This window comes from Apteryx mantelli, chromosome 16, assembly GCF_036417845.1.
Source record: "Apteryx mantelli isolate bAptMan1 chromosome 16, bAptMan1.hap1, whole genome shotgun sequence".
NCBI classification, from domain to species: Eukaryota; Metazoa; Chordata; class Aves; order Apterygiformes; family Apterygidae; genus Apteryx; species Apteryx mantelli.
In genome coordinates, this window is record NC_089993.1 from 21,674,831 (window position 1) to 21,809,981 (window position 135,151).

General features: G+C 56.7%; 1 protein-coding gene across 1 annotated transcript; it reads left to right on the forward strand.

Moving 5' to 3' along the window:
- The first annotated feature begins 47,429 nt into the window (after positions 1-47,429).
- Positions 47,430-111,480, forward strand: HS3ST4 (heparan sulfate-glucosamine 3-sulfotransferase 4). The gene is made up of 3 exons (XM_067306440.1): positions 47,430-47,613; positions 47,710-48,193; positions 107,435-111,480. Exons 1-3 carry the CDS (start codon positions 47,430-47,432, stop codon positions 108,069-108,071), a joined length of 1,305 nt encoding a protein of 434 aa, XP_067162541.1. The 3' UTR covers positions 108,072-111,480.
- The last annotated feature ends 23,671 nt before the right edge of the window (positions 111,481-135,151 follow it).

The following is a 135,151-nucleotide window of genomic DNA, read 5'->3' on the forward strand; positions in this document are numbered from 1 at the left end:
ACGGCAGCCCGACGGGCAGCACAGGACTGCTCCCCTCACCCTCCCGCCCCGCTGCCCTGGCAGGTGCAGAGCCCTGCGCTGCCCGTGGATGCCCCTCGCCCTGCTCGGCACGGGCCCTTTCCAACCTTCTCCCCGTCCCCGCGGCAGGTAAACGGGCAGACACCCGGGCCCCTTGCAAGGCAGCGGTTCTCACTGCAAACCCCTCTGCCCCACCGACTGCTCAGCAAACACAGGTCCGGCCTGGCCTGCACCTGGGGGAGCCAGGTCTGCACCTGGGGGACCCCGGCTGGCACCCGGGGGGCTGCAGCCCGGGCCGCCCGCGCCCGGTCCCCCCAGCAGGGTCCTGCGAGGCCGCAGCGGCCCCGCCAGCGCTGCCCGGTCCCCCGGGGCTGCCCCGCTCCTGGGGGGCCGCGGGGCCGGACGGGGAGCGCCGGGGGCGGCTCCGGCTCCGGCCGCGGCCCGGGCTCGGCGCTGCAGGCCACCACCGCCGCCCCGCGGCGGCTCCGCGCAGGGCGGCGCGGCCAAGCGCGGCGGCCCCGGCCTGGCGCCCCGGTGAGGGGCTCGGGCGGGCGGCGAAGGGGCCGCGGCACAGCTTCTCGGGGAGCGCCCCGGGCCTCCCCCGCTGTGCCCGCCGCCGGTAACGGAGCGAGCCTGAGGCGCTGGCACCGCTTGCTGCAGGTGCCTGTACTATATATATATACATATATACACATATATTTACATAGGTGTGGGCATTTGCAGGGCTGGCACCCGGGCCCGCTTTAGCCGCGGGCTGCTCTGCGGGAGCAGGGCCAGGGCAGCCTCGTCTGGGGGGAGCCAGGACCCAGACCCGCACCCGGGCCGGGCCAGCGGCGCCGTCGGGTCTGCGGCGGCCGCGCTCCGCCCGTCACAGCCCGGCGCCGAGGAGGCCGGGGGGGGGGGGGGGGCTGCTCGAGGCTCTGGCCCCCGCCCCACAGACGGAGGCTTCCACTGCAGCCCGGCCTGCCTGCCCAGCCCCGGGCCGTCCCGCCGCCTCGGGGGGGGGGGGGGGCTTCCCCAGAGCCCCTTATCGGACAGCCCCGCGCTGCCCGGCGGCTTCGGGACCCGCGGGGACGCGCCCGGGCCCTGAGCCGGCTCCCCGGGGCCGGGCGTCCCTCGCGGCTCGGCCAGACCCGGCTCCGCTCCATGCCCGGCCCGGCGAGGCGGCTGCCGTGCGGCTCTCGCGCAGCAGAGTGTGCTCTCTGCTCGCACATCAGCTCTCTGCTCGCACATCAGCTCACCGCGAGGAAACCTGCTCCCTTTCCGCAGCCGAGCCGCCCCCCCCCCCCCCCCCCCGGCAGGCGGCCTCGGGCTGCCCCCCGACGGGCCCCGAGGGCTGCGCAGCGGCGGGAGCGCAGCCAAGGAGCGGGCTTAGCCGTGGGGAGAGGCGAGGGCGGGACACGGGCTCGTCGCTCCGCTGCCTCCCGGGCAGCCTGACAGCAGGTCACCTCACCTGTTGGTGGCTTGCATCAGAGTGCAGAAGCATCCAACCACTGTCTTCACAGATTAAAGAGTTCCCGAGCAAGCCTAACAGATTCCCTTGCTGCAACAGCTCAGCCACACTAAGATTGCCCCCCAGCCCTTGGTCTGCAGGGACCCTCTCCCTGTGCTCGGCTGCAGCACTCTCCAGACTTTTCTGCTGGCTCATCTCAGAGCCAAGTCATGCAGCCAAAGCACAGCCCCCCTGCAGGAGAGGCTGCAGCAGGTGGTGGCAGCCCCCAGATGAAGAGGAAAGAGAAGGAACAGGGACAGGCACTGTAGAGATAGCCCCAAAGTGCATCTGCAGCCTCACATAGGTCCCATTCTCAGGCTCCCTGCTGCTGACCCCTCAAAGGGGGCACACAGAGGGGAATACAGCAAAGCCCTAACATCAGCCTGGCTACAGAGAAGGCAGGAGGCCTAAATGTTCAGTCCCTTGCCCCAGCAGTGCAGCAAGTATAGACTGCAACAGCAACCCATCTCTCCACAGCTGGAAAAAAGCCTAAGGTAAAGACTCAGAGAAGAAAAGCTTGCATATTATCCTTTTTATAGGATGCTTTGAATCAAAGTCCTGCTGCTCTGGAGAAAGTCTGGCCAAAAGAAGACAGAGCCCTACCCCTCCCTTTCACAGATTCTTCCCCATCAAAACAAGAGCCTTTACTCTAGTTCCCTTTTATAGCCTCCTGCCCAAGCTCTTCATGTGGCTCACCTGGGAAAGTCCTGGTATGTGAGCTAATGTGGAGATAACAGCAGGTTTCACTAATCATCAGACCCTTTCTCCAAGCTAGTACTGTGCACCTTGTGCTTCTGCTCATCAGCCCCCCAGAGAGTCTCTGAAGAGGTTTCAAAGCATCAGACCTCTTCTTGCACCCTCTGCAGTAATGAGCGAAGCAGCATTAAGCTGGGCTTTAGCTGCGCTGCCATCCACTCCGGCTAGTGGTGTCTTTGAGAGAGGGAAAAGAAATACAGCCTTCTGTGGTATTGCAGAAATGAATGTAAAAGAGTGTAAAAGAAATGTCTTCTGCTAAACCCTAGGGCAATTGCAGGTTGCTCTGAAGCGCCAAGATCACTGGTTCTGTTAGTTTGATGGGTTTCTGTCTTATACAGAGAAACACATGGCTATTTTGTAGTAAGCAAGCTCACCTGTCTGGAAGATGCATGGGAATTAAAGATGCAGGTTGTAAGGGTCCCCAGAAAGCTGCCTGCAAGGAGCGGCGGAGGTGGTGCGTGAGCATGCACTGCCCAAGGCTGCAGCTCGTGCGCCCGCCTCGGCTCCAGCTCTAGAAACCTCGAGGCCGCCCTGGGCATTAGAGAGGCCCGTGTGTCCTGAGCGCTGCTGCCCGCTGGTGTGGGGCTGTGCCCGGCCAGCTCTGTGCAAACCCCTCCTTGCTGTGCCTGCGCGATGGCCCCCAGCACGGCAGGAGAGCAGCCTTGCTCCCGGCACAAAGCCGAGATCCCAGCTGGCACCACGGGAGGAGGCACAGCCCGGGGCCTGGCGCAGGCAGCACCCAGCTCAGTGCAGAAGCGCGCGAGGTGCAGGCTGGCAGTGTGCAGGATGCCAGCACAGGGCCGGGGCTGGCTGCAGGCTCGGGCTGCAGGGAGCTGCTGGGGCCTGCAGAGAGCGGGCTATAAGGGATGTGCTGAGCACACTGCATGTGGAAAGTGTCTGTACCCACGGCTCCCTCCGAATAAACCTTCCCGGCCAGTGGAAAGCTGCAAAGCCTGAAGGGTGAGTGGCAGCAGAGCACTGCGGTGCCGGGAGCAGCAGGAGGCGCTTGGTCCAGCCACGGCACCGGCACCGCACGGCCCTCTTCCCGGCACCCACGAACTGTTGGTGCCCCAGAGAAGAGCCGCGTGCTGCAGGTGGTCCTCCGTAGGCAGAAACGCCCCCGACGTGCTTCCCAGGTCTGGAGCTGGAACCGTTCCCTGCGTGGCTGCTGCCGGCACTGCGCTGAGTGATCGAGTGTGCTGGAGTCTAAGCTCCTGTCACACTGCCTGGGTATATGGGTGCAATATACTCACACGGAGCAGAGCTGGGTAGCAATTACATCTCCTTTTATCTCCTCTGCCTGAAGGAACAGAAAGAAAAGCAACTTTCTGTTCTGGGCTTTGGTGCTCTTTAATTTTGTGCGGCACTTTATTACCATGGTGAAAGATGCTCTTTAAAATCCCTTGAGAGATGGATGGAAGCTCTCAAACCCCAGTGATCAGGGTCAGTTCCCTCACCCGAGACGAAAGGGTGGCAGCACCTGCAGATGTGGGGAGGGAGCCCCTGCCCCTCTGCAAAGCACCGGTGCGGCCCTGTCACCCCCCTTCAGGGAGCCTGTTCCCCAGCCCCAGCGGGATGCCCCAGCCTCAGGGAGTGCCCTGTCCCCGCCATTCCCATTCCCGTGCCTGTTCCCGCCATTCCTATTCCCGTGCCTTGTCCCCACCATTCCCATTCCCATGCCCTGTCCCACCATTCCCGTTCCCGTGCCCTGTTCCTGCCATTCCTATTCCCGTGCCTTGTCCCCACCATTCCCATTCCCATGCCCTGTCCCCACCATTCCCATTCCCATGCCCTGTCCCACCATTCCCGTTCCCGTGCCCTGTTCCTGCCATTCCTATTCCCGTGCCTTGTCCCCACCATTCCCATTCCCATGCCCTGTCCCCACCATTCCCATTCCCATGCTCTGTCCCCACCATTCCCGTTCCTGTGCCCTGTCCCCACCACCACCGTTCCCGGGCGCTGGAAGGCAGCTGCAGCTGGATGGATGGCTGCACGCTCAGGAAGGGCTTTGCGGTGCCCGGGGCAGACGCTTCGGGTCTGCTCCGCGAGCACTGCTCCCGCGGGGGCCGGCCGAGCTCTCTGCCTGCGGGGCCGTGGGAGGCTCCCGCACCGCTTGGTGCCCCGGGTGGGAAACCAGCGGCTGCTCGTTGGCCGGGGCAGCGCTGCTCTCCCGGCGCTGCGGCTGGCTGCTGCGGGGGGCTGCCGGCGTTTCAGAGCAGCTGCTCGCCGCCTTGCCTGTTTGATTCCCGAGCTGCAGGCAGCGGCGCACCTGCTGCGATAGTTCAAGTTGTGTTTGTTTCTGCTGCTCTTCCAGCTGAGAAATTCACTCCATGAACTTTTCATCCTCTTCTCCTGGGGAAGAAAAGGCTGTGGCTGGTGAGGCAAATGGCAGTGAGCGGTGTGTTTACTTTCTGCTAGTAAAGAGGCTTTCTCAGCTGCATTAACCGTGCAGACTCAGGAGCCGCACGGCCGGGCCGTGTCCCGCCACTCGCAGCCCTGCAGAGCGGCGACTGCGGGCGTCCCCTCTGCTCCTCGCGGTGCTGGGGCCGCGAGCCTTTCCCAGGGGCCGGCCATGGTGGGCATCGGGGCTCAGAGGACAGGAGGGGTGGCCGCATCCCCTGTCGGAGCTGGCTGGGGTAGCTCCTGCGTGGAAAGGAAGACGAACGTGTGGGGAAGCCTGTGCAAGCGGGCAGGCCGTGCGCAGCACAAGGCTGTGAGGGCGTCTGCAGCAGCCTGCCCCATGTCGGAGCTTGCTGCCCCATGTCGGAGCGTGCCACCTTGCACTGGCACGTGCTGCCCTGTGTCAGAGCATGCCGCCTTGCATTGGAGCGCACCTGCCCCACGTTGGAGCGTGCTGCCCTGCACTGGAGTGTGCTGCCCTGGATCAGAGTGTGCTGCTTTGCATCAGAGCATACCGCCCCATGTTGGAGCGTGCCGCCATGCATTGGAGCGTGCCGCCTTGCATTGGAGCGTGCTGCCCCATGTTGGAGCACACCACCATGCATCCATGCATGCCGCCCCCATCTCAGCAGGTGCCAGGCCTGGTGTGCCAGCCCACCAAGCTGGGTAGCCAGGAAGCACCCGCAGCTCGGAGCACAGCTGGGTGGAGCGCGGCTGAAGGTGCAATGGATTAGCATTCATGTCCCATCCCCGCTAATAGATGGGAGCGCAGGAAGCACAGAGCCTGCTCCTGTCGTTTCATTACACTTTGTTAAGCACCCTGTAACTATGACCGATTGCACTTCCCTGGGCTGCTGCTTCTACGTGCGTTTCAGTCGTATTTTTGCTGGGCTGGCACCCCACAGAGCTGAGCAAAGGACAAGCGTAGTTGTGTAGAGACATTAACTCGGGCTCCTGGAGTAATGCTGAGGGAACTGCAGCAAGAATAGCAACAGCTTTGTAGGGAAACCCAGAGCAGGGGAACCTCTACCAGCAAAGCTGCCGTGGCCTGGCTTATGAGCGTCTGATGATCCGTGACGCCGTGCCTGGGCACCAGCCCTGCTGAGGCGCTCCTGCCTGCTCTGTGCCATCGCGGAGCCCGGCAGCCCGCCAGCGCGACCCGCCTAGCCGCCCCTTCCATGCACAAACCAGCAGCTGCTGAAATGCGACTTGGTCCCCTGTGCGCACGGACCTCGCTGCTCACAGCGGCCAGGACCGAGCCTTGCCCAGGGCACGCTGCGAGCCCGGCTCCGTGTGCCACGGCGCCTCCGCGCTGCGCAACTATCAAGAAACAGCAATCAGCTTCCCGGGGTAATTAAATACTTCGCAGCCCCCTCCCAACACCGCTGTGGCCTTTCCAAGGGCATCACAACTGTTGTAGAGCTCCCAGACCTAACACTGCCCTGACTAACAGCAGCACGTACTGACACAAGCCAGCGTTTACCCCCGAGTTGGGCAGAGCGGTGCGTGAAGATCCCAGCGGTCCAGCCTTCCCGGCAGGGCCGAGTACGGAGGGACCCGGGCTGGTGACTGCAGCTCCGGCTGCGGCCCCCCACGTGCCTGCAGCCGCAAAGGCAGAGATGGCTCCTCGGCCGTGTCGTGGCTCTGGCAGTTTCTGCAATGTCAAAGGAAACCTTAGAGCACGTTCTTGTTTTATTTGCTCGGCAGCATCCTGCAGGCCCCAGAGGATGAGGCTGCGAGCCCACCGTGGGAATTGTCAGGTTCTCTCTTTGCAATAAATCAGCATCTCATTGCATTTGTAACTTATCTTATCAGCTTAATACAATCCTTATCCAGAAAGCACAAATCCAATTCCTCTGGAGAGATGCGTCTGGTTAGATTAATTAATCTACTTGCACTGGAGATTTGAACTTCTTCAGGGCAAACTCCTCTCCAAACCCTGAGCTGGTCTCACTAAACTGGAAGCGAGGATGGAGAAGGAGCAAAGGTGTCACTGAGGCGGAAAAGCCCCGGCGCTGCCCCTCTGCCCGGTGCGGTCCTGGGGATCCCGCTTGGGTGCCGGGCCACGGCCAGCCGGGGAAGTCGGTGCCGCCGTCCGGACCCTGCCGCCCGCCCGGCATCGCCGAGGAGTCGAGTCTGGTATGCTCGAAGGGGGGGGCTTTGCAGGGGGCTTTTTTCCAGTGGTTTTCTGATTTGCCCCATTTATTGCACAGATTTTGATGAGTAAATTTGCCACATCAAGCTAATCTCACTCCCAGCAGAGCCCTCCGTGCGCTAAAACACAATGGAATCAAAACGATGATCTTCTAATTGCCGCTCGGTTCGGGCAAACCTGTTTTTAGCCATTACCTTTATAGCTGCCAAGCTGCAAGCGGCCGCGCTCTCGTGCAGGCCCCGGGCACGGGACGTCCACCGTGGCGGGCAGCTCGCAGAGGTGCGGCACTCACCGAGCGCCGTCGCCAGAGCTAATCCGACTTTCTGGCGAGGACTTCAAAATACCATTGAAGTTTGTATTCAGATGGGCTCTCCCTGCTCCTTCTCGCATACAGTTAAGGAGATGATTTACAATTTATCAGCAAGTGTCAAGATAACCTATACAATTCACAATCAAAGTGCAAAGATCAGCACAAAATGACAGCTGCAGCATCCGTGGAGTCACATGTTTTATACAAGTAAGTACATGAAAATTGCAATGTGCTTTTCTGCTATTCAGGCTGAAGGGCTCCTTTAACACAGACCATCTCCTGTATCAGAGTGAATGATTTCTTTCATTATTCCTGGTTATGAAGCCTATTTTCATGTTATTTGTCATTTGTAAAGCAATTTGGTTTAAAGATGGCTTGAAGCTTTTGTAGTGAGCAATCAGGGAGAAAGTAGGGAAAGAATAACTAAAGAGAATATTGGGATTCTTCGTCTGCTCTTACATAACCAAATGCAGCAGAGCTGCCCTGTTGCAGGGCAGGGATCCGTTCTCCAGCAATTGGATTACGTGAGCGCACGGAGGCTCAGACGATTTACAGGCATGTGGGTATGCAGGAGAGGGGGCTCGGGCTGTGTGGATTTTAATGTCCTGAGGACTAACAGCACCCCTGGGACATGCGGGGGAATTTAAGTGACTTTGGAGCCAGCAACTTTCTGCAACTCACAAATTTGGACTTAAGAGCCAATCAATTGCGCAGCTGTTTTCTCACCACGAGAAATGGAGTATGGATCTGCTGGAGGAATTTTAGTGGGACTTTTTATCCTCCCATCTGCAGCTGGGCTGCTATTCCTCACACTGAAAAGCCAGCCATAAGAGCGTCCTGAAAACCAAACCCTACACTGTTGCGGGGCTGATATATCGCTCGCTCAGGGGTAATGCCATGGCGCCTGCTAGCAGGGAAACAAGGGGCAGAATCAATTCTCCAGCAAGTGTTGTTTGATTTTGTCATAAACCCCCTAATATTCGATATTTAAAAGCGCAGCTGCTCAGCTTGGAGATGAAAGGCTGTAGCATTAAAACGCCGTGGAGGACACCTCCAGCCAGCGAACGCAAGTCGATGCAGGCGCCAGGAGACGGGCGCGCTGTGCCTCTGCGATGCCGTGCTCGAGCCAGCCCCGAGCGCTCCGCTCTGCCCCCGGGCCACTTCACGTCTCCGTCCCCCGGGCGCCCCTTTGCAGAGGTCCTTGCCCCCCGGCGCTCCCACAGCAGCGCCTGGGCCAGGACTGGCCTTCCCGCGGTGCACAGAGAGGCAGAGCAGCCCAGCTCACGCCTGCGGGCAGCGTGGGACAAGCCCAGTCCCCACGGTCCTTAGGGAGGCTTTGCCTCCTGCCCCGTTAGCGCGCAAAGCTGCGAGGAAGGCAGCTCCGCAGGTGCCGAGGGACCGGAGGGGCGGCCCACGGGGGGGCACTGCAAGCCGCCGGGCCCACGGGAGATGCAGAGGGGAACGGGCACCGCGTGCGGAGGAGGTGATGAGTGTGTGCTCTGCCGCCGTTTCTGCTCCGCTGGCGGAAACGCAGGCGTCCTCTCCCCATGCGCCAGCTTGCAGAGCATCACAGGGGGGCGCAGGCAGCCAAGGAACACCCCAACCCCGCACTGCGCACTGGGTCACCGGAGCAAAGTCCTCGCTCTGCCCATTAAGTTTTAGCACTTGTGGAAGCTGTTGACAGCTCCCACCTTTGCCAGCCTTTCTGGAGGTGCCCCAGACATCTCAAACACCGGGTGCTTGTCCTGCACGCCCAGCAAACGCTGCTCGCCCCCGGGGGCTGGAGGCACTTTACACTCAACGCAAGCGGCTTTGCTCTAAATACCAAGGTAAGGATCACATAGTTTCAGAAAGTTATTTTTATTGGCCCCTCACAGAGAAATGGCATTGCAAGTCGAAAATAGCTACTGATGTAAAAGCAAATAGAGGAGGAGAAGTGCCTGCAGAGGCACCCTCCCGATGGCAGCACAGATTGCATCTGCTGTGGCACCAGACACATTTCAACAGGTTCTTAGTCCAGTTTCAAGGATTTTATTCTGTCCCTTTGCAGTGTGTATTTTAAGAGTGAAGAAAGAGAGGGTGATGCAAACGGGGGCTTATGCCGGCCACGGCAAGCGTGCTCTTGCAAGCTGAGATCCACGCGGCTGGGCCGGTGCCGGAGAGCGTGGCAGGCTCAGCTGGGGCATCCACTGTCCCAGAGGTAAGCCGCACTTCCAAGGGGGCTTTCCACCCTCGGGTGGCTGTTAGCTGAAGAGGGAGATTGTCAGGGCTAGGATGGAGGAGAACGGGGGCGCACATGGGGAAATGCCATTTCCTCCTGCTGTTCCTCCTTCCCCGGGAAAGAAGCCTTGTCCGGCAGCGTCGCAGGGCATCGAGCTCTTCCGAGCTCCCTGCCGCCGCAGAGGAGCCACGGCAGGGCGAGGGCGCCAACGCAGGGCGGCAGCCTCCTCGCCAGCAGGACCCGTCTGCGCTGGCTGGAGCCGGCGCGCAGCGCACGGGGAGCGTGACCGTCCCGGCCGGCGCCGTGCAGCGGGGCGGCGTGGGGGCAGCCGAGCCCTGCGTCCCCTGGAGCCGGCAGGGCCCGTTCTCGGCACGGCTCCCGCTGCGCAGCGGGGAGCAGCGCCTTCCCGCCCGGCGCGGCGCATCCTTGCAGCTGAGCCGCTCAGTCCTCGCACCAGGAAGGGGCCGTTGCTATGGAGTTCGCATCAAAAGCGAAGGCTCGACGGGCGGAGGGCGGCTCCGACACGCCGAGGTCGCCGGTCCCTCTGCCGCAGCCGGCAGCCGGGTCCCTCCGTGGGCTCTGCCTTGCTGCGGCCGGGACAGCAGCGTGGGAGGCGCGAGCCGGGCGGGAACCGGGTCGTTCGTAAAACAAAAGGTTGCGAATTGTTGTTATCGTGCTGCTGCAGCTCCTGCGCTGCCCTGGCGCTGCACAGGGTGCGGACGCGCAGACGCCGCTGCCCGGGGAGGCCCGCAGGGACGGCAGCGCCGACGGCGGCAGCGCCGCGCCGGGGATCGGGCAGCACCGCGTGGCGGCTGGGAGCAGTTAGACGTTTTCCAGTGAAATGCTCATTTCATTGAAAATGGAGTTTCATAAAAATGTTTGTTTTTAGCAAAAAGAGTTAATTTGCTTTCAACAGAAGTTTCAGAGGTTGGTAACACTCCTTTTAAGTAAGACCTGCATGTTTGTAATTTATCTAAGATTTATGCTTTTCAAGGATTTTTTTTTTTGAGATAAAACTTCTTTTTCCCAGTGAGAACACAGAACTCCCCAGCGATGGAAAGCTATTCCCAGCCAGAGGAACGCCCTTGTTTCCCTTTCCAGGGCGTTGTGTTCCCAAGAACGAGTCCCAGCTACAGCATCTCTCCATGGGGGCCCCGCGGGAACCCGGGCGAGGAGGAGCCCGGGCGAGCACCGGGGAGGAAGAGCAGAGCGGCTGGCGGCCGGGCTGCTCCCTTCCCCGCCTGCACCGTGCACACAGAAGAGCTTTGAGAAATCCCTTCGCTCTGCCTTTCTCCCCCCTGTTCCTTGTCTCCCCACGTTGCCTTTGCACCTTCCCATCCCTTCGCTGTTTTTCCTGATCCCCGCATCAAACGTTGGCTGAGAGCAACGTAACCGGAATGGTCCCCTTAGACATGTGCTTTATCAAACTCACCTTTCTCCCAGCAAAGCTGCAATTAATTCTGCGCTGATTAGAAGTCACTGCTAATGAACAGAGCTGGTGGAGATGGGCTGGGGCTCAGCAGGTAATAACTGCGCTGGAGCATCTGAGAATTACCGGCACTGGCACCACCACGAACCAACAACCCCGCGCCGCAGCACGAAGGAGCGGAGAGGGCGTCGGTGTGTCCCAGCGTCTCTGCAGACAGCTCGGAAAAGGCAGGGAAGACCACAAAAGTCAGTACTTCCATCATTCCCTGCAGACCGCTTGCTGAAGTCTCATCGCTGGCCAGCAGCGAGGATAACTCGCCCCAGGAGCAGGCGGGTGGCTCTGGGCCCCCAGGCCGGGAAGCAGGAGGCGACTGCAGCGACGGGGACCCTGGGGGTTGCTCTTTCCGTCTGGGGCTGTGGAAGGACACTGAGACATTACAAATTCTACTGCAAAACATGTGTTTTGTGGCTCTGTTAAAGATCACATCCCCAAATTTACAATTTGTCCACAGACAAAAAAAAGGCCCTTCTGTGATTGAAAATTAAAGATACTGCTTCCCAATCATCATAAAATTGACTTCTAAAATAAGATACTTAATTAAATGTATCCATTCTTCTGATACTACTCAAAAGAGTTAAGTCCAGAAATGATACGGAGATACGGTGGGATAACGTATTCATGTGGAAGGCTATCTTCCTCATAAAGGCATTATGAAAGTAGCAAAAGTAATTGCATTATATTTATGTCAATTCTCTTATTTAACTCGGCTGCAAATGAAGTATTCTGTATTGAACTGCAACCCATTTTAATTTACAAAACCAGCTCTGCTTTGCTCAGTAGTATTGCAACTAATGAAAAATGACTCAGAGGAACAGATCTTTTCCATATGAATGCTCATATAGACCCCAAACAGACAGATACGACGCAACAGCTTCCCAGGGCTGAGGCGGTCCATGGGCTGAGGCAAAAATAAGCTGTGTTTTAGTTTGCTTTAGAAGCTGTAGAAAGCGAGGGCTCGCTCTTGGCACCGGGCCCCTTTCGCGGCGGAGCGGGTTGAGCAGCCCCTCGCTGCAGGCACCCGCCAGCGTCGCCACGATGCAGCCGGAGGGGAAGCAAAACGCACAGCGGTCTCGCGCGAAGCTGCCTCGGGCCGTGCACGACGCGGCCGGCACCATCTGCACGCAGACGCCGTGGCGCCAGGTCTGCACGGCCGCTGGGACGGGGCAGCGGCGCACAGCTCGGGGGCCGAACCAGCGCGGCGGGGGGATGCGGGGTTTGGCGCAGCCCTGCAGCCAGAGCTCGCCAGCAGCCGGCGCGGGGACACCAGCCCCAGTTTGCACCCGCGCGCTTTCGGGAGGAGCAGGACGCCAGCCGTCGCCGCGGCAGATCCGCTGCAGCCGCCAGGACGTGCCCTTCGCCTCGGCGAGGCGAAGGCAGGCAGCCGCGCTCCTTCCCGTCCCATCCCATTCCGCCTCGGTGCCGGGCGCTAATCGAGCCTGATGTTTCTGCACACGGAGGCATTCCCGAGCGTGCTCAAACATGGTAATTTATTATTATTTATTTACAAGAGACAGAATGTCTTCTGACCTTTCGGTCCCTGCTGGGCTTGCTCTGGAGCTGTTGTTCCAACAGCTCCTCGCACACCGGCAGAATGCAAAAGCGCGGCCTCATCCCGATGCAGCAAGGGGCTGGCGGGGGCTGCGGGAGGCTCCGTTCGCGCCAGCTGCGAGGAGCACTCGGAGCACGCCGCGCTGCCGGGGCGCTCCGGCGGGCAGGGCGCAGCCTCCGCCGCCCTCCCGGGTGCTCTGTCTCTCCGGAGACGTCCTGCCCCCGCGTCGCCCTCCCTCCCCGCCTCGGCACGCTCCTGCCGCGCTCAGGGCTCGGGAGCCGTTCGGTCAGGCCTTGTCGCCTCGCTGCTCTTCAGAATAACGGCAGGGAGCTCTCGCTTAGACAACCCCGGGGATTTGGGCTCGCGCGCCGCGCCGTGCCGCCCCGCGAAAGGCCCCCGCCTGCTCCATCTTTCTCGCCGGCTCTCCGCTGCACACACGGGGCTCGGGGCGCTTATTAAGCGCAGTCCGAAGGCCGCCGGGCAGGGCCGGGCGGGCGCAGAGGTGCCCCGGCTTTCGTTGTCAGCGACGGGATTGATGCTGCGAGATCTACGGTCTCCCGAGAGCCTTCCGCGCCGGCGGCGAGGCAGCCGCTGCAGACCCGCCGCGAGCCTGGGCGGCTCAGCTCTGTCCTTGAGGATGTAATAGAGTTATCGAGGGGGCACGAGCGCTGACTGATTCATATCGACTTGTCTGGCGCACCGCCTCGCATGATTATCCGCCGGGGGAAGGCGCGGGGCTGGCTCTCCGCTGCCTCCCCGCAGCCTCCCCACTGCCGGCAGGGAAGCCGGGCTGCTGAGGAGCACCTTGGTCGCCTCCTTCCTGCCCTTGCACCTCGTCCACGGAGCGTTTCCTGCGCTGGCTCTGATGCGTGATCCTGTTCCTTCCCAGAGACGCTATCGATCCTCGGGGACGACACGCCAAGCCCCGTTCCAGCGCTTCCCACCGAATGCGCTTGAGGTCCGATCGCCGGCGCTCTGCGCCGCGGCAGGGACTGGCTTCTGCCACCGCGCTGGGGGCCGCGGTTGCTCGCCCGCGTGCAGGGCGCCCCGGCGGCTGCGGTTGCTGCCAGCCCTGTCCCCATCCCGCAGCACCACAGCACTGGGGCCCGGGACCAGCTCGCTGGCTCCCGCAGTCTCCGTGCCCGGCACAGGAGCCGGGGAGAGCAGGCACGTGCCTGTTCCCACGTGCTCGCAGCCCTGCCCCGGGTGACAGCAATCAGCAGCGTCCTAGAGCAGCCCTTAACGACGTGACAAATCCTATTCACACTCTTCTCCGGTGTAAAATGCTCTTGGCTGAGGAGCTGCTGGAACAGGAGGTTCGGGAAAGGCCACATCATTAGGAGCTGCTTTCTCCGTCTGCGTGACTCAGACGGAGGCAGGGCCCTGCCCAGAGCTGCCGCTTCTCCCGCTGGCTCTCCCAGGCACCAGCAGACCGCAGCGATGCAGCGCCGGCAGCTGCGGGGGCACCGTGCACCGGGGGGCACGCTGTCCCCACGGATCGCAGCCTTTCCGCATGCTCTCACCTCGCAGCAAACGCAGCGCGGGCCGCGGGGCAGCTGGTCCAAGGCCAGGTCCGAGCAGCCTCGCTCACTGCTCCAGGTCTCGGGCGCGGGATCGGCCCCATCCGTCCCTGCCTGCACCGCGGCTCCGTGGGCATTTGTGCACATTGACCCTCCCGCGCTTCATCCCTTGGACCTGCCACGGTTTGACGTCCCGTTTCCCAGCTTCTCCAACTGCGTACGCTTTGGTGACAGTCAAATGAAGAGAGATGGGGAGAGGAAGAAGATGTCCATAAAAATTCACCCTCCTCAATAGGCTCAAGCAGACAGACACCGATATCCATCATCTTGGAAAGCCATCTCTCTTTAAAATAGCCATCTCTCTATTTTAAAACTTGCCGTTTCTTCAAGTATCCAGAGCCTGTTGGACCCTGCAGGCACTGGGAAGCAAGGGTGAAGGTTTTCGTCTGGAAAACTGATGCAAATCCAACCAGCTGGAAGGCAAGGGGCAGCAAGTCGCCTATTCAGACCAGTCCTGACCCCACTGGATGCGGTGCTGAGCGGTGCCGGAGCGAGGCAGGGATCCGGGGAGGGCCGGTGCGTGTGCCAGCTGCGGCCGGGGGGCTCGGGCACTGCACCTCTGCCCAGAGAGACCCCCCGGCGCCGGGCGGCTGCTGGGGAGCAGCGACAGCTCCACCACCCTGCGGCGCAACCGGCAAGAGGCCGCATCAGACTTCCTTAAAAATGCTCAGGGAATATTTGTGCGGAAAACACCACCAAAATGGGCCCTCCTGGCCCCTCCATGCCCCAGCGTCCGCGGCTCCATCCTCCCCTCTGCTCCCGCTCCACGGCGGCTGTCGCGCGAGCTGCTCCCCGAGGCCAGTGACGCTCGAGCCGCGGCTCGTGCCGTCCCCGCGGCTCTCTCCAGCCAAGGCTTCTGCGGAGATTAATGGCCGGGCTCGGCTCATTAGGCGTCCCTCCCGCGCACCCTGACAGACCATCCATCCCCGCTCGAATGGACGCGTGCCGTTGCTCCAGCCGGGCCATCACGGACCTGCCGCCGGCACGCGGGCCGGACGGCGCCGTGCCAGAAGAGAGGGAAAGTCGGGAACGTATCCTCTGCCGGCGAGGCTCACTGAACGGCTAACGCCCGGGGCGCTCGCTGCTGCCGAACAGCCCCCGTAACCCAGCCGGGTGCAAATCCCACCGCCGCTGCGGGTCCTGGAAGGGCAGCAGGAGGGACGGGCAGCAGGAGGGACACCCCTCCGCAGGGACATCCGCGTGCACACAAATTCATACGGCCCGGCGCTGGGGCAGCTGCCTGGTCCCATGCCACCAGCATGGACGTGCAGGACCCCGGCAAACCGCTTGCGAATGAAGCGGGGCTCAGAGCCGGCTGCGGGGCTCAGAGCCGGCTGCGTTCCTCCTCGTTACGCCGCTCTCCTCGGGACACTTCTCAGCCCCGTGCAGGACTGGCCCTTCCCGTCCGGCCAGGCTGGACTGCCAGCGACGCGCATGCTCATCCCATGTGTCCCCTTCCACCCCAGTCCTGCTGGCTCCGGGGCTCCGCCAGCTCCAGCACGGCCGGCAGCTGCGTGCTGTGCTTCACGCACCGCACCGTCTCCGAGCGACGCCCAGAAACATCCCTGAACGCACACACTTGGATTTAACTTGTTATCCTGTCAAGATCTTGGCATTTCAAACGATGCACAATTGCTTCAATTATTAGAATCGGGGTGTTTAGACAATTCCACCTCTCCTGCTTTCCACCCTTTCCCTACGTCTGGTTTTCAGGTTGTCAGACGAGCAATTCACGCACGCTTAGGCCCTGGGTTGAGAGGCAGATTTCCTCCAGGTGCCTGAGCTCACCCGGCTGCTGCTGTGACTTTCCCGGGATCGCTTTGCTTGGGCCCCGGCGAGGCTCCCTGGGAGGGCCGGCCGGCACCGGGAGGCTCCGGCCCGCGCCACGCATCCTGCCTTCTGCCCTGAAATGGGTAAACTCTACTTAAGGCAGCATCCATTCTGCAAGTGCCCTGCAGACCTGCAAGGAAATTAATAGCTCTGTTTCCTGCTTTTGTGGTGCAGAATTGTAATTCTTCACAGCGCTGTAAAGAGCTGCTTGGAGTGATGCAGGGAGGGATAAATAGGAGCAAACTCTGCAAAGGGAAATTTAGACCTCACCTCAGGAAAACATTTGTTTATCACAGCAGGACCAGCTAGAATAAAGAATAACTTTCTGAAGGCAGGTGCACAGGCTCTGTGCAGGAACAGGCATTAGATGAACCCACCCGGGCAATCCTGCGCGGTGCCGGGACGTGCTGCCAGACCCCCCACCGATCCCACCCCCAGCAGCTCCGACCCCCACTCTAGGGATGAACGGCAAAGCCGGGCTGCTGGGAGGGAGGCAGGCAGGGAGGGCAGGCGTCACCGCGCTATCTGTGGTTGTGCTGGATGCCTCACCTTGCCCCAGGACCGAGCTCGTGCTGTGCCAGGGGTTGGCAGGACGGCTCCTCGGCGGCCGCATTGCCCAGCCCCAGCTGCTGTGCAGCGCATCCACCTCCGCCGGCAGAGCGAGCACCAGGGTGCTCAGCGGCGCGCTCCGGCACTGCACGGGCTCCGGCGATGCCGCGGCCCCCCAGCTCCCCGGCACCGCTGCTCCTGGCCCATGCTGCTCTCAGGCCAGCGCCGCGTCCTGCCGGACCTCGCTCTCCGAGCGCAGAGGCGCCGCGGAGCCCCGGCACTGCTCCCGCGCGGAGCGGGGTCCAACATGAGCTGGCGGCACAGCAGCAGCTGCTGCCTCGCCGGGATGGCTGCGCCAGCCCCCGAACGGCCCCGCACCGTTGGGGAGCGGCAGGAGACGGGAGATGTCCGCACCAATGCAAGGCTGACTTGAGCCGGGCACCTGGCGAGTAGTATTTCTTCCTGAACGTGCTAGCCTTAAATATCATTGCATTACTGGTTCCCACAGCAGCGTCCCTCCTTTGGACACGTGTCCGTACCCTCTCTGCGGTCTCGGTCTCGAATCCCTCCCATGCCCGCTCTCTCTAGAGCTCAGTCACAGCTAGTACAGGGACTTATCTCCCATCAGGAGCTCGCACCTGGCCCGGCCCCTCTTGCCCACCGCCCTGCCGCTTTCCCGGGAGACCCTCCGCACCCCCAGCCCACCCTGCCCCTCACCAGCAGAGGTGCGGGGGCCGCCGACTGCACGAAGCCCCCGAGACATTCCTTGCCGCCCCGCGTCACCCCGGAGCAGCTCTCCCGTCGGAGAGGACCCGGCCACAGCACCGAGCCTCCTTGCTAACACTTTGCGTCTCTCTGCACCGAGCTGCTTTGGCACCAGCCATTCCCTGGCCTGAAGGGATGCTCCCTGTGGGTCTCCCTGCCCATCCCAACGCTGGTTCACGTTGCCCACAAACATCGCCAGCCCGGGGCTCCCCAGCCCAGACCCTGCCTGACGGACCCCAACCCCGACCCCCAACCCCGCCTGCTCCCAGCCCGGCAGCAACACCCCCTGTCCTGGCTGGGCATCCCCACCTCCCCGGCAGGGCAATCCAGCACCCGAGGGGCTTCGCCTGGTCCCCTCCCGCCGCCGCCTCCCTGGCCGCAAGGCAGGACCTCCCTGCACCTCCCTGCGCTCGCCAGGGCCTCGGCGAGAGCAAAACCTCCCAGTTCCACCTTGCTCCGTGACTGCTTTACCCAAACCACCAGGTACTGAGGTCTGATTGATCTGGAAGTTCCCAGAAGCAGCTTTAGAGCCTTTAAAAGCTGCCACTATGGCATTTGCTAACCTGAGTTCTTTGGGACAGTGGATATTTCAATGCAGATTGCTTGAGAAGAGCTTAGACTTTTCACACCTGAACAACACCCCGGGTCGAAGCCCGGACACCTGCTGCTCTCCAACACCCAGCCCTGCAACCTCGCACTTTCTGGAGACGCTCACCTGTGGGGTCAAGCTCGTCTGAAAAAGGAGCCTCCCTAAATCCCCCTGTGCAAAGCTCCCAGCTGTGTCCTATCAGCCTTGGCCAGCCCCGGACACTGCCGGCCCTCCCAGTTTGCAGCTGCTATTGCCACCTGGTTAACCCACGTCTGCAGAAAACCCTTGACCAAAAGGAATTGAAATATGAACTTTAAAGGCAGTTTTAATGCTAAGGTCATTTGTCTTTTTTCCCTTCTTTTCCATGTTACCACTCCCTTTTTGTGCTCCAAGAATATAGTGTTGCAACACCTAAACTATACTCTAAAAGTCAGTCAAAAATATGCAAAATATGTAACAGGAACACAAAATTCATCATATTGCATACATTAAATATTTCCTATTTTGAGTTTCATGACAAAGTGCATATCAAGATATATTATGTAAAACGGACAAGTTAAGTCCAACTGTGTCTGAGTTAATATCAGTATTAAAAACCTAGCTTTTGCATTTGCTAGCTTTTTAAGATTTTCAATGCATAATTCCACTGCTGAGCTAAGGTTGAAGAGATTGGGTTTGGTGCCTTTGGTCCCCCATGACTCATACAGATACTTTTGATATACTTCATAAGATGGATACCACATCAACACCCAGTGCTCCTAAACATCTTTTTAACAACACACACTGGTATTTTATATAGAATATATTTATTAAATATCCACAAAAGTTAACTGCAATTTCAAAAAAGCCCAAGTCCTTTCTAGGGAACAGAAAACAATTAATATAAATTACAGTATTTACTCACAGCAGAAATCTGATTAAATGCAAAAGGTTGCTCTTGGGTCTGCTTGGAGGTCTCAGTGCTGCTGTTTTGCTCACGGCAGCGGACGGGCAGGACAGAGAAGAGAAATCCTCCCCGGAGACCCTGGGGGGAGAACCTGGTCCCGAACGCTACCCGAGCACCGCTCATGAGAGGCATCGTTTCTGCACCTTCCTCCAACTTTATTCTTTCAGCAAATCAACTGCTCTGCCGCCGGGTGACCTGCCTCGGTGTGCCGTGCGCCCTCTCCATAGGCGCCTTTGTGCTGTTGGTGGTCACGGAGAGCCGGGCCCGGGCAGGGTTATCGCTCGAGCGCTTTGTAGGTCGCAGCCTTGGCTGCCGCCCGCGGGGCTGCGGCGCGTCGAGCCGGCGCCGGCGGAGGCACGGGACCTCCAACCGCCTCGGAAGAGATGTTTCTCTGGGAGCGGCGGAGAAAGCGCTCCGCTGCGAACACCACGGACAAGCAGGTACCTTGCAAAGGCAGCGCGGCGCTTCGCGTGCCGGGAGCTGTGTGTCGACTACCGGCCACACACACGCTCCCTCTCCAGCGCTCGCCTCGAGGAGGCACGCTCAGGGGACTCGCTCCGCAGCGGGGCCGCGAGCCCGGAGCCAGGATCCCGTGGGGATGCGCCACGGCGGCGTGATAAGGACCGAACCCGGACAGGGACCGCAGGGACCGCGACGCTCCGACAGGGGCTGCGGAAAGCACCGCCGGGACAGCGCCTGCCCGGCGGCAGAGCGCTCGGGCCCCGCGCGCCCCGTCCTGCCGTGCGGCGGGCGCTCTCCGTCCGCGCCCCTGCCAGCCGGAGCAAGAGGTCCTTCCCCAGCACCGGGCTGGTTATCAGATTGCATATGGCTAATTTGCTTGGAGACACCTGGGGCTGCGCAGCCCTGCCCGTAGCCAGCAGAAAGACATTGATCCCACGTCTCCTCCTCTCCGTTCCGGCAGCCAGGCTGCCGTCACCCCGCAGGGTTTCCGGACGCCGGGCCGGCGAGGACAGCGCGTACGCGCAGCTGCTCCCCCGGTCATTAATATTCTGCAGGTTTCTTAGGCCGTGACGAGGAACGTGCCACGGCATCGCTCCCCCCGTCCCGCTGGGGAACACGCTGCCTGCCATCCGCGCAGAGCAGCCGCCCATAATTCCCCGCCGGCTGCGCGCTCACGTGCACGGGGCTGCCGCCGGAGGAGGGAGAGCTGCTGCGCCAGCCTTCCTCCGGCACATCCTCCCACGCCGGGGCGGCCGGAGGCAACGCCGGCAGAGCGTCCCTGCGGCGAGCCGAACCCCAGCAGCTGCTTCCACCACGCGCCCTGCACCTCGCTTGGGGCTTTGGGCTTTGCTCTGCAGCTCTGTTAACCTGAAGCACTGGATGTACATATATATACAGTCTGTGGGATTTGTATCTAGGAGTTGCTTCGCTAATCAGAAGTCACTCCTGGAATATCTCCCCCGTAGAGCCGACCTTGCACGGGGAGGGTCGTCCCGACAGACCGGGGGTGGCCTGGGTGCCCTCCGTGCGCGCAGACGGTGCCCCGTCCCCGACCGGGTCCCGGGGCTGGATGGGTCCCGGGAGAGGATCTCCTGGGGGAGAGCAAGGGCGCCAGCGAGGGGGGATCCCAGAGGCTGCCATGCTCCCATCATCCCGCGACCTTCCCGAATATTCGCACCGCAGCTCACTGGGTGGAAGGAAGGGGACCCAGGGGGCAATAACTCGCAGTTGCTGTTTTGAGAGCAGCACCTGGAGTCTTTGACCATCAGCTTGCCCTGAAACCCCTGCAGCATCCCTGCGCCGGCCGGGGGGGCAGCGATGGCACGGGGACACCCAGCAAGGAGCCCTGCTGCTTCCTGGAAAACTCTTGTGCCGACAGGGCAACCAGGACAGAGCCTGGTACGAGGGGGGCAAGACACATAACGCTGCAACGAAGGGAAGATCAGGGATGCTTTTTACGGGTATTTCTGAGGTTGCATGGCCCCAGTAACACAAGTCCTCTTGCAGCTTTTACCTGCTTTCTTCTGCTTCTTCCAGATCTGTTTTCTTGAGGCTCTTTCCTCTGCCCTCCGAGCACTCCCCCACTTCGAGGCATTTTTAAGGTATCAACACTGCCTTTCAGAAAATGCATTTAGACACTCCCTTGTTTCCTGCTTCTCCACGGGAATGCCTGCAGGTTCGACCACCTCGGGCCATTTCGTTTCCATGGCAGGAAGCACATTTGGCTTTATTGTGCTAGACTGTGCCAGCGAGACGCTGTGGGGGCGGCGAGCTGGCCTGCTCCCTTTTGGCAGCACCCTGCACTTCCTTGCGGTCTGTTATCCAGAGGTTTATTCAGCCCAGTTTATTTCTCCTGCTAATGAGCCCAGAAATGTGTTCACCTGCAAAGAGCTTTCTCCGATGCCGCCAGGAAGGTCCCTGGGTCACTGGATGCTTTCCTCCGAAGGTCACGTTTTGATGGAGCCGTTTGCTTTCTCTCTGCAATCGCAGGTGCCCTCAGAGGGAGGGGAACCGGGAGCTGGCGGCAGAGGCTGCGAGCAGGGGGGGACCCGGGCACCTGGAATATCACACTGGAAATGCCGACCAGAGCCCAACGCCCTGGAAAAGCCTGAGGCTGGTGAAAGGAAGAGCCCCAGTCGCTCCCTTCCCTTCCTGGAGCGGGGCTGGGCAGGGGCTCCGGCCCCACATCGGGCAGGCCCCCGCGGACCGCAGCCGTCCTGGAGCGGCCATGCTCCGGAGCGTGGTGCAGGCAGGAGCTGAAGCCCGGCTCCCCTCGGAGGGCGAGCCCGGCCCTGCGAGGATCCCCGCGCCCGTGGGGCGCAGAGCCCTGGCGCCGTCGTGGCTCTGGCGGTTCTTCAGAGACGGCTGTACAACCCCTCCTGTGCATGCGAACAGTGCAGCAGGTGGGATGCATTCTAACCTTCCGCTAATAGCCGAGCCGAGCTTGGTGCAATACATCCTGCTTCACGAAGGAACAACAGCAGTTCAGAAGCTGATTTTTCCAATCACAAAGAAAAGCCTTCACCTGGAGAATATTAGCTCAGACCCCCTGATGTAAGTGTGGTCGTTGAAATCCATTTCAGCTCTTTAATAGAAAGGGTAGAAATTCCTCTGCTATTCATCTCTGACATTTATATAACTAACCGCAGTGCTAAGGCATACTCTGAGCACTGATCTCAAACAAATACTTATTCAAGACTAGAGATTTAATCATTACTTTTGAAAATATAGTTGTTATTTTTCTGATTATATTTTAGAGAGAGAGAGGGAGAAGCAGAGGCTTTAAAGCTGCCGTTTCTGAACGGAGGTGGCGTTGCTGCCGGTGCCCCACGACACGGGGAGCCCGGCGAGGCGGCGGGACGCGTCCGTGGTCCCTGACCGCCGCCTCCCCCTGCGTCGCTCCCCGACAGCCCCGAGCCAGAGGTGCGATTGCTGCTTGCAGGGGCAGCGCTGGCGTGAGGGGCTGCAGAGGCCCCAGCACCCCGGGCACCGAGCCGGGGACGTCGCGGAGCAGCCGCCGGCTGCAGGGCGCAGAGTCGGTGTGGCTGGGTGAAAGGAGGAGCGCCAAGCTGAGGCTGAATCTCTCGTGGTCCTTGCAGCATCTCGCTCAGGCCCCGGTGTGCAGACACCGCCACCGCTCAGCGCCTGGCTCGGTCCTTGCCAGCGCCTCGGGGATGCTCCAAGGGAGAACCTTCCCGATGAGAAGTTTTGCTCCTGCTGCTGATTTCAGAGCAGAGCTGGGGATGAGGCATGGACTGGGACTGGCTCTAAACTGGAGAGGCTTCAGTGTGAAGGACGCTCAGACACTCAAGAGGGAAAGGGGATTTTGGAAGAGATCTCTGAACCACGGTCGGACCTCAGATCTCAGAGCTGCTGGCAGACACGCAGTGGCAAATGAAGGTACTCCTGCAGATGTCCGGGGTTTGCAAGCTGGCTCCCGAGCAGTCTCCAGACTAGCTAAGTGAAGAGGTGTTTTCGGAGGTCGGTGTGGCTCATCGGGGGCACGTGCAGCATTGCCACTGCTGCTAATGGGGCAACGGCTGTTTGCTTGCACACAGCCCTGCACGTTCACCCTTGCGCGGCTGCAGTTGCCCACGTGCCACGCAGCTACGCTCCAGGCTCGGAGCGCCGTCGGCTGCGGGGGTCGGGGGTTGCCACTGCCACCAGCACACGCATGCTCCCAAAGCAATAGGGCAGCATAGCAGCTTATATTAATTAGGCCTTAAATTGTACCACGGTGCAGACAGGAGCTCAGTTTGTTTGTTTCTAAACAGGGCACATGTCACAGTAAATGCCAGCAGTCCCAGTGCTTGGAATAATAAATGTGCAAATAGCAATTAACTGTTGCGTCTTCTGCTCACATGCAAAGGACATAATTAGCTAGTTCCATCTGTTAATTATACCTGCCATGGTTCAGATATTCATATCACAGCCAGAACTCATAGGAGGAAGGTGAGCTTGTGCAAGCAAAGCTCTCATCATCTAAATATTTAGATCTAGGAAGCTTCTGTCTCTCCTCTCTCAGCCGCAGCTAAAAGGCATGCTGTGCTTGTGAAGTGCAAGAGAGCAGCAGCTCCCCGTCTCCCCGCTGCTCCCAAAGAGCAGCCGACGCATCCGCCTCACCCGCGCCTGCACCCGAGCACCAGCCGATGTAGCAGGTGCAAACGACGCAAGCACCAGGGTAAAGGGGCAGCGACACTCAGCACCATCCGGGATGCTGACTCCGTCCCCGGCTCTGCTGGCTCGGGAAATCTGCTGAGCTGGAGCACAACCGCCCATCCATCTCTGGGGGAATGAGAAAGCTCAATCTCAGCACCGCATTATTTTGCACATCCCGCATCGCAGAAAGCATGACTTGTACAACAGTCCTGCTGCGCTCACGGACCTGGCACGCCACAGCCTCCCCGGAGACGCGGCCCCGCGCCGATGGCACCGACGGCACACCGAGCAGCGCAGCCACTCTGCGGGCTGGGGAGCCGGGGGCAGCGGGGCCCGTGAGGGCGCTCGCTCCCCGTCCCCACTGCTCCGGAAAGCGCGAGGTGTCCCCGCTCCAAGCTCCTCCGGGAGGCCCCAGGAGGCCCCAAACTGCACGGCCGGAGGGGGAGCCTGTGCAGCGCTGCGGCCGGGACGGGCGAAGGGGGCAGCGGGCGGCCGGGTGCCCTGGGGGCACTTCACCGCTCTCCAGCGGTGCAGGAGCACCCAGCCTCCTCCCCTCCCACTCCTGCAATCAAACCCGCTCTAGAGCACGTTTAATGACCTCGGTGTTAACTTTATTCTGCTTCCTGAAGCTGGAGGGCTTTTGCGCTGCAGATTGCAGTGGTTTTTACATCCCGTCGGACTGGCCCCCACTTTGCACACGCGCTGCTAACAGCAGCCCGGGCAAAGGGCCGGCGCTGGCCCAGGAGGGCTGGACCGCGCGCAGCACCCACCCGCTTGTGCCCCGTGTCGGAGCTGTGTGCGCTGCTTTGCTGTTAAGAAATAGCTGGCAGCTCAGGTGCAGAGGCCGAGGGAGCGCGTCCTGGCTCGCCGGGCGGATTCCTGTACACTAATTTCAAACAGACTTTCGGGATGTGCTTTCCTGCATCTAGGCAAGCAACAGAATCTTAACTATCAGAGCTCCTCGCTGGCTGATAAAATATGGATAAAGGAGCCATCGCTTTATAACAGCAGGAAGAAAAATAATTGCCGAGGCTGGCTCTCATTTGAATACTGTTCTAGCTCCCTGTAGCATGGAGATGACAGCCGCGGTCTCGTTTGCCGGGCACGAGCAAGTTTGTTGCCCAGGATTCCCGCTCCACACAGCCGGACCAGCAGCAGTCGGGGCGCTGGCTGATCGCCCTCCTCGGACCGAACCGATTCCCCCTCGGGCCGGGTCCCGGCCGCCCCCAAGCAGGGTGGGAAGATCCCTGTGCCTGATTCCCGCGGGCGGGCGGCGGGGATGCGATCTCCCGCGCCGGGGGAAGGCGCCGAGCAGCCGTGCAGCGCCAGCGCTGGATGCGAGCCGCGGGAGAAATGAGGCAAAGCCCTGGCGCACTGCGATCGCAACGCGTGGGCCTGAATCCCCTGCAAGGTTTGAATACAGAGAGGAGCTGAATCTTGGCAGAATTTGTTTTGGTTTTAACACACCTTTTTTTTTTTAAACGAGCTGATGCAGAGGCTCGCAAGGACGGTAAAGTGACACTGACTAATTGAATTCTGAACTAGCAGGAGCAATGCAAATATCTGACAAATTGATTTAATTGCATTCACGTACAATAAAGCTGAGCTCTAAAAGGTCAGCTAGAAAATGGAAAGGGTCCCTGGAGTGCTAACAGGAAGAAGCTGAGTTTAATACACATTCATCACATTTTATCATCTAATTAGTTCACACAATGGCAGACTGATAGACAGAGGCCTAAACAAAAGTATTGATTGATTATTAGCCACATATCTATCATATTGCCTTCAGCCTGCTGTCGGACTGTGCTGGCGACTCCTGTTTAGCGTATCAGCAGAACGGGGAGGGGATGTTTTGATAAATAGTTTTTCTATAGCGGAATTTCAACTCTGGGAAGTGTTTTACACAGACACTGAATGATAAAGATCCTAGCCGGCTCTCCAGCAAAGCCACGATCAAAACCCAGCCAGCCTCGCCTTCTCCTCGTGTCTGCAAAGAGAATATTGATGAACACGCAGACTCGCAGCTCTGCTCCAGTGATCGGCGCCGCAGCCCTGGGCACCGCCAGGCACCCGGCTCCGCGGGAGCGTCCGCCGCGGCGCGGCCGGCCGGGTCCCAGGGGTTCCGGGGCTGCGCTCCCTTCCCCGTCGCGTGCGTCCTCCCGCTGCGCTGCTTCCCAGCCTCTCGTCCCTGGCGGTTTCCCTTCTTTCCTTTTGCAGAGCAAGACTATTTTAAACATGTAACCGGAGGCCTCCTTGCAAATCCACAGTATTTCCTATTTACTGCTGCGCACAGTGCGAAGGCTGGTGCTCCAGCAGCTGAGTCGTGAGCTTCTGGGAGAAATAAATCTCGGGGCCTCCTGCCTCAGGCGTGGAAAATCGCAACCCCGGCACAAGCAGCCATGCAAAACTCAGCCGAGCCCCCGCCAGCGCCTGCGGGCTCTGCAATGCCCACGACAGCCTGGGACCACAGTCCCAGCTGATTTGCCCTAAAACGCGTAGGTTTTCTGCTGAGTGCCGCCACAGCGCACAGTCTGCTCCTGACCGGGCGCCGGCACGGGGAGGGGGACAAGCGGACCCCGGCGCCAGGACACCGCGGCGCCCCTGCCGCTTTGGGGCTGGCAGGTGTTTATTTGAGGCCAGCACCCGCGCAGCCTCCCCGCTCACCTCGATACGTCGTTTATAACGTTTCTCTGTGCGTGGGCATGAAACGCTCTGCGAAGGGTAATTTTGGCCGCAGCAGCGTCCGGGCAGGCAGGGCTTTGCCGCGCCGCCGGCAGCGGGCACAGCTGGGAGCAAGGCGGGATTTTCCCTCTCGGATGCCGTGTGCCTCTGCCGAGGGTGCCCCGAAGCCCGTCCTCCCCAGCGCCGTCCCGGGCGCTCGCCGGTGCCGCTGCAGCACAGCTTATCCCCCCGGCGCCCGCATGGGCCAGGGCCGGCACGGGGAGACGGATCTGCTCCCACCCCCTCCGATTCCAAATGTGCCGATGAAGTCCTGGAGCCTCGGGCTCTCCGCTCACTGGCTCAGGCCGTGCTGGCAGGGAGCAACGGTGTCGCCATGCCCGGCCTGCCTCCTCCCGTCCCTTGCGGCAGGGAGCACATCCCCGGAGAGCATCCCCGTGCGAAGAGCGGCTGCGGGCACGCGGGGCAGCTGCGGGGTGGCTGAGGCTGAGCGCAACTCGTGTCGGCTCAGCGCAGCCCGGAGAGCCCACCGCGCTCCCGCGCCCCAGGCCCAGCTTGGTCCGTCCTCAGCAAACGCATCAGCCCTGCTCTTTGCAAAGGGCAACATGCATTTAGTATTGATTTGTAAGACAGCAAATTCCACGAACTGTAATTTCATTGAGCGCAAGGCCTTCACGGCTCCCCACGATCCGGCTGCAACACGCGGCGTGGAGCCGGGATTGATCTTCCATCGGCACGGCTGCGCCGGCGGAGAGCAGGGAGCACAGGAAAGGCCTGCAGCCACGGGTCGCGCTAATGACGGGCAGCGGGGGGCCCTAATGCAGAGGGGAGAGCTAATTAACGGCATCTGGCCTCATGCAATTGCACTGAATTTGCCACATTGCAGCTCGTGTTCTCGTCAGCCCCAGGTAGGCAGCGTCTGCACCGCTGAAAGGAATCGCTTTTAAAGGGGGCGAGCGGAGCGCTTTAAAACAGCAAAGTACCGAGCACAGGCAAAACAGCGTTTTGAAACAACTGCCATAAGGTTACGCACTAGGCTTTTGCCACACATCCACATCTGCATTTATTTGCATTATTTTTGTCAGAACATATGGGATGGGACTTCACTGAAGGGTCTTGTTTTTCCTTTTCCTCAGGCTTTATTCATTTGTATTCCAGATTATCTAATCATTTGGGCTTTAAATATCTAGAGTTAGAAAACAGATATTTGACTACGACCTAATTTAGAAGAATTAAACAGCTTCTAGTAAGACTGGCATGTTCAACAGCTGTTAAAATAACATCAGCCTTAAAAAGAAAACATCTTCACTATTTTGTTATTCTTAAAGAAAATGAGTAGAGTTAGTAACCGGAATGAAAGCATTTAACGGGTGCACAGAGTGTACCGAATCTATGTGTTAATTAGCCTGCTAATCAGGCCTTGGAAACAGTCCAGTTCTTAACCTACATACGCAGCCAGCATGGAGGCACCGGCTTGGGTATCTGCAAGAAGCCCTGGCTGGAGCTGGCTCGCTGGAAGCCGAGGCATGTTGGAGCTTTCTCCCAGCTAGTGCCAGTGCAGGGAAAATAACTCCCTCGAGGGACCTCCGCGACTCCGCAGAACTCGCCGCCGGCGCGATGCCCTCGGGGACTGGGGCCACCGCCGGGCTGCAAAACCGCCCTCGTCTCGTGCGCTGGAGCTGCGCGATGCAAACGAGCCCCGGCATGCGGACCCGGCCGGAGGACACAGTGATTGGCGCTTCTCCACGTAGGAGAGCTCAGGCGGGAGGCGAGGGAAGGGGAAAGGGAATGATCCTGAGCAGGATGCGCAGACTCGCACACAGGGCTGGATCTTCAGCTTGGTTTGACCTCGGCCCAGCCCGTGACCTCGCGAAGGTTTCTCATTCCAGTGCTTAGCCTGATTGCAATTATCTCTCTGAACAGACCACCACAGCTAATTTATTTTGAACAAAGCTAGAAATAAAAGGATAATCAGGTTATCCCCAATGACAGCAGCAACATCTGTATTTTCTGGTACACTGCGCACATTTGATGTACAGAATACTGTAATGAGGCTGAAAAACTTGTCAATGATATTTCTTTTGTCCCCTTCTCAAAGGAGCAATGGCTGGCTCTCCAAAAGAATATTAATCGCTGCAAGATGTGGGAAGCAGCACATTCCTGCAATGATACTTGTTCGCTTCTCACTTTCTGCAGGAAAGCCTCTCGCTGCAGCACCAAGCACGCGTGTCCCCTGTCTCTTCCTCGGCAGGTGTGAAACAGCTGGAGAAGCGCTTGGAAACCTTGGAACTCCCCACAACAAGTTGAGTTCCCAGCAAGAGGCCTCGGCCGAGCGCCCCAGAGGCAGGAGCTCCGTGCTCGCCCACCGCCCCGGAGGGTCCTCTGCACCCGGGCTCCCGGCGGAGCCACTGCTGCCGGGATGCCGCAGCCCCCGCGGCAGCCTGGCAGGGATCCGCCATCTCCAGCCGGGACGGACCACAGGCCTCTGAGAACGTGCACTTCACCGGGGGGACCAACGGGCCCGCGCGCTCCAGGGTGAGGGCAGACCGCTGGGACGTTCCAGTGCCCCATGCCGGCACGCTGCCCTGGGAGAGCCGGCGGCATGCAGCCCGCCAGGACGTTCCAGTGCCCCATGCCAGCACGCTGCCCTGGGAGAGCCGGCAGCATGCAGCCTGCCCACCTCTCGCTCCAGCCCTCCGGGGCCCCAGCGCAGCCAGACCCACTGCCCCCCGGCGCCTGCTTGTGCGTTGAGGCTGAAGCCGGGGCAGGTTCCCCTCCGCAGTGCACGTGGGGAAGTGCTGAGCACCCCAGAGCATGTGCCAGTGTGCCTTGCTAACGCTCTTCCTCGAGCCCTGCTAAAACAGCCACCCCCAGCCCACCCCACGTCCCCAGCACGCGCCCGCTATCCGGAGCGCAAGGCAGCAAAACCACCTCTCCAGACCACACCAGAGGCTCTATGGAGGATCCTGGCACGGCAAGACCCCTCTGCCTTCACCCTCCCCATCCCCAAAAGCAGGCAAACAAAGGAGAGCTGCAGAGCTCTCCTGCTTTTATACTAATTAATGGTCATTGTTTTCTCCTGTGTGCCCAGGTGCTAATGTTTGCCCTTAGTCTAAGCTAAATGCTATTACAGAGCATGATCTCTAGTCGCTCGTGCAGCGTGCACTGTTCTGACAACTGCTTTCCCTGGGAGAGACTGCTTCCTCCAAGTTTAATATTTTAATAGCTATTAAAAACACTTTGTCTTTCTCTTAGCTCTCTGCAGAACCGACAACCGGCAGCGTGCAGGCACCATCGCTAGGCAGCCAGGGAGTCGGGAAGGCTGTTATCCTCCTTGCCTTTGCCTGAATCTCCACTGTGCCCCGCGGCTCCGTTCCCATCCGTCATCCGTTATCCTGTACGTGTTGCAAAGATGCAGTGCTAGCTGCCAAGTAATCTGTGCTGTGCTGCAGTTTTATGTCCCCGGCTGGGAGCAGGGCGTCTCGTAGCTGGCCCAGCCGAGGCAGGGACGGTGTTGTCTTTGTCCCGGGCAGGGGTGAACAACGGCACGTGCAGTGTCTCCCTGCGGAAGACGGGTTTGGAGCCGTCGGGCTCCAGCAATACCTGGAGCAAAAGCACAGTCCTGCTCGGCGAGGGACATGCAAACAGGCCTCTCTTATGCATCGTCACCCTCTCTCCTCTGCAACCAGCAGAATTACATTTGGCTGCAAGCTTACAATTAATCTCCTTGTTCCTTTCACACGAATTCCCCAAAAATGCGACTGGGACCATCCTGGGACCCATCCACTGGTAAAGTGATGCTGATCTCCCTCTGTGCCAGCTTGTGAGATCTCTGGTTCGAAAGAACTGAACTGGGTGCCAGCTTAGATAACAGACTGTAATTTGCTAGTTTTCATTTAAATTGAGCTTTGTGCTGCTTTGATGAAGGAATGTATTAAAGCCAGCGTGGCTGACATTTTTTAAATAAATTCCAAGATGAATTCCAAGCATATACTGCATTAATGTGTAAGGTGGAGATAGAGGCCAGGGTGAGTTGAAGCAGAAAGTATACTGTAAATTGAAGCTTGGCATTGAATATAAATGGCAAAGGTTGCTGACTGCCAATAACAGTAAATCAGGTTCAAACAGCACAAGGCGATAAGGGTAAGAGATGAATTGCATTTCAGCTGGAGTTTGCCTGGTTTGGAGAATCACTCGGGGAGTGATTGGCTCAGGTGATGCTCGTTCATCTAAAATAACGGTTCCTCCCATTGCTAACAAGCCTCTGGTGCCCGTGGGGGCTGAGCCCCCTGGATGCTGAGCTGGCTTGTGCCCTGGCCGTGGGGACTGCCCGGCCTCCTCTCCTGGATAGTGTTGGTCCGGGGACGTTGCTGTGCCTGGAGCCGCCTGCCGCATCCCCTGGAGCACCCGGGCCGGCCAGCTCCCCTCTCCCACTGCAGAGCAAGCTGAACCCGCGCTGTGTTTGCACGGCTCTGCAGCCGCTGTCGGCAGCGGAGGGCTCGGAGCTGTTTGCATTAGCCACTGGCTAATGTGTGTGGGAGGTAACGATGATAAGGGATAATCAGTTTGTGCCTGAGATGTAGCTATTCTGTCATAACAATTCCTACAGAACTGAAGGGTAAAATCTGGAGCATTTTCTCCAAGGAATAGCAGCAGTCACCTGGAGAACATACGGAACTCCTGCAGAGCTCAGTCACCAGATATGGCTCATCCAGGTCCACCGGATTATCCAAAATTGCACACAAACTTTCCATCAGCTCAGCCATGCTGGCGCTCCCATGGTGAGTGAGCACACCTCTGGGATTGGACCTTTCTAGAGCAGAAACTTGGCATTACAAAATGACATTCCCAGCCCCGTTCACCAAAGAGGGATGTGCTAACCAGCGTTAAAACCATTGCATCCAGCAGACACGCAAACTCCGAGGCAGAGTCTGAGCTCTCCCCAGAGAAGATGCTGCATCCCGTCTCACTCGTGTCCCCAGCTTCCTTCTCCTGTCTCTGCTGGGGCAGCATAGAGGATAAAATGGGAAAGCTAGGAACTGGCGAAATGACACGCAGGTAACAAGCGGCACAGGGTGGGAGCAGAGCCCTGGGACACCGGGGTCCGCAGGGATCCAGAGCCCCCAGCGCGTGAATGAAGGTGGGTGCAACGACTGGCAGCGGTTTATCTGGATGTGCTAGTACAGAGGAGAGCTCGTCTGCTGTAGGGGAAAGGAAATCACTTTGGGCAAGCCCCTCCTAACTCTGCGGAGAGGAACTGATGGGCTTGGCTGAGGGATGGGAATTGCTTAGTGATAAAAGCTAATTGCAGTTCGTGCTGCGCAGCCTCTCTGGTACAGGCGCTGGAAAACCCTGGACTGTGGATTCGTAGCTTGGTGTGCGTTGCAGGGTCCTTGGGACAAGCAGTGCAGCTGACAGCAGAAAGCAACTTCAATTTGAGGACTTTTGATTAAAAAAAAACAAAAAAACCTGTGAGTGAGGGACCCTCAGCCTGGCCGGAGCTTTGAGGTAGGATTGTGTAGGTATTTTCCTTACAGAGAGCACATCAAAAGCACCAAGAGACTTCAAAGCTCTGCAGCTGGGCTTTATGAGAACAAAAACCAGCAGTGTGAACACTGCGAGAAAGATAAAGCTCAGAGCAGGCTGGATACAGGACACAGCAATGAAAGGGCTCGCGGGCGGCTCGCCCGCCCAGACGCCCAGGTGATGGGAAGCTCGTGCACAGCCACGGCGCCGAGAGGGCCTGGCAGCGGGTCGGGGAGCCGGCAGCTGCACTCACCGGCCTGCCCGCTCCAGCTGTGCCCCGTCAGCAGGCACTTTGGCACTCGGGGAGTTGCCATTTTCCAGCAAATGCTGCAGGAATTTCAAGTGTCTGTGCTGAGGCCAGGCCACGTGCGCAGGGAACAGCGCGGGGTGCATCTCCTCAAGGGGAAGAGGCAGGAGTTAAGGAGTTCCTGAGGTTGTTATTCTCCAGGCCAGCGCATGTAGGGAATGGGTAATTTGTGTAAGCAGCATGATGGGAGAAGGGAGGGAGGAGGACGACCACGGAGATACAGCTTGAGAAATGAGAAGACAGACCAGGATGTTTTTACAGTGAAGAAGGAACCTGTGCTAAATTGTTTTCGATTAATCTGCAACTAACTGAGCTCATTAAATTGAAATTATTTCATGCAGAGCCACAAGAGAGCGCTTGAGAAAAGCTCTTTTAGATGGAGATATTGAAACCCTGCGTTGCTGGCAAAGTTTGACCTCAAATCCACCCAGGGAAGAGACATGGGTTTGAGATCGGGTCTTGTGCCCTTGCTCAGCCCTCTGTCCGGAGGTAGCCTGGAGGGGAGAAACGGCAGCGCGTGGAGCAGGGAGCTCCCTGCAGTCTTGCAGCAATTCGTGCACACACGTTACCAGCTCTCCGTGCATGCATGCACGCCCAGTGTTCAATAAAACCATTGGGGCTTGCTGGGCGGACCGGTGCACTTGGGAAAGAAGCTAATAGATTTAACTAGATGACCGAAAGATGTAGGGAACAAATGGACCCTATATGGGCCTTAATATACACCCTATTCTTGCTCCTTGTTTAAATCCCAACCCCAAGGGCTCATTGGATTTAGCATTTTTTGTAGGTTTTTTCCCAAAGCAGCTAAATAAAAGGAGCAACAGCCAAATGCTGGAGCTTCCCGGGCACGTGGGAGAGTGGTCAGGAGACCTGCCGGGCTGGGGGTCCGGTGACCGCGGTGCATGGTGGCTGCTGCTGGCCCAGCCCTGCTGCAGCGCCCGCCCGCCCCACAGCTGAACCCCCGTGCTGAGCTGTGGATGGAGCTGGGCTCGCTCTCCGTGCAGGAGTTGTGCAGAGCGGCTCCGAGAAGACCGTGGCCGACGCTCGCCGAAGCCAGGTAGCCTGCACCACGACTGCGCTTGCTAGCCAGACCTCGGGGTCTGAACCGGCTCCAAGCTCTTCATGGAAAACCAGCCAGCGTGGGGTGTTGCATGCAGCACTGCTACAGCGCTCTGTCCTTGCAGGCAAACCAGCTGCAAGGTTACACCTACAGAAATCTGTATGGTTTAGCCTCAGGACTAATCATGCATCTTAGGAACATGCCCTGGTTTTGCATAAGTATTCCCCAAATTATCATTGTCTGCATTCTCCTCCCAGATCAGGTTTTGCCTTGACAACAGCCTGATTCCTCTGACCTGGTAACGTTATTCCATATTTATGCTGGTATGTGAGAAAAACCAGGGCCAAACAGGCCTAGTGGGAACCACAGAAGGCGAATCCCAGCTGTCTTCCCAACATGTCCCTCATAATTAGAACCTTTCAACATGATAATTTTGCAAATGGATTTATCTCAAATGGATCTGACAATCAGAGTCTGCAAGCAGAAATTCATCCTCCCAACCTATAATTCTCAGGTCCAAAGTAAGGGGTTTTCGCCATAGAAATGATGAGTCCCGGCCCCCTCGGCTTGTTAGTGCAGCTCACAGGCAGGGAGCAGAGACCAGCTACCTCCCGCGCTCCAGTTTCGTGGGACAGGAATGGGTCCAAGCCTGGAAAAAACAAAACACCAATTCTGGGAGGGCAGCTCTCAGCCCACACAAGTCCAGGGTATTTTTCTCTGCTGGAAATGACGAGCGTTCACTGAAACCCTTGGAAGCGCCACCACCTCTGCTCCTGAGGATCAGTTTCCACTCTTATCACCACAGTAATGCTCTCTGAAAGGCAATATGATTTTCTTCTATGTAAACAGCAATAACTTCAGAATTACTCAGGAAAGACAGAGACCTCAAGAGATGTTTAAATTACTGGCTATCTCATTAATCAAACACAAATGCAAGACTAGCAAAGGCTCTAGTTGCTGAGCTGGAAAATGCTTAAATTCATTTATTGAGACAGCAGGGAAAAGCGGATCCCTGCCAAAGCCTGGGAGGTCCGAGAGTGGGGAGGCGACTGCTGATGCGCAGCGTTTGCTGTGGCTGTTCTCGGAGGCTCGGGGCCTCTGCCGGCCCAGGTGCGAGCTCTCCGCGTGATGGTTTGCACCTGCCTCAGCCCGGGCTGAGCTTGGCCCTTTAACCAGGCTGAACATGAGCCTGGATGCTGGGCGGCTGTGCCAGGAGCGGGGCCCAGGGAGCCGCACCGTCCTGGATTTCTGCACCATCTGCCTGGGTCAGCAGGAGCACCTGCATGCAGGAGCTGGGATGAGCCTCCTCCCAGGCTACGCTGCATGCAGATGGGACAAGAGCCGTGAGGGAGGTAACGAGGCTGTGTCGTCTATCCTTCTGGGTTGCCATGCCGACAAGGAGGAGACAGGAACTGATTTAATTTGCAGAATCACCCTCCTGACACAAAATCCAAGCAGCTCGTGAGGAGCAGGGTGAAAGAGGTCAAGGGAGCAGGGAGATAATCTCCATGCCTCTCTGCACCCAGTTTCGTTTATGCTGTTTCCTTTCTCAGAAAGGTCTCAGACACGTCTGTTGCAGACCTGGAAATACAACAGCCAGACACAAGTCCAAGAGAAGGTCGTCCTCTTCTTTCCATGCTCAAAACCGGTGAGGACTGTGGCTGATGGAGACTTAGGATGAGAGAAAGCACCATTCTTCCCTAACCAGCTTTTACCTGCGCTTGCAACCCAAGGAGGCTCTTTCTCTGGAGAGATGTCCAAGGATAATGTCCAGAAATGACAGCTTCTGCTGTGCACCTTGCTCAGTGGTGCTCCGGAGGGAAGCCTGCGTGTAGCACCTTACGTCATGTCTGGCCACCTTCAGAGCCCTCCCAGGTGCGTCCTCCTGACCGCTGATCGTATTCGCATCATAAAAACTGTCACTGGAGACACAGGGAGCTCCGTGCCCTGCTGCCGAGAGCAGGGCATGCCCCGATGGCGCCTCACATAGAGGAAGACCTGCGTAACGGGGAGCAGGGCGCGGGGCTTGCCCGTGCAGCTCCGCTCTGCCCAGCTGCAGATGCTCGCACCCTTCTTGTTCCAGCTTTCCCTGCCCTCTGCGGATAGACCTTTTCTCCATAAGATTTCTACTGTGTCAGTCACTGCAAAATCCAGGGGCTTTGTTCTGAAGCATCAGTGAGGTCACAGATGTAAAAAAGAAAAATTATTATTTCCTCAAACATCCTGTGGGTGATGCTCAAGCAGTCTTTCTCTGCAGCAGCCTCCGCTCCACCCTTCCTCCCTACCCTTTTTGTGTATTCTGCCAACCTGTGCATCTCGTTCTAACCTAAATTATAAACTCATTAAAAAGACCCTGTCACCAAAGTGTTTTCAGCGTGCCCGGCAAGGGACCCAGCTCCTGGCCGTGGTTCTTCCTTGTCAGTATGATGGATGCGATAAACAAGAGTAACGGTGGACACAGTGTTCTTAACAACAACACAACATTTAATTCTCTGTTCCTGCTTCAGCCTCTAATGTGAAATCAGAAGAAATACAGATTGTTCCTGGAAATGGTTTTGGAGTTTTCACAGCTGCCTGGAGCACCGAGGATCACAGGATCTGGGCAGTTATCTCAGCATTGCACTACGATCATCACAAATCAATATCCCAAATTACCTCTTCATAGGGAAGGTGCTTTGCTAATTTTCACGGATCCCCTGTGTTTCATGCCCTTGGTGTCCTGTCATGCACTGATAGTTTTAGTCCACAAGCTACAATGCAATATACTTATGAGTAATAGCATCTTATTGGAGTGTAAAGATCTTCCTATTTCACTGATTTATCCTGCATTTAAACTAATTCAAAATTCACTTACTTCAAAAGTACTGGAAGCAAAATGCTCTCTGTAAATAGCCTAGCTTTTTCTAAACTGATATCTCTGAAAGGGAAGATGGAATAACTTGCACTATCTATTTTTTCTTGGAGGTAGCATCACTGCATTATTTTGACTGTTTTCTGTAACGAGGGCTATAGTTGATTCTTCTTTGTAGAAGAGGCTTATGGGCTGACAAGGACTATTTGACCTTTTTATCTGAGTCTTTAGAAACTCTGCTCAGATTAATCTGAAGTTTGCTTAAGTAGCTAGTTAGGCGGTCACTTTGCTTTCAGTTTGCGGCATGGTGGATTTCTGCATCACAAAATGCCAGATATTCCAATCCCCTTTCATTTGCATTGTGAGTGGGTTTTTTTGCTTTTTATTTCCCCAAATATTTTAGATACTCTTTCAAGTTTATGAGCTGTCACTTATCACATCATGGAAGAAAAACAGCACCCGGCGAGGACTGGTTATATTGCTCAGCTGTGACAGAAAGCTGAAGAGCTAGAAATGCGAAAATGGAGAATGAAGCGAGTCATGTGAAAGCAAGCGCCAGAGCCTGGTTCCCAGCACATTTGCTGCAATCAGTGTGATGGGGATGAGGAGAGCTGGGAAACTTCACTGCAGACGAGTTTTGATTAACGCCGCGTGAAAACTTTCTGCTCATCCCTTGGCCGTTCCCCACCCCGCTCCGAGCCGCTCTCCGCAGCAGGGAAGCCGCCTTTCCTCCCGGACCGCTGGTTCCAGCCTGGAGCGCCCCGAAATGAAGTGTGCAGGTGCGAGAGGAGCCGGGAGCTGAGCCGGCACCAGTGGCAGCAGCAGCAGGACTGGACCGTGTCGGCAATCTCGTTAGCGCTTGTCCGAGGGAGAGGCCGAAAGCACGGAGAGATGCCGAAGGCCGCCGGAGGCAGGCGCAGCATCAGCACCGGCTGCGTGTGCTCCCAGCCGGTGCCTCCTGCTTCTGCCCGGAGCAGACGGCTCCGCCGAGGCCGAGCCCCAGGTTCCTACCGGAGCCCGGGAAAGCCACGGGGAGGAGGGACAGGAAAGAGCGCGGTCCAAGTGCAGCGAGCCGGAGGGAGGGCTGCCGCCCCGCTGTGGTTCCTGCCAGCCTCGAGGGAGGCGATTTGGGGACGCACGGGCTATTTTCGCTCTCCGGCACTGCTCGAGGAGGGAAGGTGGATCGCGTGCTTTCGCTGCAGAGAACGCCCTGTCCTGATGCTCGGAGTCACAGGCTCACAGACGTCTGCCAGTTGCACGCCAGCAGCCTTCGCTGCTCCCGGATAAAGCCAGGTGTCTGACACGAGCCCGCTGTGCCTGGAAATCGCACCTGCAGCCGGACTACCTCGCACGCCGAGTCCCTCTGCTCTAACCTGGCGCAGCGGAGACAAGCTCAGACTGCAGAGTCCGTCATACGCCGGCGGGTGAGCGGGAGACGACCCCCGTCTTGTGCAGCCTGCTGGGGACTTGAGCTCCGTCTCACCGCTCCTATATCCTCTTTCCAAGACGTCGCCCTGCAGCACTGAGCTGCTTCCTGGCCCTTTCCTAAATCCCCGCTATTCTGGCGCTCAGAGCAGGACGGCTCCACGTTTGCAGTGACGGGATGTCAGTCCCGGACGGCCCTGCCATGCCTGGGAAGGCTTCCGGAGACAGGAGCCCTGAGCACCTGTGGGCTCAGAGAGGCTCCTCTGGACTAAACTGCCTGCAGAGCCTTTCTTCCCTTCCTGCTTTCTCCCTTATTTCTTGCCTTAACCAAGGCTTAAATGTTCTCAGAGACACCCGCTGGGAAGTTTAGCAATTGCTCCTCCTTCCTGTCCCTGTGGGGTGTCCGTCAGGGGAGAAGGGGCTTGGGATCGCATCCCGCTGCCTGCCGTCGGCAAGCGCGGCAGTGTTGGATGGCCATCCGTGAAGCCCTGGGCAGGACACGGTCCTCGCTGGGTCCCCGGGAAGGAGGCGGTAGCAACTGCCTCTCTCTATCGGCAGCTCTCCGGGGTGTCTCCGACTGTGCCTGCAGTGTTGCTGGCCAGAGGAGGCTCTGATCCCATGGCAGCAGCCAGCTGGTAGCCAGGTAATGGTAAAACAGCAGCCAGGTTTGTAAAATTTAATATCTCAACAGTATTTCTAATGTAGGAGAACAAGAACGTCTCGTTTCCGATAGAGAAGAAATTACTTCAGACTTCACTAAATGTCATCCCAGGCTACATTAACTGCTGTCTTGTTCAGAGCCCTGTGTCTAGCTGGTCCTATAAGGCTTGGAACATCGTTCATTTTCCCTCTTCAAATTCAGGTATTATTTGCATTACAGTGGGTAAGGGATACACCAGCAGAGGTTTCTTTTTCTAGACTACAGAAGATAGAAGAACCAAGAAAGGCAAAGGTGGTATCAAAATCCAGTAAATGAATAGTCATAATCACTTATTAAACCCATTTCAATTCCAAGATCATACAAAATCCCACAAGAAAAGAGTCCCTAAGCAGTCAAGAGAGCAGAGAGGCCTGCGCAGTAGGTGGCATGGGTGTTTCTAAAGAATAAATCTTAGCGGGAGCACGCTGGGTGCCTCGTTACCAGGCAGAGAGTGATAAATTAGACAGCTCAGGGAAGAGCTACAGAAATGATGAGGGAGGTGGAGGATCCATGTAATGAGCAGAGACTAAATTACTGACATTATCAGACCTTTGCTGAGTGGCAAGTAAGGAAAGGAGGAGGAATGGTGCAGGGGAAAGGGAAGTTTGAGTGGGAACAGGGACGATTACAAAGATTCCCCCCCGAGCGTTACCGCCGCCAGCGAAGCGCGGTAGATCGTGGGCAGGTCGCGGGGAGCCTCGCTGCTGGGTGTTGCAGACCCCGATTCCCATTCAGCGGGGACAGCCCCGTGCCGTCGCAGTGGCGTGAGAGCCCCGCTGGCGCGAGCGCCCGGCAGCCGCCAGGGCTGCGGCACGCAGCGCGAGCAGAGCCCGAGCAGCGGGTGCCGCCAGGAGGTCTCCATCCCGCCGTACGAGGCCAGAGGCATCTCCTGCTGAGCCTTGTCCAGGGCAGCGCCGGGGCCGGGAAGGCTGCAGAAGGGCAGGCTCACGCGCTCTGGCAGGAGGCAGACCGGCTTTTAAGGAGATGTCTTTCAAACAGCCTGGGCAGGAGCAGGGCGGCTGACCCGGCGCAGCAGCTGTGACCGCGTTCAAGGTATTCAAGGGCTCTGCAGGGTGCACTGAGCAGGCACACGCTTGCACCCCCGCGGTACTCCAGCCCGCCCGCCCCACCGCCTCTCCCTTCCCACCCACTCTCCAGCCACGGGCAGACCGAGCCCAGCTGCGAACGTGGGCAGGGTCTGCGCCGTTCCCCGCTGCCTGTGCAACCCCGAGCGAGTGCCGAGGATGCCCGGCTTTGACTGGGGGTGCCACGTGCTGGTGTCCTGTAAAGAAGGTCTGCTCACGGTGTAGGGAAAAGCGAACCTACAAACAGGCTCCTGCTCTGGCACTGAATGCCCTCTGCTGTTCTGTGCTGGTCTGCAGCTAATTAGAGATGAATAAATCATAATTTTTAAAGAACTGGATGCAAGGTAGAGCTCCTTGGCTCGCAGTTGAGACCTCCATCTGAGCAGCTAGGAATCTGTCTTCTTCCCAGTTGCCGGTGGACAAACAAGGCAAATCCCTCTGCAATGCCCCATTCCCATGTCGGCAACCTGCAGCCTGCCCAGCTGCTCCTATTTCTCCTTGCCTCTTGGCCAGGCAGCCCAGAGTGGCTAAGCAAAGGTCTCTGAGACTGTTGCTTGTTGCCTGAAAGCCCACCGCCTTTGTGTCCATCCCTCCTGTTCCCTCTGTTACGAACGCGGAGGTGGGCTCTGCCAGGCAAAGTCAAGCCCACTGGGGTGAGCTCCTGCCAAACCTGCCATGGAGCAGGGGGAGAACTGCAAGTTCTGATGCAGAACCAGATTCTGATACTAGTACAGGTTTGTCAGCTCAAATTGAACAGCTTAAATGTTGGCGATGTTGCTGGCCTCCAGAAGGTCTTCTGCAAAGAAGGGACAAAGTGAATGAGGAGGCAGTGTCTTTTCTCCATGGCCCAAGCATCAGTATGCAATGGAGAGGGAGAGCGTCTCGGCTGGCAAAGCTCCCGGGGCTGGGACTATGGGAGAGCTGCATCCCCTTGGACACGCGCCCGCAGAGGCTAGGCTGGCCACTGCCTCTGCAGGCAGCATATCCGATTGCTATGGTAACATGGTCCCAAGCACCTCGGAGCGGCGCGTGCCAAGCTACCTGAGGCAGATTTGGGAAGCTGGTATGATTGTGCTGATTCAATGGCATCCTGCCATAAGCAACCATCCCTGGCCTATGCGCAAGTACAAGCAGCACCCTGGATCCAAGGGATCCCATGTTATGGGAAGCTGCAGCCCAGCAGCCCAGCACGCACCTTGGGTGACCAAACCCCCTCGCCAGTGTATTTTTCTCCTGGAGCAGGCCATACATCTGGTGATTTTAAAAATCACAGTGTGTGTTGGCAAAGCACTTCCAGTCCAGCCTTCTGATGCAAATCTGGCAGCAGGCAGCATTGCAGAGGAGCTGTATCCAAGGCCCTGGGCTCTGCACTCCTTGGCAGGTACCTCCTGCTCCCTCCCCGCTCAGGGTTTGCCCCAGTGATGTGGTGGCCAGGGACCTCTTCAAGCATTGAGTGACCAGGCACCAGCAGTCACTCGAGGTGGAGAGGCCGGGTGGTCTGGCTGCGCCGGTAACCTCTCGTCCTTGGCCAGCTGGCTGCACGACGTCATGACGGCTCGGAGTGAGGTCACCGCGACCAGCAGTGCTGCAGCCCCCATGGGTCCCCGGACATGCCTGCCTTCTGCATGCTGCGCAGCACAGCTACCCTGGAGGAGACCCTGTCCTCACAGCGGAGGGTCTGGCAGTCAGGGCCAGAGCTGTGTGGCTTGCATGAGCCGCCCAGGGAGCCTCCGAGACGGGAGCACACTGTCCTGCACCGCACCGACAGGCCGAGGACTTGGATGCGCATGGATGTTCCTTCCAGGATTGGGACCAAAGCCCCCAATACCCTTCCTAAAGAGCCTGCTCCCATGCTTGCCAGCGAGACCAGTGGCAGATGTGAGGTGGAACCGGTGGGTTCGGTAATCCTGAGCAATAACTGGGACATGCAGAATGGGAGCAGGATGCTCAGGAGCAGCGGGAGGTCTGAGTCTCTGGCCACAGCAGAGCACGGCCTAGGTGCGTGGCCCCCGCAGAGGGACGTTCGAGAGGCTGAGCCCCTTGTAGCCTCGTTGCATGGAGTTGCCTCTCCAGGAGGGCTCTGCCGGCCCCGGCACGCACTGCTCCTCCATCAGGAACCGCGGCAGTGGTGATGCCGTGCCAGCAGCCGCGGGGCTGGGCTCGCTGTGAGCGTGGCGGCTGCATCTTTTGCGTTTCTCCATCCCTATCTCCTGCTCCCACTCCCGAGAAGGGAGGCCGGCTCTCCCCATGCCGCTGCGCAGACCCAGGTAGAAAGCTGGCAGCTCGGGCAAGGACAGACTTGTAGGAAGAGCGAGGGAGAGGAGGGGAGAGCCCCACCGCCGCATGCACAGGGAGGGTTGGAAGGAGCTGATAAGTAGTTGAAGTATTTAGCACTGGAAAGAAAACTCCCGGCTTCAGTCTCCTCGCAGCTCTTTCCTAAGGGCTGGCTTATCAAAACGGTCACAGGAGGAACTAAGACAGCCCAGGAGCCCCTGTTTTCTCTAGCATTTGCCACCATCTGTGGCACATGCAGGTGGAGCTGGAGCCTTTACAGTCCTTGGCCACGCGGCATGTATGGAAATGCAGACTTGGAGGGCTGGTGGGACCTGGGGAGGACATCTAACGCCTCCCCATGCCTGTGTCACCTGGGACTGCGCCTTGTCTAACCTCTTCTATTGCACTCTGCCAGCATATGGCTCTCAGTTTGAATAGCTTTACCTCTGACTACGATGTTTCCAGGACTATTTGCTGTATAAATCATATATCACAACATACTCATTACACATACACTCTTCCAAGTGTAAGAGCCCTAGCATGTTCCCATTTTTTTGCAGAAAGTGTGAATGATGCACTGATAAAACAGGGGATTTGCTTTCTGAGCACCTTGCCCAGAGATGTTCTTTCTCCACCTTTATTAATTTTAGGCAACAAAGACGGATGTAGTTTCCTAAGATCTGCAGTTTAGATCACAGAAGTCACTGCTAAAAGCCGTCAGAACAACACTTATTCTAAAGCTGAAGCTGTTTCCATGAACAGGAAAATGCTTTGACATTGTGGAACGCCACTGCAAAATAACTTGAGTGCAGAGCCTTGGATTAGTTTAAATGACATTGCATTTTTACTGTTTACTTTCTATCAGTATACATTTACAATCTCCATTCACTCCTTGAAGGAGGTAGGGCACAATGTGAATTAATCTACCTCTCTTCAAGGTGTTTCACTGCTTCTTATGACAAGTAGATAATGAAGAAGAATTATAAGAGGTTAACCTACAAAGCCTTCTGAAAAATATTTTTCTAGGAATGATTATATTAAAAAATGGTTTGTAAAAGTCAGGAAATAAAGATGATAATACCTGGAAGCTTACTTATCAGCAGAAGAAATAATTGGGAAAGTGGCATGTAGCAATTCACAGGCCAAAACCACAAGGCTCCGTCGTGACCATCCAGTTGGAGCAGCCCCAGCACGCAGGCCAGAGATGCTCCTCCAGGGACCGCGTCCCCGGCTTACTGCTCACTCCAGTAAGATCATTTCTTTCAAAATGCTTCCAGTTTCAGTGTACAGCCTTGCAAGACAGGCAATCTGCCATATCCCTTCACAAATTATTACAAAAATAAATTACTGTCCCTCTCAAAAATATACACTTTCGATTTCACCCAAATGTGTCTAATTCTGTCTTCCCATGAGTGGGCCTGGTTAAGCCTTGGTCTGCTAGATTAAAGAGCCCTTTCCTGTCAGAGGTCTTCTTCTCAAATCGGTGCTTGTGAGTCACCACAGGAGCACAGAACTGGAAGGCACAGCTTGGGCCATCAAATCCTATTTCCTTGCAATTGCTGGCAACCATGTTATGAAGTCCATTTCAAACTCAATCTTAAAACTAATTGCATGCCTTGCCCCCAATAGTCCTCTCAGGAAGCTGTTCCAGAACAGCATTTCTCCCATGGTTAGAAACCATCTAATTTCCAGCCTAAACATATTCGTGCCAATTTATACCCATTTGTTTTTGTGCCAGCACCGTCTGTTATCTCAGGCCATTTTCCTCCTTCCTTGGTGCTCATCTGCTGATGTATTTTGAGAGCGGCCATATGCTCCCCAGCCTTCTTCCGACTTGGCTAAATATGCTCCGGTGTCCTCAGATGGGCTCTTCAGTCCAGAGGTCATCCCTGGAGCCCTGCTCTGCCCCTGCTCCACTCCAAATTTACCTTCCTGGAGCAGGGTGATGAGAAAGGTGCCTGCATTCCCGTGCCTGAACAGCGAACGAGCCAGCTCTGACCCTTCTCCACCTGGAGCAGAGCTCTGCTTCCCTTCCTGAGCCAGGCTGCCAGCCTTGCATGGGACTAGCAAGGGGGGCAACACCCTTGTGCTGCTTGGAGGGTGCACCAACATCTCAAAAAGGGTTTTCTAGTCTAGTATGGGGGAAAAAATGCTCTAATTAGAGTCTTGCCTTTAGTGCATGCTGAGTCAGGCCCTGCTGGCTAGTGCAGGTAAGGGTTCCCAGCTGCCTGCCGTGACTTACTGTCACACGCCGCCTCAGCCAAGAGCTTAGCACGGATCTCAGTGCTGCTGTCCCTTTGGAGATGAGAGCCTCACAGGCACATCCCCCAGGCTGGGACAGGCACTGGTCTCACTGAATGACGGGGGCTAAGAAGAAACTGCATTTGAGGGGAGGCTGCTCCATGGCTGCTCACTACAGAGTTCCTCCACTGTCCTCCAAAGCAGCTGGTCTTGATACCTGCCAAAATTTGGAGAGTGAACTAGATGGACCACTGGTCTAATCCATCCTGGCAATTCCCAGGTTGGGCTGACAGCACCAGCTGGCCTCTCTGGACTGGACACTCACTGAATGTTTGGGAAACACTCGTATTGCTAATTAATATGGATAGAAAGGTGCAGGTATGCAGTGTAAATACCTAAGCCCTTAAAAGCAGAACTGTCAAATAAAGTGTTACACTCCATCAACTCCTATTCCATCTAGTCACTGAACACCACCAGACGCTTGGATAACACTCATATCTGCTCATGGATGCATTTGACATCCATACAGGAAAAACACACAGTCTAGGATGAATAAAAAGAGTCAGAGCTCAGGCAGCAGTCATTTAAGGCTAAACCGCTTGTTTTAAAAGCTTTACAATCTAGCTGTAAAATTTCCTCTGGGCTGGAAGCTGGTGCCCAGGAAGAAATGTTCTCTCTGTTACGTATGGTTTGCCTGCAAATCCTATTAGTCTTCTACGCAGCACATCACAGGAGAAGAGACACTAGAATGTCATATTAGGGCATTTTGGTAAGCACTGTGGCTTAGATGTGTGCTCAATTTAAAAAAAGCCAAAGCATTGTGACTCTTCATTAAATGGTGTCTTTTCTGAGGCTTCTCTCACATTTTTGGAACTTCAAAACAATTTTTGGGGGGGGGGGGTTTGGGGGGGGGAGAGGGTCACTATATCACATATGAAAATGGCTCATCCACTGATGACTGATGACTACTTCTAGCCAACATTGCCTTGGGAGCTTTCACACAAACCTGGCACAAGAAAATGGTCCTGAGTCTGCAGGGCTAATGACATTGGTGTGGTATTGGCAAACTCAGCAGACAGCAGTCTTACTGACTCCAGCAGATGCTCATTGGGTTCTCCAAGTTGAAATAAATGTATTTCCATATAAGAGGTTCATCTCTGTAATTATGCACTCAAGATACATCTATACATATTATAACAGTTTTGTGAAATATGGGCTAAGGACATGTATGCAAGCTAAACAGAGCAGTAGAGGGAACCCACACTGGCCAAGGCTTCTGGAGAGCATGAATCTCCCCCCAGTGCTGTAGCATATGCTCCTCTCCACAATGACCCAAACTGCACCTACTCTGGATTTTCATTTCGGGTCCCAATCTGATTGCTAAATTTGCTGGTCATCCCGCCTACAACCTTTCTCTGGGGCTGCCAGGCAGGGGCAGAGTGTTCCTCCCACATTGGCCCCCCGGAGCTCGGGGTGACACCCCCACACCGGCACGGCCACCTGGACACTGCTGTAGCGAGCACAGCCTCCTTTCAGCACCGAGGCATGAGACTGCGAGTGAAGGATGCAAGACTTTTCCTCTGTCAGTTCAAGTTAGCCCCTTAACATTCCCATTACTGTAATGCAGTTGAAAAGGAATCCACTAGTTACAGGAAATGATTTACAGGACACAAGACGCTGCATTTCAGAGGTCTCATGTGTATCATAAAAAATATATTATAACGGAATAATCTCTGTCAGAACTGGAGCTGCACAGAGAGAACACATGCCCAGCTGAGAGCAGCATTGAGCTTTTGTTCATTATGGGAAAAGTCTGTGCTCTTCATCTTATTTGATGAATTTTTTTTTTTCTCAGCACTGGGTATCTAGTTAATATTTGTACTCAATATTTTTTTAAATGTTGCTTTTGCCATGAGATCAAGCACAGCTGGGACTCCAATGGCATGTTCTTCTGAGGTGTTCCCTGCTGAGCTTCACACATTAACAGCAAGGTTTGGAGCAATCCCTGGACTTTCCCTGTAAAATCTAGGCCACAGCTTGTCAGCTGGGGAAGCATGAGGGAGCTCAGCCAGCTCTCTCCCAGCCAGCCCAAGCCCAGGGCACCTCTGCGTGGTGGGACGTACAGCTCCACAGCTTCCCAAAGTGGAGACTAGAGGAGGAATGGATGCTCCCTTCAAAGGCACCATCTCCTGCTCTCTGGCGGGATGAGGTACCTGGCATTCACAGCCACATAGCTCCGAGAAGGCACTCCGCTGGAGCTGCACTTCTCCAATGCTCACTCAGATGCCCGGCTGCAGCTCTTGTGTATGTGTTAACATGCAGCTTCTCTGAAGTTTTGCCAGGTGTCGGCATGAGGGGACACCTTTGACACTGGAGCTTTCCAAGTAATCTGCAGGATTCAGAGGGTGCTGGTGGTTTTGGGGTAGCAGTTCAGATGCTAAAGGTCAGATTCCTGCTCATTCACCTGTGAGGGCTTTAGCAAATGACCATGTTGCTCAGTTCCCCACTGTACCAAGGTGATCCCAGCACTTCCCCACCAAAGGGGACCACAGCAGTAAGCACACCAAGAGCTGGGAGGTGCCCCATTGCCACAGTGCAGTACTCATGGGGAGAGACTCCCGGGAAACCACAGGATGAAGGGTGGGAGGAGGCTGAGAAAGACACAAAAGCCGTTTCATCCCCTCACAAAACCCTTGCTAAAACCAAAGCTGAGAACTAGAGGTGGGAAGTGCCAAAATGTGGAGCTGGGAAGCGGTGGCGACTGCTCCGGGAAAGAGTGGTGGCTGCTCCAGAAAGGCTGTGAGGAGGGAGGATCTCAGCCCCAGCCTGCTCCACCAAGGCTGGGGACATCGATCCTGGGAGAGCAGTGCATGAGGGTGTCTGTGCAATGCACATGTCCCCCCTGCTGGTGAACCTGTGCCCCTGGCCTTGGGCCTCACCTGCTAGCGCAGCTCCTGGCACCCGAACTATGAGCCCTCCCTTCTCCAAATGCCCATCAGCTCCTCTGCACCAGCAGAGAAGCTGCTGCCTGCCCCTGCCCGCTGGCTGCCATCTCTCCTCAAGCTCGGAGGAGAAAGCAGGCTGTCCTAGGAAACCTCGCTGCATGCCCCCACTCTTCAGAGCACCAGAGCCAGGGGATCCCCAGCTCTCCTGCAGCCTGACACTGCTGGTCTGGAGCAGGAGAGGCCCTTCCACAGAGGACGTGTTTGGGAGCAGCCTTAGGGAGCTGGAGGATGTGGGCAGGAGCCTTGGGCTGGAGGAAAGGGGAGCAAGATAGAAAGCACTTTGGGGGGCTGGAGGGGAGTAGCCTGGGGCAAGGGGTCAGGGAGCCCTGGCACCCTGATTTCTGCGGGGAAAAGGCATGTGGAGAAGCAGGCTGCACCTCCGGCTAGCCCTGCCTCCTGCCCCCGAGGGGCCCGCGCCGGGGAGCGCCGGCACGGGGTGGGTGCAGCGCTGGGGAGCCGGGGAGCAGACGGGGGGCCGCGGGAGGGGGGGCCGCTGGGTGCCGTCCCCAGCCCGCCCCAGAGCCAGCAGCGCTGCAGCCAGCCCGGTCCGCGCCCCGGCGAGCGGGGCCCGGCAACCGCCCCGGCAATGTCCCCGGCGCCGCGCCCGGCGCTGTCCCCGCGGCGCCCCCGCGCTGCCCCGCGGCGCTGCGCTGCTCTGCTCGGCGCTCCGCGGCCCCGGCGCGCTCCCCGCGGCGGAGCGGGAGCGGGGGCGGGCCCTCTCCGCGCCGGGAGCGCGCTCTCCGCCTCCCACCCGGCACAAAGTTTAGCAGCAGGAACTCGGGCGGCAACAGTGCGGCGCGGAGCGGAGCGGCGCCGGGGCGGCAGCGGAGCCCAGCCCAGCCCCCGCGCCCCGGTGCCCGGCGGCGGGGCCCGTGCCATGCGGGGCGCCCCCGCACCGGCGGCGGCGGCGGGGCGGGCGGGCAGCGGCGCCCCATGCCGCTGGGGCGGCCGGGCGGCGGCTGACACCATGTGCGCCCGGTGCCCGGGGCGAGGAGCGGGGAGCAGCCATGTCCCCCCCCGCCCCGCCGGGGGTGCCGGGCGGGCGCGGCTCTAAGGGGCCGCCGGCTCGGAAGCTCCTCTGCATGTGCAGCCTCTCCCTCTGCCTCACCTACCTGTGCTACAGCCTCATGGGGGGCACCGGCCCGGGCGCCCTGCGCTCCCCGGCGGCGCTCCCGGGCACGGCGGCCCCCGGCGCGCCGCGCTCGCCGCCCCCCGGAGCCCCGGGCACGGCGGCCCCCGGCGCGCCGCGCTCGCCGCCCCCCGGAGCCCCGGGCACGGCGGCCCCAGGCGCGCCGCGCTCCCCGGCGGCGCCCCCGGGCTCGGCGGCCCCCGGCGCCCCGGGCACCGCGGCCCCCGGCGCGCCGCGCTCCGCGCCCAGCCCGCCGAGCGGCCCGGCGGCCGCGGCTCCGGCCCCGTCGCGGGCCTCCAACAGCAGCCGGGAGGAGGCGGCGGGCGCCTGGCTGCGGACGCCGCTGGCCCCCGGCGAGGTGATCACGGCGCAGAGCGGAGCCTTCGAGCGGGACCCGCAGGAGTCGAGCACCACGGACGAGGAGCTGAGCCGCGCCGGCAGCCCGGGCGGCCGCGGCGGCGGCGGCAGCACCACGCCGGACTACGGGGAGAAGCGGCTGCCGCAAGCCCTCATCATCGGGGTAAAGAAGGGGGGGACGCGGGCGCTGCTGGAGGCCATCCGGGCGCACCCCGACGTGCGCGCCGTGGGCACCGAGCCCCACTTCTTCGACAGGAACTACGAGAAGGGGCTGGAGTGGTACAGGTGAGGGCGCGGAGGGGACGGGGAGGGGACGGGACGGGAGGGCAGGGCGGCGGCGCCGGGGGTCCGGGGGCCCCCGGAGGGCGGCGGCGTCGGGGTCCCCGGGGACCGCGGGCTGCGGGCGCTGCGCGGGGCCGCGGCGGGCGCGGAGCCCCGGCGACGGACCGCGCTGCCCGGACAGGCGGGGTGAGCATGTGGGTGACTCGCCTGGCAGCTGTAGCGATTTAAACTGCAGTGTTCTGATGGGGAGCAGGGAATGTGTAAAAACATCTCTTTTTTACAACTCCCGTGCGCAGAGTGCTTGAGCAGACCATAGCAGTTCGGTTGCACTTGGCGTGACACACATGTAAATAGGTCAGTAATTAATAATTACTGAAGTAAACAAGCTTGCAAGTTCCAGGTGGTGCTGCAGGTTTTGAAGTGAAAAAGGATTCCTTATTTCATACAAGCTGCAGAGTTCATATCACAAATAAGATTTACACTTTTTTCAACAAGTTCCATCCTTGGAAAGTTTTTGCATTGACTAGATGTAATTCTATTTATGAAGCAGTCTCTGCATCTTGTTGCATGGCATAGCATAACATTTTAAGACAATCTTATGCTAAAAGTTCTATTTCTTGAAGAAATACTGAACTACAGCAATTAATTAAGTGCCTTGGCAGTTTAGTAAATCAATGAATTGTGATGGCTCAGGGTTTCAATTTTTTTGTCTTGGGACTAAAAAGAATGCAGTGCATTAGTGTAACTTGCAAATTCTGTAGTTCTTCAGTTTATGGTTAAAACAAACCAATGCTAGTTGCTTTCCAAAAAGAAAATAATTTGTGGTTAAGCCCATAAATTTCTGGCTTTTTGTTTTGCTTCATACAGTAGTTGCTTAGCCATTCTGAAAAATAGGGAAAATATTTATGTCAGGTGCAGCAAGTTAGTTACTGCCTGGATTGTCTGCTCAGTTTTGTAAAAACAGTATGCACTTTCTGTAACGATATTTAAATATGAGCAACACTCACTCTAGGCAGTGTTCAGTAGAAATTGTGGAAGCAAAATCGTCTTAACATTTATTTGGTGTAGCATCTGCTTGGCTTTGTTAAAATGATGAGGGATTTTCTGAGGGACTTGAATAAAGTGGAGATCAGCACCGTGAAAGTACATTTGTCTCTGAGAGTGTTTTGAGTGTGTTGTACCAACCTGCAGAAGGAATGAAGGATTGACTGTGGTTATTTTACTTTATTTATTTATTTATAATATATAATTTCAGACCCAGTAGCTTATTTTACTGAATTTTCCTGCAGGAAAGCTTGCCTTGAAAAATAAGTTTAGAAATTTGTTGGAAGAGGCTAGAGAGTGGCATATGAAAGGTTTGGTTTTATTCAACATAGGCAGAAGATCAAGCACTGAATATGGCAAGCAGCTGCCTTTTCATCTTTAAAGTCAGGCTACAAGGAAAGGGCTAGCGAGAGGAGTTACACCCACTCCTGGAGTAAAAGGCGTGCATAGGGTTTTTATTTGCAGAATGCATTTTGAATCTTTTCATCCTTGCAGTAGCTCTGTGATTTGTTTAGCAGATTTCTAGCATATGCTGCACTGCTAGAGAGGTAGGAACTGAGAAGATCAGATAAAAGCTGATTTGTGAAGTCCCTGAGCAGAGAGAGGGATGCATTCTCCAGTCATGAGGTGAATAAACTACATCGCTGACTAATTGTTGCTGTGGCCCGATGCATTTGCCCTGGTTGTTTAACCTACAACCGTCTTTGCAGCTGCCTGACCCAAACAGCATTCTTCCCCTTCCTCCTTGCAGAAGTTTTTCGGCCTTGCTGGAGCAGAATAACAGGTCACGCAGCAGTAACTGTCCGGTGCCTCAGCAGGAGCCACAAGTTTCTGCTTGTGCTGTACTGGTACTACGCTGTTGTCGTGGACTAGGAGGCTGGTGTGCTTTGTGCTGTACAAATGCAAAGCAAGAAAAGGGCTTAAAAAAAAAATAAATAAAAGGATTGCCATCCGCATTAGCAGGAATTTCCTCCTGACCCTATCTGAGATTAACTGGCGCAGTGCACTAAGAAGGTTGACTGCTCGCAGCTGTGTCCCGGGCAGAGTGACTGGAGATTTTTCCTAGCCACAGAAATGTCTATCTCTTCTTAACAAAGAAGCAGCTACTGAAGTGTTTGTATCAGCATCTCCTTACAGTGACTTCTCTCACTTGTTTGTATTTTGCATACAATATGCTTCCTTTTAGTACGGCCAAGTTAATTTTTTCTTACGTAGTGGAACGAGGAAACAGCATAGCCTGAGTGTCCCTCGCTTTGTCATTCGTTACTGAGGATACCTTCTCGCAGAGCTGCAGGAAGGGGAGCCTGTGTTCGACTCCAAACTCCGTTAACGCAGCTGAGAGCTGGTCTCAGAGCAGTTTTCCCCATCTGTAAAACAGAGACAACACCTAAGTGCTACCATTTCTTTTGTGTGTGTACCATGCTGCATTATTCATGTCTTTGCTGCCTTGAGGTTAGTCAGCTATAAACACAGTGTCCGGGATCTATATCAGGATAGTATTCAGAAGCTGAAGTTAGTGCAAAATATAGCTTTCTGCATATTGGATGATGCTGTATGTGGAAAGCCTGTTACACCAATTTTCTGCAGTCTGTTCTGTTTTCTTGGTAACCTTTAGGAAAAGCTGTGCTGTTTGTGATTGCTTTAACTCTGCAGTCAAAGTTTGTGTGGAAATTACAGAACTGAAGTCTTCCTACACACATACTGATGCGAACTGGGTTTAAGGCTTGTTTTAGTTGTTTAATGTTATGCTGCCAGAATTGTTTGTGCAATTGTAATTTGTAATTCCATACATTTTAATGTTGGGTTGTCTGAAGGACAAGTTCAATGACGCAGCTTTCCTTGAATTGCACTTAATACCCCAATGTATATTAACTTTTGATACATTCCCTAGGTTTCTTTTTGTCTTAATGCAGAATGTAGTGTTAAAGGGTAAGCAGGAAGTGATTTGTAACCTTTTTTTTTATTAGGAGTTTGGCAGGCGGACGTATTACTTGCATATCTTCAGTTCTCTCCCTTTCTTAAATCAGGGACACTGATACCTGGCAGTAAATATTATCTTCCATGATGAACTTTGCTGACTCCATCCCTTATAATATGCCATAATACGTTGTCCCGCTGCGGGAGCGTCGGGTTCTGGCAGGAGCAGGTGCCTGCGTCTCCTTTGCGAGTTACTGGTGACTCCTCATTGCCCGCTCGCTCCTTCTAAATCACAGCGCTTCCCCTCGCCCCGTGGGAATCACCGCCGACTTCCCAGCAGCGGTGCGCGATGGGCACGTCCCGCGCTGTGAGCCGGGCCCTGGGCAGCGGGAGCCGGCGGCTGGACGTGCAGTGCGCGAGCCTTCCTGAGCACGCAACGGGGACGGAGGAATCGCGGGAAGACTTCGGAGGTCGCCGTGCACTGAAGCAGTTTAGCTTACGTCTGCAAACGCTCGTTAGCAGCGTGGACGGAAGCGGCACCCAGGATACGCCCCAGGTCTTTGCGTGGGCGTGAGACAACTTTGCGCAAGCATGAGCGGGTTTGGTGGACAGAGGGGTCTGCAGAGCGCCGGCACCGTCTGACCCTCAGCACGTCTGTCCCCTCGCAGGGCCGGGGCCGGGGGCTTGGTGTCCGCCGGCACAGCCGGGAGCGAGGACGGGGAGCAGAGGGACCCGGAGGCTGCAGCAGAGCCGGGGCGCTGCGGTGCTCCCAGCAGCTCGGGGCGACCGCGGCCGTGCCAAAGGAGAAGCGCTTTGGGGCGGTTGTGTGCGGAGAGCGGAGGCTCTCGGCACCTGGGCGGGGAGGGGAAACCTGAACGGATGGTGCTTTAATTGGGTCGTTCTGCTTGCGTGAACGACCGAAATAGTAAACCCTGGCGCTCCAGGTGTCTCCGCAGCTCATGGAGATGAGCGGAGCAGTCGCTGCTCCGAGGCCGTGTGCCAGGCTGCCTGCGGGCTCAGGGAGAGGGGAGAGACGGTTCGGTTTTGACCATTCGCGTTGCCTGGGCTATCCTGACGTCCCATATGTAGCAGAAAACTGAGGATTCACAGCATTATTTTGAAAACAAATGTGTAGTTTTAATGAGAATCACATGATATCCATAATGCAAAGAGAGTATCTGATAGTGGTGAACCTAAATTTAAGGGTTTAAAATTCACTGATTTGAAGATTATTCCAAAACCTCACTTTGGGAGTTAAGGTATATGCGTATATTCACATTGTTTTCTAGCAAAGACAAAGAGCTTTGCTCCCGTCTCAGTGCAGCCTTCGCCAAGAAGCCGTTGCAATGCCTCTGCAGTTAGACCCCGTCCCAGGCCTCCACGCGTTACTCCCTATTCCAGGGCTCGGCGTCCCGCGTGGAGCAGCCCCGCTGAAGGAGCAGTCGCCACGGCACGCGCTGGGAAGGTTTGCACGTCCGATGCTGTTCTCACCGCCTGTCTGGTTTTTTGGAGCGTGCTCCATAGCCGTCAGGCCTGCACGTTACCCTGTGAGCTGCTGCCATCGCACAGACGATGGCTGGTACCGCGGCAGGGAGCCCTTCTCCGGCCGTGCACGTGCGCTCGGGACGGTGCTTCCCGGCAGCGGTGGCCGCGGCGGAGGAGCCAGAGCGCTCGGCCCCATCCCGGCGGACGCCGAAGCCGCCCGTGATTGGCAGCGGCGGTTGTCGCCGGAGCAGACGCCGCTCCTGCAGGATGCGGCGGTGCTGCCCGGAGCGGGAGGGCAGAGGGGGCCGCGCGGGCGCGAGGCGACCGCGGTGCTGCTCTGCAGAAAGCCTTCCCGGCACGCCGCGTCCTCCGCGCTTCCGGTGGGTTGGGAAGGTGTATTGATTTTTCTGGGACCTGCTGTGAGTCGGCTTTTGCTGGAAGGCAGTGACTCAGCTGCCCTCCCGCTTCTGTGGATCCGATATATTGGGATTAATCTGGGCTGCGGGTTGTGCAAGTATTTCCTTGCAACAATAGCTCTGTCAGTACTGCGTCCCCTTCCCCAAACCCGGAGGTCTGGGTTGGGTCTTACGCTGGCGCTGTTTTCTAGCCCAAATATTCAGCGCATCCATGCAAAGCAAAGACGCGTGTGCAGCACAGACCGTCTGCTAATGCCAGGTGCAGCTCAATAAAATCGCCGCGAGGTCCGTCGTGGGCCTGGGCTGCGGGCTCTGAGCAGGGACCGGGCTCCGTTGGTCGCTCCCTGTGTTTCGCTCCTCCGGGGGCTGCAGAGATGAAGCCTCCTGCAGACGGCTCCGGCATCGGGGCCGGATGCTCTCCCGGACCCAGAGCCGCCAGCACAAATCCAGCACGTGTCCGGGCTCGGGGGCCTCCCTGCTCTCCCCTGCTCGCTGCCTGCGAGGCCAGGGATGTCCCCCCCCTCCCCGCCCTTGTCCGCCGGCCTGTTTGCTCCATTTCAGACGAAGGGATGGGATGCAGGAGTGAATCAGGCCTCTCTGCGGTGTTTTATCGCTGGGTGATGGCCAACCACAGGCTGTGCAATGGCAGTGATGAGAGATGCAGCGCGTTGGGCACCCGGAGCCTCTCCGCGCCGGGCTCGTCCTCCCTCGCAAGGGGAGTGAAGCAGTGCAGTGCCGGGGCTGCATCCTGGCGGTGCTGCCAGGGCCGCGTCCCGGCATCGTGGCTCGCTCCGCTCCCCATGCGGCGCGCGCTGGCCTCGGCACCCGCGAGCAGGAGCAGCCCGGCAGTTCCTAGCAAAGTCGCCTATGAGAATTACGACCCCGCGGCTGGGAGAAACGGCTAAGCGAGGCGGATGCGCTTCCTCTAATGCCCTCTGAGCATCCCTCGGAGCGCTCAGGGAGCAGTAATACATTGCCAGGCCTGAAGCCATCTAACTATCGCACTGTATTTTCGAGAACACGCTTTCTCTTGGATTTTGCTCAATAATCCATTTAAGTAAATGCTAGAGTGCTTTGCTTCTAATGGTTTAAGTGTTATTTGTAGTGTCAAAGTTTGTGAGCTTAGCTTTTTGTGTGAACGCGGTGTCACGTCAAGCATGCAGACACCATAGAGAATCCAAACATAGGCCTGGGGAAAAGCAGCCCCCTTGGAGAAGGGGAAGGCAGGGAGTCAGCTGGTTGCGTTCATGGTTTAAATGATGCCTCTGACCTCTGTTCGCTTTTTGGTTTAGTGAGGCTTGTTCCACTTTGTTAGGAGCACAGACCAGCTCAGAAGCAACAACAGGTTTTCAAAGAAAGTTATGGACAAAAGCCTTTGATTTTCAAAGTGAAAATTCCAGTACAAATTGGTGGCACCTTGTATTGAGAGAGGTTTGAATCTTTTGCTTTTCATGGGTTTCTTCTACCTCTAGTTGTCATGGGGACTTCTTTTCCCTGAGTTATTATATCATGCACTTCAGCAGAAATTTTATTGCTTTGGGGGCTGGAGAGGCTCACGTGGGACATTTCTCACTGCTCGTGATGTAATACACAGAGGTAATTTCTTTCAAATGATTTTTGCTTGAAGTGGTTTCAATGAATTGAGAAGGATAAGAGTATGAATGAATGGCTGAAATTTTAGTACGGAGTTCAGGTAAGGAACATACACTATCAAACTTTCCAGAGCATTAAGTGTGGATATTATAATTTCACCATGGTATGTAAATAGGCAGCAGTCCATTTTATCCTTTTATTCACTTTTTTGAAAGTATTATTTAGGATCTGAAGTGGTTCAAATTGGTTTCCAGTCCTTCTAAAAAGTTTAACATAAAACCCTAAATTATAAGAGCGTTTTCAACCACAGTGAGAAATCACCGTTTGGGCCAAAGTGGCGGGGTGGGCCACGGGAGGCGGGAGCTGCGGCAGGACCGGAGCCGCGGCTGCGGGGGGTGGCCAAGGCCGGTTTCCCACACGTGCCGCGCTCCCGCTGAACTCGGGGGCTGCTTGCGTGCAGAAAACGCAGCGCCAGTCTGTGCAGATTTGGCGCCTTAGTCTGCAGGACCCTCGCGGTGCGGGTTTCCTCTGTGTGTTTCTGAAAATTCGGCACCTCCAGCAATAAATTGCGATATTTGAGTGGCGTCTCCAAGCCGGCCTGGCGGCTCTCCGGAGCGATTCCGTGGGGAACGCTGGGCGCGATGGGAGAGCGTGGCCGGGGCCGCCCGCCCGGCTCCTCCTGGTGCCGCGGTCTCGCTCCTGAGCCGGGCCGCTCGCCCCGTATTTTATTCCCGTGCAGGTCTGTGTTCTGAGACTCGTTTATTTATTTAGGTAGCTGCTGTTTCTGAGCTGAAGGAGAATATTTAAAAAGCAAACCATTTGAAGGCTGTGGAAGGGACTCATATTCATGAAAAAAAAATACCTGTTCTTTCAAATCTCCCATTTTCATCCCCAGAGTCAACACACCAATTTAGTAAATGTTGCAAGGCACACTATTTTCCCCCTTGTCATATTATACATCCAAGCATCAAGGATGGATCATAAACTTGCTCTTTATGGCTTTAACATTTCAATTGCTAGTCACATTTTATGTAAATGAAGGTATTTACCTTGACAAGCTCTCCTGTGAAGTACAGTACTTCTTTAAAGAATTTATTTGGCAATATAAACAGGCCAAACGCTGAGGGTGGATGAAAAATTCACAATTGATTTTACAGCTAAGTGATGTAGAATCCTCCCAAAATATGCTGGCGGTTGTCTGGTCCGATCTCATCAGCACCATGGAGAAACTGAGGAAGGGAGACTCGGAGGGAAGCAGAAATAGTAAAGGGACATCAGTGAAAGCCATGAACCTACTAAACAGGACTTGACTTTGGATAAAAATAACTCCAGCTGACAGACTTTATTTTGTGTTACAGAGATTGCTGTAACACATTTCAAGCTAAAATCTGATTTCCGCTCCCACCGGAGCCGGTCTGGAGTGGCCTTGGCCCCTTCCTTTATTAGCGGATAATGGTTTTGGGTCTGAGTAGGGGCAACGTTGCTCTGGTTCCTGAATTCATAGCTCTGCTTTGTTTTAGACCGTGTGTCCTTTCATTTTGCACTGAGATGGGTACCGTAATATGATGCGCTTTCTATTAGTGTTCGTCCACATCTGCAAATAACTTTATTTCATCCTCAGCGCTGCCCTTTCTGTATTTGTTCTTGATGGACATTCATATAATTAAGGTGAGCCGGTGAGGATGCTCGTGGGAAGCCGATGTCAGAGGCAGAAGCGGCTGTTGCGCTTGGACACGGTAGCTGGCGGCGCAAGCGGCGGTCGCCCAGTCTAGGAAAAGACAAAACTATACGATTTGTGCAACGCCAGCGTGGGGCAGCAGCAGCTCCAGAGCGACCCAGGCGCCTTCGGCACCACTGGAGCGCTCCACGCTTGGGACCTGCTGCCGAGCAAGTGGACGCGCCAGGAGGAGTCATCACCTGGATGGCATGTGGGTAACAGGGACTTCATTATTTGGCCAAGTTATTAATTATGAATTTCCCAGCTCCAGTCCCGCTCGTTTGAAAACAAACCAGCCCTTTTGCATCCGAAGTGCTGGCTGACGAAAGCCCTTTGCAGACCGTGGATCCGAAGCGGTTGCTCTTGGAGGTTTTCCGTTGGCTGCTGCTTCATCCCCCTCAGTCCTGCCCCGTGCACGTGGGCATCGGTTGCGCTGCCGCTCGGCGGCGCCGTCGACGCTCTGCCCTCGGGCTCGTTTCTCGGCCGTGCGCGCGAGCTCAGTTCACGCCGTCCGTCAGCCGGCACCACAGCTCTCCGCAGCCGGGACGCGGGGCCCTGCGGAGCCGTGGGCTGTGCCGTGGGGACGGGGCACCCTGGGGAAGGACGCTGCCTCTCTTAGCTGAGCCATTAGAAACACGCAAAGGAAGGAAAACTGCTGAAGTTCCCGGCAGGCGCGAGTCTGAGCGTTTCCGGGGCAGCGTGCTGGGGACGGTCCGTCGGGGCGAGCCGGCTGCTGGCGGAAGCTGAGGCGAGGAGGAGAAGGGACCGTGGTGCCGGCGCTGGGGACCGGCCCGGGCCAGCGACGGAGAGGAGGTGCTTGGCAGCGCTCCTGCTTGCCGGGCTCTGCTAACGGGTACCAAAGCAAACCCAGAGCAGCCCAAGGTGCCTGGGCTCCGCTGCGGCTGCACTGGGCCACGTATTCCCGCCCCGCCGGAGGTGGGAGCCGGGGGACGCAGGCTCCAGCCGTGCCGTTAGCGACGGTCGTTTCCTGCTGCATCCCGGCTCCGGGATGCGCCGCTTGCAGTGCTGCGGAGCGCCTTTCCCGAGCTCTGCTCCTCGCCCGCTCCGTCACAGCCCTGAACCCGACCTTGCTCCCAGAGCCTTTCAAGGGCGCGGGGAGGAGGAGGGATGCGGGCACCCTTGGGGACGTGGCGTTTTCGGGTGCAAACTCTGCCGTGTGTGCCGTCCTGACTGCATGGGGACTTGCACGTCCCTGTTCTTGCCGGAGCCCCACGGACCTCCCTGCCACGGGGGCAGGTTGTGCCCAGTGCGGCAAGTGCCGGCGCTGGGCGGCACAGACCTGCCACTCCTTAGCCGGGGCAGAGCGCCCGGCGTTGCCCCTTCCCGAAGGAAGATCTGGGACTTGCTCCTTCCCGCAGCTGCTGTTGGGGCTGCTTTTCCCAGCTGCCGGCTTCGTGTCTGTGCTGCTGGGTGTGCTGCACATGCCTAGATCAAGAACGATAAAGGTTCCTTACTCGGCTCAAAATCCTCTAGAAACCTGGAAGAAATCAAAGCACTGTGGAAAAATGCCTGAGGCAATAACTTCATTGGTAAACTAACGTGTCAAGCTGAGAATTTCTAAGACCCAGCAAATCATAATGCAATTTCCTATGCAAAAAGGGTTTATCTCTATCTAAATATTATTCTGCATCGTTACTCATTGTGGGGAAGCTATTGCTCTCCTAGGTTAACTGATTGAACTTGGGAACTCAAGCTGCAAGCTTATCGCATTGACGGTAGCTTGACTTTTATTGCTCCTAAATTGTAGTGATATTGTTAGATACGGGTAAATTAGAAAATATTAAAGTTTTATACTACTATAGAATTAAAAAGATTAGAAGAGGCATTTCTGCGATCTAGTCCACCATGAAATTGGAATCTGTTTGGTATGTAAAATGTGTATTACAAATAGCCTAATAATTAATGACAAAAGAAGGGCTGGGACGGATTGAAGGCTCAGACTACTCTGGATTTCTTGAGGCTGGAATGGCAGCAGGGGAAATGCGTTATTAGATCATTACATCTTTTCTGCTAGAGCCACTGCTGGTAAAGCTACTCAAGGTGTTTTATAATTACCCTGTTCCCGCGTAATATTCTGAAACGCTCTCATCTTGGGATGTGGTTGTCTCTATGGGAGACCATCCATGTCCGTGCCAAAGACTGGTTAATTTGGAGAATCTGAAAAGAAATTCTTCAGCCGTTTTTTCAAGGTAGGCAATGGTGAAAAGATTGCTTTCCCCTGGCGAGAGTGTTTAAGGATCTCGCTGACGAATGACAAATGGTGGCGGATGTCTGCCGGGGCCGGGTCCTCGTCCTCATCCTCGTCCTCCCGGGCAGCCGGCGTGGTGCTTCCCGACGTGGCTCTGCAAGACCCCTGCGAGGGCAGAGTGCGTCGCAGCCTGGTGGGAGCACGAAATCCCTTGCTGTGCCCAGAGGCCGAGGATTTGGCATGCTCAAGCCGTAAACAGATTGGCGGGGGAGAGTGGGGTTTGGGTTTTTTTTTGTTTGTTTGTTTTTAAAGTAAATCGAAGTACAAAAGCCTGTTGGCTGTGCGCTTGGGATGCAGACCCGGTGCCTGCGGTGCAGTGGTGCCAGGGGAGTGCTGCCCGGCCCTCCGCAATATATGTTGCATTTCCGATGCAGTTGTTCTGCAACGCCCACTCGCGCTTTGGTACCCGTCGTTTTATACGTCCGTGCCTCTGTGCTTAAACGTACAGTGCAGGATATGTAGTTCCTTCTTCATTAACAGGATTTATATCCCTGGTGTTTCTTGCTGAATGACTTAGTGTTATAATAAAGAGCACGCATGCCGCCTTAATTAAAATGCAAAACCCCTGCATTAATGTATACGTCGCCACTGAAAATGAAGGGTCAGTGATGGCAGCAAGTGTAAAAGCTTGTGGCAGGTTTAACTGGCTGTGCCTGGAACGGAAGGTGATTTGGGATTAACTGCCCCTTGCTCGGCAGCCCCGGCAGCCGGGTCGCGGCACCGCAGCCCCTGGGGCACCTGCAGCCGAGCGTGCGGCGCTTCCCGGCGCTCATCCAGGCACCGACTTGACCGCGGGGCGGATGCAGCCCGTGCCGGAGTCCGACCCTGGCCCGGCCTCACTGCGCGCTCGGCTGCAGGTAAAACCGGCCCCCAGCCTGCAGCGCTGGCTCTTGAGCTGAGCCGCCTTACTGGGGCAGTGCAAAGCAGAGAATTTGTTCCATAATATTACTTAAAAATATATATTGTAAATGCAAGTGTTCCACACTTTCTGTCTTGGAGCGCTGTGGATGCATCTTGGCCTGTGGCAGCGCTATCAGTTATGAAGATATTTTGCATTCAAGGATTTGCAGTTTGCAGGCCCATGAATATTCAGGTTCCCACTCGCCCTTTCTGTCTGCACTCCACCTATCCTTTCCTTCTCCCCCTTTTTTTCCCACCAGATTCAATTAGTTCTATTTGCTGCTTTAGCAATAAAACAATTCCCTGTGTGGCATTAAAATGAGTTTCTTTCATTTGGCTTCTTGTTATACTTTAAAAACTCCAGAGGGGGGGTTGCTTGCTGTCTGCCCCACCTTGCCGGGCGAGGGCTGCCGGGCAGGAGAGGACACTGCATGTACTTGGGGCAGCATTAAGAATTAATGAAGGGCGTCTGCTCGCGCGGAGGCGCAGGATCCCCGTTTAGAAGCTACGGGTAAAATCAGCCCAATCCTGGAGACTTTCAATGTGACTTTGGTGCAAAGGTCGCTTAAAGAGGCTCGGAAACACTGGTCTTTCCGAAACGTTGGAGGAGCCGATCCTGCTCGGTTCCTGAGCCCGCGGACCCTTTGCATCCCCCGCCGGTAGCGCAGCGCGGAGCCTGAGCCCGGACCAGCGCCAGCCAAGGCACAGCTCCCTCTGGGCCGGAGCACCGGTTTGAGTGCAACCCGTAGCCCACCGAAACGGCGTTGGGCAGCGGGCGGGCGCTGGGGCCGTCGAGGGTCCCGATCGTCCTTGCTCCCGCGCGCGGCGCGCACGCGGCTGGGGGGGCGAGCCAGACGCTGCGGTGTGGGCAGTGATTTTGCCGGCTGCCGGGGCTCTCGGAGCGGTCTGCGCCCGGAGCGCCCGTCCAGGGGCCGAGCTGCCTCGGGCAGCTGCGTAGCGCTAACAGACCCATAAATCATTCCTGTTTCGCACTGTTCTAAACACAAATCGTGTTAGTTACCACCCTGAAGAGTGTCTAAGTAGAGAAAGGAGAAAGGCGAGGTAGAAAGAGGAAACTAGATTTAAATCTAATTGCTTTTTCGTGTGCGTTTCACTGCCGTTTGGCTGGGACACAACGGCATTCAGCAGAGACGGAGATTAGACCCTGCGCCGGGGGAGCCGCGCGGCTCCGAACCTCCCTCGCCTGCTCCGTCCCGACCGCGAGCGGCGCGCGCCGGCATTAAGGATGGATGAAAGGAGACGTGGCTTTGTGTATTCAATTTTTTTTAAAAATGACTTTTCTTCTGCTTTCTGCAACGAGGGTAGTTTAAAACAGAGGCACTGGCTCCAATTCCTTTTTCATTACGAGATTAAATCTAGAACCAAATGAGAATTTCCAGGCCCGCCGGAGTGCTGGGAATAGCTGCTGCGACCTAAGTGAATGTAACTAGTGCTGAAATTTTCAGAGAAAGAGGTTTGCGCTTTCCCTCTCCCCAAGACTTATGCCTCACCACGGAAAACGTCTGAGCTGTTCTGTAATGGAAAGCAGAGTGACTAATTATGCCCGCTCTCTTCAGAGGTAACGATGAAATCGGAGGCCGGGGCTGGCGGTGCTTCGGCAGGTCGCGGTGAAACCTCTGCTGCGGGTTTCAGCTGATACGATGGGTTTTTAACAGCAAGTTCTGACTAACAAAGTAAAGAAGCTTAAAAAGAAAATATGGCTATTCGGGATGGAAAACCATTTTAAAAGGAAGAAAAATTGGAGTGTACAGCAGGATAAGCAGGGCTGCAAAGTTAAGTAATTAATCACACTGGCTGTAACTTGGAAAGGAAATAAACGTGATAAAAGGATTTGTCTGAGTAGATTACAGACAAATTAGAAAAAAAGAAGGAAGGGTCATCACTGACTTGGGAATTGTGCTCTTTAGAAATCTTCAATCATTCTCACAATCAATTCTGCATTTCCTTAATAGCAGTGTGAAACATGGCTCCCTCCGCATCGTCTTAGATTAACCGCTAACTGCAAACCATACATTAAATGAAGTATTGAATATTTGTCTCTCAACAATACACTTGGAAGTTGTTTATTTCCCTACTAGGTCTTCTGCGATGCGTTTTGGTACTGTACCTAAATTGTAAAATACATACTTGCAATATCCGCACTCGATATCCTCCCGAAGCCTTGCTCCGAAAGCAGCCGCGCGGAGGACCCACAATTACAGGGAGGTTTTTCTCGCGAACTGGTTGTTTGTTTCTGGAGACAATTACACTGGCTTTATTATACAATGTATGTTTCTCTGCAACAAACAGTCTGCTTTATGGGTTTTCTTAGTAAAATACCAAGTCACTATTCTCACTAATATGATTCAATTGTATTGTGTTATCTGACCTTTAAGGAACTTGCAATCTATAATAACATGGCTCTACAGCATATCCGCTAGTAAAAAGCCTTGGCTTCTGGGAAATTCGGTCTACAAATAAATGGAGCCGGGTGCAAAAGGAACATTAAGGCCTTTTAACCCCTCTGCTCCGGACCTTGCGCGTGGGGTGGTTTGGGCGCTGCCGTGCCGAGGGTGCCGCAGGGGTTCGTGTGCGCGGTGGACGTGGCCCCGGGAGCGCGGCACGGGAACGTCCTGAGGGCGGCGGGGTCTGCGCTCAGCCGCCTCCGGGCAGGATACTCCGGTGCCGGGATGCTCCGGTATCCCTGCCCGCCGCGAAGCCTGTGCAAAACACTTGGCAGCGGAGCAGAGCAGGCTGCGCGCTGCTGCGTTCACATGCGGCGGCACAGAAATGATTAACACCGGTAGTCATCCCCGTCCGCCTGCCCACGCGTGTCTGCTCGCAGCCGCGGGAGCCCGCGCGGCACCGGCGCGGACGGAGGAGTGCGCAGGGATCCCGGCACGCCGGCGCCCCGGGGCCCGACGCCGCCTGGCAGCAGGCGACGGGCAGAGCCGGGCGGCTCGCCGGGGCCGTGACAGCGCGGCACCAGTCCCGCTCCGGAGCAGGGTCACTGGTGTCCGGCTGGGGCTGGTCCCGCAGCCCGGGCAGCTGTGCGGTGCCGCATCGGGAGGTTTCCTCTGGCGCCCGGGCGCTCGCGAAGCAGCCGCCGTCCCTCGCTGCACCCGCGGCGCAGGTGCTTTTCAGTCAGCTCAGCACCTGCGAGGAGCAGCCACGGCCACGGCGCAGGCAGGTCTAGGAGCAGCGCAGACGGGGCAATCCCTGCTTCTGGGTAAAACAGCCCGGTCTCGTCGGAAGATGGGCGCACCGCCCATCAACTCGTGCCGCCAGTCCTCTGTGCCTCTCCCAGTGCAGCCAAGGGGCCCTAGACACCGTGGTCTGCGTGGGATGTGACGCTCTAGGGGAGGCCAGCTGTGCAATTCCTGGGGCGACGCCACGGAGATGCGATTCCCAGCGTGATGCCAGAGCAGTGCAATTCCCAGCATGACACTATGGAGGTGCAATTCCTGGTGTGACACCGGAGCGGTGCAATTCCCGGGGTGATGCTACGCTCCCAGGCGCGGCTCTGCCTCGGCATCTCTCCATCCCATCTCCTCTCTCGGGGGAGCAACGGCGGCAGCGTTGTCCGTGGCGCTGTCTCTGTGGATGTGCTTCCAGACCACAAATCGGTCTCTAATCGCTTTGATTGCCTCTGTCCTCTCTCCACGGCAGTAATGCTTCTCCTAAGATGTATTTGAGTGATTTTATTTAGATAAGTGAAAGATGGGGGATATTCAGGGATCTTTTAGTCCCAGGAAATTGGCAAGAAACTGGGAACTGTTAACAGAGAAAGAAATACCTCCAAAGTTTTAATGATTATTTTCTTAGAAGCTAGAGGACAGCCTGTGCCTAGCTCTAGTTTCTTTTTTTTAAAGAAAGTTTTCTCAGCCCACTGCATGGACTTTCGGTACAGATCTTTGTGAAACAACTTTTCCACTGAGGGGCAAGAGATCAGAGAATCGCTCCGTTTAATGCTCGAGTGTGCGTGAACTTTCAGGGGTGTTATTTGAGGCTCTACTAACCTTGCTAAAGGTCACCTTTTGATCCCAGCAAATACCCTCTTTACCTGGAGATAAGATTTAAAAATGAAAGAGGAAAAAAAAAAAGAGCTTAAGAAAGAAGGAGAACCTGGCAGCTCACTGGCTGGCACAGTGTAGCCGCTCCTGGCTTAACGCGGAGGGGATCAAAGCAAGCTCGAACAACGGGGAATCGCGCTGTGGAGTGGGGGAGCCCGAGCGGCGCGGGAACAGGGCAACGGGGCATCCCGCGGGACTGAGGGCCATGGGGTGAACGGCGCAGCCCCACTGCTGCAGGAACGCGGTGACAGGCGTCCCACAGGACCAAGGATGACTGGGTGCACGGCGCAGCCCCAGCAGCGCGGGAATGGGGTGACAGGGCATCCCACAGGACCAAGGATGACTGGGTGCACGGCACAGCCCCAGCAGCGTGGGAACAGAGCAATGAGGCATCCTGCAGGACCAAGCATGGCAGGGTGCACGGCACAGCCCAAGCAGCACGGGAACAGGGCGACAGGGCATCCTGCAGGACCAAGGATGATGGGGTGCACGGCGCAGCCCCAGCAGCATGGGAACAGAGCAATGAGGCATCCTGCAGGACCAAGCATGGCAGGGTGCATGGTGCAGCCCCAGCAGCACGGGAACAGGGCGACAGGGCATCCTGCAGGACCAAGCATGGCGGGGTGCATGGCACAGCCCCAGCAGCGTGGGAACAGGGCGACAGGGCATCCTGCAGGACCAAGGATGATGGGGTGCACGGCACAGCCCCAGCAGCACAGGAACGGGGTGATGGGGTGTCCTGCAGCCCCAGGACTGACGGGGTGCACGGCACAGCCCGAGCGGCACGGGAATGGGGCAACAGGGCACGCGGCGGCAGCGCGGTCCCCGCACGGCCGGTGCCCGGCCCTGCCCAGGCCAGCTGCATTTCAGCATTGCTTAGGTGTGGAGACGCTGTCTAGCAAAGCGGCAGAGGAGCAAGGTCACCCCTGGGGTCAATAAATAATACATGACAATTAATCTTGGAAACCTGCTGCTTGGGGAGCGAGAAGAGGACACTGCGGAGCTCCTGGGCCCAGATCTCCAGGGCTGGCGCTTTGGCGCTCGGCCAGCCCGGGCAGGTCGCTGCGAAAGGAGCCGTGCTGGGATCCCGCCTCGGAGGAGAGGCGCGGAGCGAGCCCGGTGCACTGCCAGCGCCCTCGCCCACCCCTCCGGCGAGCCTGACCGCGGGAGCCGCGCGGCCGTCGCAGCAGCGGAGCCCTTCCACGACAGTATTTTTCAGCAATTGTGTGCCTTTCACAATCAATTCCCATTTGAGATGTTTTAAAATGTATAACTGTCTCCTTGAGACTATGGTGTTCAGCAGGTGGTAACACTCAAAGCTTTTTTTTTTAATCTGTAGTAAGGATTTACAAAGGAAACCTTAACTTTTAGATTGATTTTTAAATAAGCATATATTTAGTTGTTAGTGCTTGAAGTACATATTGGATTATATTCTTCTGCAAACAGAATATTCTAATTGATCTGCTAATAAATAATGAAAGCCAACCCTGCTACGTATAATTCAAGGTTACTCTGCATTTGTGCCAGCAGCACTGGGGAGTTTTTTAAAAGGAAAAAAACCCCAGTGCTGATGTGAGGAGGAGGCTCAATGCTGAGCTTTTCCTACAATTTCTTTTTGCTATTTTCTGAAATGCAATTAGCAAGTGTCAGCGTTTGCGACCCTCGTGTACACGTAAAGCTCAGCTGAAAGCCATTCCGCCGTTGGGCGGATCCGGCGAGGGAAGAAGGGAGGGAGGTCGAGCCGGCGGCTCCGCGCGGCTGCGGCCCCGGGAGGCAGTTCGGACACTCCGTGGCCGGACCCGCCGTGTCCGGAGCGCAGCTTCAGCATTTGCCAATAACCGTGGACAGTCTGCCGAAGTGGCCTGCACTGTGCCCGCTCTGCCGTGCCTTGCTGAGCGCTGTGGCACCGGCGGCTGCAGGCAGCGTCCGCCAGGGACGGGTCTGGGTCCAGGTCCAGGTTTGAGCGGATAAGTCCAGGGCTGGGACTGCGGGGTTCCCCCTGTCCGCGGCGGCGCATGGCACACCGCACGTGCTGCACCGCCAGAGCCCGGTGCCCCGGCATGGAGCAGACGTCCTCCGTCATCCCGTGCATCCCGCCCCCAGCGTTTTGCTGGCAAACCCACCGAGCGCCCTGCACGTTGGCTCAGCGGAGCCCGCGGCCGGCCGGCACCAAAAGGCTGCGCGGAGCGTCATGGCTTGGGAGCCGGGTTATTGCCGCTTGCAGATGTTGTGCACGTTCTCAGCGCGCAGAGCGGGCATTAATCACTCACTGACACTGCAATTACCATACAGGATAGGGCATTTATTTGTCATTTAACATGTAATTAGAGGAAATGACAATTTCTCCCCCCCCGCCCACACAAGGAAGTGCAAATTGCAAATGGCTGAATTTGGACCCGGTGAGCGTATGCAACCTGGCTGCGGCGGCTTTGCCCCAGGACACAGGACTTTTCCCAGCTGAGGGGAAGCCTGTTGTTGGAGCCGACGTTCGCGGTCATCCCGGGTCTGCGCAAACTCCTCCCGCCCGCTGGAGCGGCGCAGCAAGCGGAGCCGGGCGCGGAGCATCGCGTCTCGCGAGCGGTCCTTGCGGGGCTGGGTCTCGGGGCAGGCGTCCTGCTCTCTGACGGCGACCGTGGGTGGGGGCCTGCGGCAGAGCAGGACGGGGCAGGGCAAGCACGCGCGGCGTTTCTCCTAACGATCTCCAAACATCCCCAGCTCCAGGACGAGGATGGGCCGGCTGGGGACGTTGTGCCAGCTCTGTGCTGCTGCTCTCCTCCGCTTCCCTGCTGGAGGCAGGACAGATCCCGAGGGATGGGCGGCCATCCCAGCCTGCCGGCTGGGCAGCGCTGGGGGCATCAGCGATGCAGTCGGCTGCATCCGCTTCCACCCCTTTGCAGCCAACAAAACTCTCCATTTTTGAGCAAAATCCTTTCCGCCGTGTGGCTCTGTTCCCCGCTGGCGGGAGGCAGCGAGCTGGGGCTGGGCACGGTGGCTGTGACCCTCTTGCTGCTGCGCTGCTGCCCCTTGCAAGACGCCGGTCTGCAGAGCCGAGCGGGCCGAGGCCCGACCAGCACAGCAACTCGGGAGAGAGGAGCGGGTTGGTGGCATCCCTTTTCCTGGGGCAGCTGGCAGCCGCTCTCCCCACCAGCCGCAGTGGTGACACGATCAGCCAGCAAAGGCAGCAGGGTATCGGAGAGCTGCTGACACCTCATGGGAAACTCGCTTGAAAAACGTTTTATTTAGGTGCATGTCTGAATTTTTCTGTTTATCTCCACCGTGCTCCACACTGCAGAAAACACTGCCTGGAAAACAGGCTCCCTGTTGGGTGGAGATCCACGACTCCTAGCGCGGAGCGCACGGGGGCTCAGAGCCAAGCGGGTTGGGGCGCCCGGCACCCAAACGCCGTCTCCCGCCTCGGCAAGGGTGCCGCCTGCGGTGAGCGCAGTGCAACGGCCGCGCGTGGCCCCGCCGGCTGCTCGGGACGGGCACAACGCGCGGGGGCGAGCAGGCGCCGGGGGCACGGTGCCGAGGCGCTGCCCTGCCCTGGGCACGACACGGGGCTGCAGCTGGCGCCTATCGGTTAGCAAAACTATCCCTGACGGTTTTGCCTTAATGTTTGTTCCAGAAAGCCGTGATGGATATGGATGCGAATGTGCAGGGAGCTGGGACGGGTAATTAGCGGAGCCTGGGGATGGCAGTAATCGCCCCCGGGGAGGCAGCGGGCTCGTGGGCGCCGCGAAATGCTGCAGGTTTGGTGTGCTGCTGCGCTGGTGCGTCCCGGAGCCACGGCTACCGGCTTCCCCGCTCCATGGACCTGATGGTAGCTGCCGCACAGGCGTGTCGTGCGAGTCTGAGTTAATTAGGGCTCGTAAAGCCCTCTGCATCCTCGGAGGAGAGCAAAGGATCGTAGCTGCTGGTATGATTTGCGAGGCAATGCAATTAGTTTAATTTCGGGAAGTTCCCAGCTCCCGCGCCGTTCCCATCCGCGTGCCGCTCTGTGCACGCTCCTTCGCGGGAGACAACTCGCACCGTCTGCCAGAAAGGAGCCGGCATCGGTCTGCCTCTGCTTCTCGTGACCGTCTCCCCTCCCTGCCTGTCCCCCGGGTCCTGAATCATCCCCAGCGGTCGCCCTTTCGCCCCGCTAACGGCCTGACGTCATCGTGCCCTGTGGCTCCGGTCGCAGCCGCCGCCAGTGACATCATGGGCAGATGCAGAGTAAAAGTCATCCCGTTTGCGCGAGCGCCAGCTCTGGGGACACCAGTCCCTCCTCCGAGTGCAGCGGGGTCTTGCTGGCGCCCTGTGCTAGAGCCGGAGCTCCCGGGAGCGCGGCCGAAGCGTGCGGGACCGATCTAGCCTCTGGCCGGGGCATGGTCTCCGTTTTGCCGCCCTGCCGCTGGCCGGCCCGTGCAGGCTGTTCCTCGGGTGGCTCCGAGCCCTTTGCAGGGCTGAAGTGCTCCTGCGTCCCGAAGACGGGGGAAACCGGAGCGCCCTGTGCCAGCAAGCGGAGACGTGTCTGCTTGGCGCACCGTCACCTTGACACAGTCCGGTGGAAGCTGCAGGACGTGTCACACGCGGGTCTTGGCTGCCGCTGGACAGCCTGAGCCGGGCGCAAGGCTGCCACCGGTGGGTCGCGAGAGCTGCTGCGCGCCCGCCTTGGCAGAAGTGCCGTTGGGCTTAAGGAACACGTGAAACAGCGTCGCGGGGACGGAGCAGCGGGCAGGCCTTGCTGGAGAAGGAGGACGGCAGCCTGGGGCGCCACCGGCTGCAGCCTGGCCCCGCCGCACGCATCTGCAGCGCGAGGTCGGCGGGGCTCCCGTCGGCGTGTGCGCATATATACATGCATGCGCATATGTGTGTGTGTGCACGTGCCTGCTGGCGCCGAGCCGCCGCGCGCCCTGTCCCAGCCGAGCGGGTGCAGGGGCGTCCGGAGGCGGCTGCTGAGCCCGGAATAGTTGCATCGCTTGCTTCTTCCCGGCCTGCTCGGGAAGAGCACCGGGCTTCCCTTCGTGCCTGTCTCTTTGCAGACTGGCCCTTCCTCCCTCGCAAGGCACGAGCACCGCGTCCCGGCCTCTTTCCCTCTCCCTTTGCAGCAGATGAAGATGTCAGGGAGTTTGACTAGCTGTTTAAGGGATCTGCCATTACCTTTTTCCTCCTCCTCCTTGCAGTCATTTCATAGGGATCCAATTTTCTCTTTCATATTCGCTCTTGCAAACAGATTTGAAAAACTCTTTGTTAGTTGAAATAGTCTCTGAAATGTGTTGCTGTATTTCTTTTTGCTATTCTAATTAGCCTTTTAACTCAGTGCTGCTTGTATTTATAGATGGCTAATCCTCCCTCTTCAGTCCTCCTCCTCCTCCATAGCAGAACATTTTCACTGTTTAAAAGCCTTTTGCTCTTTCCTGTTTTCTGTTTCCCAGTTCTTTTGCTATTGCTGTTTAAACACTCCAGCTCTTGACTGAGCTCCCTGATCAGACACGGGGTCTCCTTTGCTACGGCACCTTTCCCTGAGCGAGGCTCAGCTCCAGGCTGGCACAAGCCTTTGAGCAGCTGCCTCGCTTCTCTCTTGGAGATTATTTCAAGCCCGTCTGCTTTAGCTGTTCAGCTCCTACCAGCCCTCGGCTCTTCACCGTCTCCTGCAAAAGGGGCAGCCCAGGGGCACCGACACAGAACTGACTTACTGGCCACCTTCCTACCTGTGTTCCAGGGACATGGGTCCACCTAAACCATCCTCTGTCGTGTTTTGGGTAACACCAGCCTCGCATGCAGCAGTTGGCGTTTGCTGCACGAGCCGTGAACACCCCGAGCAACCGTTAGTGCTGAATGTCTCAGATTCTGTCCAGCTTTTGCATTTGTGCAAAGGAAGCAGTATAAATAGATTTTTGTCCCTATCCATCATCCTAATTAATAACCGTAGTTTAGAATACATTTTTACCTTTTGATGCTTTTATGTACTTAGGAGCTTGGATGAATTGGTTTGCTGTGGTTTTTCAGTAAGCCCTTCAGCTTAATACCAGTGTGTTCCAGTTTCCCAAGGGTGGGGTGCATAAGCATGCACTTATCCCACCAAGGTTAATGGGAGAGCACCCCGTAAGAACCTTCTTTTTCCCATGTGCCTCTAACCCTTGACTTAAGAACAATTCCCCTGCTAATGCTTTATCTCTGCATTTATGAAGCTTAAGATAACTCAGCGCTCTTCTGGTTCGATGCCAAATTCCAGAATCAAATACTGAAATGTCTTATATGGTGCAAAGCTTTATCTGTAGGCTGGAGATGCAGGGCTTTCCCTGTATGTGGCCCTGCTGCCAGAGCTTTTCAGAGTGTGGTTTCAAGCAGGGAATATGCAGGGGATCTGCTGGCTTAGCACAATTCCTAAATGCAGATAAGGCTTACAACTGTCATTCCAGGTAGGAAGATTTCAGTGACAGTTAAATGTGTTCGGCTGTGCAAATCTCCGGCTGCGGCAAGGAGAGACGGGGAGCGCAGACAGATGGCCTGGCACAGAAAGTGCGCTGGGAGCCTGCTGAAGCACGCTCTCTAAAAGGCATCCTGATTGCCCTGTGGCAAAGTCCTTTAAAAACATGAAGATGAGCATAACAGGAGTCCAGGCTCCCAGTCGTACTGCAGGTTGGGTCCTGCAATAATAGTTCAGACAGTTTTCAGCAGTCCTTCAGCGTGCTGTGTTCCTCTGGGATGGACTCAGATAGTCTCAAATGCATGGTAACCTCACAAGCATAAATAATTAAAAGTGCTGAACTGAAGAGCATCTCCTAACAGAGGGAAGTTCCCTCTGTGGCAGGGATCAGCAGGCACATCCAGCGGCGCGTGTGATGGGGAGATGAGTGCATGATGCTCATCACTTTGCACTCACAGTCTAGGCACTGGGCTGTCTGTGTCATTTATGCAGATAAGAGTTTCTCTGTGTTTTAGGAGCTGGAGCAATGATCCAGCCCCAAAACTCCAGGCTTCAGCAGGAAGGAGGAAGGAGAAGGGCAAGAAACAGGAGTATGTTTAAATATAATGCAATGCTGAGTGCATGGTGCGAATGTTGTGCTTGTCAGGGGCTCTAACAAGAAATAGGAAAAACAATGTTTTCTTCCTAATACCACATTTTAAATGTGCATATCTGTTAGTAGTGAGTTATTTGTTCCACATAAAATATTAGCCCTTGTCAAAATGTATCTTTCCTGTGCATAGATTGCTTATTTTGGCATCTCATTTCTTTATCCAATCTCTCTGGTCCCTGAAATTCATCTCCATTTTATCATTTGCTGAATCCTTTTTGTGCTTACGTTGGGTTTTTGTGCGATAGCCAGAACATTAATCCTCGAGGAGCCGTGGCTGAGGAGCGGGTGGCAGCGTGGCGGTCGGGGGCCTCGCGGGTGGCACCGCGGCTCTGGCACCGGCGGATGCTCACAAGGAAGCAGATGTAGGTGGGTGGCAGCTTCCCGGGAGCCTCAGGTTTGTTCCCGGCGCAGCACCGCAGGCTTGAGCCTGGGCTCCGGAGGGATGCACGCGCCCGTCCGCACCGGCCCGCCAGCACCGCCGCGCACCCAGGCACGCTGCCTGCTCTCGTTGCCTCCCGTTTGCTTCTCGGCAGCCACGGGCGAAGGACAAAGCACTAAAAGATTTAGGCTGAACGAGCGCCGAAAATGTAGACTGTGTCAGCATCTCTTTTACTGCCGCTGCATAGCTGCTGCTTCAGGGAAGCATTCACAGGCACCAGGAATGGCCTTGAGTTTCACCGATGTTTGTTAAAGAGAAATGCAGTGGATTTTGAGGAACAGTGCTCTGCAAGTCACAGCACAGCAGGGCCAAGAGCCCGGCTCTGCCCGAGCCTGTCCCTTGCGCCAAGGGTTGTGCAGCCTGTTTGCGAGGCTGCACCTCCCAGAGTAGCCGGCGCTGTGCGATTGCATCTCTGGCAGTGCCACCTCCCCAGCTCCAGTGCAGCACGGGCCTCGCAATTGCACCCCTGGCAGTGCCACCTCCCTGCGCCGGTGCAGCACGGGCCTCGCGATTGCACCCCTGGCAGTGCCACCTCCCTGCGCTGGTGCAGCACAAGCCTGGTGATTGCACCCCCAGCAGTGCCACCTCCCCAACTCCAGTGCAGCACGAGCCTCGTGATTGCACCCCCAGCAGTGCCACCTCCCTGTGCTGATGCAGCACGGGCCTCGCGATTGCACCCCCGGCAGTGCCACCTCCCTGTGCTGATGCAGCACGGGCCTCGCGATTGCACCCCCAGCAGTGCCACCTCCCTGTGCTGGTGCAGCACGGGCCTTGCGATTGCACCCCCGGCAGTGCCACCTCCCCAGCTCCAGTGCAGCACGAGCCTGGTGATTGCACCCCCAGCAGTGCCACCTCCCTGCGCCAGTGCAGCACGAGCCTTGCGATTGCACCCCCGGCAGTGCCACCTCCCCAGTTCCAGTGCAGCATGAGCCTGGCGATTGCCCCCCCGGCAGTGCCGCCTCCCTGTGCCGGTGCAGCACGAGCCTCGCGATTGCACCCCTGGCAGTGCCGCCTCCCTGCGCCGGTGCAGCACGAGCCTCGCGATTGCACCCCTGGCAGTGCCACCTTTGCTCTGCACGGTGCACCGTGCCTTAGTCTAGTCAGCATGCAGTGCCGGCGCCCTGCTTCGATGGGCAGATGTGCTTCTGCGTATCGTGTGGCTTTGCTCCCTGCTGCTGCAGGATCCTGGGCGCTGGAACAGGAGTTACCAGCCGGGGCTGTCGCCTGTCCCCTGCGCACTCCCTCGCTGGGGCTGTGAGGACGAACCCCACGGTAGGGGACCCCGCGGCTGATGCTGCGAAAGGCCCTCCAAGGGTCTGCTGGTGAGAGCCACTTTAGTAATTCTCCACTCCCGAGGAAAAGAGGGTCCGTGCTCATCGGCTCACTGAGAGGTAGCTTGCGTGCCAGAGGAGGTTTCAGGATGAAGAATAATGTTTATTCCATGTAACACTGGGTTGTGGCATAGGAAAATGCCTAAAAAGGTGAAGCGAGAAAGCACACGAAGGTCCTCCTTAGCTCTCAGGATTAGCCCTGGCCGCCTCAGCCTCCCCTCCCAGGGCTGGCGTAACCCACCGCCCCGACCTCCCTCGCCTGGCGCCCGCCAGGTCCGGCGTCTCGGCGCCTCGCGCCTGCCCTTGGGCCACCACCGGGACCTGCAGGAAGTGGGATATAGCTGCCGTGCCGTGTCTCTCCGCGCTCGGGCTGCTCCCAGCCCTGCCCTGCCTCTGGATCTGTGCTTCCACCATTTCCCTGGTGTTTCCTGTTCACCTCCCTGAGACCTGGCGGTAAAACTTTACATATCATTTATCATTAGATGTGCTATGGTACAAGCAAGCTTCCCTGCATCTCCGCACGCCCACCATGTGGTCTGCTCATGACAGTTAACAGCACAGACGACAGACTAGGCAGTGAGACGATGTTTTCTAATTTAATTTCCTCAGCCCGTTGTTTTAGGGGAGTTTACCGTCAGTCTGAGTGCAGACTAGAAAGAAGGTTACAGTACTCAAGGGGTTAAAGTTGTGTGTGTCATTACACACAGACCAAGAAGATTTCTGTCCATTTCCCAGTCCAGTCTGTATCTTTCTAAGCATCATAAATCTGCCTCCTTGCTGCTAAAGCCAGCAAGAAATCATGCCTCACTCTGTCAGTCTCCAGTCAGTCTCTGGTCCTGATTTAAGCAAAACCATGCAACTGGTTGTTACTGTACGCGAATGCAAAAATAAATGCCTCATCTGCTATGCTGTTAGTGGTTCTGCAATCATTAATCTAATGAAACTGATAATAACTCATGGGGATGTGGTTCTGGGTGAAGTCTCAGCTCAACCAGAGACATGCTGTGCAGCCCGTACGCTCAGGCAGTGATTTGTCATCTGCAGGATGGAGGCACCTGTAATGAGCAAGAAGACTCCTGGAAAAACTGGAAGCTGCTGCTTTGTTAGAGCAATCCAGGAAATATTTGCTGCAGGAGCTGTGGATGCAGCGCTGAAACCAGAGATCCTATGCAATCCTGGGACAGGGGAGGTTAAGCATGACATTTTCAAGAGAATCTGAAGAACCTGAAGTCCCACTGTCCAAACTGACTCGGGCATCGTGGAGCCCAGACCTGCAGCGAGCCCTACGCTCCCAGGGATCTCTGCCCTTTCCCAGCAGTGTGTGATGTCAGGATTCCTGGCCAAGGGAAAAGGCAAAGTGGTGATTTTCATTCTCACTCACAAACTGAGAAAACAGCAGAAAGACGGGAGATTTCTGCTGTTAAGGAAGAGGCTTTTGGTACGTTGCTCCCGTGGAAAGACCTGCTCGGTGTCTGAGGACGAGGCGCCCCGATTCCCGCGGCGGCATCTCCCTGCTGCTCCGCTGGAGAGGTCCTTCCTTCCACGCCAGCCATGTCCGAGGGCAGCGGGACGCTAGCATGGCTCAAGCTGCCGAGGTGCAACCCCAAGGACAGGGAACCACCGGCAGGGACCTTGTGCTGTTACACGCTGCACCATTTTGTCTTCTTAATGGCTGGAGGCTTTTACAAGATCATGCTGTTTTTGTCTGCACTCCAGCAAGAGGAAGAAGGATGCTTATAACCTGGTGCTTGAGAGATTGGCTCAGGATCAGTGATCTGTGCCAGTCCCCTTTGCTCTCCCAAAATCGTCAGCAGAGATGGCTGGGAATGTTTTTTTAACCATTCTTTTTGCCACAGAAGAGCTGCTAAGTCAAAACCTAAACAGTCTGCAAACTAAAGTTGATTCTGATGAGCCTGGGGAAAAAGTTTCATAGTTGGCAGAACACTTACTTTCAGCTGCTCTAGTGAAGAGGTTTGAAAATGACAGTCAACAGTTGAAGGCTTAATTAATTTAGACCTGGAATGTGAAAAAAGACAAAACCAACAGGGCTGAAATGAGCTTTTCTGAAATAGCTGGGTTTCTGTAGACTCCAAGGAACTCTTTGCAAGTTCATAACGTTTCCAAGATTTTGATCTTTCATCAGTATGGGAGGAGTTTTTGATATTTTCAAAATCTCTTTGGGGGAAGAAAACCATTCCTTGTCAGTCTTTCAGCAGAACTTCCTTCCAGAGAGCGTCTGAGAAGCATCAGTGCAGACTGGGCAGGCTCTGAAATAGAAGGAGCAGGAACTGACTTCAAGCCAGATAGTCCCACGTATCAGGAGGCCACATGCTCCCCGGCACATTCCCAGCCAGGAACGGCGCCCGTGGAGACCTCCCAGATGGCAGGCGCAGTTGCAGCCAGCCAGGCTGGAGCTGCACCTAGCATCCGAAGAGCATGAACGTTCAGACCGAGGGCTCTCCGCGACGAGCGCGACGGCTGAGGAAAGAACCCCACGTCTCTGCCCGGGGGATTTACAGCCGTTCAGAGCAGCATGGGCAGAGCCACCACCTGCTCCGCTCCCCGTGACCGCTCCAAAGACCGAGGGGGCCAAGACACCGAAAGCCTGGCGCTGCTGGTTGCCCCGGTTTAGTTGCTGCCTCCTCGGACCCTTGCTGATTATCCTGCGGGTTTTATGCACTCCCGAGGGGGCAGAGGGAGGAAAGTTTACGGCTGCATTTGTGAGGAGCATGAGATTATCTGCATATGCTGAAAAAAATCACAGAAGCTGTGTAAAGAGGGGAAAGTACCATCCTTTGGCAGAGTGAATTGGTATTAGCCTGCAGTCAAAGAGGATCTGGAATTATTGTTGTCTTTTTGTGTAGCTGTACAGTAGTTTAAAGATAAAAGCCATCTGGGAAGGGTTCAGATAAGTTGGGGGAGCCAGACAAGCTCAGATAAACTGGCTGCAGTGTGCTGAAATGAGCCTGGTGGCTGCAAACGCTTCTGAGCTTCCCTGGGAAGGGGCCAGTAAAGCCGTGATACCCCTGGGTGATCCTTCCCCATGTGCCGCCTCCTCCTCCTCCTCCTCCTCCTCCGGCTCCGCGGTGCGCCCCGTGCCCTGGCCCTGGCCCATCCCGACACCCGCTCCTTAAGCAGTGCCGGCGGTAAATCCACTTCGTTTTTTTGGTGCCTGGCGTGGTTGCATTTCCCTGAAAACAGGAGCCGCCGGCACTGGTCGGGGGCGACGGCTTGTCCCCGTCTCACCGCTGCGGGGCCGTCGTCTCCGCCACCCCCCGGGCGGCTCCCGGTGTCCCGGACCAGAGGGGTGATCCAGGCGGCGGAGCACCGCTGTGGTCCTCCCTGTGCTTGGAGAAAGGGGCCGCGGGACCGGCGTGTCCGGGCCATGGCTGGCCGCGGTGAGGCTGGCGGAGAGCAGAGCTGCCGGAGCGCTGACCCCCGCGTGGTTTGTAGTTTAAACGTGGGTTTATTAGGCGGAATTAATTCAGCACCTAACAGAACGGCTCAGCGAGAGCTGTGCCAGCCGCAAGCCCTGGACACACCGGGAACGGGAACACGCCGTTTGGGAGCAGGGGAATGGGAATGTGCCATTGGGGAGCATGGGAATGGGAACGTGCCATTTGGGAGCAGGGGAATGGGAACGTGCTGTTCAGGAGCATGGGAATGGGAATGTGCCTTTTGGGAGCATGGGAACGAGAACATGCCGTTGGGGAGCAGAGACGAGATGCAACGGGGCTGCACGGTGCCCAGCGCATTTCCCTCTCCTCTGGGGACGCGGGAGGGAAGGGGCCAAGCAGCCGGCCCAGCTGCGACAGTTACGGGAGGAGTAAGTGCCGTGCCGTGCCATGCCGTGCTGTGCCGTGCCGGACCTTCCCTGGGAGGAGGAGGTTTACGGAGCCGCGTCCCTCGCAGCTCCGTGCCAGGCCACGCAGAACGGGAGCAGGCGTTTCTTCCCACGTGCTGGAAGAGCTGTGCTCCGGAGCGCAGGGGCGGAGGATCACCTGCGGCAAGGGCTGAGCACGGTGAGAAAGCCGGGGAGCCGTTGGGAGCAGCTGTCCTCGGCGCGGCGGGGAGGCAGCCGATGAGGAACCCGGGGTCACCGCGGGCGGGTGAAACCCGCGTGAGGGCAGAGCCCTGGTGACGCTCAGCCGCGGGGCAGGAGCAGCACTAACCGTGCGCTGCGCTCGTCGGAGCCGGCAAGCCGGAGCCCTCTTCCTTCGAGAAGTTTCTGGGATCAAGCGTGACCTTGGAAACAAGCCAGCAGGCAAAGGTGCGCGTGGTCAACGTGGTCGTGCTCGGGTGGGTGCCACACCGCCGCCGCGCAGCCTTGCAAAGGCGAGGGCCAGTGATCGGTCCTTCTGGCAAGCGGCAAGGCATTACTGTAATCTAGTCTGCAGGAGATAAAAGCATGAACAAGCTTTGTGGAGTCAGACAAGGATAAGCACTGACAAAGTCTGGAATGTTTTTCAAATGATAATGGGTCTGCTTAATAAAATGCTAAATGCAGCGCTCCGACACGGCTGAAAGTCGCAAGCAGCCAAGGTTGCCTGGGTCATCCCAGCCGGAGCACGCGGCCCAGGCAGATCCATCACGGGCCCCACTGCTGGCAGCGGCTTCTGGCCGATCACAGCGTTTAGATAAATGCTGCGATAAATGCAGACTTTGGAGGTTTGCCCCAGCGCAGGCTCGCCCGGCGTGCGCCCGGGCACCCGCCGCCTCCACCGTTGCTCACTGGGAACCGCTCTTCTCCCAGCCTCCTTTAGCAGGGAGCCGGCCCTCCTGGTTGCTTTGCACATGGGAAGTCCAAGTGCCACATTGGCAGACGCTGCAGGGATTTATCCCGGTCCCAGCCACTACGCCGGAGCTGCTGTTAGGGACATTAGGCTGCACCAGCCTTGCTGGGACTAAGTCATCGCCCTGGGACTTGCGGTGCTGGGACACAGGCTTGAATAAGCAGGGCAGGCACAGGGCAAGTGAGTCTTTGAGAAGCTATATTGCTGATTCCCTGATGGCTTCCGGATCTGTCTTTGGTTCTGCTTTTGAATTGCTTGCATTCACGCAGCAGTTTGTGAGGGGAATGATAAGGCTCGTGAATATGGAAACGCTGCTCGGAGGGTTGGAGGGGGGTTGCTGTGGCCTGGGGTGTTTTCCAGAAGCGTTGGTGTCCTGGCACCCCTCGAGGGACACGCACAGAACCGATGGGCGGCTCGTGTCTGAAACAGCCCTGGGGCGCCCGCGGCACGCAGCCCCCAGCCCTCGCCGGCTCCGGGGACCGGCACCCGGACGGGGAGCAGGGGACGGCCAGAGCCGTTCCCCGCCGGGAGGAGGTGAGCAGGGCTCTGGGGAGATGCCCGGAGGAGCTCTGCGAGTGCGGAGTGAGTCACGATCGGTGTCTGTGGAAAGGCAGCTGGTTTTCCAGTAGTCATCGTGGGACCATACTGCGCCATACGGTCCACGGGAAGAGACACGTTTCCTCCAGCACACGCTGTCCCCACCGGCAGCACATCCCAGCACCACGCTGTTTACCGAATGCAAATGAAGCGGTTTTCCAATTCCTTGGCACCGAGCACCCTCCTCTCCGCACTAATCTCTGCTAGATTGAAGCTAAACATCCCCTCGGTTCCTGGTGCGTCTGCGCTGCCGCCAGGCGCTGGATGCGCCAAGCCTGGGCTCCCCGCCGGGGCACTCGGGGCACCCTGGGCACCCGCCTCGGTGCCACCCCGCGGGACCGGGCGCCCCAGGCATGCCCGGGGGCCGGGGCACCGAGCCCCGCCGGCATCGGGGGCCGGACGCAGCTCCAGTCTGCTCTGCGTGCATCCACCGGTTATTGATTGCCCTAAAAATCTTTAAAGATTAACTTCTGGGAGCAAATATACGATCTCTCTGGAGCGCCGGGAGCGCACTGCTTTAGCATTCGGGTGGCTGCTCTGCTGCACAGAGACATCTGTTTGCAAGAGGACGCGCAGAGCAAATGATCTGTCAGCGTTTGAGGGGACGCGTCCTACAAGTGCAGCCTCCCCCGCAACGGCAGGTAAAGGTAACCTTGCCGTGTATTGCAGCTGCACACGGTGCACTCCGAGGCTGTGTTGGTGGCACTCGTTGCTGCACTGAGTTCCCGGCATTTGCTGTAAAATCAGATGGTTTCCTCTCTGCTTTCGCCCTGCAGCATCCAGACAGGCAGCGCACAGCCCGCCGAGCGCACGCAGGGAGCAGCAGGCAGCAGCGGAGTGAGTCCCACCCTTTGGACGGATTTCCTTGCGTGGCTCTGCAGAGCTGTGCTGGTTTCCATGATTGCAGAGCGCACCTGGAAGCAGGGAGCGCTGGCACCACAGCGCAGGGCAGCTGAACTTCCGTGACTGAAGGAGGGCTGGCAGTAACGGTGGACATATTTTGTCACCTTGAGAAATGCACGAGTTAGGTGGTGGTGGTGGTGTAGCAGGCTTTGCACAGCACAGTCAGAGCTGCTGGGGTGACACAACCAGGGAAACGGTGGGGTCACCGTCACCAGGGAATTTCAGCCTCAGCCAAGAACTGCGAGATCCGTAATGAGGGTTCACTGTGTCTGCAGGTGTCTCCTAAGAGGAGGTCAGCGAAGGTCTGGTAATGCTATTGCGCTCAGTACCATGTGTCCAATTTTCTGACAAAGCTGCTGGAAAAAAACAGAATTTATGACTTGGGGTAATTTTATTCCTGCACCTCGTGGTTTTTGCTCTTTCAAAGGCTGGCTGGAGCCCAGCGCTGCTGCTGGCAGCTATGTGCAGGAGCGGTCTCCGGTGCGGAGCGGCAGGGCGCTCTCGGGAGCTGTCAGGCAGACTGATGCTCGCCTGGAGCCGGTCCTTCCCGCGGGCGCTTGCTGTGAGCTGCTATTAGCAGTTAGCTGCTATTAGCAGTTAATCCGCTGTAGGGTTGCGGTTACCCCTGTTCTGCCCCCAAGTATTACTGTATGTGCAAAGAGTAATCAAAACTATTGAACTGTTTTTATTCCCGGGGGACGGGCAGTTCCCAGGACCCGCTGCAGCCACCTCCGTTGCCGTCGCGGGCAGCTCCCTGCGCTCCTCTCACGTCCAGGGTCTCGCCGGCCCAGCACACGCCGTCGGCAGAGACGGACCCACCGCGGGGGCTCCCGCGCTCGGCCACGGGCACAGCCACAGGCACAGCCAGGGGTACGAGGATTCACGCGCGGCACAACACGTCCCGGGGCAGGTGGGCAGCGGGGGCCGGGGTGGGAAATGCCCTGGCAGGGGCAGGACCCCAGAGCGCAATGCTGCCTTGTGCAAACTGCCCCGAGCGCGCCTGCACCTGCGCCTGTGCCGCATAGCAAGCCGTCACTAGAAATCGCTCGGTGGCTGATGTTAGGAAGAGCAAGTCTGCGTTGGGTCGTTTGGTCCCTCTCTTGGAAGCCAGCAGTTGCGCGTTCCTGCGGGATGTTTGCCGGGGTCTGTGAGCTGCGGTGTGCCACAGAGCTTCCCCCGTCCCGGGGCGGCAGTTCTCCGATTAACACGTTTTGCTCCTGGGAAACTTTCTCCGATACTCGGTCTGTGTTTTCCTTATGTTAATTTCTTCCCGTAACAGCCTTGTGTCCCGCCCTGATTAATTACTCTATTTATGCCTCTAGAATATTCGCAGGCTGTTACCAATGATGCAGGAGTGCTTTATATAAGGGAAAGGTCTGTATGTCTGTAATTGCTTAATAAAGTGCTAATAGGTAGAAGCCAGGAATATTCATTATTCTTGTGGCTTTTGTAGGACCAATAAATCTCTCTGTGGTCTGCAAAACATTCAGGTATGCCTCGCTTTATGACTAGCTCGTAGCTTTTGCTGCACTTGGTCAACTTTGCTGCCATTTCTTAGGCAAGGTGGTGCCCAGGAATGACTCATACCTCAAAGTCCTTTTCCCAGGGAGCGCTGTTTCAAAAATGCAATCCAAAAATAGCACAGGGCTTCTGTGTGGCTTTACTGACTTGCAAATTAACACACTGAGAAAATGCCTAGGGAGGAGGGCATAGGAATCCCGGCTCCTTGGTCCCTCCTTCCCAAGCGTGCATGCGTTTTGCACTTCTTACCTGTCAAATCTATCAGTTACGTCGCTGTTTCCGCATTCTGATCTCTTGGTTGCGGCTGTTGTTTTCGGCTCCCTGGCACGTGGCGGTGCCTCCTCCGTGGATGCGTGAAGTTGCGCGTCACCACGCCGACGTCCAGCCCTTCGTGCACTTCCCCGAGCGTCCCGTCCCTCGCGGCCCGGCAGCGATCAGCCCCGGCACGTCCTGACCCACGGCGCCGGCACCTGGCAGCTGCGGGATCTGGGCTGTTCAGTGCCTCTGCCTGGGCGTTTCCGTGACAGAGCGAGTCGCAGCGGCAGATGCCAGCTCAGCCGATGCTTTAGTAGCCTCAAAATAAAAAGATGCTCGGAAAGGTCTTCCGACTCCCCTACAATGCTGCTTTCTTAAGCAGGCATGAAAAGGCTCCATTAATGTTTAGTTTCATTTCTGTTTATCAAAGAAAAGAAAGCTTTTGTCAGACATCAAAGATGGGATTTAGGACACAAAGCAAACTGCTTTGCTGTGGACTTCTGAGAAACTGGAGAAAGAAAAACAATTGTTTGAAATTCCCGACTGAACTGGTGAATCCAAAACCTGCAGTTTGTGCTTAGCCGAACAGAAGAGGCTGAATAAGTTACCTGCCTGCTCTAAGTCTCTCCAAAGCCCGGAGCTCGGTTCGGACCTGGAGCGCGTGGGCACGGAGCAGGAGGACGCTGCCAGCGAGCGCTGCACTGCACCGCACTGCGCCGCCCGGGAGCTGGTTTCCGAAGCCATGGGCGTCTTCGGCCGGAGAGGGCCCAGGCGTGCTGCAGAGCGGTCCTGCACTTCGCCAGGGCTTGTGAAGCCACCTCAGAAACCCGGGACGGAGCAAAGCAACAGCAGGGAAAAAGTAAAATAAACGTGTGGCCTGAAGTCTGGATGTGCAGTTTATTTTAAAACCTAATAACTCCAGATAATTGATAGTGGAGTGCAGTATTTTCAAAGCATTGGATTACGAGCAGCTGTCGCTCACAAGGAGCTGTAACCTTGAGCTACGAGACATTATTGGCAGTATTTAACACAAATCTGTTTTCCATCATTGTCAAATCCCGCTTCAATATGCACCACAGGAAGAAAGTCGAATGCTAAATTGATTTCTTTAATGGGAAGTGTTCTTCAGGAGATACCGACTTGTGTGGAGATGCATTAATAGGATTACAGTGGAACTTTTTTATTTTATTTTTTATGGGGATTTTTAATGGAGATTTTCTGTCCCGGCACGGCTGTGGTACTCTGCTTCGCCACGTACGCTGCAGTGCAAGCCCGCCTTCGGGAAACGTGCTGCTCTGAAGATGGAGCTGGTGCGCGTGGGGCTGTGTGCGCAGCAGAGGAGGGACGAGGCCGCTGAGCCGTCGGCCCGGGGAGCACCAGCGTTTCCAAAAGCCGCGGAGGAGCTCGTCGGGCACCGCCGGCCGGCTGGGGTGACGCGTCCTACCCGCCGGTGACCGGCAGCACCCGCGCATTTCCGCCCCTCGCCGAGACCCACGTTTAATCCGTACGGTGCAACGCGGCCCTGGCCGCGGGGTCTGCAGGAGCAAGGTCTGCGGGAAAGCAGGAGAGGAGCGCGAACGGCCAAACAGCAAACCCGGCGCGGACGGAAGGGGCTCGGGGCAGTCTGAGCCCAGGTCTCTCCCAGTCCTGCCTCAACCTTCCCCTCGCCCAGACCCTCCCCTCGGAGCAGCCAGACACATGTTTGTGCTGTTGCCATGGAGAAGAGCCGGGAGTGAGTGAGGAGTTCTGATTTCCACTCTTTCCTGTTATAAGTTAGTTATGAAAAATCTAAGCTGACGGGAAATAGTGCAGGTTTTGGATGTGTTCACGCTGCGCTCAGTCTGGGGCAGCCTGCTGTTCCGGGGTACTGGAATAAATAATATTGGCCGCTGCATTGAACTGAGTGTAATGCTGGGCTGGATGTTAAGTGCGGGGGAATAATTTGTGACATGCCAGCAAGGAGGAATGTTTGCCTGCTCCAGGAGTACTATAAGTGATAAGGTAATTACCTTCTTCAGTGAAGTTAATTGAGAGAGAGCTAATTGACTTTTTAGAAGTTGCTACTTCCCCTCCCTTTGCGGGGTGGAAGCGCCTCGAGGTTCTCCCTGCAACACTTGGCGAAATGGCCCCTGCTCTCCCGGGAGCACGCAGCGATGCCGAGAACCGGCACAGCTTGGGAGCTGGAGCGGGGACGGGTTTGGGAGCAGGCTGCAGAGCTGTGCAGGGCTCGGGGGCTCAGGCTGCGGAGGTCTGCCTGAGGGTGTAGGTAAGCGGCCAAGACGCAGAGGGTTCTCTGGGGAACGGGTCTTCTCTGGTCATTTACTGCGTGCCCTGACATGACTCTCATCGTTCCTAAAACACGTGCTGAAGGCTTTATATTTGTGCAGTAAGCCCTGAAATGGGGGTTCATGTGGGAACTGCTGACTCAGGCTTAACTTCAGAAGCACAAATGGTGCCACATAAAAAAATGCCCGTACCAAAGCTGTGGGCTCCTGTAAAGTGGTTTACAAATCAGGCTGGCAAAGCGGAACATTTTCTTGCGATATGCTGAGGATTTGTGTCTGTAAATAGACTAGAGATGTGTAGGAGGCATAGCCGATAACTGGCTGCAAAGGTTTGGATCCTTTGCAAACAAAGGGCAGGCAGAGGCTTTTCGCAGCCTCTGCGCGTCCGCCACAGGTTGTTGCTTCTCAGCGCAGGACCGCTGTGCGAAGTCGTGGTTACGAAGCTCCTCGGATGAGGCTGCGCTGAAGAACCGAGCGCCGAGGCACCGGCCCTGCGGCTTGGGGAGCCTCAGCTCAAGCGCCGACACGGGCCCGTCAGGTCAGCCGTGGTCCAGACATCCGCTGGAGCCCGCGGGATTAACGGGGACTCGGAGCAAAGCGGTGCGCGAGAGGTCCTGCTGCCCGGGCTCTGCAGGGCTCCCTCTTGGCTGCCGATGGCTGAAGCAGGGTGCAGCAGCGGAGCTGCCGGGGTGCGGAGGGAAGAGGGAGCAGGAGGAGGCTCTGTCTGGACCTGAACGTGCTCCTTCCCGGACCTTCTCACCACGTGCATCTTCTAGCGGCTGCAGGCTGCCGGGCTGCGCTCCCTCGCCAGAGACAGGGATGTACAGAGATACGTAAACAAATGCAGGAACGTTTTTCCTCCACTGTAAAATGAGGATTTTAAAATTTGTCCCCTATATCAAAACGGTTGTTTACTGCTGTTTTGCGGTGGCATGTTCCTACGTGTATGTCCTGAAGTCTGGCAGTCAGCATGACCCGGTTCGGCCCCCCGGGCCGTGACTGTGCCGGAACCTGGGCTCCCAGACCTCCGCTTCGCCTTGCACGCACCGTGTACCCGGCCCCTCTGCACCTCGGAGCCACGAGGCTGCGGTTTAGCTGCTCAGGAGGTGCGATGGACACGGCAAGCAGACACACGGAGATTCGGAAAGGCTGAGCGCGGCATTTCTGAGCGCGGCACTCGTTGATGCACAGGCGCGTGTGGATTTGCAGGGAAACGTTCCACCCTCCCAGCGGCACTGCGCTCCACGGAGCTCCTCCGGAGGAAGGCATTGCGTTCGGACAAGCATCTTGTCCCGGGGGTCCGCTGCAAGGAAGGGAGGAGCATCCACGCAGTCCGGTGCACGTGCCCAGCTCCGCAGCAGCAACCGCAGCCCCTCGGATGGGGGCCCCGGTGCCTCCGTGGGGTCTCTGGGGCCTGGCTTGCCGATGCCGTGCTCGGATCGGCCGCAGTACACCACACGGGTGCCTGCCAGCTGCCGGGGCTGCTCGGTGCCTCTGTCCCTGCGGCTATTTGGAGGCGGTGAGCCGCACCGTGCATGGCGTGCGCCTGCAGACCGCGGCTGCGCCCACCCGAACGCAGCATCCCCCCCGGAGCTGGGAAAGCGGCCCCCTGCCTTAGCTGTAATTTCTTACAGGAAGGCATTTGCCACCCATCAGCTAACCCAGAAGCGTCTAAGGGGGTAACCTGCGGTGCCCGGAGCGCTGACCGGGCAGCACGCTTTGTCCCGTGCTGCGCGCAGCAGCCGGAGGGCACCGCTGCCGAGCGCTCCCCACGCAACGCCCTCGGAGGGCAGGGACCAAACGGCAGTAACGGCCCCACCGGAGGGGCTGGACCGGTGTCGAGGTTTATCTTTCCCGCGAGGCTGGCAGGTCCGGCAGGGGCCACGTGGGACAGCGGGCAGATAAGCAGTGTCAGCGGGGCGCGCGGAGCCGCGCCGCAGAGCCGGGGAGGTGCCGTTTCCCCCGAGCGCCGGTGACATCTGGTAGCACCGCGGCAAAGCCCTCTCGGAGGGTCCAAGATGCACTTGCTCTTGGTGCCGAGCCCTCCTTCACTTGGCAAATTCAGGAGATTTTGTTGGCTATTTGCTAACGGAGTTGGGAATTAACATGAGTATTTTGCATAGCAATTGGCAACAGTGAAGAGATCAAAATACAGAGAAACTGAAAGTGAGGAGGTTTAGCAAAGTGGAGCGTTTGCAGAAGCCAAGTGGTGTCTTTAAACACCCGGTCGTCACTCGGCCCCGGTGACCCGGGTGAAGGTGGCTCCGTTCGCTGCGCAGCGGCGGAGGGGCCGGGTGTTTCCGGGCGGCCGCCAGGCAGGGTGCCGCATGCCGGGTGCCGCCGGCGCGCTCGCCCCACTCCGCTGGCGCTCGCTCAGCGCGCCATGTGCTGCCGTCTCGGGCTGCACCGCGGAAGCGCGCACTCCCACGGCACAGGCGGGCAGCATCCTGTCGTCGTGCCGCGCGCGGTGGGGAGAGGAACTGAAACGCTGAAAGGCAGGTTCAGCTGGACCGCATCCAAAATACCCACCTAAGAATAGTCTCCCTCTCCTCAGAAGGGCGACTAGTTCTCAGCCTCTCCATTGCATACGTTTATAGCATCCTTATTTCTCCTCTGACTCTTGCAAGCCTGCAGCTCTTTACCAGCTGCTGTGATGGGCCAGTGATCAATGTATGCAGTGATGCGGGGTAATTTACACCCAGGCGTCGCACAGAGAACACCGTTTGTATGCTCCAGCCTAAATCTGCAGCCCACTTGCATGAAAGCAGAAGTCCTAGATTTATTCACCTGCTCCTTCCCTTGTTTATAGCAGTCTTCTGCTCTGCCTATGGCACCTAGGTGTATTAGCTTTTCTCAGATAATAAACCCGGCTCAGTGAAGCTAGACTTTGTGTCAAACACACTGTACTGTTCTCAAAACAGCCCTAGCAGCGTGCATCCCAATGCCAAATGAGCAGATCCAGGGATTACACGCAGAGCCCTCATGTTCTGTCAGTCCGGATACAGCAAATCCCGCGAGCGGCGGCACCGGCAAGCTCTCCTCTGGGGCATCATGGAGGCGGGATGCTTCCTCCTGCGTTTACTTTTCATTGCAGATGTTTACGTTGGGACCAATGGGCTGGGAATGTTTTCTTGCTGATTATAAGCCTAGCATTAGTATGCAGATAAAAATGCAAATGAGCCCAGCTGAGACTTCCTCAGTGGCAGTGGGAGTCAAGGATTTAGTCTAGCGTGATCTTGGACATCGTTTAAGCTCCTCAAAACAAGAGCACACAACTGATGCAAGATTTCCTCTCCATAAACCTCCCTGTCAACGATTTCCAGGAGATCTTATTTGCCTCAGCAATTACCTTCATTCAGATATGAAGTAGATGGAGTTTTTAATGCCTGTGGCAAAACCCTGCTAAGTTCCCCTGCTGGAAAAGCTCAGCCGGGCATCCTGTTCGGGTCCTGCATTCCTGGATCCAGGGACGTTCCCATTTCATAGCTCCAGCAGCATCCCAGTACTGCCTCCAGCCTCGTGTCCTGGCACGCTCCCGGCATGCACCTCCCGTTCCCTGGGATAGAAAGAGACCCCAGGCAGCATTTTCCTCCCTGCCACGTCTGTCCATCTCGTGGCTTGTGGAAACCCCCCTTTTTATGCTCTCCAGGTCCCTTTCCAGGGACGAGATCGGCTGCATACTGTGGACAATGACATTTATTTTTGCTACTCTGGCTCTGACTTCGGGGAATGAATTGCTTGGCCATCTCCCTCTGAATTTTAATATTTCATCATAAGAAACTAATTGTCATCTCTGTGCCAGGTTCTGGCATTTCTTCTGCCAACTCTTACTAGCTTCACTTCAGTATAAAGGCCAAAGCAGCAGAAGAGGCAACCAAGCCCCAGATTTCACTCAGAGCTTGCAGTGTCTCACATTGCCAGGAATGAGTCTCCAAGACAGAACAAAACTCCTGAGCTGCAAAGTCCGTGGGCTCCCAGCCTGAAGGCCCCTGAGCCACGTCCGTCAGTGGTGCAGATTCTGGTGGCTGCAGGTGTCGGAGCGTTTGCACTTCGTGGGCAAGAGCTTGCACCCTGCGGCGCTGGGAAGCAGCCGCCCGGAGGGGGCAGAAGAGGATGGATCTCCTCGTTTTGCCATGACTTAAACCGCTTTCCCTGTCAGGCTCCGACCCCTTTTCCAAGGGAGGCCGGATAATGGAGCAAAGGGATGCCATGCATCAGCATTCGGAGATGGCGTCTCCCGTGGAGCGGCGTCAAGGTCCTGCGTGCGATCGGGGTGCTGCTCTCCGGGCAGCAGGAGGAAGGGCAGACTGCGAGGGAAAGGCACAGCGGAGCGGCAGAACCAGCCTGCTTGACAAGTGAGCACTTAATTAGCCTCTACGTTAAAGGCCCAGACCCCAGGAGCTGTAGAGAGGGGCTGGGGAGATGGGAAAACTTCTTTAGCAAGAGCAGGCAGGGGAGAGTGTGGGCTTCCCAGAGCCCTTCCTGCTGGAGCTGGAAAGCCTTCTCGCCAAGAACGCAAGCCAAGAAATGCTGGCACCAGGCAGCTCGGCACAGCCCTCACTGCTCCATCCTTGTGCATAAATTACCTCCAGGCTCTGAGCTAAACAAAGGGACCTGAAATAATTCTGCATTTTAATAAAGTCAGCGTTCATACCACTGTTGTCCTTATAGAAAGGGAATTTGCATTTCTTTCTGCCAGCTCATCTGCACGGGCTGCTCGCCCTGGGGGTCAGCTGCACTCTGCTGCACTCGCCACCCCAGAGCCGGGTGCATTTTGTTGCTGAATCACCGCAACAACAGAAATGCAGGGCAGAGCTGCCTTCACCCCCCAGAACAGGGTGCACGTGTGGATATCTCAAAGTCCTGTGATGAGCAAGTCGGTCTAAAAAGCAGCACTTTTGCCGGTGAGCATGCACCCCACCCTCGCCTCTCCCAGGCTGTGCTCCTGCGCTGCCCCGAGCTTGCAGACAGGCTCACAGCTGATTTACCTAGGAGCCAGGGGAGGAGGAACTGGCATTTGTTCTTGTTTTGTGTTTCTGTAACAAGTGAAAGGAAACAAACAGCAGCTTCTCGCTCCCAAGGGAAAAGCAGCCCTCTGGGCTTAGTGCCTGTTTCCAGCTCTGCCTCCTGCAAGCAGCGTGCGGTGCACCCGTGCGCTGCGCGGGGGCTGCTCCCCGGCCGGGGCTGCCCTCGCTCCAGGCAGGCAGGAGCAGGACCCATGCACCCTGCCTCCTGGGCTACCCCCTTCGCTTCTCATGTCCCTCTTCTCACACCTCTGCAATTTTGGTCCAGATTCCACCCCGTGGAGGTTTCACAGGCTGATACCACTGTTGCAAAAGCCAGGGCAAAAACCCTGGGTGCAGAGATCTTGCCATCGGCAACAACTCCCAGAGCGTGTGGACCCTTCATAAGCAGCAGATCTGGGTCTTACTGACCCGCTGCTGCTTCTACTCCCCTTCTCACAAAGCAGTCCCAAAGGGAAGCTGGGGGAAACACGCATCTTTTTAGGGAGAATAAGGCAAAGATAGATATTGGCTGCGTCCCCCTTGCCTGACCCCGGGAATTGGCCAGCTCTAGACCAGTTGCTCAGTGAAGGCTTTGGCTGGAAACATCACCTTTTCCTGGAAAACTGCATGGCAGATCCCTGCACAGAAACGCACTTTACAAGCGCCCCTACCGTTCGGGCACCCCACCGTGGTTTGCCGTGCGGCAAGACGTCGATGTCCTTGCTGAAGCCGTGCGAGGGAGCCGGGCATCGCCCGTGCCGTGCTCGGGCCACCCGCTGTGGCCGAGGGCGTCCCTGCGGAGAGGAGGAGGGCTGGCTGCCTTCTGCCCGCTTTCTGCCGTCGGTAAGCGAGTGAGACGTCACCTTTGTCTCTGTTGTGGCACTTCTGGGAACTGCCGTTAGTGCGGCGCTTGGCAGAACCTGTTCCCACCGCAGATCCTCCCCCAGCCCCGGAAAGCAGGTATTCCCCCCCGAGCAGCGTGTGGAAGGGCCTCGTCTGTAAACGGTGCGTTTTTCCCCAGGAATGACAGTGTAAGGCCCCGCGGGAATCGCAGGAGCGGGAATCCTGCGCTGCTGCGGAGCGCTGAGCTCCCGCAGCATACGGCAGTGAGGCCCCAGCGAGCGCCGTGCCCAGCCCTCGGCGCGCGTTCCCGGAGGTGTTCAGGTTGCTCCGCGGTGCACCGACGGCTCAATTTCTTAACTCAGTCATAAATCACTTTGTGTCCCAGCTTATCTCCTGGGCTCTAGGATTTGGCAGGAGCCTAGTGTGGACTAAACTGCTAATATTCTTCAGAAAAAGCTAAACAGAGACATCTAACCACAGGGACTGTTGCTCCTGGGACCGTGCGTGCGATCCAGAGGGGTCCACGGTAGCAAAAGCCACCCGTGGAGCCCTCCCGCCCCTGCCGTGCTGGGGCAGCGTGGCCTGTGGACCCGTGGGGCTCTGTCTGCTTTGGAGGACACAGCTTTTCCTAATGGGACTTCTGCAGCCTGGCGTTCGCTGATCCTGACGTTTCTGTGCCATTTATTTATATCGCTGCTATTTCCATGAAGAGTCAAAACTCCAGGGACGTGACCCAGCTCTTCCCTGTCCCTGGACCCGTGCTCAGGATGGGTTGGGTTGGCCTGAGGACCCGGTGCCAGCTGCCATGCAGGAGCATGTGGCAGGAGTGTCTCCAGGGACACCACAATGAGGGTCTCCATGTCCCCAGGGACACCACGATGAGGGTCTCCATGTCCCTGGGACACCACGATGAGGGTCTCCATATCCCCAGGGACACCGCGATGAGGGTCTCTGTGTCCCCAGGGACACCATGATGAGGGTCTCCATGTCCCTGGGACACCACGATGAGGGTCTCCATATCCCCAGGGACACCGCGATGAGGGTCTCCATGTCCCCAGGGACACCATGATGAGGGTCTCCATGTCCCTGGTGACACTGCGATGGGGGTCTCCATGTCCTCAGGGACACCACAATGAGGGTCTCCATGTCCCCAGGACACCACAGTGAGGATCCCCATGTCCCCAGGGACACCGCAATGAGGGTCTCCATGTCCCCAGGGACACCATGACAAGGGTCTCCATGCTCCCACGGCTGTGCAGCGGTGTCCTCAGGGATACCCATGACAAGGGTCTCCATGTCTCCGGGGACATCGTGGTGAGGGTCTCCGTGTCCCCGGGGACACCATGACCAGGGTCTCCAAGGGACGGCCACCCCGCACGGGAGAGTGGGTTAAAGCACAGATGTGCCCTGCCAAAGCCTCTGGGGCTGCTTTTATCCCGGGAGAAGTTCTCCAGCCCGCAGCGGGCGATGGCGCAGGGGTTATTTCACTGCTTCGACTGTGGAGCGGCAGCAGCCGCCGCCGGAGCATCCCTGCTCCCCGCAGCCGCGACAGCTCGGGAAGCCGCGGCGCCTCCTGCCACCCGTCCCCGTCCCCGCTTCCCTCCACAGCTGCGGCCGCTCCGGGTCCCCACTGCCGGGGAAAGCCGTGACTGGAGCCTTCAGCCTGTTCAATTACTGTCAGTTAATGATGATTAATTTACAATTAAGGGCCTCTAAAGGGTAGTGTGTGTGTTAAATAAATATTGATATTTCATTTGTGGCCGCAGATATATTACCCCCGTTGCAGGTGGTAGCGGCGCAGCCCAGCCCTCCGCACGAGGGGAGAACCGGCCCCGCACGCCTCCGAGCTGACCGCGTTTGCCAGGAAATTCGGGGATTGCCCGGTGCACGCGGAGTTCGCCCCTCCGGATCCATCTCAGTCGGGTGCTCTAGCTGTCTGGAGCCAGATGGGAATCGCTTTGTCTATGATACTTAAATATTAAGTCTAACTGCTTGGTCCCCTTTCCAGGAGGGGGGTGCTGGGAGCCGGTGATTTTCCTCTTGCATAGTCCCTAATTGGCCTTGTAAAATAAGAAAACTGTCCAGCGCCTGTTAAAGTTTTATTAGCAGCCGGGCTACTTAACAAATTAGTCATAGGGCGACGCACGGCTGAGTCTGGCAGGTCCGTGAAACCGACTTCTGCAGTGCAAACGTGGTGGTTGGGGCTGGCCAGCTCTGCTGGGAGGCGCTGGGAGCTGCTGGGAGACACTGGGAGGCACTGGGAGCTACTGGGAGGCACCGGGAACTGCTGGGAGGTGCTGGGAGACACTGGGAGGCGCTGGGAGCTACTAGGAGGCACTAGGAGCTACTGGGAGGCACTGGGAACTGCTGGGAGGCCCTGGGAGCTGCTGGGAGGCACTGGGAGGCCCTGGGAGGCACTGGGAGCTGCTGGGAGGTGCTGAAAGGCACTGGGAGCTGCTGGGATGTGCTGAGAGGCACTGGGAGCTACTGGGAGGCACTGGGAGCTGCTGGGAGCTGCTGGGAGCTGCTGGGAGGTGCTGAAAGGCACTGGGAGCTGCTGGGACGCGCTGAGAGGCTCTGGGAGCTACTGGGAGGCGCTGGGAGCTGCTGGGAGGCACTGGGAGCTGCTGGGATGTGCTGAAAGGCACTGGGAGCTGCTGGGACATGCTGAGAGGCGCTGGGAGCTACTGGGAGGCACTGGGAGCTGCTGGGAGCTGCTGGGATGTGCTGAAAGGCACTGGGAGCTGCTGGGAGGCGCGCATGGAGCATGGTCCCCTTCCGGAGACCTCTCGACCGTCCTGCCTCGACGGGAGCAGGACACTCGGCTTGCTCCGAAGCGCCTGCCTGCTCGGCACAGCACCCGGAGGCCTTGTTAGGAGCGGGCTCCCTGCCTCCGGTTGTTAGGAGAACATCAATTACTGCCTAACTTGCTCTCCCAGAGCAGGAGCAAAGAATTTAACCTGCCTTGAAAGCCCCAGAACATCATTAAATGACCCAGAGCGCAGATCGTGCAGTACCCTGAGCCGCACGTCTGACATCGTCTTGCTGCAAGAACTGGCTGTGTCGAAAACATTTTCCCAGCAAAAGGCAATGCCCGGCTGAGCCATGTCCTCTCCTGTTTTGCCCCTCTTTTGCTCGTCTCCCTGCAGGCTGTTCTGGATGCGGCTCAGGAAATCTCACATCAGGACTTCTAATTTCCCTGGATATGCCCTGTGTTTGTCAGCACAGTTTTGGCCGTGCCCTGGGGTCTTTCCAGATGCCGCGCCGTGCAGGGCCGGGAGGGCAGAAGCTCCCGGTGCCCTCCGTGAGGGCAGCGCTGCAGCGGCGAGGGGACGAGACCTCGCTCTGGTTAGAGGCTTTGGTGCGGTTGGAGGCTTTGGCCCGGGCTTCTCCAATGAGCCCATGGTTTCCTGTCGCCGGCGTCGCTGTCCCCGTCCCGTCTCGTTACACAGCCGAAGCGCTCCTGCTGTCGTGGCTGCATCAGCCGTGTCCTGTGGGCGCTCGCCGCATCGTTCAGCGTAGCTGGTTGCGTTCTGCAGCTCGTTGTTTCAGGACTTGAAGCACAACGTTTCCGTTGGTCCAGAATTTTGTCATTTTCCTGCCCTGTCGTACGTGTCTAAGTTTTTCCTTGTGCCGGAGTGTTCTCTGACATCTGTCTGACTTTTCTGTCTATAATGAGCGTGCTCTCCAAGATGTATTTTTCTGCAAATCTTTTATCAGTTAGTTGTTAGCTATAAGGGCCTCCACATTTTCCAATTTTATGACTATTTTTAACTTGCGCCTTTGAAGCATTTGTAACTGCTTTTGTTGGTATAGAGATGGCTATCTGTATGTTCTCAATATCCACGTCAAAATCCAAACGAAGCTTCTAGAAAGTCCTTCATGCAATGTGTCACAGACCAACCAGTTAGAGCACATCCAGGAGCTGGGGATCCCCGAGCTGAGAACCCGCCTCAGCCGAGACCTCGCGGGCAGACGTCTCCGCCACCCAGGTGCACCCACAGCGGCAGCTGGTGCCCAGGACCCGGCGCTCTCGGGGCCCGGATGGGCTGGGCAGTGGAGAGGTGCCATCCCCACGGCCGTCCGCGGCGTCTGCGGGGGCTTCAGCGCCGCCGGGCAGGTGGGAGCCGGCACAGCAGCGTTGGACCGAGGGAGGGTACGGGAACCGGCACGGGCAGAGGAGGAGCAGGAGGAGCAGGGGCCGGCAATGATTAGAAGCACTGGCAAGAAGTGGAGTCATCTCTTCTGTATTATTTTTCTCCAGACACACATCTAATGTAGCTGCTGCCGTCCCATAGAGTCGGCTGCTCAGGTTTGCCGTCCATGCTGGGCAAACCCGCACGGAAGGACACACTCGGAGGCTCTGTGCATCTTCCCACACAGCATGGAGTGACGTCCACAGCCCTGAGATGATCTTCTTTTAGTTCCTTCAGGTTTCTCAACGCCTGGTACTCAGGAGTCCAGAAAAACCTCTGAAGGTGGTGCAATCCACCACGAAATGACTGAAGGCCACTTCACCGTGCACCAGAGCCAGCAAGTCCCAAATGCTGGAGCTCAACAGGGATTTCCATTGCAATGTGGTGCCCCTCTGTCCCATCTGTGGTTCCTTTCCACATGTAGGTGGTTCAGGAGGCAGGACGATGGTCCTGCCCCAGTCGAGCCAGGTCCCAGACAGCATCTGGGTGATCCCCTCTCTGCCAGCACATTCCCTGGGACTCCCCACCGCCACCCTCTTGCCAGGAACTCCTCTCCCTTCTCCTCTGCAGTGCGTTTCTTGGAGGCAGGCTCACAAAAAGAATATTGTCTCTGGCTTTCTCTTTTATTTGAGGCATGTATTTAAAATGATGCTTTTGTTCCAAATGAATGAGTTGATTCATTCAGAAGTGCAGTTTCTGTTTTTGAATCAGCAGAGCTGTTTATGCTCATAGTGTCCATAAAAATGTTATTTTAGTCCTGACACTGATGCTTATGAATAAAATTTAGATCTCATTCAGGAGTACATTAGCTGTAGCTATTTGGCTTCTTGTTAAAGCATTAATTTTTATTGAGAAGAATACATTGCCAAGCAGTTCCTTCTCCATCTTGCAGCAAACTAAGTATCTCCAAGTGCAGACTTCAGTAAGATGAAATTACAGCACGTGCCCCTCCTGCTCTGGTACTCACTGGTCTAAAGATTCAATTTGCGGCTGGTTTTGTTCTTCAGCTGGGTGGCGATGGGAACTTCCCAGTTACGTTGTACTAACACGAGAGGTTGGAGCAGATGCATCATTGATCAGGAAGAGGCTTTCGTGGGTCTGCTCCAGCCATCAGTGCGCTGGCACTGCATTACTTATTCATGAAGGGCTGGATGTTGGGGGTACTGGAGCCAATTAGCTCTCTCGTGTATTTATTGCACTTTTTTGCTTGAAGCAAGCTGTTAAATGTCAAAAATACTTTAGCATTTTAGCAGAAAGTTAATTTTTTAATAGATTCCACCTACAAAAAAGAGCTGACTGGCAGAATATTAAACTTGGGGAGATTTATTTTTAATCCTTGCCTCCAAACAGCTTGAGATAACCATTTCTGCATTGCTACTGGCTGATGAGTGCTGCTGTCCCTTGCCCGTGCTCCTCCCTTGGTGCCGTGGCAGCTGCGGCCTCTCACATCCTATTAACCTCGCCTGCAGAAGGGACGCCTGGCCCAGCCAAAGCATTAGTCCTCGTAATTAGCAGCGCTGCCGCTCGCAGCCCCGCATCCTGTCCTGCTCCTGTGCTGGCCCTGGCGGGGCGGGATGCTGCTGCCGGGTCTCCCCACGTTGCTGGGCTGGCGGTGCCACGCTGCCGCCTGCTCCCGCGGCCCCGGAGCATCCTTAGAGCTGCGGCACGCTCACCTCCTGCAATATTGCCGGCCCCACCAGCCGAACCCAGTGAGCCCGTGGACCTGCTCTGCAGGCGTGTTGAAGCGAGGGTATTGCACACATCTTAACCGAGTGGAATGGTTTTGGCCTCAATTACTGCAAAAGGTAGCAACTCGGAAGGAGGTATTAGGGGCATTAACCTTTGTGGCGGTCCCACTGATTGCCCTTGCGGGTAACGCTCCTGATCGGCTCGCTCCTGCGCTGCCTGCAGCTGCGCAAGGGTCTCCCGCAGCCGGTCGTGCGTGCGGAGCAGGCGGCGGGCGCCCGTCCGGGGGAGCAGCGGCGGCACGGCTGCGCACCGCCGCTCGCACCGCCGCTCCTTTCAGGTCCAATTTCCAGGCCAGGTAGTGTCAGTCCGCTCTGCAGGTCAGTAGTAACTTTCCGCTGCCAGATGAAGCAATTAAATCACTGCTCAAGTACACTTGCTTCTGAAAACTAAGGTGACTCTATTTTTTCTCAATAATATAATGAGTTATTTTGAGTGATGCTAGATTTAATGGGTAAATCAATATGTGTATTTAGTGTTAGGCTTTATTTTAGCACTAAGTGACACGAGATAAGCAGTCTTAGAGAGCGTTAATTGGTTTGTGTTTAGCATTTACACTAATCAGAGTGTGCGGCGCTGCCCAGGGCTCTTCAGCACTAGTAATTCTGTTTATCCAAACCAGGAATTGTTTGCTCTATTGACTGGAGTGGAATCACTCTGTTTTTCCACCTCCCTGAATGCTGTACCACCTGTGTGAACCCGGCACCGAACCTGGCTGGAGCAAGACGGCGCAGCGGAGCCGCATGCGCAGGGCCGGGGGCTGGTGGCGCGCTGGCCAAGGGAGCACGAGCAGGCGCCCGCGGGGATGATGTCACCGCACCGGGACTTCGGCATTGCAAGGAAACAGCATTTATTTCCCCTCGTGGCTGGCAGGCTCCTCTGCCCGTGTCTCGGTGGTGTGCACGAGCTGAGATGAGCCCCCGTTCCCTCTCTAATTTGCTGCCTGCTGCTGCCCAGGCGGAGCTGCCGCTGGGCCGTTCATCCAGCGAGCCCGCGGGTCCGCCTGGCTTCCCGCGCCAGGTCGCAGCACTCTGTCGCCAGGAGCCGAAAGCAGCAGGTGGGGTTTGTCGGATGAAGATGGAGGCACGGGCTCCGCCGTGCCGCCGGGGGGATCCTGCGCGGCTCGGCTGGGCTCCACCGCGCTGGGTGTGTGGGCACAGTCAGGGCAGAGGCTGCAGGCTGGGGGGTGCAAACCTCCCGCCGTGCCGTGCCGCGTGGTGACCTCACTCTGCCACTGCCCCATCTTGCGAGCACATGTCTGGGGAAGAGCTGGCAGTGCCCGCCGGTGCAGGAGAACATCCCGAGAGCCAGCGCGCTTGTGCCCTGCTGGTGCGGGAGAGCATCCCGAGAGCCGCCGTGTTCGCACCCCACCGGTGCAGGAGAGCATCCCAAGAGCCGATGTGCTTGCGCCCCGCCGGCGCGGGAGAACATCCCGAGAGCCGCCGTGCTCACACCCCACCGGTGCAGGAGAGCATCCCAAGAGTCGATGTGCTCGTGCCCCGCCAGCACGGGAGAGCATCCTGAGAGCTGCCGCGCTCACGCCCTGCCGGCGCGGGAGAGCATCGGAAGAGCTGCTGCGCTCATGCTCGCTCCCAGCCCTGCCGCCACGGCTGGCCCCCACGACCCTGCCACCACCACACTGCTGCTTCCTTCCCAGCACCTGGCGCTGTTTTTTCAACAGAGTTGGTTTTGGATCATTTAATTTTTATCTAAACATTTGCTTCCCAGCTGTGTTGGACAGCATGGCTCTGGCTTTCAGGGCCGGCTCCGAGCCCCTGGAAATAGAGTTATCGCTCAGAGATGCTGGCAGCCCGTCTGCCGCTGGAAACGGCCTCCTGCGCCACTTGCGGGGTCCTTGCAAGCTGCAGACCCAATTTGCTCTCTGTTCCCAAATACCTTCTCCCTCCTGGCAGAGGAGGTGTGTTTGCAGACGCCGGCGGCACACACAGAACTGCTGTGCCGTTCCCCCGGCAAAGACAGGTTTTCATGGGGAGGTCGGGTGCACCGCAGACCGATTCATCCTCTTGGCTGCTCTGAGCCACACTGAGCGGCAGAACAAGATGAAATCACTTTTATTTTACAAAGCGGTATCTTTTTGATTTCTGCCAAACAGACTCTCACAGCGTGGCTGTGCCCCTCAGGCGCCGGCAGCCAGGAGGGCTGGTGCATGCCCGCAGCCAGCGCAGCCCATCTTGCCCGTGCCGGGGGCTGCGGCAGCGCAGTGACACTCCGCGGGATGGACATTAAATCACTCCTGCGAGGGAACGTGAAGGGATGTCGCTCAGCTCTGCTGCTCCAATTGCACTGACTGTGTGATCCGAGTCAGAATGAGAATCATAAATCTTGATTATTCTCTGTCTCAGCTGATTTGAACCAAATGCCTTGGACAGGGATATAGTTCACATCCCGCTGAAAACTGCAAAAAAACTGATTAAATGTACAAACTGATATAAATAGCACTCTATCTGTGTTAATGCCCAAACTGTCACTGCTCAGGGAGAGCGGATGCTGCATGGAGGTGCTTTCGTCCCAGACCAGAACAGCTCCCCGGATATTTTTGGAGGCTGCTTTCTCCCTGGTTCCATTTATTTCGGTACTTTGTTCCTGCAGTGCTGGCTGTTATTATGATGCCATCAATTACAGATGGCATCGCTGATTCTGATTGCACTTCGCTTACAATTAAGCATCCTATAGAAAAATGGAAATGCTGGGTCATTAACATAAAGTAATAATAAGGTAAACCATTCAATTATGGAGGAAAAAACATTTTGAATAATAAGGATATTGTATGCCTAGAAGACATTCAGATGCCAGTGTATTACCATTTTTGCATACATAATAAATGAACTTAAACCCCAAAATAATCAGCACGCGCATGTAATAAATAACTGTGCCCTCAGTGGCAGCCTGGCTGGCATCACTCGCTCCTGGGTGGGAAGAGCCGCTCCTGCCGGACAGAGCGGGCTGCGGGCCGGGAGCGGCGATGCCCTGTCCCCTGCAGCGCCTGGCACGCGTTTCGTGGGGGCGTCAGCAGCCAGACGGGACGAGCGTTTGCATGTGTCTCGTTGGGCTAAGTGAAAAGCGGGATGTTTTGTGCTGGAACAGCGGAGGGATTCCTGCAAATGGAAAGGTCTGGCCGGCTAAAGCTATTGGGAAGGATGCGGGGTTGGCACCGCTTCCCTGCACCCCCTGTCCCCAAGGACACGTCTCCGGGGCGTCCGGCTGCGGGAGCCCCCTCGCCCCCGTCCTGCTCCCTGCCGGCGCCCAGTGCAGCCGCTGCGGTGGTGGCACCAGGGTCCGCGCTGCCCCGTCTCCTCTGCAGCCGGACCCGGGTACGTAACTGCAGAGACCTCGAGACGCGGGAGGGCTACGCCTGTGTGTGGAGCCGGAGCTCCTCCGGCAGCACTTCCCGCTGTTCCCATGGAGGGGCGGGAGCCTCCTCCCCAGCGCCCGGCCCCTGCTCCGGCCAGTCGACCTCTTGGGCAGCTTTGCTCCTCCGTTGTCCTTCGTAACTGCGCCTGTCCTAGCTGGCGATGGCTCTGCTATTGCACGGCTTTAGGATAACATCCAGAAACAGCTGAAGAGTGGGGTTTATCTACTGTTTTTCCCTGAAAAGCTTTTAGCATGATATAGCAGCAGTGCTTTCACTTAGGCAGCCATTATTTCCAGGGGTTTTTTTTCTGGTAGAAGTAAATTTTCCAGAAGATGAATCCGAATTCCTCATGATGTAGATCCATATTATTCCTTCTCTGGAAAGGCCCATCCCTGGGGAAACAGGAATGGTCCAAATTGCCCAACTGAGTCAAATCAATATTGAGAGTGGTTTGGACAGTGCATCTTGTTCTCACGTCCTCAGCTGTGTTGTTTCCATATTAAACGGCCCTTCCAGGCGCTAAAGCCTGCAACAGCAGTGGCAAATGGTGAGGGTTATTGCAGCTACGGCTCAGCAGTCAGGCGGGCAGAGCCGTGCAGCCGCGTTGCTGCCTGCCCGGCCGTGCGCAGCCCGCATGGCCGCCCGGGATCCAGGCGGGAGGCTGGCGAGGCTGCGGGCGCCCGGCGCCCTCCCGCTCCCCCTCCTGTCCCGTTCCCGCTGGGACCGACCCTCCCTGGGAATCGCGCCAGTGCCAGCACGGGGAGCGCAAGCGGGGCCCGGTGCTCCGGGCCGGTCCAGTCCGGCCGGCAATGGTGGTGCGGTGCACGCTGGATTTGGCTTTCCTCAAAGACTCACAGTGCGGTTTGATCGTTGTATTGTGGATTTTTTCCGCTGACAGGTTTTCATCCCGCTGTAGCTGTACTTGTCCTTTCCAAGCAGATGTGTAGAAGGCACTCCACCCTGCTCCTGTTCCCGGTCTGTTGTTATCCGGAGTCATTTCCATACGGAGTGGCAGCACGAGCATCCATGGAGAGGGCTGATGCCAAGTGGACAGGCTGAGCTGGAGCATGACTCCCAAGGATGCGTGGGAACAGCTGCCCCGGGCTCCGGACGACCGGCGCCTCGCGGGGCCCACGGGGACCCGCTATGGGGACACCCAAACGCTTTTCATAGCTGGTTTATATCTGTCTGCTCATTAGCTTTAAAAGCTGTTCTTTCCCCGCGGGTCTGCCTGAGAGCCAGGCTCAGAGAAGAGCAGGTGCCTCGACTCGAAAGCCCGCGGGCAGCAGGGCAGGACCTGCCAGGGCTCCGTCAACGAGACCCTCTGCCTAGGCACACGCGAGAGACCGGGCGTTCGGGCGAGTGCTACCTGTGACTGTGATTGATTAATACATTAATTAAATCTGCTCGACAACTCCGAGCTATGCCCAATGAACGACGTCGCACCACTTCGGTAGAGTACAGTAGTGAGAATTAGTCAAAATTATTTTGACTGCAGTGAGGTTAGAAATACACATTTCCAGCCTTTTGCACTACCTCTTTCATGGCTGCGTGCTGAACCATAATAAATTAAATGTTAAAATTGGACAGATCAGGCCAAATTTATCCCTGGTAAAACAATGTCACGCCGAGCACGTATCCCCATCCGGCAGAGCTGGGATTGCTTTGCCCAAAGCTCGGCGATCTGCTGAGGGCTGCGTCTCTGCAAGTCACCTGAGGCGCTGTGTGCGCTCGGGGAGATGCCAAGCACTTGCAGCCACACTAGGAGCCTGCCGAGCTTTTGTGGTTGTTTGTGGTTGATTTTTAGCTGCTGGCACCAGCCAGGCCACTCACAAATCAGGTCGCTTCTGGCTGTTGTGGCTGCTGGCGCAGAAGCCAGTGGTGGAGGCTCTCCGGCAGGACGACGCTTCCCAGGTGCTGTGCGCGGTGCAGTCAGATGGGCAGGGGAGTTCAGCACGAGGCAACAGCCGTATCCTGGAGGAGATCCACTCGAGGAAAGAACAGCAGAAAGCAAGATTTAGCATTAAGATCATAATTTCAGATTGCATTGTGCTAGCATCAACAATCTATATCCGTGAAAGTCTTTGGGGAACACAACAATGTAATAGCTACCCAAGCCAGCCTGAATAGCGAGGGTTATTTTTAATTGCAGCTGAATGGGTCTCACCTTGTGATGTCTGTTCACAACGCGTTGCTGGATTAACGTGGGTTCCATAGTTGCTTCTGCTAAAAGACTTTAATGGATCAGCTTAGTTCTCTGCCCATGATTATAGCGTTCTTACCCGCCTATCATGCCGGAGCCAGATGGTCCCAGTGAAATCAGAGTGTATTTATATTTCCGTCTGCTACTCAGCCAGCTGCCCACTGATTTTGTTGCATACTGGTAGGAGGAGAGGAGCCTTCCCGGGTGAAGTTCACCCACCTTTTCCCCTAGCTGGTTTCTCCCCCCAAACTGCGCGCGAGGAAGCACAGCCGCTCTCCCAGGCGGGGCTGTCGGGAAGGCTTGCCCGGCTGCGCGGGGGGACGGCCGCGCTCCTGCCGCGGGGCAGTGCCAGGCTGTCTCCTGGCCGGGGCTCAGCCTCTTCCCAGGGCGCGGGGATATTCTCAGTCCTGTCGGCGATGAGAGCCATTAGGAAGGTACAAGTACTAAAGAGATCCTGAGCGATGCCTATAAAACCTCTGAATCCCTGACAGAATCGATAGCAGACTCTCAGGAGTAACTTCTTATCCAGGCCAGCTTATGCACATGCCAATGAGCCGTTAAAGATTTTACATTTGGTGGAGACACAGAATCCCTTTCTTTGCAGTCGCTGGGCCCTGGACGGGGCGTGATGGTGAAAAATCGCTTTGGGAAGAGGCTGTGCTCCAAAGGCTTCGTGCCCTGCTTCCAGGAAGGGCTCGAATGCCGCTGGCAGCATCCTGCCCCAGCCGTGAGCCCTCTGGCGCGAGCCCCACGGCATGGGCAGAGCCCCACGGCGCAGGCAGAGCCCCACGGTGCAGGCAGAGCCCCACGGCGCAGGCAGAGCCCCATGGCGCAGGCAGAGCCCCACGGCACAGGCAGAGCCCCACGGCATGGGCAGAGCCCCACGGCACGGGCAGAGCCTCCCTCCGGCTGCGGGAGCACTGCGGTGGTCCTTGGTACCTCGCGGCAGCGCAAGCACAGACCCCATCCGCATGCGTGCGGGAAGCGGAGGTGGAGGAGCGCGGTCGGCAGCCCGGGGCTCAGCCCCACGCGGGGAGCCATGCCCCACATTCCCGCAGTCCCCGTCCCTTGCGAGCGGAGGGTCCCCGGGCGGGCGCCGTGCTGCAGCCAGGCCTCGGCGGGCTCCTCAGCTGCTCCCGCAGCCCCGAAGCGGGATGGTGCCTCGCACGGGCGAAGCGCCTGTTGCAGTGGCGCGGCCGTCTCGGGCCAGCATCAGAGCTGCGTACCCCAAACTGCCGTTTATGTTTGCTTCCTCTTTGGGACCTTTGCTATTGACACGATTTCAAATTCGTCATTCCGGTTACCATAGCAACTCAATACTTCCATTCTCTGATCATATCAGCTTGCAGTTAGTCAACACGATGTTAGCACCTTCGTTGTTATGGCAACAAAAGACCATTCTCCATCGCTTTGCTGACATTGTTGAGGGAAGGAAGGGCTCCAGACCGGAGGAGAGGGGAGCGTGCAGGGGAGCACACAGCAGGAGAGGGGAGCGCGCAGGGGAGCATGCAGGAGAGTGGAGCATGCAACAGGAGAGGGGAGCACGCAGAGAAGCACAGAGCAAGAGAGGGGAGCATGCAGGGAAGCACACAGCAGGAGAGGGGAGCATGCGGGGGAGCACGCAGCAGGAGAGGGAAACACACAGCAGGAGAGGGAAGCACACAGCAGGAGAGGGCAGCACTCAGGGGAGCACGCAGCAGGAGAGGGGAGCATGCAGGGAAGCATGCAGCAGGAGAGGGAAGCGCACAGCAGGAGAGGGAAGCACAGAGCAGGAGAGGGGAGCATGCGGGGGAGCACACAGCAGGAGAGGGCAGCACGCAGGGGAACGCACAGCAGGAGAGGGGAGCGTGCAGCAAGAGTGCGTGGCAGGAGAGGCGAGCGTGTGGCAGCCCTGCTGTGAGGCTGCCGGGCACTCGTGGGCCCCAGCTGCTCCTTCCTCTTCTGACTGCAGCAGGAGCCAGGGTGGCCCCTGCTCCGGCTGCACACCCTGGTCCTTGGCTCCCAGAGTCCTGCAGAGCCCGGGGAAGCTCGGCAGGGACGTGGCAGGAGAGGGGGCCCGCACAGAGCTGATGGCTTGACAAACTTTTGGAGAAAGGAAAGCTGCTTTTCCTGCAGAGGTAAAACAGTGGTCCTGGGTAGCCCTTAGTTTCTGGACAGTAAATTGGACAGTGCAGGAGCAGAGCTGTGGTCGCAGGGTGGATGAGCCTGTCCGGTCTCTGCGGCAGGATGGGGACTGACGCCATCCTGCGCAGCGTGACACGTTTCCGTGGGGCTCCCAGGGGGATGTTTGTTCTCTTCCAGCCCCCTCTGAACTGGCACCACTTCTTTCAAATGGAAACATATGAGTAACCAAAAGCTTTTTCTAAAGTTCTTTACAATTTGTTTAATGTTTTTTAAAACATATGTGCAAGCCATTTGAATGAGAGCAGTGTGAATCTATTAGGCAGCGGCAGATGCAAGTTTTGTATCCCTTATTAGAAGGGATTGGATTCTGAGGTTTAGTGATGTGCAAAGGATTGGACTTTAGAGAGATTAAAATTATTTTCAGCGTTAAGCACAATATTTCTAAGCTAATGCACTCAGTCTTGAATATAGATTCACAGACCAAAAAGATTATAAAACATTAAACCTATGTAAATTTATGTTTGAACAAATTCAACAAGAGATTTGACTTGGGGGCTTACAGCAAATAGGTTCTGTTTTTAATGCATATTGCAGCCTTCAGCTGCAATGCTGTTCTCCCCTTGAAAGTCCCACGCCTGCTGAATTACTGGCAGGTCACAGTTGACAGCTCAAGCAATTATATGAGAATGTGTTAATAATGAAATGGAAAATGACTGCATGTTTGTCTTTTCTGAAGACAAAAGCAGATGTTTTCTGCACACTGAAGAGCAGCAGAGATGGTGATGCTGCCACAGCACCCGGCCATTGCCTCTCTGGACCGCAGTCATGGGCACGTCAACGTCCTTCTCTGCAGTTCTCCGAGCTCTGGGAGCTGCAGTGAACTTTTTCTCTTGGTGGGAACATGAAAATGCAGTTAACAAAGACTCCTTTTGAGTGGGATTGCAGGAAACCTGCAACATAGTGAGCAAGCTGCCTACACAGAGATAAATGGCAGCTGTGACTGAAGGAATAAACAAGATAATCTGGATTTAAATAAACCGCAAGGGGCTTTTGGCAAATTCGCAAATTTATAAAATGTATCCTTTGAAAATAAAGAGCTTGTCTGAAGCCAGCAGTTAAGAGCAATTACTGCAGCACGTTTTTCCAGTGAGGGCTTAGAGCTGGCCTTTGCCCCGATGGAGGAGACGGACAGACGGGCTGCCCTGCAGAGCGGGAGACCTGGCCTGTGGGGGCAGCCAGCCGCTGCCACCGCGGGCTGCCAGAGGTCGGGACGGGCCTGGGAGGGACGTGGAGCAGCCCAGGCTCCTCGGCCGCCGTGCCACGGCCCTGGGAGGGGAGACGTGCCAACCGCCCCACCGCGCACCCACATAATATTTATTTGATCACCTGCTGGGGGTAGCAGGTAGTTGCTGGACCCAAGCCTGGGAAAGGCAATAAAAGTTTCATTTTGACATTGCACAACATGGAGATGCTGCTACCAGCGGTGCATGGCGTCCCCCGAGCAAAGGCTTCCTGCCGGCTGCGTCGTGCGCCTTCCCGCGGGAACTGGCGCGTGGACATTACCCGTTATGTCCATTACCCCATCGCGGGTGTCGGTGGAGGCAGACAAGGGGCAGGAGGGTGAGCAGAGACCAGTGGCAGAGCCGCGAGGAGACGTGTGCCCGTCCAGTGCTCCGCTGCTGAGGCTGCTCTGCCCATGTATCTCGGGCAGGTCAGCAACGCGCAGTGCCTGGGATGGAAATCAGGACAAACGGTGCAGGAAAAGCCGGAGCGGGTCCCGGAGGCTGCGCTGTGCTCTCCAGGAGCGTTACGCGGAGCTCCGCAGCGGCTGCCAGAGGCGGTGATCCCGCATGCCACGTCCCACACGCTGCATCCCGCATGAGAGACAGCGAGCACCCGCGGCCGGCAGCGCCGGGCAGTTCCCGGCCAAGGAGCGTCCCCCGCACCGGGGTCCGGCTGCTCCACGCTCCTGCACCCGCCTGGTCCCACAGAGCCCCGGTGCTCTGCAGGGCCGGGGTGCAGGGACATTTCTTACCGCACACTGCCCTTTCCTGTGTCCTCCTTACAACCGTGCCGTAAGAGCCAAATCTCCTCCTCCTCCTCTTTTCCTCGATCACCAGTTCCCTGCTGTCTTTCCTCAGTGCTGACCTGTCTATCCATTCATCTTTATTGTGCATGGAATTAAACACAGTCCTTAAATGTGACAACACTTGCAGATTATTAGCTCTGCAATTTCTTGGCTCCTGTTTATTGTGATAACATCATCTGAAGGGGCTGTTTTAATTAATAGTTTGTTCGTTGTTCTTTCATAACCCCCTGGTGTGTTTGTTTTATATTTGAACATCAGCCGCTGTAAGTTGCTCTAGCATGTTGTCTGAAGCATCCCCACCACGGAGAAAAGGCTTAGAGGCATTTTATTTTTGCAACAGTTTATTGAAACCATAATTTAAAATAAGAGCTAAGTAAGTTTAATATTAAAGGGAAGACAATCGTCTTGCCCTGGCCGTAGAGCAGAAGGGAGCAAAATACTTGTTGACAGAAGTGTCCACAAAGGGGCTTTTGCCACTGCATCTTGGTGCCTGGAAGGAGGGGAAAATCCCCGCTCCCAAACGACCGCCAGCCCCTGCCAGCTGTCAGGGTGGACAGGCATGCCAGGGTGGCTGCAGGACAGCAGCAGCATTTCCCCTCAATTCAGACTGATTTTCATCTCTTTTAAAGCTGTGTCATCTAAAAGCCCCAGATCACAGTCTCAATCCGTAATACACGGCAAACAAGGTGCAAGCACCGGGTCCCGGCGCCCGGTCCCGCGGTCTGCCTGGCGTGGGGTGCACGGCGTAGGGTGCACGGCGCCTGGTCCCGCAGCCTGCCCAGCGTGGGGTGCACAGCACCCGGTCCCGCAGCCTGCCCAGCATGGGGTGCACAGCACCCGGTCCCGCAGCCTGCCCAGTGTGGGGTGCATGGTGCCCGGTCCCGCAGCCTGCCCAGCGTGGGGTGCACAGCACCCGGTCCCGCAGCCTGCCCAGCATGGGGTGCATGGCGCCCGGTCCCGCAGCCTGCCCAGCATGGGGTGCACAGCACCCGGTCCCGCAGCCTGCCTAGCATGGGGTGCACGGTGCCCGGTCCCGCAGCCTGCCCAGCGTGGGGTGCACAGCACCCGGTCCCGCAGCCTGCCCAGCATGGGGTGCACAGCACCCGGTCCCGCAGCCTGCCCAGCGTGGGGTGCATGGTGCCCGGTCCCGCAGCCTGCCCAGCGTGGGGTGCACAGCACCCGGTCCCGCAGCCTGCCCAGCATGGGGTGCACGGCGCCCGGTCCCGCAGCCTGCCCAGCATGGGGTGCACAGCACCCGGTCCCGCAGCCTGCCCAGCGTGGGGTGCATGGTGCCCGGTCCCGCAGCCTGCCCAGCGTGGGGTGCACAGCACCCGGTCCCGCAGCCTGCCCAGCGTGGGGTGCACGGCACCTGGTCCCGCAGCCTGCCCAGCGTGGGGTGCATGGTGCCCGGTCCCGCAGCCTGCCCAGCGTGGGGTGCACGGCACCTGGTCCCGCAGCCTGCCCAGCGTGGGGTGCATGGTGCCCGGTCCCGCAGCCTGCCCAGCGTGGGGTGCACGGCACCCGGTCCCGCAGCCTGCCCAGCGTGGGGTGCATGGCACCCGGTCCCGCAGCCTGCCCAGCGTGGGGTGCACGGCACCTGGTCCCGCAGCCTGCCCAGCGCGGGGTGCATGGTGCCCGGTCCCGCAGCCTGCCTAGCATGGGGTGCACGGTGCCCGGTCCCGCAGCCTGCCCAGCATGGGGTGCACGGTGCCCGGTCCCGCAGCCTGCCCAGCGTGGGGTGCATGGTGCCCAGTCCCACAGCCTGCCCCGTGCAGGGTGCACAGTGCAGGGTGTGTGGCGCCTTGTCCCACAGCCTGCTTGCAGACCGCGAATGCCACGGAAAGGCTGTTTCCCGGTGCTCTGCCTCTTGACACCAGTGTCGCTGCGGCTGCTGGTGCCCAGGTGCTCTGACCGCCGCGTTTGCAGCCCGCTCGCACCATCCTCACCGTGTGCCTGCACTAAAAATAGCCACCGTGCGGAGGGGCAGTGCTGCAGGACCCCGAGCATCCATGCCCCGCTGGGGCGGGGAGACGCGGTCGGAGCCGCAGCTCCCGGGGTGAGCGGAGCGCCCAGCCCGCCCACCAACGGGCGACGGCCCGCGAGCAGCACTGGGCGATCAGCAGCCCGGCAAGCACCCGGTCAGGCAAACTGCCTGTTGTGGGGCGGACGTCTCGGCGGGGCGCAGCGGAGCCGGATGCGGAGCCCCACTCGGCAGCGGCCCCGGCACCGGCATCGGGGGCCTCGTCAGCCACCCCGGTGCCCGGCCGTTACGGGGTTTAGAAGAGGCTGTAATGTGCTGACAGCGGACAACGCGTTACAACTTCCACTTGCTATGATAATCGTTAACTGGGGGCAGCTGGGAAAAGCATTTACCTCTCCATTTTCTTAGATATAAATGCTATCTTGGCTGCAGTTTCATTTTACAATATGGTAATATGCTATCCAGGAAAGTCTTGCTACATGCTAATTTATCCAGTAGGCAAATTCCTTTTGGCTAATAAAAGTGCTTGCACAGGAAGCTCAAAACCCAGCAGCAATTAATTATTGACAGAGCATGTGAATTAGAGATAAAAGAAAAGTCATTCTTTCTCGCACACAGGATAGTAAATAAATTTAATTATTGTACTAGAAGCAAGGGATCTTATTCTGTATTAAGTTTTATTAGCGGAGACATTTAAAAGCGTGTCATCATAACAAAAAGGTCTTGTGTAATCCTAACTGCACCACTCCGGTACAAGGCTCTGAAGTGAATAGACTTAATTGAGCAAATGGAAGCAGATGGCTTGCTGAACAGACAGGTATTGTACAGGTTTATTGTCAATTAACTTGTGTCTACATATGCCTATGGCGAATTGACTGGATAATGTGCTACCAAGGCTGATTTAACACTTCAGGTGCCCGCCATGCCTGGGGCCCGAGGACAGACGGGCCCCGAGGGGTTGATCCCCCGGGGCGTGCGGCTCCTGCCTCCCTCCTCCTCGACATCCTGCCAGAACCTGGCGTCTCCAGGGCCCTTCCCGGCCGGCACTAACCTGCCCCCTCTCCTCCTCTCCCCCGTGCAGGAGCGTGATGCCCAAGACCCTGGAGGGCCAGATCACCATGGAGAAGACCCCCAGCTACTTCGTGACCAACGAGGCGCCCAAGCGCATCCACTCCATGGCCAAGGACACCAAGCTGATCGTGGTGGTGAGGAACCCTGTCACCCGGGCCATCTCGGACTACACGCAGACGCTCTCCAAGAAGCCGGAGATCCCCACCTTCGAGGTGCTCGCCTTCAAGAACCGGACCCTGGGGCTGATCGACGCCTCCTGGAGCGCGATCCGCATTGGGATCTACGCCCTGCACCTGGAGAACTGGCTCCAGTATTTCCCCCTGTCCCAAATCCTATTTGTCAGCGGCGAGAGGCTCATCACTGACCCGGCTGGGGAAATGGCCAAGGTCCAGGATTTCTTAGGCCTCAAGAGGATTGTGACAGAGAAACATTTTTATTTTAATAAAACCAAGGGGTTCCCCTGTCTAAAGAAGCCGGAGGACAGCAGTGCTCCCCGGTGCTTGGGCAAGTCCAAGGGTCGAACTCACCCCAAAATAGACCCAGATGTCATCCACAGACTGCGGAAGTTTTACAAACCATTCAATGTTATGTTTTACCAAATGACAGGCCAAGATTTCGAGTGGGAGCAGGAAGAAAGTGATAAGTAGAACCAAGAAATGAGGAAAAAAGCTCTTTTCTTTTGAGATGTGAATCGTTGTTAGAGACACGAAACTCGCACGGGGCCACAGTCTCAGCCTGGTAAGAAGGAGACTCTTGCGCTGTCCAGGCTGAAGTCAAGCTGAACAGCATCTCCAGCTCTGCAGCCTTAGAGATGCGTCACCTCTAGGGCGCACGGGGGCCTGGGCTCTCCCCTCCCGCCACGCGAAGGATCAGGGAACGGGTGCGAGGAGGAGAGGCTGGAGGGGGCCGAGCCCGCGGCTGAGGGGATGCTCTGTGCTGGCCTTCGGCGGCTGGTGTGTCCCTCGTGACCGCCCGGCGGGACCAGCGCGTCCTGCCGCTGCCAGCTGAGCGTGACGGCGGCTCGCGAAATCCAGCAGCGACGAGACAAACCAGTAGATTTGATTTCTCCTGCCCTGGCTTTTAGTTTTGCCCAAACAGCAGCATCAGAGCTGGTGAATTCACATGCACACACTCGTGGTCCTGAGTGGAAGGAATAAAGCCAGTTATGCTGCAAAGGAACTATGTACAGAAACTTCATTTGCACCAGACGTTCCAGTTTCCTGTTGCACTAAAACTAGTATTTACCAAGTGCCACAAAACCCCTTGGCCCCAATTCTCCTCTCACTGCTGGGTGTAATTCCACTGGAGGAAGAGAATTGCTTCTGATTTACTTGGATGCTCAGTAAGATCAGAATCGGGCCTTCCCCTGAACACACCCATGCTCCTCTAGAAAATCGTGTCCCAAAACCGTTCTCAGGCGCTGGCCCAGCGTGATCCGGTGGACGCAGCGCGTGCCCGTGCAGCATGTCCCACCGGGCAGCTCGCTCCCGCCCGCCTGCCCGGGACAAGGTCTGTGGCCTGGAAACAGGCATGTCCCTGGGAACAGCGTTGTTCCTGCGGGTGCCAGGTGTCGGGGCGGTGGGGAGGTAAAACCTCCTGGTACGTCTAGGTAGGTGTGTGCTGTCCAGGCACCAGCCTGGCCGCGGGGTCCTGGGACCGCAGCTCACTTGCACCTTGGACACCAGAGCTCTGCTGCTTGCCGCTGACAGCTGGGCTGCAAATGCGTGAAGCAGCCTTAGTCTTTGCTTCAGAATCAGTAACAAAAAAGCAATTAATTCCCAGCGTGAGCACTGGTCTGCACAAAATGTGTGCTTTCTAGTGGAAATGACCAAGTTGTACATCCAACCAAATTTGCAAGTCCTGGTAGAAACTATAAAATAAACCCCTATCAATCACACCTGGATCCTCCAGCAGTGCGATGTGAGCTGTGTGTTGGGATCAGTGCAGAGCGAGCGGCAGCATCTGGACGCAGCTGCGCTGTTTTCCATGTCTGTTACTGAGAGGAAAACGCCGAGCGCAGTAACAAAGGAAAAAACGCAGAGCTGCCGTTGCGGAAGTGCTCCCTTCTCTGGGTGGTTTGGTTTCCTTCCGTCCGACGAGTGGTGGTGAGCCACCTTCGGGGTGGAGCGCAGCAGTGTGTTGTCCCCCAGCTCCTTGCAGATGTCGGGTTCCTGGCAGCCCAAAAGCAGCAGGGATGCAGCTTAAGATTTCTTTAGGGAGACCAACACTCAGTTTTGATTAAGGTGGCAAGAAATCCTTATTGATCCAACTAACCAAATGAAATCATTGCTATGCTAGGTAACAAGCTGCACCTGCTTTGGGTTTCACGGTCTGTCGTGTGGTTCGTTACACCATAAAGTGGTGCTGGTGCCTTGGGCTGGGTAAAAACAAGAGCTAAATTCATTTGGAAAATTTACACCATGGGCCGTGCTGGAGGGGCATCATGAAAGTCCCTGCTAAAGTAATGTCAGTTCCTATTAGCCTGATGAGATTTAAAAACAGCTCCTGATGTAAAACAGTTTTCCACAGATCCACAAGTCCAAAAATTATTACATGAAAATTGGAAGTATGTAATAGGAATAGCTTTAAATTTTTTCACATGTTGTTAAAAAATCTCATTTCATCTCCTAAGTGAAAACTGTTGTTGTACAACTTGTGCAAGGTGATTAATGAATTCAGCCGGGGACGAGGGCGATATTTCCAGACCCGGCCACCAGCTCCTCGCCCGCAGGACGTGCAGGACGGTTTCTTCGTTCACAGTCCGGTGCAGCCCCGAGGCCGCAGCGGGCTTGGACCCGCCGGAGCTGAGCACAGCCCAGGGGACGCCTGGAACCGGCGGATCCTGCTGGAGACACGTCACTCCTGGGGACGCGGTCCCAGCTCGTGACCACGGGTGTCAGCGGCGATCAGCACGGTGCCGGGCATTTCCTCCGCGGCCAAAGCTTGGACGCTCTCAACCCCTATCCACAGCCGACGCAGGAGCAGTTTTCCTCCGCGCGAGGTCTTTGAGCTTGGAAGAGCCCTTGAAAAACCTGTCCCAGGCCAGCAGGTTCCCCGTGCCGTCCTGCCCCGGTCTGAGCATCATGCCACTGCCCCGTCTGCGAGGGCAGCTCCTGCGGCGCTGGGGCCGGAGGGGAAGGAGCCCCGGCAGCGAGGGCGCTGGCGAGCTGCTGCACGGGAATGCCGGCTGCCTCGCGCCTGGGCCGCGCAGGAGCTTCCTGCCGCGCCTGGAGCGGTGCCGGGAGCTGTTTGCAAGCGGGGCAGGGAAGGGGGCACGGCAGCCACCCCATCCTGCCCGCTGTTCTTGCTTCACTTTCTTTTTGCCATATATCCAGAGGTTTATTTTTTATATGGGTTGCAATCTGGGCGAGGAGGTGCCGCTCCGCGGCATCCGTGTGCATGCTGGCCGCCCGCCGGCGAGGCAGGACGCGGGGCCGTGGGGCTGCTGCTCGGGGCACCTCGGCCGCCGGACGCAGCGGGGCCGGGGTGCATTGGCACGGGGGCCTCTGAGGAGAAGGGGTTTTATTCTGTTTTCTGAAAGGGTAACTTTAACTCCGTCCTCCGCCCCAGCCGTGGGACTGGCTGCATGCATCTGCGTCTGCATCACTAATGCAGGGATCTGACAGAGGAATTATTTTCTATCAGGCCAGAGAGTGGCCTGCTAAAAGAGAGAGAGTCAAGATAATAATGCTTTTTTTAAAACTATTCAAATGTCAGCATTACAATACACAGGAAATTGAATTTTGTATTTGATTTCAATTAGCAAAGCATAAATTATATTTAATTTTATACACAGACTGGGTGATTCATTGTTCTGGAAAAGCTGGTACTTTATGGCTCAGAGACTGGAAGTGGAGAGTCGGTCCTTTCTGAAACCAAAGCGCCGTGCTGTCGCCCCTCGCAGCCTGTCTCCGTCTGCCGTGTCACGCTGTACCTGACCGCTGTGAAAACCTTGGACTGAGCACTGAACGCCCGGCACTGAACAATAAAACCTTGTAGCAGCCGCAGCGCTCCGTGCCGTTTCTGCGCGGCACCGCCGGGCGAACGCCGGGCATGGGGCCGCGGCGGGCGCGGGGGTCCCAGCCCCGGCCGCGAGCCGGGCAGGGGCAGCGGGGTTCAGCTGGCTGTGGCAGGGGCAGGTTCCCTCCCCGAGGCTGCCGGGGCGCAGCGGCCGGCCGGACGCGTCAGGCGCCGGCTCGTCCCGTCCCCCCGTGCAGCAGCTCCCTCCTGCCGGCTGCACCAGGAGCGACCCGCTCAGAGCGGCGCTCGGCAGGGCAACGGGGAGCAACCTGCAAATGCAGCGAGGCTTCAGCCTCCATGCCTGGGAGGGCAGAGGGGATGGGGACGGGGACGGGAACGGGGATGGGGATGGGAACGGGGATGGGGACAGGGATGAGGACGGGGACAGGGATGGAGATGGGGATGGGGACGGGGACAGGGATGAGGACGGGGACAGGGACAGAGATGGGGATGGGGATGAGGATGAGGATGGGAATGGGAACAGGGATGGGGATGGGGACAGGGACAGGAATGGGGACAGGGATGGAGACAGGGACAGGGATGAGGATGGGGACAGGAACAGGAATGGGGACAGGGATAGGGATGGGAATGGGGACGGGGACAGGGACGATCCCCCTCGCAGCTCGGGCCAGAGCTCCAGGGCCACAGTGAGCAAACCCCGAACCCCGCCGGGAAAGCGCCACTCGTTGCTGATTAAAGATAAATCACTGCATAATAAAAGGAGTGAGAGGGCTGGCTGCCAGGAAAGAAATTAGGGGGAAAATGTTTTTATTTTATTTTGTGTGCACAATTCCCTGCCAGTTTGAAAAAAGCTATTTCATAGCACAGCCTCATTGTGTCATCTGATAAAACCACTGAAAAACTTTTATCAACAAAATTAGGAAGTAGTGAACTATAAAATTGCTAATTATTTTCTAGTAAATTTACTTTTAAATAACTTTAGACACCAATTACAGGCACCATTAAGCACTGTTAACACTGGGTATATTTACCAAACAAGGATGGAATACTTATTATTCAAATCAAGATCATTTTGGTGTAGATTTTGCTGTTTGGAAAGCAGTCCCCTCTCACCAGATGTTTAAAAAGTCATCGGAAGATCAATTACGTCTCAAATTCAGTCAGATTTCTAATGTTTGAGTTATACGATTACACTACCATGCCACCCAACCCTTGAAACAAATATCTGCCTATTTTAGTCCAGAGTCAGCCACAAGGCTCCTGATGTTCCCAGCATGGACCGGGGAGGGAAGAGCTCCTCTCGCAGACCTGGAGCGTGCAGGTGCTGGCTGCACCACGGGATTGACCTCATGGCACACGGGCCCCTGGCCCTGGCGCAGCCCTTGCCCCGGTGCAGCCCTTGCCCTGGTGCAGCCCTTGCTCCAGTGCAGCCTTGTGCACAGTGTCTGGGTGCTGCCAGCAGACCCGCAGCCCCCGGCTTGCCAGCTCCCCGCCACCCTGGGGCACTGCGGGGTGTCTCCAGACCGCTGCCTCCCTCCAGCGTCCCAGCGCCACGGCAAGTCCAGTGCTGGACCCTCATCCTGCTCCTCTGGATGGGGGCATGCTTTTAATTGGATGTTGCCAGGAGGCTGTCAGAAAACTGGCTGTAAAGTTGCTACCTGTTCCCACTTTCCTGCTGTTATCTTTGACATCCTCATTATTTATTAACTGCCCTGAATCCAACAGGCTGCCACTGATGCCGAGATGCTATTATTATGCAGGGTCGATATCCCGCCTGCCTTCCAAGGTCACATCCTCCAGGATGTCTTGCAAACCAGATTGACGAGGTACCAGCAAAGATGCAACATGTTTTGTATACGCTGATGCCAGGTTTCAAACAGAGCCCTTTGACTAAGGATAACGCACCAGCGTCTAAGGGCTGTAGCTTGCTGCTCTTCCCTGTCCTGTGCGCAACACTGAATTTTCTGCATCTTGATCGGCAACCACGGGAAATCGGAGCATCAGGTAAGAGCTCCAGCCATTAGCTTTCAAGTAACAGAAGAAAGAGTTTTTTTCCCTCATACCAGAGCCTTGGGAGGAGGCAACACAGGGATTATTCGGATGGTCAGGCTGCAAAAACACACTGGCCTGTTATCACTTTGTCAGCATGAATAAACTCCTTTTTCCAGCATGAATGCATTACTGTGCTCAGTGCCAACAGGGTGCAACTTCCAAAAGCATCAAAACAAAGCGATGCTCTTGCTCTTCCCTAGCTTTCATGACACTTTCTGCTTTTAGGGTTTTTTTTTTTTTTTTTCCTTTTTCCCAAACTCAGAAACTATCCCCCATGAGTCATTCACTAGGAAAAAAAAAAAAAAAATCTGATTAGAAAAGTCTTGCTGCCTTTTAAGAAACTCTTCTGGCTTCAGGTAAAAGACTTGAATTCAGAAGAAATAATTTGAAGAGCACTTCATTATTACTTTACAACACCAACAGAGATATTTTGGAAAATTTTCAGGAGCAATACAAAGCCTTGTAGCCCAACAGATATGAGCACTTGCCCTCATGCATCTCCTGTGGGACAGAGGCTGCCAGATCAGCGGGTTTTTGCAGAGCAGGATTTACATACAAATAGGAATTTCTGCTATAAACCAGCGATTCACTGGGATGGGGGAGGAGGAAGAGGCAGGTGGGCTCTTCTGCCTCAGGATCCCAGCACTTGCAGCATGACACAGATATAGGCAAATGTGGTTGTGGAATAAGCCTGGGACGAGGTTTCCATTACAGACAGGAGGGATTTGCTGACTGTTTTCTGGCACTGGTGAAACTATGGCTTGAACGCTTGGTCGCCAAGCAAAGGCGGGTCAATTCAAAGGGGAGCAGCTGCAGGAAAGGATGCTTGCGGCACCCGAGGGCACAGGCAGCCTTTGCGCAGAAAGCCCCGGATCGGTGCCCAGAGAGCCGGTGCCGCGCGGCCGCACCGCCCATTTCCGCAGGCCGGGAGGCAGCAGGGTCCCTCCGCGTCCCCGGGAGCCTCGCAGCTGCTTCAGCGTGACGGAGAGGAAAAGCGACGGGGCGAGGAGAGGAGCAGAGCACGCCGGGCAGGGAGGCAGCCCAGCCCCGGGATGCGCCAGTCCTCGGCGGCCTCGGTCAGCCCTGCGGCACCAGGGTCCCGGCACAGCGGGACGGAGGGACCTGGCTCTGCCCATGGGCGCCGGGCAGCTGCCTTCACCCTCCCCACGGGGATGGGGGTGGAAAGAGGAAACCGGGACTGAAAGGCACCAAAGTCGTTTCAGCAACACGTTTTGGGACTGAAGTCATTATGTGCAGGGAGACGTACGGGTAGCTGAAGGACAGAATTAATATAGTAAGTAATCCTCTCTGTTTAGCAATATCTTTCTGCATGAAATAATGATTTAATGCCTAACTTTTTCCAGTGCACACATTTCCTCATAACAAACACTTGTATGCTATGCAGCTATTTATGTTTCAAGGCGAAAAGCATGGAGCATAATGAGCTCTACTCTGACTAGCTGACCGTGTGGAGATTGCCATGCCTCATGGGAAACAAGGAAGAATTTTTATTTGGAGACAATTTCTTTCTACTTAATCCATTCTTTATTGTTCTCCCTTGTTCTTTATGACGAGGGACATCTGCATGACTGCAGGTCTTTGCTGTCTCCTCGGCACGCGGGGCTCTCCAGGAATCCTCGTCAGCTCTAGCCCACTCCTGTACACGTCTTACAGCGACGAAATCGCAGTCTGCACGGTACAGCAGGTTTTCCTGGAGCTCCCGAAGCAGGCGTGGTATTAACTTCCAGGAAATAATTATAGAATCTTATATATTGAGGTAGTGTGTCTATTTGAACTTTATAGCAGACGAGGAGGGTAATTAGTCCTATAAAATGCAGTAGCACCAGGTATTACGAGACGTGTTTGAGAAGAAGACACAGACGCAGGGCAGTCACCAGGGGCTGCATGCTCGGCTCCCAGATTGCGTCTGGCGGTGCAAGCTCTTGCAGCCGCTGCCCCACGTCCTCCCAAGCCAGGCTCTGCTCCCCACAGTCATCCTCGCGGCGCCGTGCCGCCCCGGTCCCCACAGACCCCAACGTCTGCCCTGGGCCTCTCTCACAGGCAGAAGGAGCAAAGGATGTCGGTGACACCCAGGGCACCGGCCCTCCCCAGGGCAGCGTCCCGGTCCCGGAGATGCCGCACCAAGACGTGGCCTCCAAAAGCCCCGTGGCCTCCAGCAGTCCACGGGAGCCTGCCCAAGGACGAGGTGCTGCTCCGAGAGCGGGGTGGCGAGCCAAGCCAGCTCTGCCTGGTGCACAGTCCCAGGTGGAAGCTCTCCGTTCCGCCACTCGCCTTTCCCTCGTCGCAGGGCGCAGAGACCTGTCCTGTGTGGAGACCTGCCCGAGCGTCTCTCCATATTGCTCGAAGGCAGAATCCCACAAACGCCAACACCATGCAGAAGAAACGAGCTTTTCTCTGGTGGTGACACACTGCTTAAAGCACTGATCCAGATAACAAGAGCGATGTCTGTGTAATGAGGGCAAATGACACATCTGGCAATTTTCCACCCAACTGACAGAGATAAACAGTTACAAACATGCCCCCATTAATAGCGCGAGCATCCTCCAAAGCGTGTCGTGGGTGTCTGTGGGGCTAACCGTGCAGCGAGCGCGCTGGGGCTCCGGCTGGGAGCCCAGCGGCGGGTACGGCAGAGCGATCCGGCTGGCACCCCGTCCTCAACGGAGGCACAGCCGTGGCGGAGGGGAGACGTTCCCGCGAGGAAACAAGGGCCTTCAAAGCCTCTCCAGGGCGGCCCGGTTGGCCTGTCCACGCGCTGGTAAAGCCACGTCACCCCGGCTGTCTGCAAGCCCCAAGCCCAGCCCTTGGCGGGGCGCAGCGCTGGCCACGTCTTTCCCCGTGCATTGACATCTCCTGCCGCCTCCCCAGGCCACGTCCAATCCAGCGGCTCCCAGGGACCGTGCTCGGCACCGCAGTCTCACAGCAGCAGACGAACTTTTCCCCGCACATTGCAAGCGGATGAAGTTAAATCTCGTTTAATGAGGAAAAAGCTAATGGATGATTTCTGCTTTTATCTTAGAAATCTATCTAGAGAATAAGGTGCAGTTAATGAAAGGAATGAGGAATATGCAGGTCACTGAGGGTGACCGCACTCCCCTCTTAGAGAGTTTCACATGAGCACAGTAAGTGACTGAGACCAAGTCTTTGGACAAATTTAGCCTTTCTCTTGGAATCTTTCTATTCACATGATGATTTCCTGGATGTCGGACCCTCCAATTAATATTTTTAAGGTTTTAACTTTGTCTACGAACATTCCAAGCCTGATCTGCAGTTTTTGTCCGGACTGGCCAAAGCCAAGCAGTTTCCTTCCTTGCGGGGCTCTCCTGCACCAAGACGCGGTGCACGCGGCTTTGGGGCCGCAGCGGGGCTGCACGCCGGGGCAGGCTGCTCATGGCGGCAGAGTGCAAAGCCAATGCGCCTGTGGACTGAGCAGCCAAAATTCACAGTTCCTCGTGTCACCTGTCTCCAAGGCAGCAACGTCTTCTGCAGGGTGGCTGGGTGGTCCCGGCGCTCTGCAGGACACCAGGTCAGGATGGGCCTCCACACACTCCGGGCAGCCCCACACCAGCTCCGCCAGCGCTGCCCTGCGTGGGACATCTCCCTGGGTTCAACACTGTTGTAGAGGATGGAGATGTGCTCCGTTTCCTCAGCCCTCCTGGTTTACCTGGGAAGAAGTGTCTCAGCAGGGTTAATTCCTGTTAATATTTCATCTAATTTCTCAGCAATTTGATAGTCTACTCCATACTGCACTGCAACTTCAAAGGCTGGCCTGCACCTGCAGGCGATGTGCACCAGTGGATTAATGAGGCTACCAGGCTTGGTAGATGAAGATGAGCCAATCTCAGCAGATGATCTCCTTGAAGGAGATCAAGCAATTTACGGTGCTTTGCCCAAGCACCAATGACTTTGGCTGCCCTTTGTGGGTTGACCTGTTTGTCTAGCAAAGGCTTCTGCTCAGAAGTTTGCTTTGTCTCAAAAGACCACTGCATCTCCTGAGCCAACTGCAGTAATTTCTTAATCCTAAACACTGGCACCACAACATCCTCCCCTTAGCAGGATACCATCCTGAATAGACAGCTCATTAGTGACCATGCAGAAAGGCTCTCTATCTGGGCTGCAATCTGGCCACTTTCCAGTTCACGCAATCTGGCAGAGTTCACAAAAGAGAAGGTCCTGCTGAGAAGGACTTTGCAGTTTCTTGATAGCTAAAGCTTCTGAGGTGCAGATACAACAGCAAGTTCTTTCCTCATCCGTTTAGTCAGGGGCCATCTCAACAGGGCAAGATAGAGAAATAGTGTAGCTAACATTTTCTTCTAGCAGAGTTTAACAATAAAATCATGAGCCTGGTGTCTTCATTCCAGGTACTGCAATTTATGGGGCATAGTAGATTTGCCAGATTTACAATGAGAGAACTACTCTCAGAAAGGTGGGGGGAAAAAAAGGGGTTCCCAGAGACATACATTAGATGTGTGCTTGCTTGCATGCTTTCTGCATGTATGTTCACACGCAGGAAAAGAAGAGCTACACAGCAATGTGAGCTGAAGTCACGGTCCTGATGCACGCAGGCCTGACATCCCAGAGCGTGCGAGAAGCTCTTTGTTATACAAACTAGAAGATCACACAGCCCCAGAAACACATACAGACCTGGCTGTTGACACAAGCGCTGCAGCAGAAGAGATCGTGTCCTGTTCCTCCAGGGACATGGAGTAAACAAGCTGAATTGCACCTACTTGAAGGATCGTATATGTAGAGGTGGAGCTTTTTCCACTGAAGTGCATGCATTGCAAGAACACAGGCGTTTTTATCAAGTTCCCATGTCCCTGGTGTCCTGCGCAGTCAGTTTGGGAACCCCAGCTTTCCATCTGCTTTCTGTGCTGAGTTTCACTGTTGACTTCATTACAATTACATGGCATTCCCATTTTCTGGTGAGGAGGCTTTTTGCATGCTGAATATATACACACAGAGCCAAGCCAAATGATGGCCCCCCTCATCATATGCTCACAGTGGCCTGGTGGCCTCTGCAGGAGCACAGGGCTGTGAGGATTTAGGCAAGGTGCTCGTGCAGAGCGTGTTTGGGAAGCCAGCAAGTCACTTGCTGCCGTTCCTCCAGCGGCTCCTTTCTTCCCCTGGCCCCTTCAGCGCCTGGCCTGAAGCATCTAGCAGCTGCCAAAGCCTTTCTGCTGGGGCCTTTTGCTTCCCGTTTTTGAAGCAGCCGCTTCCACCTGCTCTTCCCAGCCGTGCCCAGGTGATAGCAAACACTCCTGCAGCTGAGCTTTGTTTCCCGTGTTCTGGCAAGCGCCTGTAGCCCCATCAGTCATTCTGGTACTGCTCTCAGGCAGCATTTGCGGTTCCCTTTGGATTCCCTTGGCAAGCCCTGGACACTCCGGGTGCAGGTCACTGGCACGCAGTGGAGGTGTCACAGCGAGCCGGAGCCAGAGGACAGAGCAGCGCAAGCGGAGCAAGCAGAGACGTGGTGCCCAGGACAGTGCTCCCGTCCCGCTGCTGCGAGCACTCCCACCGTGAACTGAGATGCACGGCCCTGGCTCTTTAGCGTTAAGGGCTGCTTCTTCCCCCCGGGTCACCAAACCATCCAGGCAGGCGTGACTCGGGGCTGGGTTTCACTTTAGATATGAGTGCACTTTACACGAATGTGTATCTTACACATGATGTGCACTTTAAGAGAAGCAGGCTGCAGGCAAGCTTTTAAAGGTTCCCGGAGAAGGACAGATCCATCCCGCCGCACGCGAGCGAGCCGGTGGCGCGGTGCCTGCATCTGCTGCAGTGGGGATGTGCCGAGCCGGCGGAGGCGGCGCTGCCCGCGCAGCCCATGGCGCTTGGTGCTGCGCTCTGGGCCTTCGCACCACGGCTGCCTCCCACTTGCAGATAAAACGCTACTGCCGCGTCTTAGCACCACCAGCGACACGTCTGCTGCCAGAGTCCTTCCCGTGCCGCCGAGGAATCCTGCCCTCCCCGCAGGGCGCCGCTCGGAGCAAGCCCACGCAGTGCTTGCAGCTTCTTTGCTATTAGCAAAGCAAAGGGCTCACGTTCTTGTAAAGTGTTTAACAAGTTTGTGCAACTTTGTGTCAAGCAGCAAGGAAATGTTTTCCACAGGAAGCTAATCGCAGCACATCCTCCTTGTGTAGGTTTTATGTTATGGAACAGTGAGCCTGTTGAATTAATTAGCATACAGCACTTCACTTACTCAGCTCATCTGCATATTGTGCTCCTAGGATGAGGGAAATCTCCTCCAGGTGCTGGTCGGATGCTCGCTGCAGTTGCAGCTCCAACCCTGAAGCAGGTGGATGCATGCACGTTGCAGGAGAGCGCGCGCGCGCACACACACACACACACACACACACACACACACACCTTGCAGGAGTGCACACACGTTGTTGCAGGAGCACACACATTGCAGGAGTACACACACATTGCAGGAGTGCACACACATTGCAGGCACACACACATTGCAGGAGTGCACACTTGGCAGGAATGCACACTCATGTTGCAGGAATGTGCACACACGTTGCAGGAACGCACACACATTGCAGGTGCACACACACACACACACACACACACACACATACATTGCAGGAGCGCATACACATTGCAGGAGTGCACACATTGCAGGAGCGCACACACATTGCAGGAACGCGCACACACGTTGCAGACGCGCACATGTTGCAGGAGCACCGTGGCTGCTCCACGCCCCACGCCGTGGTCCCGCAGCGCCTGGGGCTGCCTCCCTCCTGGGGTCACCCCACGCTCCTCCTGGGATTGCAGGGCCCTGGGGGCCTGTCTGCCCCTGCTCTCGTGCCAAACCACGGTGAGTGAGACTGACAAGAGGCAGCGTCGCACCGGCTGGGCATGCCTCGTGGCCTCGTGCTGGAGCCCTGCCTGGAGAGGCTCCCTACTGACTTCCTGGCTCTCTCCTCTCCACCCTGTGCCCAAAGCCGGAGCTGCCCCGCACGCGGCTCGTGCCCTCGCCCACCGCCCCAGCTGGCCGCGTGGAGGGAGGCGCAGAGCTGCCCCGGCTCCATCCTAGGGTTTGCTTGGAGAAAAACACACGCGCACTTCTGGGATCCTGGCATTTTTTCATCTTGGCACAAAATTCTCCCAGAGATGATTATTTGAAAGATGAGTCACCAAATACAATAGCAAAGACACATCCTTGACTTACTGGCAGAGAAGGGAGATGTGACCAGCATTAAGTCTCCGTGCAATGTCTCCATCACAGTGTCTGCCATTTATTCTAAACAGCTCTCAGTCTTGAGCAGAATTGTTTCTTCACATCAGAAATCTAGCTACTTTTCCATAAGAAATGTTCCATAATAGAAGCAAAGACACACTGTGTGTGCATGGATGTAAAAATCATTATATTGTAGCTGTCAGCTGTATACAGCCACTGTCTTTTAAGAATGCACAAACACACACGCACACAAGGAAATGCATATTAGCATCTCTACACAGGGATTATGCTCTAAAGTGGGGCATAAATTCCAGCTATTTTCTGGGAGCAGGTGGGTTAGTTGCTATGTCTTCTTGAATTTTCCCCGTCATTCTGTCTACTCTTTCCTCTCCCATATTTTTACAGAAGCCTCTAAACGTGGGCAGCCCCAGTGCCTTGGTGGTGACGGATGTCCTGTGGCCGTGGCGGTAGATGTGGCCACAGCCGTGGCCGTGGCCATAGCCTTAGCCGTGGCCATGGCTGTAGCCTGTGGCACTGCCGGAAAACCCTGGCCCTACGCTGAGTCGGAGCAGGCCGGCGGCTCTGCTCTTGCCCCTGCCAGCCGCAGTCACTGGTGGCCGAGCCAGGCACGGCAGGACGCTTCCCAGGGCCAGCGGGAACGGGACGACGTGCGGAGAGCGGGCGCAGGGCGAAGGCTTCGCGGCCACCCCGGCGCCCACGGCGGGGGCCCGGCACGGCGGGGCAGCCTGGCCGAGCACGGAGCCACCGCTGGGACAGGCAGGGCGACCGGGGCGAGCGGCCCCACCGCCACCGCGGGCCCTGCACCCTCCTGCCGGCGTCTGCAGCGCCATCGCAGCTTTATTAAAAATTTAAAACACAAATTACAACATTCACCGGGGAAGAATCGCTTTCCTACCAATTACAGTTAATAGGGTAAAATTAATGTACCAATTAATATGGCTGCTTCTAAAACTCAGTCTAATATGTTAAATACTGTTCCTGCCTCTGTAAATGCAGCAAAATAAAGTGATGATCAGGATGGGAGCTAATAAAGTTTTGATTCTCTGTACTTAAACTATTTGGCATCACTGACTTAAGGCACAGGAAAAAGGAGATTATTTAACATTTTAAGGTTTGTAAGACCCATAAATCATTTCATACATGCCATATTTGTTGAAAAGGATAGAATACATTCAATTTTACAGTATATTAAACTTCATCTAATTTGAACGTAAGAACAGACCAGCAAAATAAATGACCAATTTCTGAAGCAGAAATTACCATTTGGCTGCTGCCATTATGAAGCTGCTGGTATTTTATCATGTTCTTAACATAATATTGCTTGTCTATTGATGCATAGTTATAGTGCTAGTCCAAATTGGAAGGCGGTGAAAGAGGATAGTGCAGAGTTTTTTTTTAATAGGCATCATTTGTCAGATGTTATTTCAGAGGTCTTTGCACCGATGATAATATGCAGATTAAAGCAGAAGTAAATAGGAAAAGAAGAAAAAAAAAGAAAGAGAAAGAAAAGCAAAAAGGGAATGAGAATTTCAGTACGTTCTGGCTGCAGCCGGCAAGAGGCAGGCAGGTGGACCAGGTCCCGGTGGGGGCAGAGAGCAGTAATTAATCTGGGTTGAAGGGTTTCTTCCAAAACCCACGGTGTTTGACAAAGGGAGGTGGCCGGAGCGGCACGAAGATGCGGGTTGGGGACAGGGGACACAGGGACGAGGGATGCAGGACATGGGGATGGGGGACGCGGGACAGGGGATGCGGGGACGGGGGACACAGGGACGTGGGCTGCAGGGACCTGGGCTGCCCTGCGCGGCCCCCTGCACCCCCCCCCCCCGCCCGCCGAGCCCCGCAGGAGCCGCGCGTCTCAGCACTGATAAAAATTATGTTTAGTTTGCAAAACAGGAGGAAGGTATCTCCATCCTTTAGAGTTCATTGTTCTGCCAGAGTTGGTATTATAGTGGCAATATATTACGGGAAGAGAAACCCGCGGGCTGGACTGCAGCCAGCCCAGCACGAAGAGCCGCAGCACTTGAGCGGCAGCAGCATCCCCAGGCCTGGCGGGGCAGAGGCATTGGGGGATCAGGGCCCGGAGCCCCCACACCGCTGCCCCCGCTGCGCCCCACGGCTGCTGTGCAGCGGCCGAGGCGTGCTCCTGCTCCTGCTCCTGCTCCCGCTCGGGCTGGTGCTGGTGCTCCTGGGAGACGGTGCCGGGATCCCACCGCTGGTCTCCTCCTGGAGCCTCCAGCAACCACCAGCCCCCTGCCAGGAGCCAGGCATTGCCTTGAAGCAGGGAATTGCTCTGGGGAAGGCATTGCCATGGGGCAGGTGTGCCATGAGGCAGGTGTGCCATGGGGCAGGTGTGCTGTGGGGCAGGGCACTGCCATGGGGCAGGTGTGCCATGGGGCAGGTGTGCTGTGGGGCAGGCATTGGTCCAGAGCAGGGCATTGCCGTGCAGCAAGGGCACGTCGGAGCGGCAGGTCGGAGCGGCACATCAGGGATCAGCGCCGGCAGCGTGGCGCCTGGCGGACCCACTGCAGGGATGGCACCCGGCTCCCAGCCACAAGCAGTGCTGGGAGTCTCCAGGCAGAGCCGGGGCAGCAGGACTGGCGTGGGCGCCCCGTACCGACACGCAGGAACATCTCCAGCCCTGCCTCTGCGTAAACCGAAGGAATAGCTGCGATACCAGAGCTGAAACCCTGCTCCGTGACTGCAAATCTGCACTGGGATATATTGTGCTATAACATAGATTTCAATTACTTCCCAACCTTCAGCACGATGATGCGACATTACACTCCACTGTCAGAGTTTGCCAACATGCTCTTACTTTTATTTCTCCTGTTAAATATGGTCTTTGTTGCGCTTCATTGATCTCTGAGCATATTCTGCTGTTTACAACTTTGATAATCTTTGTGTAATCTTCAGGGGTAATTGAATTCCAACAAACATAGCTGAATTTTAAACATCACGCAAATTTAAGTGCGTTGAAAAGCCATGATATGAAAGTCAAACCTGGAGGAAGGGAGAAGTGCTGTCTCTTAGGTGCTTTCCTGCAAATCGGGAGGTGAAGCAGGCCCAAGCCTGGGAAGCCTTGAGCAAGTCAGGAGACACAGCTGGGGGTGGGACCAGAACAGCCCCAGAGTTTAATCCCAAGCAGTAAATATTATTTCATTTAATGATTTTTGCATATCAAAATGCAAAAAGCTTCTGCAGTTTTGTGAAGTCCCAGGAAATTCACAGCAGGGAATTCAGCAGGGTCTTACACTCTCCGCTAAGACTGGATTTAGTCAGGAGCTATCAATCTTTGTTTAAATACCTAGGGAATTGCCCTTGTACAGATAAATTATTGTTTTTATGGGCATATTTTGTGAATTAGACAAGGGGGAAAATGTTCCAGTTGGCTTTTGATGTAAAAGTTTTTTTGCAGAGCCTCAGGGGCACATGCGCAGTGCTTTCATAATCATTACTGTTATTTATTATTTGCCGAGCACCAGCACCATGCCAAGCGCAGCGCCGCGCAGAGCAGACCGCGGCTCGCACCGAGCCGATGGAGACCAGCAGACCCTGGGCCGTGACCGAATCTGCTCCTCGGCGGGACGTGGCGCCCCGTCCCCTCCACCCTGAGCCCCGGCCACGCACGCGCCCCTCCCTCCCCTCGCCGCTGACCACAGTGGTGCTGCGGGTGTTTATAGTCTCTCTTTTGGTGGATGCAGGAACAGATGTCTTGCTTGAGGACATCATATTTTTGATACATTTCCTACAAGCTTTAATTTCCCAAACCGTGCTCATTCAGGATGCAGGGGGATTGCCGGAGTGCAGTGTAATTTAGTATGCTAGCAGAGCTTCTCCTGCAAGGAGGATAAGCTCGGTCAGACAAGAAGGAGCCTCCAAAAACCGCAGTGCCGGAAGGGAAATCCTGCCAGTCTCCCCCGGCACGTGCCTGAGCTCTGCGTTCCCAGCGGCTGCAGCCCGCGGCAGCCTCTGTGCAGCAGAGGTTTCCTGCCGAGGGGCCGGTGCTGCCTGCGAGGGTCCCCATGCAGCCGAAAGGAAAGGAACGAATGGGCTGTATGGCTAGAGAAAGGGGATATTGACTCTAATGAGAGCTGGTGTAATCTGGAAATCCAGTGGTGCTGGTCCATCGGCGGCAACGCAGGGCCAAGCTGGCTCCCAGCCCTGCTCGCCATCAGGAAGCCGCTGCTCTCACTGGCAGTGATGCCGGGGCCCCGCGCAGCCCGTGAGCACCGCTCTGCTCAGCCCATTCCCACGCTGCTGGGAGGCCACACGGCTCAGCCCGTCCATGCTCCACTGGGAGGCCACACAGCTCAGCCCATCCCCACGCCTTGTGGCTCAGCCCGTTCCCATGCTGTACAGCTCAGCCCATCCCCATGCCTCGTGGCTCAGCCCGTTCCCACACCTCACGGCTCAGCCCGTTCCCGCTCTGCCACGGGGAACCGCTGCTTTTCCTGCTTTGCCTCCTTGCGCTTGCAGCTCTTCCTTGGAAATCTTCCGGGAGGGACCACACACTGATTACTATTGATTTGAATGTTTCTGCAAGGATTTTTACTCAGGCTCAGATACCTCCTCATATTTCACTTGCCCTGAATCATTGCATTGACATTTCACCAGGAGCCAGGCAGATTTTTTCCAAGGTCCTTGATGGGCTCCACTCTGGGATCCTCTGCCAAGTGACTCCAGCTCAGTCCTTGGCTGAAGATCCCTGCCTGCGCCTGGAAGACACTTGGACCCGTTTCCTGCTCCATTTCCCCTATGGCAGGAGGCTCGGAGGACTCATGAGCATTTCGGATGCCAAACGTGAATTACTTCACACGCTCCCAGTCTCTGCATGGACACGGGGAGGAGGATGGAGAAACGGAGGAGCACGGCTCTCCAGCCCCGGACACGTCTCTGGCAGGGCAGGGAATCCCCAGTGCCACCTGGCCTGGTGGGCACGTCGGGCTGTCACTCTCCATCTCTGCAGGGTCCCGTCACAGGCAGGCACCGGCCATCCTGCCGGAGCGCCCCACGGAGCAGAGCTGGGACGGAGCCGCTCACAGCCATGAGCCCTCCCGCATGTGCTGTATTTTCTGAATTCAAGAGCAGAATTATAACGAGACTTGACATTAAATTCCATAAAAAGTCAAGCTAATCAGTGACCAAACCTGTAATTGATTCTTTTGCTAGTTCAATACTTAATGCTACATGTTAAGCAATAGGATTTTACAATTTGCTAGCACTTCACTTACAGAGAATTAAGCAATAAAAATCCATTCTGAGCACAAACAGCAAGAAGGGAGCCACGTTCACTAACAAGTGAACGAGCCAATAAAGTGGCTCAACGCTTGCATCGATCTCTTGTTTTTCAAAATATCTATCCTCATACGACACAAGAAGCCTCTTTAATGAATGCAAGTGTGGTTGGAAATTCCCCGGAAGGTAATGCTGAGGCGAAGAGCACCGTTAATGAAGTCCAGAGCGCAAATAGCCCGTCTCCAGGGCTGGTGGATGGGGGTGCGTGGCCGAGCAGGAGCAGAGGGGGCCGTGCGCAGGGTCTGCACGGTGCCCCCAGCCGCCGTGTGTGCCCGCAGCCACAATGTCCACGCGTCCCTGCCCCAGTGCCACCACAGGCACTGACCTGGGCCGGTGGCAGCACGGTGGGGGTGTTTTGGTACAAGCCAGCTTTAAAAAAATCCACTTTTTAGTGCGTCTGCTGCGCCCCACGTCTCTTACAGGTCCATCACTTTCTGCCGGCAGGTCGCAGAAATAGCTGAAGCGCGCGGGCGACATGCTCCACGGACCACAGCGGACAGTGGTCAGGACACGCGTTTCCAACGCCCTGAGCACGTCCCTGGCCTGGCTGCTCTTCGAGTCAAAAACGACAGCTTTGGTTAACAGGCTGGTGCTGGCTCATGGGGAAGCCAAGGAAGCGACTGGGAACACGGGTGCACACGCAGATGGGAGGGAAGGAAATAGGTGTCTGTGCAAGCAGGGTCGAGAGCTCTGAGAAGCAGACAAAAGTTAGAGATACTCTGGCAGGGTTAACAAAATGGAGATTTCAGATTTTTAGTGATAAAATAAATCCTAACAGTGGCAGAGCCTATTCCTAGAGGGATGGCAAAGATGTTAATTAGTATGTACCTTCCCCACATACATTCAGTAGATATTTTTATTGTCTACTCAGAAAGAACCATTATGGCTATTTATCACACACAGATAAGTGCTTTCCATCAGTTACTAGCGGGGGATGTCGCGCAATACTAGTGATGACAATAATTCTTACAGTGTCCCGTGCCTGAACAACTCCTGCCCCAAAATCCTGAAAAGAGGCAGAAGGAAAAAGTATCTGACTCTCTGCTAGTTTTTGTTCAGGTTTGGAGCTGGAGGGAAATTACGCTGCTCTGAGAAGCTACAAAAGGGCTAAAAATGAACCCAATATTTAAGAGATGAACAGAAGAGCTGTGCGCAGGGGAGTTACAGAAACATTTCATGAACTGCTGGGGAGTGACCGTGGTCTCCAAGAAGAATAACAGGGAAGCTTTGGTAGGGACCCCATAACGGCCTGGCAGGCGGGGTAAGTCCAGTTGGCACGGTGCGGTGGAAAGCAGCCTGGGTCAAGCAACCATGCTCTTTCTTCGATGAGATTACAAGCTTGGCCGATCAAGGCAATTACGCTGATGCAACAGACTTCTGTGAGGTCTTTGGCTCCATATCACATGCCATTCTGATAGAAGCATTGCGCTTTACAGCAGAGCCTGCGAACTGGGCGAAGAATCAGCCGACGTGCTGGCTGGGCAGCAATCCCACTGGGTGCTGCCTGGAGGCGTCGCTGCTGGGGAGGCAGACGGGAGGCGATGGCCATCCCGGAGCTGGGCACGGAGCCCGCTCCTCCGAGGAGAAACCTGTCCTGTCAGGCAGGACCTTGCAGCGTGTCCGAGATGCACTGACAAGCGGCTTGGCATATGGTCCCAGCATGAGCTGCGGCCAAACGGCCTGGTGCACAAACAGAGAGGTGCTAATTAGGAGCGGGAGGAGAGCTTCTCCGCAGGCGCTGGGGAGACAGCACGGGAGTATCACAGCTGCTCTCCTTCCTCGCTCTGGAGAGATGTGAAAGTTGCAGAAAGGGAACAGGAGTCACGAGACAGTTCAAAGGCTCAGGAAGATGCCTGCTGTTGAAAAGCAAAGCCTGGATTGGATTAGCAAGCAGAAGCAAATGCCAGCAGTAGCCCTGGAGTCTGGCTGACCATCTTGGGCCCATTCTGGTGGACATTTGAAGAGATTCAACAGTGCTTCTGTACTACCGCTTTCTGCCCAGGCTGGGAGCAAGAGAGAAATTCCCCAGGTGCTGTTGTCAGGAGCAGCAGGCACCTGCACATGGGCCCAGCTAAAACGTGGAGACCTGTGAGCCCACCAAAGCATTTCTCCAGGGTGGATGTCTGGAGCAATGGCAGGGTGGCCCCACCACCACCACCACCACCCCCGCCAAGGCCAAAGCTCAGGACACGCACGGGCATATGGGGCTGTGCCTCTGCCCCAATGCACTTGTCATTCCTCCAGCGACATTTCTCCTACAACACTGAACACCTGATCAGCCAGGTTTCTGCTACAGCCCAGACTCTTCAACCATGAAATTATATGACTCTACCTTGACCTCAGATTTTCTACAGTTAATATCTCCTAGAGAATATAAACCACAGCTCCAGGCTGTTCCTCTGACCCAGACAACAAGAAACGCAGTCTCAAACGTGGATCTCTGCTAATTCGCTGGGATGCCTTTCCCGGGCACCTTCGCTCCTCGTCAGACCAGCAATCAGCAGAGCAGCCTCAGAACCAAGGCCAGAGGCTGGTTCACTGCAGCACGGGCTGTGCCTGGCGCCGTGTCTGCTTGCACGCCTTTGCGCTTGAAGAACAAGAGGACGTGGCTCTGCAGAGCCCTGGTAAGAGCACCCCTTCCCCCCTTCGCACACAGCGGCTCTCCCACCAGCCTGTCCAGGCACCGCCGCTCCGTCCAGGTCTGTTCCTGCCCGCAGGGATGCTGTGCGGTCCATGGGGACCGGACAGGACCTACGGAGCTCCATCGATCTGCGGCTGCTCGGCGGAGCCCTGCTCCTCCCAGAGGTACCCTGGGACCTGCACGGTGAGCTGCAGCGCGGCGTTGCAGACACCACGCGTTCAGCTCAGGTGGCTCCAGTGAAGGCTGTCCCCAAAGCTCAGCTGCCCTCGCTCCTGATTCACCCCCTTCTCCACGCACATCTCCGCCTCCTGCTTTGCCACCGCCTGCAGAAAGAGGCACTGCGGAGAGGCACCCGTCCAAACACAGGTCTGAGCATCTGCCAGGAGCCCAGACGGCTGCTTCCGTTCGCCCATCTATTTCCGGAGCCTTCAGAGAGGTTCATACCATTTCAGCCCGACAGAGGTCTCTTCCGGGTGCGTTGCAGTGCAAGGCGAGGAGAGGAGCTGCAGCCCCAGGTCCCCCCAGGGCCCTGTGCAGCGGTCCGGCATGCCCAGGCCTTGGGCGACGGAGAGACTTTCAGAAAGCTCCGTAAAAGGCAAGTTTGGGCAGCAATATGCCCCTTCCGCACTCTCCGCTGGCGGGTCTGTGCCGGCAGCCCGACGGGGCCCTCGCCTCCGGGAGGAAAGAGCGGGAGCAGGGAGCGCCTTGCCGATGCCCCGCACCCGGAGCGAGCGCAGCGCTCCGGCTGCTCTTCTGCCCGAGCTCCTGGCGAGAAGCCCCGCTTGCCTGACCGACCCGGCCGGCGCCAGTGGCCGGGCAGCGCGGGCAGTCGCGCCCTGTCTGCAGCTGGACCTGCAGCCGCACACAGTTTCCCCGCTGCGGCGAGCTGCAGCGATGTGCAGCCCGCGTGCCGCAGGACGGCTTCGAAAGCGCTGCCCTGGGCACGTGGGAAAGGGAAGAAATCCTGGCTTTTCCTGACACTCTCAGAATTGCTCTAACAACCACAAAGCATCTGATCTTCCAGGAGACTGATAGAGAGAAGATGCTGGTGTCATTATCAAGTTAATTAGAAAAACTCAAATGGAGCTTTAAACATTTTTATAATACATTTGGGCCTTTTTGGCAGGATTATTGCATCTTTTGGGTTTCCATTTCCTATTAAAGCGCTCTCAGTAGTGTGCCTATAAAAGCCATGTGATCTTGGCTTCTTGCTGTTTTTTTTTTTTTTTTCTTTTTTTTAAAGACATCTTTTTGGGGCTAAGATTTATTAAATATTTTAATCAGTTAAATTCTGGCAGCTTAAACATTTTCTTTAATAGCCTTGTTAAATGTGGATTAGATTTAAAATCCCTGCCTCTGAACTCTTGAGCAGCAGTATTTATATGCAATGTTAAAAAAATTAAAAGCTTTACAAAGTGGTAATTACTCCTCTGCTGTAGGAGGAAAGAAACCGACTTTCTAAGTTATTTTAAGGTAAGTTTTCCAGCCGCATCCTTCTTGAGAAATATCACTTTAGTGCAATTTACTCTTCCTGAGGGAAGGGCTGGCTCCGGGCTTGCACCACTCGCGAGACGGGGACATTTGCGGGACCCGGAGGAGGCACAGCCCGATCCCACGGTGCTTCTGCCGTGCGTGCGGGAAGCCAGCACGGAGACCCGTCGGGCGTTATCTGACCCCCAGGGAGACTTTCAAGGAGCACTGAGAAAAGCGGGGGGGGCCTTTCCCAGTTCCTCCTCCTGTTGACTCGGATGGGCAACTCCCTCCGACCGCAGGCTGAGCACGGCGCATGCCGCATGCAGGGGACGCACGGCGCTGGGAGTGCGGCTCCCCGGAGCACCGGGACCAGAGCCGGGCAGAGAGGGTCCCCGCGGCGCCCCACATCACCCCGAAACAAAACGGCGTCTCTGGAGGCTGGCAGGCTTGGCGCTGCCACCGTGCAAACCCAGAGCAGACGGGGAACAGCCTGCTGCTCCCAGGCGTCTAGGCTGCACCCAGCAGCCTGAACCCGCTGGAATAACGCGGCCAGCTGCGGCCGCTGGGAGCACAGCTCCCCAGAGCAAGGGGACTGGAGCCGGGCTCGCACGCGCACCGCTGCTCCTCCGCCCCCGTCACCGAACGCGCGAGTTTGCTGCATGTTCTCGAGGAACCGACAGTACCTCTGGGAACCCTAACTGGGTTTTAATGAAGCTTTTTGCCACTGAATGCAAGTCAATTTTCCTGGAACGATTACCCTATCTCTAGAGGGTATTGCAGGAATAGATGAGAGCTAGAGAGGGACAAGAATAATACCAAGGACTGGGAAAATTCTCAAAGAAAGCGAGGGAAAAACAACTTAGAAAGGAATGAATAAATAATAAATGGTCTAGAAAGACAGTCTGGGAGCTGCTCTTATCCCACTCATAGCAAAGAAAGAGGAAACGTGACATTGAATTAAAAGGCAGAATAAAAGGGTGATAAACGTGGAATCCTTCTTCGCGCGCAGTGCGGGAGAGGAGGTGCCAGGCAACTTGCCAGTGCAGAGACTGGTGAGCAGCGCTGTGGGCGGCGGGAACACCCCAGCACGGGGACGGGCGCTGTGCTGGCCCCAATGCCGGTGTCCCCCCGGCCTGCTGGCTCTGCCCCCGACGGGCCCCTTTGCGCCGTGCTGAGCTGCAGAAATAGAGACACAAAACGTGCTGCTGTAGAAAGGGGCCCCTGAGCACATCTCTCCCACCTCAGTCCAGCACGCCGGGCTACGGGTATGAGAATTCGGAGGGAGAGAAACCCAGCCCAGCTCTGTACCAGAGGCTGAAGACTCTTCTTGAAAGATTCGTAAACCAACACAGAAGGTAACTAAAAAGTAAGGATCCCCCATTGACATATATCACCAAAACAACCTCAGCGCTCGTTATGAATTATTTAGCATAATGCACTTTCACATCGGCCCTGCTCACTCAGCGGCCTCCTCTCAATTAGGCATTTATGGCAGAGGGGTCAGTAATAACAGGTCACTTAAAATGTAAATAAAAGTGACACTGGGAGATGCACTGGAGCATTTATTCATACTGCTCTATTACTGTAAAAATGCATTTATGAAGACCAGTTCCTGGCATTTTCCTTGTCATGCTTAAAAATTGTTTAGCAAAGCGAATACTAAGCACAATTTGACCAGAGCAGAAGCACTGGCCATGCAAAGCCGAGTCCTGCCACCGGCTGGGTTGCACCGTGTCCTGTCCCCAGGGCTCTGCCCGCGGTGCGGAGGTTGCGTCCGTGCAAATTCACTTTCCGGCCTTCGCTCCCCCATTTCCACAGCAGCAGGGACAAGACTTACCCGAGCCTGGAAAGCTGCGCGGGCGCCAGCGGGGCAGGACCCGTGCGCAAGGACGGGGGCGTTCGCAGGGGCTGCCGTTATTCCCAGCTGCCAGGCGGGCCGACGGCTCCGACCTCCGGCTGCGCGTCCCACACAGGAGAGCATCACCCCTTTCCCCGGCACAGACACTTCTCTATGTGTAGCTCTGGCTAAAACAAGTTGGTTTATTTGTCCGGCCCTGCTTGCACACCAGCACAAACATGCGTCTGAGGAACGGCAAGCCAGCGTGCAAGGGAGCGCCCAGGCGGACGCACGGCTGGCCGGACACCCAGGAGCTGCTGCCCCACACGGTGAGGACTGCGACTGCATAGAAATGTTGGACTCCGCTTGGGGCTTTTACAGCGCTTTTTGCTTTGCTGAAACCTCTTGAAAAGTTGTTGCTTAACATCAAGGCAACGCTATCAGGGTTTGAGCTCCAGCAAACAGGAGCAGCCGTTTGCACCATCCCCTGGAAGCTCCCTGAGCCGGCACCGGCACGTCTCTGCCCTCCTTTCCGCCCGGCTGCCTGCACCCCTGGCCGGCCGACAGCTGCCGAGCGGCCCCAACGCAGCTTCCCACTCCGCCGCCGGCTGCCAACGGTGCTGCCGAACGCGTGGCGCAGGGGCCAGCTCCGGGGATGGGGCAAGCACAGGAGCCCGGAGCATCGAGGGCCTGAGAGCTGGGCGCGAGGTCTGCAGCACTGCAGGGGTTCACTTACCAGGAGCAGGATTAAACACACCATAAATCAAACTGTCGCCAAGCAGAGCTGCTTGAGAGCTGCCAACAATCCCGGGTGCAAAGTGCGAGGCGGAGAGGCGCCAGCTCTCCCTGTCGCTCTGGCACGAAGCCCTTCTGGCGCTGCTTGCCCCGGGGAGGACACAGCCGCCCCGGGCACCCTCTGGCTTGGCCTTTGCAAAAAGCAGCTTCTGAATTAAAAAAATCATGCAGAGAGGGCCAGTTTCACCACCCGCTGCCGAAGGTTTCCTCCCCGGAGAGCCGGGTGGCGTTGCCGAGGGAAGGCGCCGGGCCATTCGACGCCTGCTCAGATGGATGCTAATGAGATGTTAGCAAGGAAATGGGGGGCCACGAGCAGGCAGCCCCAGCGCACCTCGCTGCCTCCCTGCTGCTTGCGGTCCCCCTGCCCCGCACCAGCATCGCCTCCCGCTCCAGACGAGACCTGACCCCGGCTCAGATGAGTGCACGCAGCCCAGCCGCAGCTCATTCCCTGCGGACAACTCCTGTGCCGGGATGCAGGGCTCGGGGCCACATGGGTCGCACCCCTGGTCCGACAGCATCCTGCAAGGCCGACAGCCGCTGGGCCAGTGCGACGCTTCTCAGCCCTTCCTGGCTCCCTTGCGCCTCCAGGCAGAGCAGGACCGCGGCATCACCCAGGACTCTCCAGCACCCGGGAGCTGCGCGGAGGCGCCAGAGCCGGCAGCGGCTGCGCTGCCCCATGTGGCCCTGGAGACGGCTCGGCAGCGAGACCTTCCTGCAGGCGCCGAACACGCCTTCCATGCACTGCTATTAGCCCTGCATGGGATGGTGACAATAACAAGCCGTTAATAGGAACCTGTTTGAGTGCCACTGTGTGGCAAGATTGTAAATTAATGGCCATTTCATTCCTTCTCATTTTATCCATAACAAGATGCTGATTTTTCCCTCTGGGATAATGAAATTGGTCCATATGAGCCATAAATCCTCACCATGGTACGAGGCTGGAGTAAGGTGTTGGATTAACTAACTAATGACACAGATGCAAAAGCTCTTAAATCCCGCCGCAGCTCAGGAGCGCGGGCAGCTGCAGCAGGGAGCAGCTCCACGCAACCACCCGCCACCTCCATCGGCGGTATTTCTGGGGCTGACAGCGAGTTATGTCAGAGGGCCGATCAGAAGGATCCAAATATCTCCTCCAAGCACGTCCTCAGTTGCTTGTATTTTCTGCCCAGAGAAACCCGGCTTTTTAAAGGCAAACCTGTCAGTCCAAAGTGGCCTGGGATCCTCCGCCTGCTGTTCGGCCCCGTCAGGAGCTCCTGGGCCGCCCAGAGCAGGAGCAGCTTGGGGGCAGCCGGGACAGAGAACCGATCACTCCTGCTCCCTGCACCTGAAGCAGGGAACAAAACATTCCCTGGGAATTTAGAAGCTGAAACATTCCCTTGTGCTACACATTCCCTAGAATCCCCAGGGCCAACAGCCAAGGACTTTAATTTTAACTTGTGAGCAAATATGAGTTCAAAACAACTACTGCCTGGAAATAAAAATTAAAAAATAAAAGCCTCTCATAATTAAGCAGTCTTTAAATGGAAAAGAAACTAAACAGCACTCTGAGAAGGAGAATGAACCCCTCCATCCCTCTGCAGAGAGACCAGCCAGAGCAGGAAAGAAACATAGCTGCAAACAGCCCCTCCTGGTACCTGCCCCAGTATTTTATACCTGCAAACAGCCTCTTCTTGCACCTGCATTTTATACCTGCAGCCTATCTTTGCACTTGCCCCTGCCCTTTATACCTGCAAACAGCCCCTCATTGCACCTGCCCCTGCATTTTACACCCACAAACAACCCCTCGTCGCAGCTGCCCCTGCATTTTACACCCACAAACAACCCCTCATTGCACCTGCCCCTGCATTTTACACCCACAAACAACCCCTCGTCGCAGCTGCCCCTGCATTTTACACCCACAAACAACCCCTCGTCGCAGCTGCCCCTGCATTTTACACCCACAAACAACCCCTCGTTGCAGCTGCCCCTGCATTTTGCACCCGCAAGCAGCCCCTCGTCGCAGCTGCCCCTGCATTTTGCACCCGCAAGCAGTCCCTCGTCGCAGCTGCCCCTGCCGTCCTTTAGCCCCGCATGTGCAAGCCCCCAGGACAGCAATCGTGTGACCGGAGAGCTCGGCTGCCCCATTTGCACCCGAGGGTGAAGCCCAGGCTGCTGTGACCACTAGCCTCTTGCCCGTTTCCCTGCTCCCCTCCGGATCTCTCTTTCTCCTGTTTTCCCCTCTCCTGTTCTCCAGACATGCAGACCAGGTTGCCAGCTCCATCCGGGCAGGGTCGACGTCTCCAGAGGCAGCAGGGCAGGGGAGCCTTTACCTGCCTGGAGCCGCCTGGCGCAGCAAGGGACCCCCATGGTGACAGACGTACCGGGAGAGCGCCGGTCCTGCCAGGGAGCCTGCTGCCATCCTGCACTGCCGGGAAGGGGATACAGATCC

Coding starts and splice junctions, on each gene's coding strand:
- HS3ST4 (XM_067306440.1), top strand. CDS start 47,430: ATGTCCCCCCCCGCCCCGCCGGGGGTGCCGGGCGGGCGCGGCTCTAAG. Junction 47,614..47,709: donor CCCGGGCACGGCGGCCCCCG/GCGCGCCGCGCT, acceptor CGGCGGCCCCAG/GCGCGCCGCGCTCCCCGGCG. Junction 48,194..107,434: donor AAGGGGCTGGAGTGGTACAG/GTGAGGGCGCGG, acceptor TCCCCCGTGCAG/GAGCGTGATGCCCAAGACCC.